The 132,989-nt window shown below is 40.2% G+C and overlaps 2 protein-coding genes across 3 annotated transcripts; both read left to right on the forward strand.

Annotated features, from left to right (window-relative positions):
* Positions 1–2,333: 2,333 nt before the first annotated feature.
* On the forward strand, positions 2,334–7,352 carry hbegfa (heparin-binding EGF-like growth factor a). 2 transcript variants are annotated; one of them, XM_043685923.2, is made up of 6 exons: positions 2,336–2,645; positions 2,958–3,134; positions 3,377–3,563; positions 4,469–4,624; positions 4,939–5,028; positions 6,750–7,352. In XM_043685923.2, the coding sequence occupies exons 1-5, from the start codon at positions 2,603–2,605 to the stop codon at positions 5,012–5,014; spliced, it is 639 nt and encodes a 212-aa protein (XP_043541858.2). In that variant the 5' UTR covers positions 2,336–2,602; the 3' UTR covers positions 5,015–5,028; positions 6,750–7,352. The 2 variants fall into 2 exon arrangements, with proteins under 2 accessions (XP_087851475.1, XP_043541858.2); XM_087995349.1 differs by lacking the exon at positions 6,750–7,352 and having other exon boundaries at positions 2,334–2,645; positions 4,939–5,030.
* A 9,577-nt stretch (positions 7,353–16,929) lies between these two features.
* On the forward strand, positions 16,930–110,955 carry pfdn1 (prefoldin subunit 1). Its single transcript, XM_087995350.1, has 4 exons — positions 16,930–17,021; positions 19,294–19,460; positions 41,612–41,696; positions 110,099–110,955. Exons 1-4 carry the CDS (start codon positions 16,989–16,991, stop codon positions 110,180–110,182), a joined length of 369 nt encoding a protein of 122 aa, XP_087851476.1. The 5' UTR covers positions 16,930–16,988; the 3' UTR covers positions 110,183–110,955.
* Positions 110,956–132,989: the final 22,034 nt, after the last annotated feature.

A 132,989-nucleotide genomic window follows, 5' to 3' on the forward strand; every position in this document is an offset into this window, starting at 1 on the left:
ATATATAAGCATTTGAAAGGATACTGGGAAGATTAAGAGGATGTTACCTGAAGTGCATTGTTCTCCATATCAGGAAAGATTTGATTGGCTAGGTTTCTTTTTCTTGACATAATGGGGATTGAGGATGAAGTGACCTTTTGGAGATTAGGCAACAAGAAGTGTAGATGGAGTCAATGGATGGGAGGTTGGCTTGCCTGATAGTTTGGGCTGTGTTCATGACTTTCTAAAGATTCTTACGGTCCTGGGCAGAACAGTTGCCATACCAAGCTGTGATGCATCCAGATAGAATGGTGCATCCATAAACATTGGTGAGGGTCACTATGGACATGCCGAATTTCCTTAGCCTCCTGAGGAAGAAGAGGCTTTATTGTGCCTTCTTGACTGTCACATCATGTGGGTGGTCCAGCACAGATTGTTGACTATTGCCACTTCCAGGAACTTGATGCTCTTGATCACCTCCAACTCGGCTCCACTGATGTTGATAGGGGAGTGTCCACCTCCTTGACATTGAGGGAGGTATTGTTGTCTTTGCACCACGTTACCAAGCTTCCTATCTCTTTCCTGTATTCTGTCTCGTCATTGTTTTAACATCTGGCCTACAACAGTGGTGTCGTCAGTAATTTGTATATGGAGTTTGGATGAAATTTGGCCACATAATCGTGAGTGTACAGGAAGTACAATAGGGGGCTGAGTATACATCCATGGAGGGGCGCTGGTGTTAAGCATTGTCATGGAAGAGGTGCTGTTGTCTATCTTCACTGATTGTGATCTGTAGTCAGGAAGTTCAGGATCCAGCTGCAGATGGCGGAGCAGAGACCTAGGTTTCTTGTTTCTCTCCAATCAATCCAAAAACCCGGAAATGTTCTGGGGGACCAGGTTAGAATCCCACCACGGGATGACCATGAAACCATTATGGATTATCAGGAAAAACCATCTGGTTCACTAATGTGCTTCAAGGAAGGAAACTACCATTCTAATCTAGTCTGGCCTACATGTGACTCCAGACCACAGCAATGAACTTAAGAACATTAGGACTAGGAGCAGGAGTAGGCCATCTGGCCCTTCAAGCCCACTCTGCCATTCAATAAGATCATTGCTGATCTTTTTGTGGCCTCTGTTCCTCTGACCCACCCTCTCATCATAATCCTTAATTCCTTTACTGTTCAAAAAATTATCTATCTTTGCATTAAAAAAAACAATGAGGAAGCCTCAACTCCTTCCCTGAGAAATGAATTCCACAGATTCACAACCCTCTGGGCGAAGAAGTTTCTCCTCAATTTAGTCCTAAATCTGCTCCCCCTAATTTTGAGGCTATACCCTCTTGTTCTAGTTTGACCCGCTCGTGGAAACATGTTCCCTGCTTCTATCTTATCTGTTCCCTTCATAATTTTATATGTTTCTATAAGATCCCCCTTCATTCTTCTAAATTCCAATGAATATAATCCCAGTCTACTCAATGTCTCCTCACAAGTCAACTATCTGATCTCTGGAATCAGCCTACTGAATCTCCTCTGCACTCCCTCCAGTGCAAGTACATCCTTTCGCAAGTAAGGACACCAAAACTGCATGCAGTACCCCAGTAGTAGAAAGATTTTTTTTTTCTGTTGGGGCAAACCAGAGCAGGGGACACAATTTAAACAAAAACATGTGGGGTAGTTAGACCATTTAGGATTGAAATCAGGAAACACATTTAAACACAAAGGGTAGTGGCAGGGTGGAACTCTCTTATCCAAATGTCCTTGAACTCTGTTCAGTTAAAACTGAGACATGCAAGGGGCGTTAGAAAAGTTGTGCCTGACATTTTCCATGCCAATGCTGACAGTAAACTGAGGATATTTTGCAACTAAATAAATAGTGAAACTACAATTAACAAAATAATCTTGGATAAACTATAGCAAGGCCGCAGGGTACCACAGAAATGCACAGGAAAACCCTGGTTAAACTCTGCACTGCACAGGATCAACACAGCTCCCTGAGTCTGATCTCAATGCATACATTACTCCCACTCAGCAGCAGTGGGCTGCACAGCGTCTGGAAAGCTTGTGCTTTCCCATATAATAAGTCGCCAAACTACTGCCAGAATTTACTATAGAGCAGAAAAAAGTATGTAAAATGCAATATTCCCATGTTTGTTCATTTAGATTCGGTTTCGTGGTGCCAAGAGGTGTTTCCCTGAGATAATTTTGACAGTGTTGAAGTTTTCTGCACAGAAACAGACAGGGATCATAAGCCTGCCAGTCTCAACAAAGCGACACACTGTGCTCTGCCCTCCAAAGAAGACACGTGGGATGGCGTCATTCTCGTCGGTTCACTGCCTATATATCCAGAAGGCTCCAGTTATTCTTAACTCGCCGCCAGCCTGCAAGGAATATGAATAGTACTCGAGACATTTAACAAATCGCCTGTCTGGATTTGTTCCCCGGCCCCTGACTGCCGACACAAACTTGTTTAAAATTAAGGTGCCAGAGTTGAGCTGGTTATTAGGGAGCTGAGCTTCTGCTGGCAACTTTCTGACAACGACACAGCAAACCGCCGGCGTTTGTTGTTTCTGTGCCGGAGGGTAACAGGAAGGTTGAACTTTGCGAAGTGGTCTCTGCTCAACATGAGGATTTCAATCGCAGCAGCTCTCCTTGTTCTCGCCGCAGGTGAGTGCCTTTTACTTGGCGGCTTTAAAAACAAGTATCGGCGTGAGCCAAACTGGGCGAAGCTGTTTGATGTTTGCATTTCGAGTATAACGTGGCAGTGCCAAAGGAGTGGCGCTATCTTATCAGACACACAGCAGCTTGTTCTTTTTCTTACCAATCTCCAGAATTAGAATGAACACGGCCCTTTTCATTTTCTAATGCATTTCTTAATTCTTATTACATTCACTTGAAAATCCCTGCTGGTGAAATGAGAGGGATTTGAATCGAGGTTCCTAGTTGATTGTTTTCATGATCGAATTGTTGTTCTCGCAGTTTCTCACCGTACCGCCATGGGGGCGGCGATCGAAGGTTATGAGAGTGAACTGACTCGGAGTCGCAGGAGGGGGGAGGCGGATATTATGGCCATGCTCGGAGAAGTTATTGAAGGGGAACCGACTGTGCAAACAGTGGAGGGTCCACCCAGTAATTGGACTCCTGGAGTACCAGAAGGTAATGTTAGAGGAAGATTTCCACAGCCTCTACTTCAGCAAGTCGTAAACATGTTAAGGTTACAAATTGGGGATTCTGCGCCCCGGGAGCAGAATTTGTATTCCTGAACAAAGTTTTCTTGTGTGGGGGAGGGAGTATAGTATCGAGCGTACCTATTAAAAGCTCAATGAAATTCGAGCTGTCTCTACCTTCTCTTTTCGGACAATCATGTAGACAGCAGTGTCTTGTTTATTTTAAACTAGTGGCGCTTTACAAGTCTGCGGAAAACTCCACAACGACCGAAGTGGGCAAAGGCAAAGGAAAACGTCAAAGGAAAAATAGACGTGGCAAGAGAAAGGGTAAAAAGAATCCCTGCTACAGGAAATATAAAGATTACTGCATTCATGGGGAATGTCAGTATTTGAAGCATATTAAAGAGGTATCATGCAGGTATTTATTTTTTTTCTGATCTGTTCAGTCTGTAGATGGAGGGATGACTTTGTGTAATGAAGGTGGGGGAAGGGAAGGGAGGCAATCAGATAAATCTTGACCATGTGTTAACATCGAGATGCCTCCGGTGAGTGTGGGAAACAGGCGGTAGTAAACAGCTAACATTACATGTACCTGCGTCCCAGCAAGTCTAGACAAAGCGGATATCTCCTGTGCCTCCGGAGCAAACAAGGAAACGGATAACGATTGAAGTTTAATAACACCGATTTATTTTAATCTGTACTATTGCTGTTGACGCAAATGAGAGGTATTTATTTAAGAATTTTGCCCTCGAAGCTATTTAAACCAATGTACCTTCACAGCTTTAAGTACAAGTTTCTGAAACTTGGAAGACTAATTTTAGTCAACAGAAAGACTGGAGTATTAATGTTACACGTTAAGAAATCAGGCAAGCATGATGAAATGCTGCTGCTCAGACTATTCACTCTCCACTAAGGATTTAAAAATAAGTCTAATTGGATCACTGGATGACTGAATCACTGGTGATTCTTAGTTGAACTTTTTTCCCCGATGTGCAAGGAAAGTGTCATGATTTTTGTTCAAAACATTTTAAAACAAAATATTAATATATTATGTACTCTGCATAATACTTAATATATTGCATTTCAGAAATAAATAACAATAGCTATTTCATAAACACCACCTTTTTGGTTAGCTTTGCCATCACAACTACATAAAATTCAAATAGTTTTTAGTACTTTCCAGGGATATTACAAATCATTGCTTACTTTAAGAAAGCAAATATGTCACAGTTGCATATAAAAGTCAAGGTGTGGTCCTTTGACTTGTTACATATTTGAATATTTAATAAGCAAATTAAAATGTACTACTTGATTTTTGTTTAGGTGCTTTTCAGGATATGAAGGAGTCCGATGTGGTACTTTCATTTTAGCAGTCGAACATCCAAAAGATCCAAATGACAACTCAACTACTCTGGCAATTGTGGCTGTGGTGCTTTCCTCCCTTAGTCTCACCGTAATCCTTATCCTCTTGGTTCTTGGGTGAGTAATCTGTATGGTTTTCTCTATCCCCTTTTGAAAACTGTTTCTAATTCTAGTGCATCATAAAATCCATAACTAATGTCTTGTTTGAACAAAGAAAATGAGAGAATTCCAGTAATCAAGCAGTTTTAATCATCTGAAAAATGTGTATCAAAATAGTTTCTGATAACTATTTATAGTTTAACAATGATTCTTAAAATAGTTTTTTTTATCAACCATAAGCATGGCAGAAGAAATGTCTGTGTGAAATAATTATACATATTTTTAATATGCTTTTTGGCATTGCCTTAAATCTTTTATTTGTTTTTTGATAGATATCACAGGCGAGTTGCCAGTTATGATGTAAAGAATGAAGAGAAGATTAAACTTGGGAATAACAACAGTCACTGACTTCAACAGAAATGGTGAGTTATTCACAAATTATTCTTGGGTTTTATGTTACATATAAGTACTTTTTAAATGAAAAGATAACAACATGGGGTACATAATATTGTGGCCTGAATGTAAGAGTGTTACACAAAAAATGTACTATGGATTCAGTTAGTTATTTCCTAAATTCTGTGTGTTGCTGTGCAGAGGATCCACGTGGACATGAACTGTTGCACAACAGATCAGATCAAGAAAGGTGCAGCAGAGGGTTACTGACAGACATGTCTTATCAGCTAAAGAAGTGACACAGCATGCCTGGGTGAAAGCTGCTTGATGACACTTTGGGATGGGAAGAATGATGGTGATAGTTTAGTTTATAAAGCAGACATCTTGCCCATAAATCGTAGGTTAGTTTTAAAATGTCCCTTAGTCATGGCATAGACTAAGGGACATTGACTACCAGAATGAATTGTTTTAATATTCAAAGATTAGAATTCGTAATGTGGCCCACAGGCTGTGAATGATCGAATTGACCCAGAATGTATCTGTTAATATATTTCCAATAGCAATAGTTACAAAATCAGTAAGGCCCTGATCAACAATCCCCAGTAACCTGACTGGACTCCATTTTGTCCTTTTTGAAATCTGTTATCATAGAATCATAGAGATATACAGCACAAAACAGACCCTTTGATCCAACTCGTCCTTACCGACCAGATATCCCAACCCAATCTAGTCCCGTTTGCCAGCACTTTGCCCATATCCCTCTAAATCCTTCCTTTTCATATACCCATCCAGATGCCTTTTTTAAATGTTGCAATTATACCAGCCTCCACCACCTCCTCTGGCAGCTCATTCCATACACTCCCCACCCTCTGTGTGAAAAAGTTGCCCCTTGGATCCTTGTTATATCTTTCTCCTCTTCCCCCTAAACATTTGCCCTCTAGCTCTGGACTGCCTTACCCCCGGGAAAAGACTTGTCTATTTATCCTATCCATGCCCTTCATGATTTTATAAACCTCTATAAGGACACCCCTCAGCCTCCGACTCTCCAGGGAAAACAGCCCCAGCCTATTCAGCTGCTCCCTACAGCTCAAATCCTCCAACGCTGGCAACATCCTTGTAAATTTTTTTCTGAACCCTACCAAGTTTCACAACATCTTTCCAATAGAAAGGAGACCAGAATTGCACACAATATTCAAAAAGTTGCATATTTTTGTTGATGTGTAATAATATCAGCCTGTCTTGCATTTGTCTCACCATACATTGAAATATAGAAGCACACTTCTTAAAAAAAAAAAGGTCAATTTTTTAAATGACTTTGCATTTGTTCTCAGTCTAATGTCAAGCTTTTGGTGACCTATTCAAGTTAAGGAAAGATTACATAAATATTTTATTTCTAATAAGGATTTACCCAAGTACCTTCAAACCAAAGTGATCTGTCAATTGTATTGTTAAAACAAAAGATGATATTCCATTAAAAAAGTTTTTAATAAGTATGAGACTGCATTCTGAGTATTACCAGATGAGGTATTAATTTGTGGTTAAAATGTATATTCCACGTGGTTGGGCTAGTACTTCACAACAGCATGAAAGCTCCAAAAATGATTGTTGCAGGGCAGAATTGGTGCTAGTGTATATGAAGTGACGTCTTGTTTTTAAGTGCATAACCATATATCCACCACTATGGCAAAAATGTGTATGTAATGATGTTAGTGTTTTAAAGTGATCAATTCAATTGATATTTTTATTGTAGGTACAAAATGGCTACAAAATCTACCTCATTGATGGAATAAACCATGAAAGAACAAAAAGTGACTTAAAAAGACAAGACAAAAAAATCAAGTTGTTCATGTACTGAATGAGTAGAATAACTGCATCCATTGGGTGCACATCTATTCCCCAGCAACTGGGGAGAGTAGAAATTACAGTGTGTCCACCACTTGTAATTTCCTATTATACTGTTAATATTTAAAACAACTTATTTATATTCACCTTTAAATTGTCAGTATATATTTATTTTAGTATTATTTTATATCTTAACTTATTTTAGGTTATTTGCAGCTTATTTAAAGCATGCCATTTCTGCTGCTCTGTTTAAAATGTGTATGTGTTAATTGGAGATATGAATTTGTAAAGAAACTTCCCTAAAACACAGTAAATGAACCTCTCCGTATGAATTGCTAATGTAAAATAAATGTGTTCTTTTTGTATAAATCTGTATGGATTTCATTTATTTATTGCAACTGAAAAAAATCACTGATCTAAATATCTTTGCAATGCATGTGTAGAAAAGAAAAGCCACTGATTTATAGTATTTTGTTATAATGTTAAATCATAAAAGAAAGTTCTGAGCTTTAATATTATTGGTTATTTTCAATAAAGTAATACAAGTGTAACTATTCCCTTGCACATGTCAAAGAGATGGGACAAACTTCCTCTCGTGTTTGCACAAATGGCAACTGTACCATTTAGTGTAATTACTTTAGCCTGTTCTAAAGTCCCAACTCTGGTTCTCTGCTGTATCATTGCTCAAAGCTAAGGAAAATGTATCTACACCAAAAGGACTACAATGGTTCAAGAAGACAGCTCACTACCACCTTCTCAATGGCAAGTAGGGATGGGTGAGAAATGCTTGGACAGTTAGTGATGTCAATAACCCATGAATAAATTTGAAAGAAAATAAATGATAGAGGAAAATGTAGACAAAGTTTACCACTTATTAACTTCTATGTTAATACAGTAGCTACTTTTGGAACTATATTTGCATTGATGTTGAGTGAGGATAAAATTGAGAACTGCTGTCTTGGATCCAGATTCAAATAGCCTTCCAAACTGTCTAGACTTAGGCATGAAGAATGGACACTTAAATGAGATGCCAGATTATGAATGGAGCCTGCAGGGTCATTACCAGAAACTGTTGCCACTTTCAAGAGGGGAGGGTCTGGAGCTAAAATAGAAGTGTAAATGATGGGGGCAGGGACCATGGAGAAAATAAACTAAATAAATTATTATCTACCAGAAGCAAAATACATTATGGACTATCATCCAATGAAATTGCAAGTGTATTTATTTGCAGCTTGTTCATCTTATTATAAATAAACACATTCATCTGCTTTGTTTCAGTTGAAAATAGCTGTAATATTTGGCCAGACTTGTAAGACTGTTTAAAAGAATGAAAGACCTCCATTTATATGACCACCTTTTGTGATCGTTAGACATCTGAAAACACTTTACAGCCAGGGGTTTTAAAATGTAGTTGCTGATACAGGAAATTATTGTGAGGTACTGCTGTTCAAGACTTAATGCATTCAAACCCTTCGGTAATAATGCAGAAGTTAAACATATTACTTTGCACTCTGTCATTATGGTCTTTGGTGGTCAAGACTATATGGGCAGCAATAAGCTCAATGAGAAGGTTAAATCAAATTGTATATAAAAACTTGACAAGCTAATAAATAGCGTTTGAGGCTAAAATGGAGATTCAGTTCCTTGTCTATTATGAAGTTATGAACTGGGAATTTGTGTTGCAGACGTTTCATCCCCTGTCTCGGTGACATCCTCAGTGCTTGGGAGCCTCCTGTGAAGCGCTTCTGTGATCCTTCCACCGGCATTTGTAGTGGTTTGAATCTGCTGTTTCTGGTTGTCAGTTCCAGCTGTCCGCTGCAGTGGCTGGTATATTGGGTCCAGGTCGATGTGCTTGTTGATTGAATCAGTGGATGAGTGCCATGCCTCACACCAACTAGCCACAAAACGCCACGACCAGCTATCCTTAGTAGCCACACACGCAGATGACAAGCATCATGAGTTTAACTGGGACAACACTACTATTATAGGACAAGCCAAACAGAGAGCAGCCAGGGAATTCCTAGAGCATGGCACTCATCCACTGACTCAATCAACAAGCACATCGACCTGGACCCAATATACCGGCCACTGCAGCGGACAGCTGGAACTGATAACCGGAAGCGGCAGATTCAAACCACTACAAATGCCGGAGGAAAGATCACAGAAGCGCTTCACAGGAGGCTCTCAAGCACTGAGGATGTCACCTAGACAGGGGACGAAACGTCTGCAGCACAAATTCCCAGCTCGGCGAACAGAACCACAACAACGAGCACCCGAGCTACAAATCTTCGCACAAACTTTGATGAAGTTATGAATCTCACCCTGGAAAGCCGTAGAAACATTACAACCAGTCTTCTGGACTAGAAAATAGAAAATGCAGGGAGCATACCTACTTCTGATCACTTACCTATGATCCCTGCTGCAATATGCATGTGGACATCAGATGAAGACAGTATTAAGATAACTTAATGCATCATGGTTTAATAATTACTGATGTTCACCATCCACACTGGAGAGTTCCAAACAGTGTTCCATAGCTACAAGCAACTTGATCCCTCGATACTTGTTTCTTAAAGACCAGGGTATTTGGTTTAAATTTCAGGTTCTTATCTATTTCATCATCTCTCCTGTTATATTTTTATGAGCTTAAAGTTTTCAATTGGATCATTCTGTTATCTGGCTGGCAGTGATGTGAAAATCAGAACATCAAAAATTCTTAGTGTCAGCAGGTTGAGATACTGCATAAGTAAGAAATAACAAATATGCTTTGAATTTCTCTGTGGCTGTAAAGGTGCATGATACACATCTTTTTTGGCATGAAAATTGTTCACTTCTGGATAATTTAGTTTTTGTCATTCCTGAGATGGGAAATTACTGTTTGGGTCAGCATTAATTGCCCATCCCTAATTGCCTTTGACAAGGTGGCAGCCTTCTTGTACACTGCAGTCCATTTGGTGTTGGTAGACCCATACTACTGTAAGACTGGTGTTCCAGGGCTTTGACCCAGTGATATTGAAGAAATGGTGATAGATTTCCAAGTTAGGATGGTGAGTGGCTTGGAGGGGAACTTGCAACTGCTGATGTTCCTCTGCTACTACTGTCCTTCTTGATGATAATGGCCATATATTTTGAAGGTACTGTTTCTGCAAAGCATCTTGTTGATGGTGGTGGATGTGGTGCCAATCAAGCAGGCAGTTTTGTCCTGGATGGTGTCAAGCTTCTTGAGTTCAAGCTGTAGTCAAGTGGCAGTATCCTATCATGCTCCCGACTTGTGCCTTGTAGACCATGGACAGCATTTAGAGTCCGGAAGTGAGTTACTCTCTGTAGGATTACTAGCCTCTGAACTTGTTCTTGTACCCAGAGTATTTATATGGTCATTCCACATCAGTACCTGCTAAATCATAACCCCAGGTTGTTGTTAGTAGTTTTAGGTGATGGTGATACCATTGAATGTCAATGGTCAAGTTCTCTCCTGTTGGAGATAGTCATTGCCTGGCAATTGTATGGCATGAATGTTATTTGCCACATGTCATTCCCATACCTGGATATTGTCTTGGCCTTGCTGCAATTGGAATTGGGCTGCTTCAGTACCTGAGGAGTCGTGAATGGTGCTGAACCTTATGGAATCATAAGCGAATATCCCTGCTACTGATCATATGATGCAGGGAAGATCATTTATGTAATGATGGTTGGGCCTGGGCCTGGGGCGGCACAGTGACTCAGTGGTTAACACCACTGCCTCACAACACCAGGGTCCAGGTTTGATTCCAGCCTCGGGTGACTGTCTGTGTGGAGTTTGCATATTCTCCCTATGGCTGCATGGGTTTTCTCCAGGTGCTCCGGTTTCTTCCAACAGTCCAAAGATGTGCAGGTCAGGTGAATTGGCCATGCTAAATTGCCCATAGATTAGGTGTGTTAGTCAGAGGAAAATGGGTCTGGGTGGGTTACTCTTCGGAGGGTTGGTGTGGACTTGTTGGGTCGAAGGGCCTGTTTCCGCACTGTAGGGAATCGAATCTAAATCATCTAATAAGATTACCCTGAGGAACATCTGCGCAGGATTCCTGAAACTTAGATGACTGATCACCAACAACCCCAGCTATCTTCCTTTCTGCCAGGTATGATTCCATTCAGTGGAGAGTTTTCCCTCTGATTCCCATTGACTCTAGTTTTGCTATGGCTGCTTGTTTTCACACATGATTAAATGCTGCCTTCATATCGAAGGCTAACACTCTCACTCCATCTCCGGAAAGGCCTTTTGTCCATGTTTGAAACAAGGTCAGGGGCCGAGTGGCCTTGGTGGAACCCAAACTGTGTCAATGAGCAATTTTTGCTAAACAGATGCTGCTTGATAGAACTGTTAATGGCACTTTCCGTCACTTTATGGATGACTGAGTGTAAACTAATGGAGTTATAATTGGTCAGGTTGGAATTGTCCTTTTTGTGTACCGGGCACACCTGGACCATTTTTCACATTGTTAGGCAGACGCCAGTCTGGCAGCTGTATATGGAACAACTTAGCTGGGAGCAGAGCAAGCTCTTTACCACACATATTCAGCACTACTGCCAGAATATTATCAGGGCCTGCAGTCTTCAAAAGTCCTGAAAGAATGGGTACTTAAGTAAAATGTTGGAAGTCTGCAGGTATGCATAGAACTATATTACAGACTGAGTCAATGTTACTAAGAAAAAAAAGGCAAAGAAAAAAGAAAGATGTTTTTGATACAAATTACTCATGAATATGTATGCTAGCAATTGGAATGTTCTGCCCGATGGCTGTCCTCTTTGTGCATAACTTAGGGCTTTTCATATTTTGGAATCTTTAAGACAGTCTGTGATAACCTCTTAATTTTGTCGTGTCAAATATGACATTTGTGCTACACCTACTCATTCCTTCACGACTTGCAGTCAGACAATATACTTTTCATGTGGTCTAGCTGGAACTTTGATTCTTAAATGAAATAAAGACCTCCTCCACAAGCAATTAGAAGGAAAATGTTTTGTGTATAGGCCACAGAGTCTACATTGTCTAAATATTTCAATTAAATGCATGTAGCGGTAGGTTTCAAAGATTTTTGAAATGCAGTTTGACATTGTGCTGTAGTTACACCCTGTACAGTGACAAACCAAGTTAACCCAATCTCTAAATTTACAGTACAGCTTCAGTAACACTTGGACAGTGAAAACTGATTTGTAGAGATGTTGACGTTGTAATGTGACTACAATTTTAGATATTCTTTGTCAAGGCACCCTGTGATGACTTCTAACCACTAATATGAAGGTCAACTGTAATTAACTTTAATGTTGTAGATTGGATTTCCCTGAATGGGTTCAACAAATTTATAGGAATTACTTTGCTGGCTCAAGAACATTTTGCTTGACTGAGCTGAATTGGGCTTCCTCCAGAAGCATATGTAGTAAGAAGCTGCTTACTTTCTTTGTGAACAAAGTGATTTGTTTCAATTGGAGTGCAATCCTAAACTGAATCAGTAAACTGAACTATGTAACAACAGTTAGAAATTAGAGTAAATCTTTGCTTTGAAATTACGAGCTTTAACATGAACTATCCCAGGAAGTGAACTGGGTAATAATTTGATAATAATTTGTTTTGTTAGTGTTATGAAGTTATAATAACATGATTGGACCCACTTATTCCCAGTTAAAGTTTGTTTTATCATAATTGTCTGAGAAAAGGCAAGAAAGCAGTTCATCAATGCCTTCTGAAGGTTACTTAGGGATGGACAATAAGTGTTGGTCCAGCTAACAAAACGCACATTCCATGTATGAGGGAAGAAAAGCGTTATGCTGAGTGTATAATTACAGAAAGTCAGATGGGGTAAATAACTGATTTGAAACTGGTGGAAATTTGACACAGGATATTGAGAGCTGGGATGGAGTAAAAATTTTAAAAAGAATACTTTGGGGATGGGAAGCAAGATTGACCTGAAGGCAAATGAAAATTTGTGCAAGATAAGATGTAGCCAGTGGAATTCTGAATCAGCATTAGAGTAACATTTGAGAGAATGAAGCAGAGGATAATAAATAATTCAAGTCATGAAGCTGACCGATAAGTAAGGTGTCAAGGTGTTCTGCAAATGAGATTGGGGTGGATGCAGGCAATGCTGCTCTGATCATAGAGGTGGCTAGCATTAATTTTTTAGCATCAGAAAATTTTAAAAATATTCACTTTCATGTGATGTGGACATGACTGGCATTCCTATTTGCCATTGAACTTTTTTTTATTCATGGGAAAACAGCATTCTTCACTGGCCAGAGATTGATTTGGAGTGCAATTCTGCTGCTGTGGATGGCCCACAGCATCTCATGGATGCCCAGACTTGAGTTGTTAGATCCGTTCAAAGTCTGTTCTATTTAATGCAGTAATAGTGCCACACAACTCAACGGAGGGTATCCTCAGTATGAAGACGGGACTCCGTCTCCATATAAGGGCTGTACGGTGGTCACTCTCAATGATACTGTCTGGGATGAATGAATCTGCAGCTGGCAAATTCATAAGAATGAGGGCAAGTATGTTTTCCTCTCTTGTTCCTTCCCACAGCCACAATCCCAGGAATGGCAGCTACATTCTTTAGGACCTGACCAGCTCGATGAGTAGTGCTGCTGCCAAGCCATTCTTGATGGTGGGCATTGAAATTTCCCATGCAGAGGACATTTTGTGCCCGTGCTTCCTTCAAGTGTCACTCAATATGGAGGAGTCATGATTCATCAGTTGAGGGAGGGCATCAGCAGGAGGTTTCCTTGCCCATATTTAATCTGATGTCATGAGACTTCATGGGATCCAGAGTCAATGTTGAGGACTCCCAGGGCAACCCCCTTCCAACTGTATATCATTGTGCCACCACCTCTGCTGGGTCTGTACTGCCAGTAAGACAGGACATACTAAGGGAAGGTGATGGTGATGTCTGGGACATAGTCATATTCATGAAATACCCTACAGACAATGTAAGTCTGTTGCTTGACTAGTCTGTAAGGTAGCGCTCCCAATTTTGGCACAAGCCCCGAGATGTTAATACAGAAGACCTTGCAGGATTGATAGAGCTGTTTTTGCTGTTGCCTTTCCTGCTGCCAGGTGGTCTGTCCAGTTTTATTTCTTTGTTGAGACTTCTCGTGATTGATACAACTGAGTGGCTTGTTGGACCATTTCAGAGGCCAATTAAGAGTCAACTACTTTGCGGTGGGTCTGGAGTCTTATGTAAGCCAGCCTAGGTGAGGATGGCAGATTTCCTTCCCTGAAGGACATTAGTAAGCTTGATGGATTTTTCCAACAATTATGGCTTTCAGTAGGTTCTTAATTACAGATTTTGAAAATTGAATTCAAATTCTACCATATGCCATGGCAGGATACAAACCTGGGTCCCTACAACATCACATTCCTGATGAAAGGCTTATGCCCAAAACGTCAACTCTCCAGCTCCTCAGATGCTGCCTGCTGTGCTTTTCCAGTGTTACACTTTTCGACTCTGATATCCAGCATCTGCAGTCCTTACTTTCTCCTTACAACTTTAGCTGAGTTTCCGGATTAATAGTCTAGTGATAATAACACTGGGCCAGTGCCTGCCCAACTGAATGGCTCCAGGCCATTTCAGATGGTTATTAAGGTAAGACCATAGACCATATTGCTGTGGGCTTGAAGTCATATAGCCAATCAAGTCAAACAAAGTTCAGGTGTGAACAAGATAGGATTTCATAACAATGGATAACAATTTTATGATGATAATTAGAGATTGTTGATTCAGTTTTTAAAATACCAATGAGATTTGTACCTGAGCCCTAAAAGCATCAGTTTGGGTTTCTAGATTACTACTAGTCTAGTAACATTATCACTACATCACTACCTTCCCAAGCTGTAAAATACTGAGGCAGCAGACAAGTTCAGGAACAGACTGTGTGGAGTAGCAATGTTTTGCTATTCATGTATCTTGAAGAAGTAGTGGGATTGTGGTAATGTCACTGGTCAAGTAATCCAGAGGCCAAGGGTAATGCATTGGAGACATTAGTTTGAATCCCACTACAGAAGCTGATGGACTTAAATTCAATTAATAGATCTGGATTTGAAAAAGGTAGTGGTCATAAAATAACCATTGATGCAAAAACTCAACTTGTTCATTAATGTTCTTAAGGTAAGGGAAATCTACCATCCTTACCTGCTCTGGCCTATGTGTGACTTCAGATCCCACAGCAATGTGATTAACTTTTTAACTGCCCTTGGAAATGGCCAAGCAAGTCACTTTGTATAAGCGCAATTAAAAATGGGCAATAAATGTTGACCCAGTCCATGATAGCACCATTGCATAATTTTTTTTAGAAAATGGCTTTCCAATGTTTAATTAGACAAAATAATGCTACTTCATCTAGAAAATTTTACAAAAGGAAAAAAAATCACACAACACCAGGTTATAGCCAAACAGGTTTAATTGGAAGCACACTAGCTTTCGGAGCGCCGCTCCTTCATCACCACCTGATGAAGGAGCGGCGCTCTGTTGGACTATAGCCTGGTGTGTGATTTTTAACTTTGTACACCCCAGTCCAACACCGGCATCTCCAAATCATTACAAAAGGAAGTAATTCTAGATTGGAAAAACGGTGGTGTTTTTACTGGGGACCAGGAAGAGAAACCAATTACTTCAACTACTAAGTTTGAAGTCACTTCCCTTAGAAGCTTAAACCAGCCAGAAACCTGGGTTCAAATTGTATATTCTCAGAAATGTAATAACATTTTTGAACAAGTTGATTACAAAATATACAGAAACTTAAAGCGAACAATGTGCCCATACATTGTTGAATTGTAGAGACCTCAGAACAGCAACAGATCCTGCACACAAGCATTACAGTCCACACGCAGAGACTACAAGAAAGTGAAGTCACCATTCCGCCACATCTATGGAGAACAGTGTTAGCATTTGGTGTCATATAGTCATAGAGATTGCAGCACGGAAACTGACCCTTCAGTCCAACTTATCCATGCTGACCAGATATCCTAACCTAATCTGGTTTTATTTGCCACCACTTGGCCATATCCTTCTCAACTCTTCCTCTTCAAATATCCCTCCAGATGCCTTTTAAATGTTGCAATTGTACCAGTTTCCACCACTTACTCTGGCAGCTCATTCCATACATGCACCACCTTCTGCATGAAAAAGGTAGCCCCTGAGATCCCTTTTAAATTTTTCCCCTCTCATCCTAAATCTATGCCCTCTAAGTTCTGGACTCCCCCACCCCAGGGAAAAGTCCTTATCTATTTACCCATCCATGCCCCTCATGATTTTATAAACCTCTATAAGGTCGCCCCTCAGCCTCTGACGATCCAGAAAAACAGCCCCAGCCTAGTTAGACTCTCCCGAGAGCTCAAATCCTCCAATCCTGGCAACATCCTCGAAAATCATTTCTGAACCCTACCAAGTTTCACAACATCCTTCCGATAGGAGGGAGACCAGAACTGCACACAATGTTCCAAAAGGTGGACTTACCAATGTCCTGTACAACTCCAACCCCTGTACTCAATACTCTGACCAATAAAGGAAAGCATACCAAATGCCTTCTTTTCTATCCTATTGACCTGCGACTCCACTTTCAAGGAACTACGCACCTAGCAACACTCCCTAGGACCTTACTATTAAGTGCATAAGTCCTGTCCTGATTTGCCTTTCCAAAGTGCAGCACCTCATATTTATCGAAATTAAACTGCATCTCCGATGTGACTTTTCTTTAGAACTTGTGAACTTCCTAAGCAATAATTTCTGACTCCAAACGTTAACCCTGTCCTTCTACCCTCAGGTGCCACCAGAAGTCTGAGGAAGGGTCACTCGATCTGAAACGTTAACTCTGATTTCTCTCCACAGATGCTGCAAGACCTGTCGAGCTTTCCCAACAATTTCTGCTTTTGTCACTGGCAGAACTGCTGAGTTTGCTTTCTTTTTAAAAAAAGTTCAGACTTCCAATATTGGAAGTACTTTATTTTATTCGATAAAGTGAAATCGGAAACCTGTGTCCTTCAAACATATTAAAGGGGATAAGAATGAAAAGCTTCACAGATGATGGTCCACATTAAGCTCACTCACTGCTGCTGCTACTGCTCACCGCCGGGATTTGGGGGAAAGGTGCGGCCTGCGCATGCGCTCACCCTCTAAAGATGGCAGCCCCCGTGGATTTGGAGTTGAAGAAGGTACATGGGGTTTCAGGAGCTTCATGGCCGCGTGTTCCTATTCTGTTTTGATGACTGATCGCTGTCTTTAGCTTTCTTAGAGTGAAAGGCATATGTTGGGGAGGATTTTGTCATTGATTCGTTTTCGGTGGTTATTAAAAATGTGTAGTTGGTGCAGGCCCGGCTGCGGTGAAGTCTTGCCCACCCTGTCGAGTTGAAAGTCTGCCATGTGTGTAATCCGTAGACAGCAATAACACCATTTCTGACTTTGTTTTTGGAGTGAGATGTTTCTAAGTGTCTAAGAGTACAATATTTTATCGCTTCCCGCTTACTGTTGAAAAGCACGTTTTTCTTCATGTCAGATCTTACCTGTTGTCTAAATGATTATTGTTTATATTTAATAGTTTAAAATTTTGGAACTACACGCAACATTCAATCAGTGTGAATGGTATCTGGAAGATAAATATCTATCGTTTTGTTTGGGTCTCTTCACGAGTTGTTTAACAGTTTGTGTAAATGTTCAGTTTTTAATTCCTTAAAGTGTTTTGTAATATTGCTATTATGTGGAATAACAAGATAATTTTATATTTTTGTCTATTTATCTCATGCTCATCATGATTCATTCAGATAACTAATTCACTTTAAAATAAGCTATTCAATGATCTTGGTGCTTGGAGGATTATGCAACAATAATTTACTCAGCTGATTTATTTTTAAAAATACTATTTAGGATGAGGGTGACACCCAGAAGGCTGTATTCACTGTTCATTCCTGGTTGCCTGAGAAAATGGTGGCTTTTGCCTAGCATTGCTGCAGTCAATGGTACATTCCCTGTAGTGTTATAGGGAGAATTCCAAGATATAACCAGTAACAGTGATGCTTTATGTGCATTAGGATGATGTGTGACTTAGCAATAGTGCTTCATTTGTTTTTTTTTGGCTCTTATGGTAGAGGTTATAGGTGTCAGACTGCTCTCAATGTAATTATGATGGGATGCTGTTATGCAATCTGTAGATTGATCTTACTGAAGCTATGTAGATCGAGCAGGTGGATATGAACCCCAGTGGCTAGGGACCCATTTAGTGGACGGTATTGTGATTTAGTTTGAGTATCATAGGTGTGTTATAATAAATGGCTTATAGAGTAAGCATAAAATTTGTGGGCACTGACTGGATTATATTGCAACTGCAATAATAATGTCTGACTTACAGTATCAAATGCATCAATTCTATATATATTAGCACAACCAACCACTGATGACAAAGTTAAATAAATAAATCTCTTTCAGCTTTTTCCCACATTCTGTTGGGTCACCATATTTTAGTGTTAACCAACCTATGGGATTTGACAATTGGTTTTACAGCTAGATGCCCTTCCTGCCACTCACCTTCCTCATTCTGGGTCTTGGGGAACTCAGCATGGCTGACCAGGCAAACTCCTACATCTTAGCCCCTGCCTTGAGCATATTGGAAGGATTAAACCTTGTTCTTTAAAACTGCATATATCTGACCATTATTACAAGCCTTTAATCTTGGAAAACCAAGTAAAATGTTGGAAAGACTTAGCAGATCTGGCATTGTCTGTCTGTCTGTCTGTCTGTGTCACTCACTCACACAGACACATACACTGAAACCAGTATTTTGAATTTCGATTGACTGTCCTTAATTTAGACATTAAACTGTTCATCCCTTTTTTAATTAATGTGTATTAAAACTCTAAATGTATATCTATGGCTCTTCTATTAATTGACATTATCTCTTGAGAAATAAATATCTCTTCTTACTTAGGTTCGTCAACTCTTGTATGTTTAATGTATTTTTAAATGATTAGTTTTACTTTCTTCTCACCATACCTCCTTCTGGAGTTGTAGTTGCCTCTCAATGAATGGCATTGATGGTCATTGTATCAATAAGGCTATTTTACTGCAGGAGCATTATGCATTCCATTGAGTGATCTTCTGTAGTTGTCTGGGATAGACAATTCCAAAGATTCGCCAAACTCTTAGCACTCGTGTTTTTTTAAAACTCAATGGCTTCCCCCTTTTTTTTTGTTTGTTGTATCCCAGTCCTAGACTCCCCAACTAGGCAAATGCCTTGCCTGCATGCACTCTGTTTATCTCTTTAAGTATTTTGTACCTTTGTTTTGAGTTTGCTTCTCATTCTTCAAACCTTGAGAGAATACATTGCTAGATAACGATTCTATAATTAACTGTACTGTTAATAAGTTATGTTAACTTTGACTTGTAAAATTAATTACAGTCACACTTTTAAAATTTATTCCTGTATTCTTTCAGGCTTTTGCCGAATTGCAGTCCAAGGTACTTGATACACAACAGAAGGTGAAACTTGCAGATTTGCAAATTGAGCAATTAAATAGGACCAAGAAACATGCACATTTAACAGATGCAGAAATATCTACAATGCCAGAAGAAGCACGCATGTATGAAGGTGTTGGTAGAATGTAAGTAAGAATTTTGTGATCTCCTAGAATGAAATTAACAATCGAAGTTTCAGCTATCTGCTACTTTTCTGCATCTTTCTAGAAGTTGGCTCCCCTTATGTTCCTTGTTCTGTTTCTGAACCAAGAACCCAAGTTCATCTGTACTGCTAAGAGGAGGATAGGGATTGTGTGACAGGAATGGGAAAAATGAGAATGCCATTTACTCCCATTCTTGCATATCTTCTGGTGGAGAGCAGAATATTTGCAGTCTTCTTGATAATAGATATATTTAGGACAAACAGAAGAAAATTATAATCTTATAGCTGTATAATATAATGGAATTAGTAAACATGACCATGAAGTTGTTGGTTGTTGCAACATCCCACTTGGTTCACTCATGCTTTTTGAGACAGCGATCTGCTGTTCTTATTCTATAGTTTATATGTTGCTCGTCTGACAACATTGTGTGTGACTATTGAACTGTCTTCTAAAGTGATCTAGAAAGCTAGTGAGTGATATCATATCACCAGAAAAAGAAACAAATTGGATGCAGTGCTTTGTTAAGATGTGGGTGTTGAATCAAGGCACAGCAAAGACTTAGCCAACCCACTTCATCCTTCAGAGCTCTCCTCACTAACATCTGTGCATTGGTGCCAAAGTTGTGAGAGTTGTCCACACACTAGTCAAGCTACAGCCTGTCATAATTATACTCATCTACAATTTTACACCTCAGGCTCTTCACATTACCATCTCTGAATATATTTTGTTCCACTGACAACACAGTTCCTTGGATGTTTGCGGGCCATTCAAAAAAAGAGAATAATCTTGAGTTCTTATTGTTTACTCCAGAGCTCAAAAATCCTCCAAGGTTTTAGGTCCAATATGAGCAAGTAGACCTTTTTCAATACCACTTACTGTTGACAAATCAGCACATGGAAGAAGCAAGGACAGCTCTAGGTAGGGGAATCTGAAATGTGCAACAACAAGGCTGATTAATACTGAGTCCCAAAGGACTTAAACGTCAGAGGGGATTTTCAGTAGATCATGAAAACTGGAGTTTAAGGGGATAACTTAAGACCTTAACCTTTTCTGTGGTCATGTTGTTAGGGAGTCACCCACAGTGCAATCTTTGTAGAGACCAGATACTGTCTGTGTCCTGCGAGCCTGGTCCATTGTGTAGCCATTAGCCCTATTCTAAATTGGATTGATTAAGAACAGATCCAACAGCTCAAAGCTGGTAAGTCATTTGATGCTGTGGTCCAATTAAATCTGTATTGCACCACAAACTGTGACCTTTTGCTTTGGCATGACCATGTCTCTTCTATCATCATCAAGCCAAATGACCAATCTTGTTTGAAGAGTGCAGATTTAGCATACCAAGAACAGGACCATACATTTCTGAATTAATGTACCAACCAGCTAACTACAGTGCATGGCTAATAAGAACAAAATCCGCATGCTATAGACAGTGCTAACTGATCCCACAATTGACTATCCCGATCGAAGCTCTGCAATTCTATCGTAACCAGTTGTGAATTATGTCTTTTATTAAGCAACTAATGAGAAGATTAAAAACCACAAACATCCTATTTTAAATTGTGTGGAGCCCAGCATGACAGTTGGAACTTGAAGCTATCTTCAGCTAATGGTACTGAATGGATGGTTGTTCTCAGCATGACAACCCTGAGGTTCCCATCACATTCCAGTCTTCAACTAATTATATTCATTCTACTTGACATCAAGACACTGGACAGAGCAATTGTATGAACCTTGACAACATTCAGTATTAGTGTTGAAGGAATGTACTGTAGAAGTAGGCATAATCACTCTTATTGCCTGATAATGCATATTGTTGCCTAGGTAAGTCACATTCACAAAGACCGAGATTGACTTGACCAACGATCAGATTTGTCAATTTGCTCCCAGCCATCAACAGGGTGACAGAAGGAATTGTTAACAATGCTATCAAATGCATTACATACTTCGTCGTATGTAACTTGTTATAAATTTACAATGAATTGATAGTCAGTTTGGTTTCGATGGGTATCACCAGTTTCAGACTTCATAAAAGCTGTGGCCTGTTCATTGGTATGGGCTGGATTACAGAGGTGATATTGAAGTAATTGCTTTTGATATCAAAACTGCGTTTAGCTACTGACTGTGTCACTAAAACTAAATTTAGATGGAATCATGGGAAAACTTTCCAGTGGAGATGTGAATAATACTCAGTGTAGCAGAAAGTTATGAGATAAAATGTCTTAAGTTCCCTTTTGTCTTTTGAGTTGTTGTCCGATCTGGTGTAGCACCGGGCATTTGAATAGACTTTCTTGACTAAAGATGTTGGGGAGATAATTGGAATAAAACGCAGTCACACCTGTAGTTCTGCATTGCTGTAAGTTTGTCTGTATGTATCTTTTGAAAGGAGAATCAGCTTGACTGCAATGTGTAATGCTCTTCAATTACTGTTACTTATGATCTGAGCTCATAAATGATATATGGCCACGTTGGTGAGGTTCTCCACTCATGGGGGTTGGGGATAGTGTTTCATTGGTAAAAATACTTCAAGCTGTTGAAATAATATCGGCTCAACCCTGAGATTAAGCACTATTTTAGTATGTGCTGGAGTGTGTTGCCCTGGAATGTACAAAATCATATCAATTACTTACTCAAACTTGTTCAATTCTTTTTCACTGTGTGCTATGGCTAATGGGGATAGTTCATCGTACCCCAGTTGTGTACAACGTGTTATGCTTGTACCAATCAATTTGGCGATAAGTGGTATTAAGATTATCTTTTTAACTAATGTAAAGGACGCAATATCTTGGTGATATTTCAATTTTCTGAAATATAAAAAGCATGAAAGAATTTGTTTTGATTTGTTCATGAGACCATTTATTGCTTATCCCTTGTTGCCATCGAAAAGCTGGGTAGTGATCTCCCTTTACTCATACTGCCGTAGAGAGGGAGTTACAGGATTTTCACCCAGCGACACAGAAGGAATGGCAATATATTTCCAAGTCAGGATATTGAGTGGTTTGGAGGGGAACCTGCAGGTTGTAATGTTCCCAGCAATGTTTCTAGATGGTAATGGTCTTGGAAAATATCCTCTAAGGAGCCTTGGTGCTTTTCTGTGGTGTAACACTTTTTAGATAATGCAAGTTGTTTCTCCTGTGTGTTGGTGCTGAAGGGAATGAGAGTTTATGGATGTGATGACAATCAAATGGACTGCTTATGTCCTGGAGGTGTCAGGCTTCTTGTTATTGGAAGTGCACTGATCCAGAAGCAGGGAGTGTTCCATTGCACCTTTGTAGGTGGCATACAGGCTTCTGAGTGTTAGGAGGTGAGTTATTTATTGAAGGTTTCCTAGCCTCTGATTTGCTTTGGAAGCCACATTATTTATATGGCCAGTCCAGATCGGTTTCTGGTCCAGGGTAGCCCCTGGGATGTAATATGGAACTTAGTGATGGCTGTGCCATTAAATGTCAAGGTATCATGGTTAGAGTCTCTCTTGTTGGAAATAGTCATTGCCTGGTAATTGTGTGGCGTAAATGTCACTTCTCACTTTTCAGCCCAAACCTGGATATTGTGTGGATTACTCTGCCAATAATCATGGACTGCTTCAGTGTCTTGAGGGGTTGCAAATGGTGCTGAACATTGTGGAATCATCAGTGAATATCCCCACGTCTGAGTTTATGATAGAGGGAAGATTATTGCTGAAGCAGCTGAAGATAGGTTTGGGATTTGGAGACATTCTTGACAAACTACTGCAGAGATATCTTGGAACTGAAGTAACTGATCACCAACAACCTCAACTATCAGAGTTTTCCCTGATTCCTATTGACATCAATTTTTGTGGGGTTCCTTGATATATTTGAACAAATGTGATCTTGATGTCGAGGGCAGTCACTGTCAACTCGCCTCTGGAATTCAGCTATTTTTTTTGGCCATGTTTGAATTAAGGCTGTCATAAGGTCAGGAACTGAATAGGAATGGCAGAACCCCACTCTATCAGTGAGCAGGTTATTGCTCAGCAAGTGCTGTTTGGTAGCACTATTGATGACATCCTCTGTCACTTTACTGATGATCAAAAGTAGACTACAAGCATTAACTAGCTAGCATTAATTTATCCTGCTTTTTGTGCACAGCATACACCTGTCCAATTTTCCATATCTGAAATGGTTAAATGCTAGTGTTCTAGCTGTCCTGCAGCAGCTTGGCTCGAGGCACGGCAAGCTCTGGAGCACAGCTATACATGGAATGGTGATGTTCGGGACATCTGGAGGAGGCAAAGATCAATCGTCCACTTGCCACATTCAGCTGACTCTTGTTGCAAATGCTTCAGCCTAATTTTTTTTTCGCACTAATGTAATGGGCTCCCTCCAAATTGAAAATAGGGTTACCTGTGAATCCTCCTCCTCCAGTGACTTGTTTAATTGTTCACCACCATTCACACAATAGATGTGACAGAGCAAGACCTGACATGTTGGTTGAGGAACTGCTAAGCTCGTATGTTACTTGCTGCTTATGGCTGTTTGTCATTGCAAGTTCTCAGGTTGACATCTCATTGCGTGATGCTGCTCTTGGCACGCCCTCCTGTATTCTTCACTGAAACTTGATGGTTAGGGTAAAGTGGGCCAGGCTAAGACTTTGCAGATTGAGTGTGATTTTGCTGCTGCTGATGGCCCACTGTGCCTTTTCGATGTTCAGTCTTGAGTTGCCAGATCTGTTCAAAGTCTATCCTATTTAACATTGTGATGATGCCACATAATGTGATGGAGGGTGTTCTCAATGTGAAGATGGGATTTTGTCTTCAGAAGCACTATATGGTGGTCACTCTCACCAATACTCTCTCGCAAATTGGTGAGGATATGGTCAAATATGTTTTTCCTTCAAAGTTTGTGCGAAGATTTCCTTCTTGATGGTTCCCTCACCACCTGAATACCAAGTCTAGCAGTTATGTCCTTTAGGACTTGACAAATTCAGTTATTAGAGTTGCTGGTGAGCCACTCTAGGTGATGGACATTTGAAGTCCCCCATCCAGAGTATATTATGTGTCCTTGCCACCCTTCCTCCAAATGTTGTTCAACACTTATACATTAGCAAGGAAACTTCCTGTTTGGCTAATGATTGACTTGGTGCCCAAATACTCCATAGTAGACCAACAGCTTGTAGACCTACAGCACCTGGAATGCAGTAGTTCAAGGAGGCAACTCATCAGCAACTTCTCAAATGTAGCCAGGAACAGGCAATAAATGTTAGCCAGCCAGCAAAGCCCATATCCCCCCAAAAAATTTAAGTTGAGTTGAATGTTTCCCTCTAAAGCTATCTGGAAAAGCTGTCAGTGTCTACCATTAAAAAGCTATTTTAATAAGACATCTTGTATATGAAACTTACTGTGTGCTAGATTGTTCTATCAATATAGAATTTGGGTTGACATTGTGGCTAAAGATCTGAATGTTTCTGCTATCTGATCTCAGTAAGAGGAGAGGTGGGATGAGCTTTTGGGGAGTTTTAGTACTATGTAAGTATCAGGACCCAAATGACAAAGCAGCCTCAATTTAATGCTCGGTGACAATTATGTTATTTACAAGATTTGGTAGAATAGGATGTTAGGGTGAAATGTTTCTTTGCGTTTGGTGGTGATGCCATTTTTTTGAAATCGTAGAGGAGATTCTGTATGTAATTCTCCATACCTTGGCTGGTCGAATGTTTGATGCTAACACTCAATTTACAACACTTAAATTCTGTCAGTGCCTATCTATATCAGCCCATATCTTGATTTCAGACAGAAAAAACTGAAGGCTTTTCAGTTTCTAACTAAGAAGGTCTGGTTGAAATACTAAAACATTATGAGAGACTCTTAATTGATACCAATCTGGTCTCATTTGAGTACATTGTACTTGGTCTAGTGAATATTTTCTTAATGTTTAATGAGGTTTTTTAGGAAATGGGTAACAGTTCCTTGCTTTAAACTCAACTGAGAATTAAAAAGAATCATAGCAGCATAGTTATTGTCGTCTTTTCCAACATTATCAAAGCATTGTATCCCTTATTGATAATTTACGTATATTTAGCACACAAACAGTGGGAATGCAGAATATTGTCTGTTCAACTAAATGTGATATGAGGCTTCCTCCTAATAGTTTTAGTTCCTGTTTAAAGAATGAGCATGCTGGAAATAAGGATGTGATATTTTGTCTCCATAAATAGTGACGACTAAACCCGGCATAAATAAAAGTGTTCTCAGGAAAAGCCAACTTTTGTAACTGATTTAAGCTGCTGGCTGTTTGTTTAGTCCCATGTGATTTATAGGGAGGATATACTGCTAGACCCTGCCTTATGTCCTATGAAAATTAACAAATTAAAATGTTCTTTGACATTTATAAATGTTTGTTAAATTTATTCTAATTTAGTGTGAAGGACTAGCTTGCATATATTTTAAAGTATAATTACTTTTGTTAAATGGAAATACAAATAGCATAATTCGAAATTGTGTTTGAAAAATAAAGTAACATAACAAAAGCCAAACTACTTGGATGCTTGTCTATTTGATTCTCATATTATGTTGCCTTTTTACATGATTCATGCAGCTTCTAGAAAGCAACTTTCTTCACTACACTTCACTTCAAAAAGTACTTAAATGACTGAAAAGTGGTAAATAGTGACAAGTCTTTGTTTTTGTGGCTGATCTCTGAGTGTTACAGATTTACAGTTGTCAGATCAATTCACATTGAAGCATATTTCCTTTTTAAAAAGGAACGTTTTGATGGATGTTCAATTAGACTGTGAAAGAAAGAAACAGGCGGAGGAAAAGTGTGCATAAGTGTCTTCCGTCCTTACTGGTTAATCACTATTGAGTTGATTGGGTCATCTCCAGAGAAACACTCTCCTCATTAATAGAAATGGGTGTTAAAAGTGTGGGGAGAAAATAGGGAGTTAGTGAAAGCAGCAGAACATGCAGAGGGATATAGGGTTGCAACAAATGTTACGAAACATAATATGAAGTTGATGTACTTGTCTTCTTCCTTGGCTGTACTCCAATTGCGAATATTCTATTCAGAGAGATGGTTACATCATTTTAACTAAACTAAGAAAATGATGCTTCATTGCATTCATCTGTATGAACATACAATGACTGTATTTGAGGATTGTAGGGTGGGAAGTAGCAAAAGATGGACAGGACTTTAATTTATTGAGTGATAGTGTTCAATTACAATTACAGAGGCAATTACCATATTATATGAAAATTTTAGCGCACATTTTTCAGTTCATAAATATACCATCAACAGTGAAATGCATATACTCTAAGTCAAATAAAATGCATATTGAATTTTAAATTAAATGGCCAACAAAATAATGCAACTTCTTTCAGTGGCTTCATTTTTAATACTAGCTATATGTATTAAAACATTTTGTCACTTAATGCTGTGATCTAATTGAGCAAGCAATTTATTTTGATGTAGCTTTATAAATTGAACGATCAATAAGACCACCCAGTCTTCTGGATATTCAGAACTCCAAACTGGAGTTCATCTATCAACCTGTGTGCATATAAATATCAAGTGAGGTTGCAAAAGAAAACGTTCAATTTGAGTTCCTTAAAGTAATGGGGAATAAAAAGCTCAAAAATACTTAAGGTATCCTAATAGGTCATCAATTTGTGAGATTCATTTTAAGTCACACAGGCTGAAAGATCCCAGGTTTGATAACTGGTCTGTGTTGATTGAATGTTCTTATAAAATGGTATGATAATATAATCATCGTCACTGACCATAGAAGAGAAAGAAGATTGCATCCCTAATTCAGGGACATTGATTGTGACTTTAGTGTCTGAACTATTGTCTTCTCTGAAGTAGAAGTAGTTCCTTAAATAGGTTTTATTTTGTAGGTTTCAGTCTGACAGGTATAATAACAGATTAGAGACATAATTGTTAATTGTCATCAAAAAATTAAACTGTTGAAAGCACAAATGAGGTGCTCTGATGTTTCAAATTAGCCTAGTGTGAAATGTTTTTGTCACAGCTCATCTATTTGTCATTACCTGTAGATCCTGATTTTTGAATTACAATCTGACTAAATTGTTAAATACACTCAACAGATCGGGCAGCATGGAGTCATAAAGATGTACAGCATAGAAACAACATGTCTATGCCAACCAGATATCCTAATCTAGACTAAATACGGTCAGCTTTAGTTTTGGGTAGATTTACTTTTGTTACAAACATTGAATAACTAACTTCCTGTTTCCATAGGGGTTCCAATGTTTTCGGTTTACATGATTTGTTTATAAATTGTGGTGCAGTGGTAGTGTCCCTTCATCTGAATCAGCAGGCCTGATTTCGAGTCCCACAATCTCCAGAAGTGTATACTAACAATATCTCTGAACAGGTTGTTTAAAAAATGTCTCCCATAAGTTGTTTTGGCAATCATTCCTGAAGAAGGGCTCATGCCCGAAACGTCGATTCTCCTGCTCCTTGGATGCTGCCTGACCTGCTGCGCTTTTCCAGCAACACATTTTCGGCAACAATTAAGTATGCAGTCCTCAATTAACCATTATCTGTTTTGATAGTGTCATGCTCAGTATGTACTCCTTTTGTGTTGTGAAGCTGTCTTTGAGGCCTCTTTCAGCTGTGATTACATACAGGAAGTTGTTGACCAGTGCTTCAGTTTAGTGCAGAACACTGTGACAGCAAAAACTCTGAATGTGAAGGCTTGAACTTGAGTGAAATGTCAGTTAAAAAAATAAGAATCTCACTTTTACTAATTGTCATTTTGATATGTTTAAAAAAAACCTAATGTACCAATCAGAATTATTGCTAATTTTATCTGTTGATTTACCTGCGGTCTAAATTTGGTTTTCCTGTGTCGTGTTTTCCTGTTTCTTGGAGAAACCATTGACAGTATATTCACTGTGTATATTTATTGCTTAGTGTTTTCAGTGCTGTAAAGGCTAGAGTGTGTGGGAAGTTTCAGCATAGTACACATACAAGGTTAATTTTCTGTTGCAAGGGGTCCAGATCGCTTTTTTTGAAAGTAGCCTTTTGCATTGAGTAAAGTGTTCACAGCTCAAATTACAACAATCGAATTCAGGTTTTTTGTTTATGACTGAAACAGGTATAACTTAATCGAATGGTGACTTCTATATTCTTGTATATCCTTTGTTTGTTGTATTATATCTTATTAACTCCATAGTATTGATATATCTTGGCATTACTATATAAAAGGGAGTTGTGCAGCTTTAAGATAACTCAGAAATATTATCAGATTAGGCCCTGCCTGAAAATAGTTGGTCTGCTCCCTTTAGATTGAAGCTGAAAATGCATAAATTAGAAAAATGTTATCATTTATGAAGCTATATTGACCATGCCTTATGTTTTTGGAAAGTGGCTTATCATTTTAGACACAGTCTATTTACCAAACCTGCTAACAATTTGTTGGTGCTACTGAGAAACCACTGAAAGATAGTTTTGTATCTTGTTCTGCTGTTGGTTAGTAAGCCAAATTTGTCCTCCTTTTGCAGATATAAGATGAACTTTCAACATTACACGAATAATGTAAAATAGTTCACACAAGGGAAATTTGATTTTGGTTAACTTGGGTACTTTTATTTACCCTCCATTTTAAAATTTTTTCTATTTACCCGGTCTCCAAACCGCTCATCACTGTGGTCAAACAAACAGGCAAATAAGTTACTCTCCGACTACAACTTGTGTTGATTTTGGCCTTGTACCAGTCAACATATAACACAGCATGATGAGTATTTTTTCTTTATTTTTCCACTTTCCTTTCTGAAAAGGCTAAGTGCTTATTGCTTAGAAAGTAAAACCTACAACTATGTTCATCAGATATGTTTTAACTCCAAAATGCAGCTTTTCTTTAGAATTGATTTTATAAGACATAAGAGCAGAATTAGGTCATTCAGCCTATCGAGTCTGCTCCGCCATTCAATCATGGCTGATAAGTTTCTCAATCCTGTACTCCTGCTTTTTTCCTCTGTAACTTTTGATCCCCTTGATACCCAAGAACCTATTTGATTCTATCTTAAATATACTCTTAGCCTTCTGTGAACACAAGTTCCATAGTTTCACCACTTTCTGGCTGAAGAAGTTTCTCCTTACCTTTTGTTCTAAACGTTATTCCCTTTACTCTTAAGGCCGTGTCCTTGGCTGCTCGTCTCTCCTACCAATGGAAACATTTTCCCAACATCTACTCTCTCTCCAGGCCATTCAATGTTCTGTATATTTCAGTTCCTACCCCGCACCCCCCACCTCATCCTTTTAAACTCAGAGTATAAACCCAGAGTCCTCAAATGTTCCTCATACGTCATGCTTTTCATTCCTGGAACCATTGTCATGAACCTCTTCTGAATGCGCTTCAGGGCCAGAACGTGGTCCCTGAGATATGGGGTCCAAAACTGCACACAGCGCTCCATATGTGGTCTGACCAGAGCCGTTCTAGAACCTCCGAGGTACATCCCTGCTTCTATATTCAAGTTCTCTCAAAATAAATGCCATCATTGCATTTGCCTTTCTAACAACTGACTCAACCTGCAAGTTTACCTTGAGAGAATCCTGGACTAAAACTCCCAAGTCTCTTTGCACTTCAGACTTCTGAATTTTCTCCCCATGTAGAAAATAGTCCATGCACCTCTTCTTCCTACCAAAGTTCATGACATCACAGTTTCCCGTGTTGTAATTCCATCTCACTTCCTTGCCCACTCTTCTAACCTGTCCAAATCCAGCCTCCCTGCTTCCTCAATGCTACCAGTCCTTCTACCTATCTTGGTATCATCTGCAAACGTAGTCAGAATGTCGTCCATTCCTTCATCTAGATTGTTTAATATTAAAAATCGCACAACACCAGGTTTTAGTACAATAGGTTTATTTGGAAGTATAATGTTAGCTGTATGATACTTTGATCTTTTACTATAAATTCTGCGTCTGATCCTGCCCCACTACCTACCTGATGAAGGAGTAGCATTCCAAAAGCTTGTACTTCCAAATAAATCCGTTGGGCCATAACCTGGTGTTATGCGATTTTCAACTTTGTACACCCCAGACCAACACCAGCACCCTCACATCATTAATGTATAAAGTGAAAAGTTGTGGTCCCAACAAGTGAGCCTTTTGGAACACCATTTGCCACTGGCTGTCATCTTGAGAAGGACACTTTTATCCCAACTGTCTGCTTTCTGCCAAACAGCCAAGTTTCTATCCATGCTAGCACCTTGCCTCTTACACCATGGGCCCATATCTTACTCGGTAGCCTCCTGTGCAGCACCATGTCAAAGGCCTCTTGAAGTCCCAGGTAGATAACTTCCTTTGGCTCTCCTTCGTCTAACCTGCTTGTCACTTCCTCAAAGAGTTTATATCATTACTTTTTATTGTTTTCTTTGCTTGCACCATCTTCCAACTAAGAATATGAGTGATTACCTCTATTTTCTGCCTTTGCTAAGTTTCAGCCCTTCAAGATTTTTTCCTCTTGTCTTGCAATGGGGACTGGTCTATGGGCTGTGTATATATTTTCCCTTGTGGACATTCAGAGCATGAGGATTTGGTGATTGCTGGTTTCCAAAAGCTTGCTCAAGTGTAGTCTTCCAGCCATGTACTAATAGTTGTACAGATTTTATATTCAGTTTTCCAAAACTAAGAATATTTGCTGTTAACTTTGTATTTTTTTCCCTTTTCCACAAATTGAAAGTTGCAACAGTGTAAGATGAATTTATGAATGTGATTTGCTACTTCGATGGTTAGATTCTTATGAAGTATGAAAATTGCTATTTACTGCATTGGTAAACTTGGTGACAGAGGACTCTGGCTTGACACATCACCCAGACTCCTGGTCAACAGCAGTGGGATTACCAAGGAAAGAGACACCTTTGAGTATGGAGATTCACCATTGGTCATACTGGTGGCCTAGGTCAATGGGATGAAGTTGTTAACCAAATGCTCCTCCAGACCCTGTAACGAGAAGTGCAGCTTGGAATCCTCTATTCTTGGGAAATCACTAGAAGTTTCATTTCACCAGGTAAGTGACATTAATGGCTTCCTCCTCTCACAAGGTGCATTGCTCCATGTGTCTCTGCCAGCTCCAAATATAGATCAAATCTTCCAATCCATGCTAGAAAGTTCAAAGAGCAGACAGAGAAGTATTGGCAATCAAAAGGCTGTACCGCAAACCAAACCTACAGCCTATCCTGGCCAGGCCACAAGCACTTGTATGTGAGAAAAATGAAGAGGAAGAGCAAACATTCACCAATAATCACGTTGATTTTGTTTAAAATATCACGTTCAATTTTTTTTTTAAATTAGGAAATGTTGAAATGTCAAGGTGGGTAGACCTTAAAACTGCTTAGACAATTTCTTCAATGAATTCTACTGGAGAAGTAGCAAATCACATTCATAAATTTGATGTTCTATGAACAAACAGTATAAATGGGTGCATGATTCCAACAACATCTAGGGATATTGTGTTCATTTCAAATATTCTCAGTTTGTACCAGATCACGGTTCCCAGCATCACGGCTGCCAGTGTTCAATTTGATTCACTACATGTGATATCAAGAAAAGGGTGGAGGTACTGCAAAGACCATGGGCCCACACCCTTAGCCAAAGTGTTCCTGTGGCATCTACCCAATAATGTGAAAAATTGGCCAGCTATGTCTTGTTCGCACAGCTGAACAAATCAAACCCAGCCAATTATTATCCCATCAGCCTGCCTTCGATCATCAGTAATGTGATAGAAGATGACCTAAACAGAATAGAAGATTCCAAGCTGCACTTGGTGTTACAGGGTCTGGAGGAGCATTTGGTTACAACTTCATCCCATTGACCTAGTACACCAGTATGAGTAATGGTGAATCTCCACATTCAAAGGTGTCAAGCAGCCCTCCCTTCTTAATAACTTGCTTACTGATGTCCAGTTTGGGTTTTACAAAGGCCGCTCAACTCCTGACCTGATTACAGCCTTGATTCAAATATGTACATAAGAGATGAATTCCAAACATGTGGTGAGAGTGACCAGAGATGGAAATGTGTTGCTGGAAAAGCGCAGCAGGTCAGGCAGCATCTAGGGAACAGGAGAATCGACGTTTCGGGCATTAGCCCTTCTTCAGGAATGAGGAAAGTTGGTCCAGCAGGCTAAGATAAAAGATAGGGAGGAGGGACTTGGGGGAGGGGCGTCGGAAATGTGATAGGTGGAAAGAGGTCAAGGTGAGGGTGATAGGGGTGGGGGCGGAGAGGTCGGGAAGAAGATTGCAGGTTAGGAAGGCGGTGCTGAATTTGATGGATTTGACTGAGACAGGCTGGGGGGGAGGGGAAATGAGGAAACTGGTGAAATCCGAGTTCATCCCTTGTGGTTGGAGGGTTCCTAGCCGGAAGATGAGGCGTTCTTCCTCCAACCGTCGTTTCGCTGTGGTCTGACGATGGAGGAGTCCAAAGACCTGCATATCCTTGGTGGAGTGGGAGGGGGAATTGAAATGTTGAGCTACAGGGTGGTTGGGTTGGTTGGTCCGGGTGTCCCAGAGGTGTTCCCTGAAACGCTCCGCAAGTAGGCGGCCCGTCTCCCCAATATAGAGGAGGCCACATCGGGTGCAGAGGATGCAATAGATGATGTGTGTGGAGGTACAGGTGAATCTGTGGCGGATATGGAAGTTTCCTTTGGGGCCTTGGAGGGAGGTGAGGGGGGAGGTGTGGGCGCAAGTCTTGCACCTCCTGCGGTTGCAGGGGAAGGTGCCGGGAGTGGAGGTTGGGTTGGTGGGGGGTGTGGATCTGACGAGGGAGTCACGGAGGGAGTGGTATTTACGGAATGCTGATAGGGGAGGGGAGGGAAATATATCCTTGGTGGTGGGGTCCGTTTGGAGGTGGCGGAAATGGCGGCGGATGATGCGCTGTACATGGAGGTTAGTGGGGTGGTAGGTGAGGACCAGTGGGGTTCTGTCCTGGTTGCGGTTGGAGGGGCGGGGTTCAAGGGCGGAGGAAAGGGAAGTGGAAGAGATGCGGTGGAGAGCATAGTCGACCACGTCGGGGGGGAAATTGCGGTCCTTGAAGAAGGAGGCCATCTGGGATGTGCGTTTTTAGAACTGGTCCTCCTGGGAGCAGATGCGGCGGAGTCGAAGGAATTGGGAGAATGGGATGGCGTTTTTACAGGGGGCAGGATGGGAGGAGGTGTAGTCCAGGTAGCTGTGGGAGTCGGTTGGTTTGTAGTAGGTGTGGACCAACCGACTCCACATCTACTACAAACCAACCGACTCCAACATCTACTACAAACCAACAGACTCCACACCTACTACAAACCAACCGACTCCCACAGCTACCTGGACTACACCTCCTCCCATCCTGCCCCCTGTAAAAACGCCATCCCATTCTCCCAATTCCTTCGACTCCGCCGCATCTGCTCCCAGGAGGACCAGTTCCAAAAACGCACATCCCAGATGGCCTCCTTCTTCAAGGACCGCAATTTCCCCCCCGACGTGGTCGACTATGCTCTCCACCGCATCTCTTCCACTTCCCTTTCCTCCGCCCTTGAACCCCGCCCCTCCAACCGCAACCAGGACAGAACCCCACTGGTCCTCACCTACCACCCCACTAACCTCCATGTACAGCGCATCATCCGCCGCCATTTCCGCCACCTCCAAACGGACCCCATCACCAAGGATATATTTCCCTCCCCTCCCCTATCAGCATTCCGTAAATACCACTCCCTCCGTGACTCCCTCGTCAGATCCACACCCCCCACCAACCCAACCTCCACTCCCGGCACCTTCCCCTGCAACCGCAGGAGGTGCAAGACTTGCGCCCACACCTCCCCCCCCACCTCCCTCCAAGGCCCCAAAGGAAACTTCCATATCCGCCACAGATTCACCTGTACCTCCACACACATCATCTATTGCATCCTCTGCACCCGATGTGGCCTCCTCTATATTGGGGAGACGGGCCGCCTACTTGCGGAGCGTTTCAGGGAACACCTCTGGGACACCCGGACCAACCAACCCAACCACCCTGTAGTTCAACATTTCAATTCCCCCTCCCACTCCACCAAGGATATGCAGGTCTTTGGACTCCTCCATCGTCAGACCACAGCGAAACGACGGTTGGAGGAAGAACGCCTCATCTTCCGGCTAGGAACCCTCCAACCACAAGGGATAAACTCGGATTTCACCAGTTTCCTCATTTCCCCTCCCCCCAGCCTGTCTCAGTCAAATCCATCAAATTCAGCACCGCCTTCCTAACCTGCAATCTTCTTCCCGACCTCTCCGCCCCCACCCCAGTCTGACCTATCACCCTCACCTTGACCTCTTTCCACCTATCACATTTCCGACGCCCCTCCCCCAAGTCCCTCCTCCCTATCTTTTATCTTAGCCTGCTGGACCAACTTTCCTCATTCCTGAAGAAGGGCTAATGCCCGAAACGTCGATTCTCCTGTTCCCTAGATGCTGCCTGACCTGCTGCGCTTTTCCAGCAACACATTTCCATCTCTAATCTCCAGCATCTGCAGACCTCACTTTCTCCTCCGGTGAGAGTGACCACCCTTGACATCGAGGCTGTATTTGACCAAATATGGCATCAAGGAGCCCGAGCATAACTGGAGTCACTGGGAATTGAGGAAAACTTTTCGTGGTTGGAAAGTTGGCACAAAGGAAAATGTTGGAGATCACACATCGCGTTTCTAGGATACCTCTGCTGGGGTTCGTAGGACATCTCGGCCAAACTGTCATCAGCTGCTTTATCAATGAAGTTCCCTTATCATAAGCTCTGAAGTGGAAATGTTTGCTGATGATTACACAATTTAAAAATGTGTTGCTGGAAAAGCGCAGCAGGTCAGGCAGCATCAAAGGAGAAGGAGAATCGATGTTTTGGGCATAACCCTTCTTCAGGAATGAGGAGGGTGTGCTAAGCAGGCTAAGATAAAAGGTAGGGAGGAGGGACTTGGGGGAGGGGGGGTTGGGAATGCGATAGGTGGAAGGGGGCTAAGGTGAGGGTGATAGGCCAGAGAGGGAGTGGGGGCGGAGAGGTCAGGAAAAAGATTGCAGGTCAAGAAGGCAGTGCTGAGTCTGAGGGTTGGGACTGAGAAAAGGTGGGGGGAGGGGAAATTAAGGAAGCTGGAGAAATCTGCATTCAACATTACACAATGTTCACTACTGTTTGCAATGACTCCGATATTGACACAGTCCATGTCCAAATGTGGCAAGCCTTGGGGACATTATCCAGGCATAGGTTGCGAGTAACATTTTGTGCCACAAGAATATTGGAACAATGAATTTCTATGAGAGAGCGTCTAGGCATTGTCCCTTGCCACTTAGCGACATTCCCATAGCTGAATCCCTCACTATTGACATCCTGGTATTTACTGTTGGCCGGAAAGTGAACTGGACTAGCATCTAAATACAATAGAGTCATAGAGATGTACAGCATGGAAACAGACCCTTCGGTCCAACCCAATCTAGACCCATATGCCAGCACCCGGCCCATATCCCTCCAAACCCTTCGTATTCATAGATCCATCCAAATGCCTCTTAAATGTTGCAATTGTCCCAGCCTCCACCACTTCCTCTGGCAGCTCATTCCATACACATACCACCCTCTGTGTGAAAAAGTTGCCCCTTAGGTCTCTTTTATATCTTTCCCCTCTCACCCTAAACCTATGCCCTCGAGTTCTGGACTCCCTGACCCCAGGGAAAAGACTTTGTCTGTTTATCCTATCCATGCCCCTCCATAATTTTGTAAGCGTCTAGAAGGTCATCCCTCAACCTCCGCTCCAGGGAAAACAGCTCCAGCCTGTTCAGCCTCTTCCTAATAGGTCAAATTCTCTAACCCTGGCAACATCCTTGTAAATCTTTTCTGAACCCTTTGAAGTTTCACAACACCTTTCTGATAGAATATTGTGTGCAATTCTGGTCTCCTTCCTAATAGTGGCCTAACCAATGTCCTGTACAGCCGCAACATGACTTCCCAACTTCTGTACTCCATACTCTGACGAATAAAACAAAGCATACCAAATGCCGCCTTCACTATCCTATCTACCTGCAACTCCACTTTCAAGGAGCTATGAACCTGCACTTCAAGGTCTCTTTGTTTAGCAACACTCTCTAGGACCTTACTAATAAGTGTATAAGTCCTGCTAAGATTTGCTTTCCCAAAATGCAGCACCTCTCATTTATCTGAATTAAACTCCATCTGCCACTTCTCTGCCCATTGGCCCATCAAGTCAAGATCCTGTTTTAATCTGATGTAACCTTCTTCGCTGTCCACTACACCCCCAATTTTGGTTCATCTGCAAACTTACCTACTATACCTCTTATGCTCACATCCAAATCATTTATGTAAATGACAAAAAGTAGTGGACCCAGCACCGATCCTTGTGGCACTTCACTGGTCACAGGCCTCCATTCTGAAAAACAACCCTCCAGCACCACCCTCTGTCTTCTACCTTTGAGCCAGTTCTGTATCCAAATGGCTAGTTCTCCCTGTATTCCATGAGATATAACCTTGCTAACCAGTCTCCCATGGGGAACCTTGTTGAATGTCTTACTGAAATCCATATAGAACGCATCTACCGCTCTTCCCTCATCAGTCCTCTTTGTTACTTCCTTCAAAAAACTCAGTCAAGTTTGTGAGACATGATTTCCCACACACAAAGCCATGTTAACTGTCCCTAATCAGTCCTTGCCTTTCCAAATACATGTACATCCTGTCCCTCAGGATTCCCTCCAACAACCTGTCCACCACTGACGTCAGGCTCACTAGTCTATAGTTCCCTGGCTTGTCCTTACCACCCTTCTTAAACAGCAACAACACGTTAGCTGATCTCCAGTCTTCCGGGACCTCACCTCATCAATGATACAAGTATCTCAGCAAGAGGCCCAGCAATCACTTTTCTGGCTTCCTACAGAGTTCTCGGATACACCTGATCAGGTTCTGGGGATTTACCCACCTTTATGAGTTTCAAGACATCCAGCACTTCCTCCTCTGTAATGTGGACATTTTGCAAAGTGTCATCATCTATTTCCCTACAATTTCCATATCCTTTTCCACAGTAAATACTGATGTAAAATACTTGTTTAGTATCTCTCCCATTTTCTGCAGCTCCACACAAAGGCTGCCTTGCTGATCTTTGAGGGGCCCTATACCCTAGTTACAGTAGCTACAAAAGCACTTGGGGGCTAGGAATTCTCCTCTTCTGAATCCGTAAACCGTTATATCATTTAAAGATACCAGTCAAGAATCTGATGGAATACTTGCCTGAATGAGTGCAGCTCCAACAATATTAAACAACCTTGACTCTATCCTGGACAGCCCAGCCCACTTGGTAAACGCCACATCAATAAAGCACTACTGGTGTTTGCTAGCATCAGTGTGAACCATCTACAAGATGCACAACTAAAGGTCATCAAGGTTCCTTAGCACCTTATAAGCCCATGACCACTAGCATCTCTAAAGACAAAGGCGCCAGACACATGGCAACAGCACCACCTGCAAGTTCTTGTCCATGCCACTCACCATCTTGACTTGGAAAGACATTGCTGTTCCTTCAGGGTCATTGGGTCAAAATCCTGGAACTCCCTCCCAACAACATTGTGGTTCTACCTACAGCACATGGACTGCAGTGATTCAAGGAGGCAGTTTGCTTTCTTCCTGACAGTAGACAAACAGGAGGCTGCGAGAACACCGCAAGCCAGGCAGCATCAGAGGGCTGTGGGATACCTATTGAGTTGCTTTCTCAAGATGTGAAAGAACCTTCAAGATTTTGTAAGAGCAGGGGTAGTAAGAAGTAGGACTGAGATTATCACAAATCTTTATTCTTTATACTGTTAAATTAGTAGTGCTTCCATGATTAATTATGTATGCACACAGCTTTTTGTTTTGTTAAAAAATGTGATATCATGTGGCATAGTTCTGTCAGTTAATAACTGGGAGTTCAGATTTCACTTTAAATGTTAATGATCCCCAACAGGATCATCATAATAATCTTTGACTATTCCAAACAAATTCTCTGAATTACAGAATGTCTTAATGAAGATAATATTGTAGATATAGATTTTAAAGACATTTTTAAAAAAGACATTTGATAAAACTGATTTTGAAAAGAGAAGCACGGGATTAATAGGATGATAACTTGAGTGTGTAATTTACTGAGTATTCAGAGATAGAGAGCAGTGATTGTCAAGGCTTTTCTGACTGGGGAGAAGGATGTTGTGGGGCAGCCCAGGACACACTATCAGGACCAAAGTGAAATTCAGGAAGTACTAAAAATATTCAGCAGATCAAGTAACATTTTGAAGCAAGGAACTGAAGTACCTTTTCAGGCTAATCTTCAATTTGTCTGCACATGGAGTTAGGATGAGAAGTGCTAAGTCCAGCAGGGTTGGGAATGGTTTTATTTGACAATTAAGTGTCCAAAGTCAGATGTCTTTTGGAGTTTAGTTTATCTCAGGTAATGGTAGTGTGAAGGGTCTAGGAGTTTTGAAGAGGTGAATAAAATCTAAATTGCCATTAATGCAATGATCACCTATTTGCAGAATTGTTATAGTGCAGGCGGAGGCCATTCGGCCCATCGTGCCTGCACTGGCTCTATTACCTAGTGCCAATCTCCTGTCTCATCCCCACATCTCTATACACCATTTCTATCCGTGTCATCCATTGCCTTCTTGAATGACTCAATTGAATCAGCCTCCACCCACATTTCCAGACTGTGCATTTCATACTGTGTGCTGCATAAAAATGTTTTATTCTCACATCAGCTTTATTTGTTTGTATATGACTTTAAACCTGTGCTCTTGTTCCTTTACGAATAGCTTTTCCCTTTCAAGGCTATCTAGTCCATTCGTGATTTTGAAAATCTCCGTCAAATTTCTTATCTACCTTTTCCGGTCCTAAGAAGAACAATCTCAACTTGTTACATCTATTCTCCTAACTCTAGTTTCTCAGTCTTGGAACCATCCTCATAAATCGCTTATTCACACTCTCCATTGCATTCATGTCATTTCCTATGATATGGTGCTCATAACTGTACACAATGACGGGGACATAAAGTTAATTATGGAGAACACAGAAATAGTGGTGTAACCTCTCTGGATGTGAATGCAACATCAAAGACATACAACACATAATGTATTAATGTCCTTTTGAGAATGTGATAAATGGATAGACATGGTTGGTAAACAAAAACAAATCCTATTCTTGTTCACACAGAAGTATTCTTGGCTTGTATATTTCATACTATAGCAAAACAAATTGGATCTTGGGTTGAAAAATAATTCCTGAAATTAGTATGTTACAATGGGTGATAAATAAATATTACTCAAAAGTAACAGTATGCTTATTGCTGGAAATGTGCCAGTAGATTCTAAATCACTTGACTCATCTTGCATGATGATCATGTTTTGTTATAGTGATACTCAGTGAAATTCTTGTACTTGTAATACAATCCTTTTATGCCACGTCCTTTATATTTGAAATAACTTGTGCATGCTACGAATGAATAATTTATTATATTTTAAGCATAGATTTTAACACCATCCATTGTGATGTATTGAAATAAAACTTAGAAAATGTAAACATTTTGCTTTTCTTTTATTGTATTTTTGGAGGACACCCAACAGCTGCAGTAACATTTTTGTGCTGTGTCCAAACCTAAATTAGAATGTTATATTTTCTTCAGAGTCAACTGCAAAACCAGCTTGCATAAGGTCTACATATGGTCTTGTCATATGTCATATGTGTCTGTGCGACTTTGTGGGGTGTACTTTGTAGTTGTGCTGATCCATACAGACCAATGATATTCTAGGTTCAATCACTGAGTTACGCTGAAGTAGCTGATCCAGATTGGCTGGCTTGAGCGTTGAGTTAGGAGCAGAAAAGGTCAGACCAGGTTTCATCCTAATTTCTCTCCTGTAAGTTTAAAACAAGATCGAGTTTGTTTTTGGTGCCTCAAAAAGATATGTATTTATTTTCGACAATTGAAGAATTGGACTTGAGGGAGAACAGAGGATTAAGGGAACTCAAACCAATTTTCACTTTTTGAGTATAAATGAGGAAATAAGGGCAAAATAAAGTGGGTCTCTAGTGTAGGATTATTTGCATAATAAACTGTGAAAATATGTATTCATTTTGATAGCATACTGTAAATTAAATGAATATACATAATGTTTTTCAGAATATTGTGTAGCATTTTAATAGATTAAATTGAAATGCCTTGCTGCAGCTAATGTCCTTTTTCCCTTTAGAGAATTTGCCAAAACAAATTGCCAAACACTTTACAGGCAAGGAAATATAATTCTGATGCCAAATTACAAGTAATTATAACATAGTTTAAAATTTTCACAGTATCACTATAACAAAAGATGATCATCATGCAAGATGAGTCAAGTGATTTAGAATCTACTGGCACATTTCCAGAAATAAGCACACTGTTATTTTTTGCTTCTTACTTGTATGTCTGATCTTGCAATTTTGATTCTTTTGTCCACGTGCTTTTAGAAAATTCTTACATATTAGTAAACAAAGACTAAGAACCCTTCATTTGGGTGAAGATAGGGAAAAACTAATCCAGCTTTTAAAGGGTTTGTTGTGGAGTATTGGTGGAACAATCTCCATGGCATTATACTTGTGCTGAGGCATGAATTCTGTAAGTAAATATCTTCAGAAGTAATTTGAGGTAATGTGTCTCAGTCTACAATGTTAATCAGTTTGTCCAGTTGCAACCTGAATTCCAGACAGTACTTCCCATGTCCTGCAGAGTTTAATAAAAACCCACAAAGAAATAAAAGATCAGGTGCATTGTTAAACAGTGGCAGACCTCTATATGTATATGCCACGTATAATCTCCTGCAGATCTGACCAAAACGATGTTGATCATTTTTGATTCTTTGTTCAAGTTAGCCCTATAGTTTATTTTTGATGCAAAGAGTTACATTATTACATTTGTTATAGAGATTTAATGTAATATAACAATTTGAAGAAAACACATACATGTACATACACAGTCCGATATGTGTTTGACAAAGTTACATTTGACTATGTACTCCCAGTTATGGAATTTTGCCACATTTCAGACTGAGCCTGGTGGAGGTCAGGAGACCTTGAAGTGTTCGGGCTTAGTTTATGTTCAGCTCAGACTGTTAAATCTATCCTTGTTGTAAATTAAATCATTATGCTTTTTTGATTTTTTTTTAGGTTTATTCTTCAGCCAAAAGTTGTAATTCACAATCAGCTCCTTGAAAAACAGAAAATCGCAGAGGAAAAGATCAAAGAACTTGAGGTGTGTTCTAATCGACCATGCTTTTGATGTAGAAGTTGAATTAAGAATGCAGAAATATAACTAACTTTTCAAACAAGTGAACTGCATTTCTTGTTGGGCTCTGCCTGCTGCCTTTGAAAAGCATCCTCTTTTTGTCTGAGTCATCCTTAACTAAATGCTGTCCTTCTTTGGTTACATTAGTTTTCACATGCTGAGGAGAACCCATTACTGCCAAACTTGATATGTGGAACACCAGTTTATTGTTCACTTACTTAGCTGATATTGTTGTGAATGAACACTTTAGCTGAGTAGCAATCAGATATATTACCATTCCATGGCTCCTCTTGCTTCCGAATTCCATTTTTTCAGTTGCTCATGTAGGTTGAGTTCAAAAGTGGATCACACTGGTGTCTTGTTTGATTCTGAATTGCATTTCAAACCTTACTTAGCCACCAAACAGAGAACTTATTTCAAACTGTTATACATTACCCAACTCTACTTTACATCATTTCCACTTTTCATGAAATCCTTACCAATTTCTTTACTTTTTAAAACTTGATTAATCATACAGCTTCTTTTGGTGGCTTGATTTTTGTTTGTTTATAGGCTGTGGGCATTGTGGTAAGGCCAGCAGTTTTTGACCATCCCTAACTTCCTATGTCAACTGGGTGGTGAGCTGTCTTTCTGAACTACTGCAATGCGCTTATGGTATTCCTTTGGAGTGAATTTTAGGAATTGACACAGTGAAGTTCGAGAATCTGTTGTATAGTTCAAAGTCTGAATAGTCAGTGACTTAGAAGGACCTTGCAAATGGTTTTGTTGTTCTGATTTACCTTTCTCCCCATTCTTTTAGTTGATAGAATTTGTATGTTTAGATGGAGTTCTCAAAGAAACCTTGGCATCTTGCTGCAAATACACCGTGTAGATGTTTCACTATGCACCCAGAGTGTGCTGATGGTGAACATATTAGGCAGCGGATAGAGTTCAAATCAAAGTGCTTTGTACTATATGCATTCATTCAGTCATAGAGTCTGCAATGTGCATCAGGGAAACAGACCCTTCAGTCCAACTTGTCCATGCCGACCAGATATCCTAAATTAATTGAGTCCCATTTGCCAGCACTTGGCATGTATCCCTCTAAACCCTTCCTATTCATATACCCATCCAGATATCTTTCTAAATTCTATAATTGTACCAGCCTCCACCACTTCCTCTGGCAGCTTATTCCATACATATACCACCCTCTGTGTGAAAAAGTTGCCCCTTCGGTCTCTTTTATATCTTTCCCCTCTCACCCTAAACATATGCCCTCTAGTTCTGGACTCCCCGACCCCAGGGAAAAGACTTTGTCTGTTTATCCTATCCATGAGCTTATCTGTTTTGGTAAGTGGAATGGCAGTGCAGAGTATTTTTAAAGTGGTAACATTGTATTGATGTTTACTGGAGCCTGGGGTTTGCTGTTCATTGGTCGTTGAAACCTAATAACCAGGAGGAGCAAGCAATTCAGAAGGCACAAGTAATGTTGGCCTTTATTGCACAAGAATTTGAGACTGGTAGTAAAGATGTATTACTTAAAATCTATAGATACTTGGTGAGGCTACACTTGGAACATTAGACCATTGTGTGCAGTGGTTCCCTTATCACAGGAAGGATATATTTTTCAATGAATAATGGTTCACCAGATTAATGTCTCATGTAGAAGGTTTGTCCTTTTGAACAGAGATTGAGGAGACTGTACTCTTTGGAGTTTAGAAGGATGTGAAGTGGTCTCATTGAAACAGTTAAAATTCTTAATGATCTACATAGATGCAGAAAGAATGTTTTCCCCAGACACTGGGGGTGTCTAGAACCAGTAACACAGTCTCAGAATAAGGGTCAAATCATTTGGATCAGGGGACTCAAAACTTAACTGTACTTTCTCTCCACAAACACTGCCTGACCTGCCAAGTCTTTCCAGCAATTCATGATTTTGTTTCTGATTTCCTGCATCCACAATTCTTTTAACTTTTCATTTAGGACTGAGATGGGAAGGAATTTCTTCTTTTAGAGTGGTGTACCTTTGGAATTCCCTCCCCTACAAAGCTGTGCTAACTCAGTCATTTGAGTACATTCAAAGTAGAGATCGATAGATTGATATTGAGAGAGCACAGAAATTGACATTGAGGTAGATGATTTCCCATGATCTAGAATGGTGGAGTAGGCTCAAAGGATTGAATGGTTTACTCCTGTTGCTTTGTCCCATTAGCTGTCCTGCTATTTTTGAAATGCCTAAATACTATGGGGCTATGAAAATGAGGTTATAAGCTTGTATAATAAATAAACATAGAAAGTAATTCAAGTATAATTGAATATTGAAGAAAATTCAAGAAGCAACTGAGTATATTTCTGGAGAAATTAAACAATGTTGGAACGAAGATAAATACGGTTGATATTCATTGAAAGATACAATCTCGTTGAATATAGCCTTTCTTATTCCTGTTTGCTCTTGTGACACCACTCGCAAAAAGTACAAGTTTTTCAATTCTTAGTTATTTAATCTTAACTGTAATTGTAGAGAAGTTCCACAATGATTTGTGCTTTATATTTTCTCGTAACATTAGTCACAGTATTTACTGGAATAACTAAAATTCTGGTATAATTAGCTATAAACTGAAACACACTCATAGATGGTTAAAATGTTGATGTCACAATTGACTTATCACAATCATCTTACTGAGATAATTGATCTAATTAGAAAATTGAACTTATTTACGTGTTGTTACCGCAAGTATTTTGGAAACAACTCATTCAAATATGTGACATTTCTTTATGATTTGTGACTTGCTTAAAAAGAATATTTCACTCTGGGAGAAATGGAAGGATATCAGCTAGTAGTTATGAATACTTCTTTCTCTGTGATGCTCCCAGTGGCCAACTGTGGAACTGAAATGACAATGCAGAAATAAAGACTTAACAATTACTATATATAGTGTCTGTGTCCTTGGGATGTTTCGAGGTGCTACACACATAATTTGTTACTTTTAACTTATGACAATGGAAAAGGATATGAAAGATACAGACTGTAGGGAAATAGATGATGACATCTTGCAGAGGAGGAAGTACTGGATGTCTTGAAACTGGTAAAGGTGGATAAATCCCCAGGACCTGATCAGGTGTACCCGAGAACTCTTTGGGAAGCTAGAGAAATGATTGCTGGGCCTCTTGCTGAGATATTTGTATCATCGATAGTCACGGGTGAGTTGCCGGAAGACTGGAGGTTGGCTAACGTGGTGCCACTGTTTAAGAAAGGTGGTAAGGACAAGCTAGGGAACTATAGACCAGTGAGCCTGACGCCGGTGGTGGGCAAAGTTGTTGGAGGGAATCCTGAGGGACAGGATGTACATGTATTTGGAAAGGCAAGAACTGATTAGGGATAGTCAATGTGGCTTTGTGCGTGGGAAATCATGTCTCACAAACTTGATTGTTACTTCCTCAAAAACACTCAAAGAGGATTAATGAGGGTAGAGCAGTAGATGTGATGTTTATGGACTTCAGTAAGGCGTTCAATAAGATTCCCCATGGGAGACTGGTTAGCAAGGTTAGATCTCACAGAATACAAGGAGAACTAGCCATTTGGATACAGAACTGACTCAAAAGGTAGAAGACAGAGGGTGGTGCTGGAGGGTTGTTTTTCAGACTGAAGGCCTGTGACCAATGAAGTGCCACAAGGGTCGGTGCTGGGTCCTCTACTTTTTGTCATTTACATAAATGATATGGATGCGAGCATAAGAGGTACAATTAGTAAGTTTGCAGATGACACCAAAATTGGAGGTGTAGTGGACAGCGAAGAGGGTTACCTCAGATTACAACAAGATCTTGATCTTGACCAGATGGGCCAATGGACTGAGAAGTGACAGATGGAGTTTAATTCAGATAAATGCGAGGTGCTGCATTTTGGGAAAGCAAATCTTAGCTGGATTTATACACTTAATGGCAAGGTCCTAGGGAGTGTTGCTGAACAAAGAGACCTTGGAGTGCAGGTTCATAGCTCCTTGAAAGTGGAGTCGCAGGAAGATAGGATAGTGAAGAAGGTATTTGGTATGCTTTCCTTTATTGGTCAGAGTATTGAATACAGGCGTTGGGAGGTCATGTTGCGGCTGTACAGGACATTGGTTAGGCCACTGTTGAAATATTGTGTGCAATTCTGGTCTCCTTCCTATAGGAAAGATGTTGTGAAACTTGAAAGGGTTCAGAAAAGATTTACAAGGATGTTGCCAGGGTTGGAAGATTTGAGCGATAGGGAGAGGCTGAACAGGTTGGGGCTGTTTTCCCTGGAGCATCAGAGGCTGAGGGGTGACCTTCTAGAGGTTCACAAAATTATGAGGGGCATGGATAGGGTGAATAATCAAAATCTTTTCCCTGGGGTCAGGGAGTCCGAACTAGAGAGCATAGGTTTAGGGTGAGAGAGGAAAGATATAAAAGAGACCTAAGGGGCAATGTTTTCATGCAGAGGGTGATACGTGTATGGAATAAGCTGCCAGGGGATGTGGTGGAGGCAGATACAATTGCAACATTTAAAAAGGCATCTGGATGGATATATGAATAGGAAGGGTTTGGAGGGATATGGGCCGGGTGCTGGCAGCTGGGACTAGATTGGGTTGGGATATCGGGTTGGCATGGACGGGTTGGACCGAAGGGTCTGTTTCCATGCTGTCCATCTCTATGACTCTGTGACTGTATAATTATCTTCCTTAATTGCAGACTCTATATGAGTAGACAGCATTGTAACTTTCCAGGTTCTACAGCAGTTACAAAATACTTATTTTCAAGTAGCACTTGTAATTGAGTGAAGTTTTGCAACCTGATAAAATTTGCTGCTTACTCTTGTGTTTAATTTGATTATAAACTTGATTTCTTGTAACTGAAATATGTGAGTTGTTAGAGTGCTATTTCTCTGTCAGTTGGCAGGGAATGTTGTCGACATGCTACTCACTAATTGAGAGGTGTTGCAATATGAAAATAGGCATGTTTTGCTACAGTATTTAAAACATCGGCAAGGCCACATCTGTAGTCCTGTGAACAGTTTGGTTCTCAAGAAGTAGTTAGAGCTGTTATGTTCTATGAAAAAAAAAGTAATTCAGAGAAGGTTCACTTCACTGATGATCCGTAATCTTATGAAGAAAAGTTGGATATGCTTGGTCTGTATATGTTGGCAATGAAACAAATTGAGAAGTTATTTTATTGGTACATATATAATTGTGAGGGGACTTGACAGGTTGGATGCTGAAAAGATGTTTTCCCTTGTGGGAGAGACTAGAATGGAGTGGAGACAGTTTAAAAATCACATGTTTCCAATTTAGGATGGTGACAAGGAGAATTTTTTTCTCACTGGATTGTGGATTTTGGAGCCCTTTCTTTCTCCGCCCCCCTCCTACCCCCCCAGAATACAGTTGAAGTAGGGTCATTGAATATTAATTGAGTAAGGCAGAGGTAGGTAGATCCTTGATAGGAAGGGAGTCTGAAGTGGGGGTTAATGGGAATGTAGAGTTGAGACCACAATCAGATTAACTATGGTCTTGTTGACTGGCAGAATAGGCTAAAGGGCAGAATGACATACTCATACTGTTAATTAGTATGTTTGTATGCTAAAGGTTTTAGTGAAAGTTTATCCTGGTCAACAGGGAGGTTCTGCATCACACCTGAAATTTTCCTGCCCAACTCCATTGCAATTAACACAAGACCTGAGAGCACAAAAGTGGCATGGACATTTTCTCAGCACTAGGTTTCACCTTTACATTGATGTTACTTAATTTTTATTTGCATCATTTAATATTTGTTGAATCAACTTGAATCAGCTAAATGTTCTGGCACATCTTGTGAATAGCGTGCAATGATGGTTACAGGAGGGTTGAGGACATTTCCCTTTCTGTGGAAAGAACAGGCATTTTTTTTTTGTCTGAATGTTCGTGTCCAGTGTTGTAACTGCCACACTGAGACATGTTGCACTTGCCAACTCAACAGGCCCTCCCTTCTATGCATTGTAAAGAATGTTGTCTGAGATCACTCTATGGGCAGTGAGATGTTGTTGATGACTCCAAAGCCAGGTAAGGGCCCTGACAGCCAATATCCTGAGATGGATCCTTATTTGGACAGTACTAACATTCACCTTAATGATTCTCAAATTTTCTTATCTTGATTGTCCCCATTATCATTCCCCACACGATACCCCAAGATGCCAGATCCTCCTGACTTCCTTGTTGTATGACCCTGACCTTGTTCTATAACCCAATACCCCCCTTATAACTGACCGACCCTTGCTGGTTATGAGCTTTGGTGCAAAAGGCCATTTTCCTCTCCTACATTGTCACTTATTTAAACACTGAAAACTACTGCCCTCACACACAACTTCACAAAGCTGATTGATGCATGCTGTGAACCAGATGTTGTGATAGTCTCATTTGCTAGTGACTATATCTTGAAGGTAAAAAAGTATCCCACTCATGAGTATCATGGCAAACATATGAACCTGCAATAGGCTCGTGTAAAATTCAAGCTGGAAACACACCTCTGATTTTTATCGCTGCAACTGAACTCGTCATTGAGAAATCATCATTTTGTGGTCCAACATGTTAGATTGTGCCACATTTCTCAGTCTTGTGGGCTGCATAATTCCCTATCCTCCGTATGAGTGCAGAGTGATACTCTATAGTAATTCCAGTGCGTTTCATTAGAAAATAAATGACAAAATCATTAACGGGCTTGAAATGTAGCAAGCCAACAGAGTATGGATTATTGCACCAGAATTCCTGAAACACCTTGGTCTCTGTACTCGTGCCTAGCTGACTTAGTTCGAAACCAGAACTATCGGCTCAGATTAACTCCTGGAGGTGTCGCATATGGCAAAAATTCTTTGCTTGGTTAACTATCTCATTTTCTAAGTACAACACAAACATGATACATTTATATAAGCATGGGGGTGTATCTGCATTGATAACTCATCAAAGTTTTAATGTAAGTGATGAATAATGGGACACATCAATTTCATCTATTCCAGGAATGCCCAAGAGTATTCTTTTGTGAATTTTATGAACATCATTTTGTGAATCATTATTTACATTGAAAAAGTTTATTATGTGGCTTCTTTTTGAACTCATTCAAAAAACAAATCTCTTCCAGTTTAGCTTTGGTGATGTTTAGTAGTGTGGTTTAAATTTTAAACATTCTTTCCGTAAACTTGATTTGTAGTTTGAATTCACCACATCATATGGTCGAATGATGTTGTTTACAGAAGCTAGCATCCTGTCAGAGGAAATTATGTCGTGATGACAGTAAAGCTTTTCAGATTTTGGAACAGACCTGACCAGCTGAATGTATTTTTTATTTATGATCCCAGCCTAAGTGTGAGAGTGTCCAGTGATTTTGATTATTAGCTAGAACAATATTCAGCATTGTAACTAGTTATTTCATGAGGCCAAAGTTGCTCCTATACTTAATTTGCTAGTCGTCTCCTCTCCACAATTGCAATTTATTCAGAATACAATGACTGGTGTCCTTACCTGCATCATTACAATCATATAAAACTCTTATTAGTGGCATGGGCTTCAGTGAACAAACTTTTTTAAAAGTTCTCTTGTCATGATCCAGATGAAATTACAATTTTTTTTCAAGCCAATCCAAGCTTCCGGTTATTAACTGAAAGGTCTCACACCTTAAGAGAATTATTTTACTCTGCAAGAGTTTAAAAAGAAACAAATATTACTAACTTAACACTATTTTGTAAATGTTTAAAGTTTAATGCAGAAAGTCTCAACAGACAAATCTCAACTGCAGTATACATTACAGGATCTTGATTCTTTCTCTCTTCCTGGGACCAAACCTACTTGTGCCCCAGATCTAAAGCATTTGTGATTCTGTTTCCCAGACTGTCACTTAGTCAACACAAGTTTAGAAGTTTGTGAGGATTCCACTTCCAAACTCTTCCACTAACTTTACTAGACAGATCTGACAAGTTATTGATGCATTTGGACTTTTCATTTTGAGTATAGGGCCTAGTTTCCATTTCAGCTAGTGATTCCGCATTAGGAGGAATGCCTTGACTCCTGATGGCTTCTATGTCCCTTGTTCTGGCAGATATATAATTACCTTCTCTGGGCTTTCTAGGCTGATGAACTGTTTCTTTAAAAAAAGCAACACCAACATTCCTCCCTGTAAACTATCTCCATGGCACTGGCACACCTGAAAAGTCACAGATAAAGGATTGAACAAATGATCTGTTATTTGAAATTTGATCTGAAAAGTATTTAGATACTTTAAGATCCTCTTGTGTTTGCCCTTTACTTTCAAACCTTTCTTTGTTCTGAGGCTCTCTTAACTATCTTATACTATTGTTATCAAGATAACTGTCAACATTTTTTCTCTATCAAGGAAAGGTGTAAGGTGTATCTTTTGTTTAGTGTTCTTCTCACATATTACACTGAGCTTATTAAATAAACCCAGGGTATATTTGGAATTAGATTTGCTCTATGCCTTATTAACTGACCTCTAACACAGGATATTTTTCTACTTGTCTTGTAGTTATAAATTAAATGCCTAACTCAGTCATTTTCCTATAATATATGAATTATAAAATTCCTAGAATTGTTAGTCTCATAAACCTTTTCTTGACCTCATTCCACCATACCCCAATAATCTTTTAGTTCAGAAGCAAGCAGCCTGTTTTTGTTTTTTTGCTAGCCCATCCTTTTGCTCTTCCCTCAGCATCTACAATGCAGCCATTGTAGTTCAACATTTGGGAGTTTTTTTTTTGCATTCCCGTGCTTTTAGCTGTTTTCAAATACCTGACAAATTCTCTCCACGTTTTTGTCCTCCCATCCCTTTCTATCCGATGACTTTTTATTGTGTCCATAAAAGTACTTTGAGGAGTGCCATAAGAATGCATTCTTAATATTATTTATAATTATAATCAGTCTTCACTCTTGGTATTCTTACATTGAGCAAGTGTAACATCTCTCTTCAAGGAAGAAAGGAGACCTACAACTCAAGACCACTTACCCCATCATTGGAAAATTGCTGGAATCCATAATGAAGGTAGTAGTTGCAGGATATTTAGAAAATCATAATAAAAAAAAGCAGAGCCAACATGATTTTTAATAAAAGGAAATAATGTTTGAAAAAAATTATTAACGGTCATTGAAATGTAACAAACTAGTCAGATAAAGTGGAGCCAGCAAATGTATTTGGATTTACGAAAGACATTAAGTAAGGTGTCACATCAAAGATTACTACACAAGATCTTGTGTTGCTGGGGATGATATATTAGCATGGATAGAGCATTGGCTCACTATAGGAAATGGAAGGTATAAATAAGTAATTCAGGTTGGCGAACAGAAGCTAATTATCATCTGGGCTGGCACTTCAACTATTTACATATTTTATAAATGATGCAAATGATTTAAATGAAAGGACTGAATCCATCGAAGCCAGATTTGCTGACAATATAATGGAAGGAAAGCAAGTTATATGGAGGACACAATTTGCAAATTGATATGGATAGGTCAAGTAGGCAAGAAAATATTTGGCAGTGTAGTGATAGAACGACATCAGCTAGGCAGACCTCAGAATGAATTTCCTGACTGGGGCTGTTAACGTGGTCCAATCAGGTAGCCCTGGCTGACAGATATAAATAGGAGTGTCGCGTTTGCACTCCCTTTTTGATTTCCTGAAAAACCTTCTCCTCTGTTTTTGGCTGCACTTCAGTCCCATGCTCCTGATCTTTGGGCACCCGGTACGGAGGAAGGAGGGCAGGTCTGAAGACCTCCTCGTGGGTCTGCTCCTGGGCCTGGCCAAACTGGCCATCAACAGGTCCAGGCAGCGGGCCGTGGAGGGGGTCGTTAGGGCCGACTGCCTGCCCCTCTTCCGCGGTTATGTTAGAGCCCGGGTGTCCTTGGAGAAGGAGCACGGGGTGTCGACCAACACCCTGGAGTTGTTCAGGGAGAGGTGGGCGCCGCAGGGAGTGGAGTGCATCATTTCTCCCTCCAACTCTATTTTGATTTAGTCCCTATCCTCCCCTTCACTGTTTTGATCACACAGCACCGTCCCTTGCTGTGAAGGGCAGTGTTTGTCACCGGCCACCCGGGTGTTTTCCTGTCTTCCTGGTGGTGGAAATCGAATAAAGATTCGTGCACTTTGTGTCTTCCACTGTGTCTCCCACCTGCACACACACACCTTGGGTGCTGGGGATAAAATAAGCACTACCGCAGTTAGGTGGTAGTGTGGGGGTTAAAAAAAAAGAAAAAAAAAGATAAATAGGAGTGTCGGAGATTTTGTTCACGCTAGGAGCTGTCTCCGAGCTAGCTGGGTCAGTGTCATGTACTATGCGTGTGCAAGTAAATGGTGAATTGGTGACTGGATATTGGCCTTCATAGAATTACTTCAGGCAGTTAGAATATAATGTGGGGAAATGTGAGTTTGTCCAGTTTTGTGGTGGATTTGAAAAGCCAAATTTTAATTGAATGGGGAGAGATTGCAGAATGCTACAGAGGGATCTGGATCTCCTTGTCATGAATTGCAAAACATCAGCAATACAGGCCAGCAAATATTTGAGAAAAAGTAGACTGCTGACCATTTCTCACCAGGAGGAATGTGGGGGAAATGCCCGTATAACTAAGTAGGGAGTTCTTGTTACAACTGTACAGTGCATTGATATGAGTGTGCACTTTTTGGTCTCCTTACTTAAAGGTGGATATATTTGCACTAGAAGTAGTTCAAATAATGTTAACTAGATTGACCCCTGGAATAAAGTTGTTGCTTTATGCAAAACTCATGAGACGCATTGTCCAAATGCTTTGTCTTTGTAAAATTTCAATTACTGAGAGTACAGATCAATAGATAAGCATTCAACAGCTAGAATACAGAGCTAATTTCTTTCAGATTTTAGTTTTGTCAAGTTAGAAGACATGTCTCTCTCTTGGGGGCGGAGGGGAGGTGGGAGCGGAAATCGAGTGCTTGCAGTTAAATGCTCCGTAAAGAAAATGCACCTACAAGAAATGGTTTTCTATACTAACGAGCTTTATTTACTTCACAATTTTTGTTTCTTAAAATGGGCATAAAATTAGTGGGAACTCACCATGACATGAAGGTGCGAAGACCGCTTCAAGGAGGAAATCTTCAATTACAAGCTTGCACATTTTGACTTGCCGACTGTAGTTCTTTAAACAACACCCTTAAAAGGACCACAATGAGACAGGAATAACAACAAAAAAAGGACATGGAAGCAAAAGGGGAAAAACTACAAGGGAAGAGAAGCCAAACCAGTGAAAGAAATAAACACTGCATTGTACTCTACTTCTAAACAAAAACATAAGCCCATTGAAAGAAAAATGAAAGACAAGCATTTATTTGAGGTCTGAGTGGCCAACTGTACATTTCCTGAATTAGTTATTCAAATGTTGTATACTGTTTTACTTAATGGATCAAGTGATAGATGATATCTAAGATAGCTCTGAAACTCTTGTTGCCATTGTGCAATGAGGCACTTCGCACAATTAATACATCTGATCTTTCCTTGGATATCAGAAAGATCAAATAAAAATCTGAAAGATTATTCAAAGACCAGCACAATATCATAATTAACTTTGGGATTAACAGACTCCAACTCCTGATATACATACAGCAATCCCAAAGAGTCACATGGTGTCAAGTCAAAGAGCGTAAGTGTTTTATTTTCCAAAGAGAAAATGTCAGAGAAGGGAATTGAGTTGGTTATTGTCTCTACACTAATTAAAACTTTTAGGATAGATCTTTTGGGATGGGACAAAAGCTCTTCTATCTTATTACTCTACTCAAGTATAGAGCCATAGTAGGAGGTTAACAAAAGTTATGTTATTTTGGTGCAGCCAACACAACTGCCATGGTCACCAAATTACATAAAACCAAGCAAATCTAAACAGAGCTGTCACACCTATCCAAAAGCTGTCCAGCTATTCTGGTGTAATGCAAATAGCACCAAGGTGGAAATCTGTTACCAAAGGCCAAAACAGATTCCAAAACAAAACACAGGTAATGAATGCGTCAGTACAATGTCAAAGTACTCACAGCAAGGAAAGCCTTAAGATAGCTAAACACAGAAGCACATGTTCTTAGTCAACCAAGCAAAATGCAAATTTCAGAAGAATTACCAGTCTTTTAATATTGTTAACCTTGCACTATGATGGTTTAAAGCAATCAGAAAATTATATTGCCATTAATATCATATGTTCTGAAAAGGCAGATTAACACATTGAAAGCTTAAACTGATTAGGACATTTTGCAACATGTTACCTGTACAATCTAAAAGACATGTATCTGAGCAAGTGGTGCTCCATGGTAAATCCTATGTAAGACTGGTTAATATCATATAATGAACCACCGGTTTTATTCAAAGGCATGATCACACTGGCTCACCAAAATCTTCTACGTGGTAGATTCCACCTGTCCAGCCGTGGTAGGACTACAGGCTGTTCCGCTATAACATCTGCTTTGTTAACATGAGTTTGGTATAACATGATTGACGAATTGGGAACACTGTTTATAAAGCGCAAACTTTTAAAACGTGATGGCATCGCCAACACTTTAAGCCCTGTTTCAAGAGCAGATTTTTCTATAACATGGTTGCACAAGAACGTAACCATTGCATTATAGAAGAACTATCTGTACCATTATACAATATACCAGACCTTGGTGTAGTCACAATTCATGAGATTAAAATTACACCTATTGTGATGTAACCGACTGCTTATAATACAATTGAATTAGTTGAGGACTTCTCAAGGTTGATTTGTTACATTTTGTCCAGAACCAATATGAATAGTTGAAACTGGCAGCTACTGAAGATTAGAATGACAGGAGATGCAAAAGACCATTATCTATGGATAGCTTGACAGTATTAATGAAATGCTTGATAAGATTCATTCATATTGGCCATACAGAGTAACTTTGTATATCATGACGCCATTTAGCAGCAAAGTGTTTTTGCTTTGGAATAGAAAAGTGTTGGAGAAACTCAGCAAATGTGGTAGCATCTGAAGAAAAATCATACTGGACTTGAAATGTTAATTTTCCACAGATAATGCCAGATCTGCTGAATTTCTCCTATATTCTGTCTATGTTTCAGATACCCAATGTCCACAGTACTTTGCACTCATTTCAGTAAATATATCAAGCAATGCCTGAAGTTGATATGGCTTTATTGAATATATATCCATTAAAGATTAATTTGAAAAATGTTTGTTTTTTCTCCAGTTTTTGAATTTTAAGGTCAAAAAGGAAGTTGTAACCTACTGTTACTTCAATTGTTAAAACATTGATTTAGCTGAAATTATTACATTACTTATAGCATAGAGGTACTAGGGAATTTACATCTTTATAAATTAAGTGCTGCAAAAGTTTAAAGTTTTTGTGAATTAGCATGTCAGTTTACAGACTTCCACTTCTGATCAAATTTCAGTAACACAGTGTGCACTGAATAACATGACAATTGTGATTGTAATCATCGATTTATTTCACGTTTTAGGAGATTTTTAAAGCTTTTCTTTTAAATCCAACCGATCCATAGTTATTTGGAGTAAAAGCACAGTTTCTAATATCTGGGAAATTTTAAATCTTAATGTGCTTAAATTCTTTTTAATCTAATTCTATGATTTACCCATGATAAGAGTCTGTGTTATGTAACATTGCAAATGCTGTTTTCTAGTGCTGGGCTTCCTTAGTTTAATGCTTAAGTCACTGTCTAAAACTGTAATATTTGAAGAGTGCAGCAAGTGATTAGTAGGGCTCCTCATAAAGTGGCTGGTTCAGTTCGCATGATCTTTTCTGTACGAAGCTATGCTGAGCACTTAATTTGGCAGACGTGTGCAGAGTGAATGACTAAAAATAATCTCCTTTGCGGGGGCTTTAGCCTGGTGGTGGTTACTGATGTAATGCATTGAATGTAGTTCTTTGCAAAAGGGCAGAGGGGAACTCACATTTCTGGTAGGAGTGGCATTTCTTTTAAATTGCTGACGCATTCAGCTGTTTGTATCCGTCTCTTCCAAAAGCTTGGACCCAGAATCTTTTCTCCCAATGATTCCTTTCTGAAGTGGACAAAGCTACCTCTGTATTTGTTTGGACAATTTGCAAATTTTACACAAAGCATTAGTACTTGTGCAAAGTTCTTTTTTTTTGTTTGAGCCTTCTACTGATTATCTGAAATACGAGGCACAATTGTGCCTAATACTTTGGAACAGTAAAGTCTTTTTCTGATAGAATGTAATGCCTTTTAGGTTGTACAGGCATTGGTATTGTGATTCTTTTTGTGACAACCTAAAATTGTCATTAGCTTCACTAACCTCCTCACCACCCCCAATGCTACCATCAGACTGAGATGAAATAGGAAACATTTTTTTCCTGTGGTCTAAATTTTCCTCTAGCAGAACAGATGAGATGTGGAATAGTGCAGAGTCATTGCCACTAGTATTTCCTACTAATCCTATCTCGGGTAGATTTTTGTTTTCTTCCCCTGAAGAATCTAAGGTAACAAGCTAAATTAATTTTAACAACACAAACAGAAATTGCTGGAAAAAAACTCAGCAGGTCCAGCAGTACCTGTGGAAAGAAAGCAGAGTTAAACTTTCAGGTCCCGTAACCCTTCCTGAAGAAGATCTATATTCTTCCAGATCTGTTGAGTTTTTCCATCCATTTGTTTGTTTTTGATTTCCTGGATCTGCTGTTTTAGTTTTTTATAAATTAATTTTTAAGCAGAGCAAACAAAACATGGGGGCTGCCAGTCAAATTTGTCCCAAAATGCCTGGGGAGGGAAAGATGTCATGCGAGTGTCAAATTAAAGAATTCACCCCCATACATGGAATCAGCAGAATCTCTGAGGTACTGCTTCTCCATTCACAGATTGCTCCTCTCTGTACAAACATAGGAGAACAGCAGACCTTGATTGGAGGAGCAACGAGGTGAGTGGTGGTAGTACGTAAGTCAGAGCCAGCAATTGCCAGGGCCCAGGCTGTCTGAATCAGGAGTTGCTAGGCTGCAGTGCGGGAAGGGAAAAGGAAACTTGAAATTGAGGGTCGTGTAGAAAAGTGGGAGACTGGCAGGTAGAATAAAGAGAAATAATGTTGGAAATGGATGCAGATAGACCAGTTAGAACTGGTCCATCTCGGTCTCTGCAGTATCTGCTCCCAGGAGGAGCAATTCCACTCCAGGACATGCCAGAATGTCCTTCTATTTCAGGGACCACAATTTTCCCTCCCACATGATCAATAATACCCTCCTGCACAATCGACCTTGAACCCCACCCTTCCAACCGCAACAAGCATAGAACCTCACCTTCCACCTCCCTACTCGCTGGATACAGTGCGTTATCCTCTACCATTTCCACCACCTGCAGACTCATCCCACCACCAAGGATATGTTCCCCTCCCCACCCCTCTCTGCATTCCGCAGAGACCATTCCCTCTACAACTCTCTTGTTAGGCTCACACCGTCTACCAACCCACTCTCCACACCTGGCACCTTCCCTTGCTGCCGCAGGAGGTATAAAACTTGCGTCCACACCTCACCCCTCACCTCTGTTCAAGACCCTAAAGGATCTTTTCATACCCGGCAGAGATTTTCCTGCACATCCACCCTCCTCATCTACTTTGTTTGTTACTCTCGATGTGGTCCCCTCTATATTGGGGAGACAGTACGCCAACCCGTGGAGCATTTCGGGGTACATTTCTGGGACAGACGCACCCAACAGCCCTACTGCCCTGTGGCTAACTATTTCAACTCCCCTTCCCACTCACCCAAAGTCATGCAAGTCCTCAGCTGCCTCCACCGCCAAATCAAAGCCACCTGCCAACTGGAGGAAGAATGTCTCCTCTTCCACCTTGGGACCCTACAACCATATGGCATCAACATCGACTTCACTAGTTTCCAAATATCCCCTCCCCGCATCTCATTCCAGATCCAAACCTCCAATTCAGCATTGCCCTCTTTACCTGTCTACCTGTTCATCTTCCTTCCCATCTAGCGACTCCACCCTCCCCCGACCTATCACATTTACCCCCATTTCCCTGCATCCGACTGTCGTCTTCACCCCCAGCCCCATCCCACACACCTATTCATCTCTTATCACCCTTCTCTCTCCATATTCCTGATGAAGAACTTACGCCCAAAACGTTGACTCTCCTGCTCTTCAGATGCTGCCTTACCTGCTGTGCTTTTCCAGTGCTACCCTTTTTGACCCTGACTCTCCAGCATCTGCAGTCCTACCTTTCTCCTGGAAGAGGGAATCTGCAAGGGGGTGGTGAGAGAGAGGGAAGTTACAAGAGGGAGCTATGTGAGGCAGGAGAAAGTGGGATGTTATTGGAAGATTGTTAGGGCAATGGGGAAAGTAGGAAGCTTTAAGTCCAGTGTGGGAGGGAGGCTGCAAGTGGAGTAGAGAAGTAGTTAGCAAGTCATTGGAAGGAGGCTGAGGAATGGTAGAATTAGTTCTAAACTGGTCAACAATGGCCATAGAAGTAGGTGCCAGGAAAACTTGAATTTACCAAAGAGTAAATTCCTTGCGCATGTTTATCAAATCTTTGGCTCAAGGCTGATTAAATTCAGGAACCACAATATAGGGAGAAAATGTAGTGCATGCTATTGTAATGAACACTGCGTCAATTCATAATTTAAATATCTGAGATTGAGATCCGAGATGCAGTAAGAAGGGTGGTAACTGATTGACTGAAATCTGACTGCAGTGTGCTGTCTAGCAATTTACAAATGCAATGGAAATGCATTAGCTATGATCTCACCAATCTGTAGGAGGTGTGATTAGTATAATGGTTTTTTGTGTAGATGTGTCAGTTATTTTAGAGAAAAAAATCTGCTGACTTGTGTGTTGTCTTGTAAATACTGCAATGTCTAGGAAATTAATGCTTTCCTTGTGTGTTGTGTTTTTAAATTTAATAGAGGGAGTGATGATTATTTAGGATATTGATAAATTTAACTAATTCTGCTTCAGCGAGTCTTCGCATATCCCATGTCAACACAAATTCAAAGTAGACTTAGTACTTGACTGGGGGAGGAGTGCATATTTGACCCCTGATTTTATATGTGAGCTTTTTAGCGTGCTGTGGGCTGCACATTTGCAGATTTATGCTTATATTTTGACTTACTCAGGATTTCTTGCTGCACCATCAAAGAGCGAAGTCCTTTGGATCTATCTTTTCTTGCTCTTACGTGATTCTTGTGTTTCCATGAAGTTCCTTTGAAAAAAACACTACATGTGAATGCTAGAATTAAAAGAATGAAAGCTTACCAAACATCTTAAGCTCAGATAGTCCTCTTCTGACCAGATTGATTGATTGATTGTCATTCCTTATTACCTAGAAACCTGGTTTGATTGTGGTAACTAAGGTCCAAGGTTCCATGCTTAAAAACCTTTGTTTTCTTTTAAGAATCATGCTATTAGCACAATTTTTCACATTGCTACCAGTGACTCTTCTAAGAATGTCCAAAAGGTTTTTTTTTGGGAAGACTATTAGGTTTTGAATTTGCAGTTAAGAAAATGGCATTTCAAGACCTCTTTCTGCCAGGAAGTTGGCAGAAAAGGGAATGAAACATGCAGTACAAAAGGAGCAACAAGTATTTAATGAAATTTCTCAATGTGCAAAACATCATAGAACTAGATTCCACCCCACATTCTAATATTGGTACGTGCTTGGTTTATGCTGTTGAAACCTAGCAATTTTGACACCTCTGATTTCTATGATTCAGGATAATTTGTAAATTTATTTCTGTATGACTTATGGTATCATATGCAATTATTTATTTTACCATTTGCTACATTGATGTTATAGTACATGTGTGTGCCACTAAACTGTTCAAATAGCAAGCTGTCTCTTGCCCTGTAATAAATGCATGTTACAATAAGAAATCTATCCTGCTGTTGGCCCCTTTAATGAATACAGATCCCATCCTGTAAAAAGAAATTGGTGAAGCATAAAACCAATAAAATATGATCTTACCATTTTTTTTGTGTTCTTTTCTATTTTACAAATTTATTCTGATACCAAATCTGACAGTATTCTAGCAGTTCGCCCTGTATCGAAAGTCATACAGATGTACAACATGGAAACAGCAGCACCTCCTTTGGCAGCTCATTCCATACATGCACCACCCTGACGTGAAAATCTTGCCACATAGATCCTTTTTAAATCTTTCCCCTCTCATCTTGAACCTGTGCCCTCTCGTTTTGGACTCTCCTGCCATGGGTAAAAGACTGGCTATCCACTTTATCAATGCCCTTCATGATCTTATAAACCTCTATAAGGTCACCCTTCAGCCTCTGATGCTCCAGGGAAAATAGCCCCGGCCTTTTTAGCCTCTCCCTGCAGCTCAAACCCTCACACTGGCAACATCCTTGTCAACCTTTTCTGAACCCTTGCAAGTTTCACAACAACTTTCTGATAGGTAGGAGACCAGAACTGAAGGCAGCATTCTAAAAGTGGCCTAACCAATGTCCTGTACAGCTGCAACATGACCTCACAAATCTTCTACTCTATGCACAGACAAATAAAGACATAATACACACTGAGAGAACACAAGTTGATATCTCCGTTGTAACCCTACATCTAAACAATTCTCCTGTTCGGGGAACTTATTGATCAGAGCTTTGAGTAAAGGAGTTGGGCGGTCATGCTGCAAATATACAAGGCATTGGGTAGGCCACAATTGGCATATTGTGTGCAATTCTGGTCGCCATCCTATAGGAACAATGTTGTGAAACTTGAAAAGGTTCAGAAAAGATTTACAAGGATGTTCCCAGGGTTGGAGGGTTTGAGCTATAGGGAGAGGTTGAATAGGCTGGGACCTAAGCATCAGAGTTTGAGGGGTGACCTTTATAGAGGTTTATAAAATCATGAGAGGCATGGATAGGATAAATAGACAAGATCTTTTCCCTGGGCTAGTGAGTCTAGAACTAGAGGATGTGGGTTTAGGGTGAGAGGGGACAAATTTAGAAGGGACCTCGGGGGTGTCATTTTCACACAGAGGGTGGTGCATGTCTGGAATGAGCTGCCAGAGGAAGTGGTGGAGGCTGGTACAATTACAACATTTTATATGAACAGGAAGGGTTTACAGGGATATGGGCTAAGTGCTGACAAACACAACTAGATTAATTTAGATTATATGGTCGGCATGGGCGAGTTGGACCGAAGGGTCTGTTTCATGCTTTACATCACTATGACTCAACAACTTAGAATAATGTGCTTAAATTCAGGATAATGAACATTTAGGATTGAGGTAAAAAGAAATATCTTCACCCAAGAGGTTGTGAATCTTTGGAATTCTCTTTTTCAAATGGTTGTAGATGTGTCATCACTGAATATTTCTAAGATTGGGCTAAACAGACGTTTGGACTTTCAGAGAGTTGAGGGGGTTTTGGGAGTGAGTGAGAAAATGGGGTTTTAGTCTACAATCAATCACAATCATTTTGACCAGTCAAATATGATCAGTGAGCCATTTAGTGATGTTCTCCTATCTCTTAAATTATTTTGCAGTGTCAACTTGACTGATCTCTCTAGAGAAAGTCGGGATCTGTAGAATATGCAGTTTTTCCCCTAACTATTTGGACCGGTTTTATCATTTCGTTTTACATGTTATCGATAAGTAGTGAATGTGTGGTGTATCATTTTGACCTGTCTCAGCAAGTTTTGCTTGCGAAATTTGTGTGTTAGGCAAAAGCCCATAGTGTTCTTAAGAAACTTGATACATGAGTTGGTAGTACACTCTGTTTCCAGGGCAAAGATTTGGAAGCTGATAAAGCCTGCTCTGTGTTTCCATAGCAAAATCAGGAGTAAACAAAAATAATGAGTGTTTCTATAGATGGGCTTCAGATACTGCTTCTGATTTCACTGAGGTGCTACTGTATGAGTATTAAACAAAAAATCTCCCTATAGTCACTAAAGATCTTGGATAAATAAACATTAAAACAGTTGCAGAAAATATTGAATTATTCAAATCTCCTTATTAATTCCAATAGGGGTTTAAATGAAAATGATATCACTTCTATCATCCTTTGCATTCTGTCATTTTTGAAAACCATATTTTTCTTTCCTTCCTGACCAGTTCCCCTCAAAAAGGTTTAATATGCTAAAAATGATTAAATTTGTAAAATGCTTGTTATATCTTTTTAAAATATATTTTCCCACTTCTAGCAATTTTGAGTTTTTTCATGGCCACATTACAATGCAACAACTTGCATTTATGTACATGCTTTACAGGAATACAGTAGTTAACAATGAATTAAAGAAGTAGATACTACAGCACACCTAAATATTTGTCCAACAGTGAAGAGCTGTAGAGAAACTAGGTCTATGAATAGAATTTCAGAGTTGAAGGAAGGGTTCCATTGTAGAGGAGAAGGATGTCAAAAGTATGAGGCCAGAGTTGGAGGAACTCTAGTTTGAAATAGTCAAGTCTAGAGGTAATGAAAGTACAGAAGAGGATTTCAGCAGAAGACTGATTAGTGGCTTTAGTTTTTCCTCTGGTTTATAGCAGAAAATAATTGCTCATGCAATAATGACTGTTGATCAGGAGTCTGACAATTTACAGGTAGTAGAGGGGTCGGGGAAAATGTTATATAGGAATATGGGACCTAGGAGCAGGATTAGACTATTTAGTCTTTCCAACTTGCTCCACCTTTGAATAAGTTCACAACTGATGTATGGTTTCATTTCCACTCTCCTGTCTACCTCCTGTAACTCTTGACTCATTTGTCTATGAAAATATTCTCCCCTCAGCCTTGAATATGTTCAATGACTTCACTTCCACTGTTTTGGGAGGGAAGACAATTACACAGACTAATGACCTTTTGAAAGAGAAAATTAAAATAATCTCCATCTTAAAAGTGAGATCTCTTATTCGTTATTATTTTTATCCTTTTATCCTATTGCCCTTGTGTCCCCTACAAAGGGAAAAAAATCATCTCAGAGTCCACTCTGTCAGATCCGTTCATGATCTTCAGGTCTGGCAGCAAATATGGAAAGAGAAACAAAGTGATGTTTCAAGTCCAGTATGACTCTTCTTCGTTGTCACCTTTTCTTCATTTTGTCAAGTTCAAGCTTCCGGCGGCAAAAACAGAAATTGCAGGAGAAGCTCAACAGGTCTGGTAGCATGTGGAGAGAAAGTAGAGTTAATGTTTCACGTCCAGTGACCCTTCTTCAGAACAGGGAGGTGGAAGACTTGCATTGGTAATTGAAACTCCAGTATCCCAAGCAGATGGCAACCAGCAGAGCTGGTCTCCGGTGATGATGGTGTCGACGCTGGTGCTAACAACAGAATGCTGATGTTGGTATGCCTTCTCCCTCAGCTGAAATGGAAAATCCATGTCAAACCTCATCAGGTGCAAAATATTTTCTCTGCTTTCTCTCCACAGATGCTGACAGAGCTGCTATGTTTCTTTGGCAGTTTCTGTTTTTATTTCTGACTTCCTTCTTTTATTTTAAACTTCCATGCTCAATAGAAAATCTTTTTAACCTCAACTGGTTGAAATTCAATTAGAAAATGACACCAACTTACAGAATTTTTTTTTCATAGAATCTCTACAGTGCTGAAACAGGCCCTTTGGCCCAACAAGTCCACACCGATTCTCCGAAAAGTAACCCACCCAGACCCATTCCCCCATCCTATATTTTCCCCTGACTAATGCACCTAATCTACACATCCCTGAACACAATGGGCTATTGAGCATAGCCAATTTACCTAACCTGCACATCTTTGGATTGTGGGAGGAAAACCGAGCACCCGGAGGAAACCTATGCAGAAACGGGGAGAATGAGCAAACTCCACACAGCCAGTTACCTGAGGTTGCAATCAACTCTGGGTCCCTGGGGCTGAGAGTCAGCAGTGCTAACCATTGAGCTACCATGTTGCCTACTTTGCTGAGGGAACTTTCTGTTTTCAGATGACAATGTCATCTCAACTGTCTTGTAAGAGATTCTTCAAGCTTTGCTTAAGGCTTATATGGAAGTACACTATAGAATTTGTCTCAATCTCAAGAAGACTTAAATTCTTTATTAGCCCCCATCCCAGGTCATGCTACAGACCATCCTGCTATTAATATCAATGGAGAAATTGTCCCAAATGTGGAACATTTCCTTCATCTGGGAAGCTACTGCTCATCTAAGGCTGACATCGATATGTGGATACAACATAGCATCCAATCTGCAAGCCTTTGGATGCCTAAGGATGAGAGCCTTTGACAACTGTGACATTGGTGCTGATATCCAGATCCTTCTATATAAGGCAGTCATCCTTCTGCCTCTTCTAGATGGCTGTGAAACGTGGACCATGTATAGGCACCACCTTAGATGCTGTTTGAGATGGATATCAGTTGGGAGGATAGGCATACTAACATCACTGTCCTTGATGCATCTAATGGCACCTGCATTGAGGCTATAATCATTCCAAAACCGACTCTGCTAGTGATATGCTTTGGATGTCTGGCTTCTGACTATGAGATTAAAATTGTATACAGTGCTCCTGAAGAAGGGCTTATGCCCGAAACGTTGATTCTCCTGTTCCCTGAATGCTGCCTAACCTGCTGCGCTGTTCCAGCAACACATTTTCAGCTCTAGATGTTACCAAGGTCCTATACAGCTGCAGCATAATTCCCCCCTCTTAGATTCTATTCTCCTTGCAATAAGTGCCCGTATTCAATGTGCATTCGTAATCACTTGCTATGCCTGTAAATTAACTTTTCTGTTATTCATGCATCAGAAGGCCAAGATCTCTTTATACCTTTATGCTCTGCAGTCTCTATCAATTTAAATGGTGTACAGATTTTCAAATCATCATGCCAAAGTGGACAAGCTCATATTTTCTCACAATATATCCCATCTGTAATATTTTTGCCCACTCACTGAACCTACTGATATTCTTTTGCAGACTATCTCTCCTTTTGACAACTTGCACTCCACGTTATATGCAGATTTATGTAAGTCTGCGTACTTGAGGTTGGCCCTAGGCCCAATTACTTTTCCATGATCGACAACTCCTGACTGATCATGTCATCCTTTGTGGTAGACAGGAAATTTCTATTATTATGCTAGCCATGATTTTGTTATGTGCAGGAGTTCTGTGCCTCTTTTTCCTGTGAATAATGAAGATTTGGTTTACTTGTTTACCTAATATATGGCATGAGCAAACTTAGGCACATTCAGTCCTGTCATCCAAATCATTTGTATAAATTGTAAATGGCTGTGGCCGCAGCATTGATCCCTGTGATACTCCACTAGTTATGGCTTACCAAACTGAAAAAGCCTCATTTGTTCTTTATGCTTCCTGTTAGCTAACCAATTGTTTTATTTATGCTAATAAATTACTTCGTAAAAATGAGCTTTAAGTTTGTCCACCCAGATGAGAGCTGCCATGCGTGGTTCCTGACATTTGCACCAGATGTAGCAGAAAAGACTGTGGATTACTAGTCCAGCGATAATGGCACTACGCCATCTCCTTTCCTAGCCTATTCCTATTTCTGTTTCTTATGTTCTTATTATTTTTTTGTAAAGTAATGTGTGTCCCTGTTTGATGATGTTCCATTTCACTTGAGAGGCCTGATTTATTGTGACAACATACACTATTACATGCATGTTTTAGCCTGGAGCCACTGGCAGCATCAGTAGAGTTTCCAAACCTCTTTCTATCACATGACTGACCAGAAATGTCTCCCAATTTTATTGTATGCCATCGGGGATGTATAGGTTGATCATGACCTGTTTGCCTGCGTTATGAATGCAGCTTCCTTGGTATTCAAGTCCTGGAGTGAGACTCTTGTCTGGAGCTTCTGCCTCAGAGATGCTACCCACTGTGCTGCAAGATTTCTTTTTATGTTCTTCAAATTTGTCCTGTATTGAACTGATTAATTAATATAATTTTCTGCCTTTAAAAAGCTTAAGCTTTTAAGATGCCTGTTAAAGTAAGCTCTTTGGCCATCCCCACGTTATGTGGCTCAATGTCAAATTTTGTTTGCTTATGTGAAACACACTGGACAATTAGGTGTTAGATGAATACAAGATGTTGTTGAATGATGAGTCCAGAAGCAGGCTTATAAATCTTTCAACTTAGCTGTTTACATTTGTCAGTATCAGTCAATGAATATGTATGTCCTTTATGTTAAAAACTCTATGCAATAATTTACATTGATTCATTTCTTTATTTAGTCATTCATTCATTGACTGGATAGGCTGGGACCTTTTCATTGGAGTGTAGGAGGTTGAGAGGTAATCTTCCAAAGGTTTATAAACTCATAAGTAGTACAAATAAGGTGAATGGCAGGGTCTTTCCCCTAGGATGGGGGATTTCAAGACATGGGGGCTATTTTTAAAGTGAGAGGAGAAAGATTTTAAAAAGGGTGAGGGACTTTTTTTTACACAGAGTGGTTTGTGTGTGGAATGAACTTCCAGAGGAAGTGGTGGATTCGGGTGCAGTACAATTTATAAAAGACATTTGGATAAGTACGTGATTAACAAATGTTTGGATGGATATGGGGCTAGTTTAGTTGGATTATGGTCGGCATGGATTAGTTGGACAGAAGAGACTGTTTCCATGCTGTATGACTGTACGATTCATCAAGGAGCAGTCAGCTGACTGTGCACTGTATTATTTGAAGGCACTTGGATACCAAATTATTTTACAAGAAAATTATACTCTGCCTCCTAATTGTTTGTTTGAATTTTTGCTGCACATGTTGGATTTTCCATAATTTTTATTTGAAAACTTCACAAGAAATAAAATTGACAAAAGCAACCTTCTTCAGAGAAGATAAAGCAAAGTACAGATTCCATCTTGGTGTTTAATGTGAATGGACCAAATTGTTTTTGTATATGGTGGTAATGTTGCAGTTTGCCATTAGCTTATAAATTTAAATTGCTGTCATAGAATACAGGCTTAAGAACAAAAGGAAAAGTGGAAAGTAAATTGTCACCTTCAAATTATGGTTAATTGTGTTTTTATTTTGTAGAATTGTCCAGAGTTCCAAAGCCATGAGTCAGGATGATGCCTTTTCAGCTTCTCATTTGCCATTGATAATACTGAATTGTGCAGTGTGGGTGTAATGGAATTTAATAACCCACTCCGATGAATGCTGAGCTTATTCGAGAAACTATTGTTCATTATGAACAGCTTTTGATATTTTGACCAAATGTCAATATTGCAAGGAAACTACATGTTTTAAACATAATGAACAATCCTTATTTTTAATGCTATTACCTTGGATGTACCATATTTTACTTACTTTTTAAAAACTTATTTAAAGCTTTTTTTTTTAAAGTGTGAAGATCAGATTGTACTTTAATTTGAAAATGCAGGCAAATAAGAATTTAATTTTTGTCAGTAAAAAGCTGATGAGTGTGCTTGATCCATAGCCCATGCCCTATTTATCCCATCCTTTTAACTACATTACTCAGCAACAGCTCCGTTCCTGTTATGGATCTTTCCCTGGGTGATTATATTCCCACTACCAGCCACACCCAAAGGTTTGGTTCCCACCACCCCAATGTCTTCTCTGTGTCATACTCCCTCTGTTCTTGTATTTTTTCCTTATGTTTTTGTCTATTTCTGACATCTCTCAAAATTCTTATTGCTAAGTCCTTCTACTGAATCTAATCCCATTTCAGCTTTTCCTTTAGTAGTTCTTCTATCTCTGCAGTGAGCATCTCTTCTGTTCAGTTATGCTAGTTGTTACCACCACCACCTGGGGGTGAGCAATAGATGTTGGCTAAGCCTGCAGCATCCATAAACTCTGAATGAATGGCAAAGACACAGTGACCCTAATTGTATTTTTTTTTTAACTTTATCGTTCTTTTGTCACCACTCAGCTATACTTGACGACTTCATCACCTCCTGCAACACTTCTTATTTTGAACTTTATGTCCTTTTCCTTAACTACACAATTCCCTGTTCTTGACAAAACACTCACCATCTCCTACCAATATTGCATCTCTGGTGCAATTCTCAAAGTACCTGGACGATTAAGATGTAAAGATATATCAACGGTGTAAGTAATATAATCTATAAAAGACTTTGTTAACTTAATAATGGCCAGCACGTTTTTTTCCTGATGATAATCATCTCTATATCATTGTATAGCTCAGCTGATTATTGTTGCAGTACTGAAATGCACAAACTAGGTTTGATCCTTCTGAGGAAGATTGCTGTCACCTGGACACCAGTAAATACATTAGAACTTGCTTCTACATTTCTAGCCTAGGAAGGGGCTGCTACTTTTCTTGATTGTTAATATATTCCATCTTCGTGTAAGTATGTGTATATTTGATAAAAACCAGGATTCAAATCTGAAAAATTAGCTGTTAGAATTGAATGATTTTCCTGTAATATTGACAGAAAATAATATTTTGTGTTGTGTACCAGAGATTTCTGTGTCCGTGGAATTGGTCTTTTTTAGGAGATCAGGACTAACTGTGTGCGGATGAAGTAGATAAGTTTCAATGTGGTTGTTTTTCGAAATGATTTGAGATATACTTTGACATGCTGCTGGGATTATTTAAAGTTTTCAACTATCTGTAATAGTAGGGAAATAATTGCTTCTTTCATCCTTGTGTAGAAGCTACCCTGAACTTTGTTCTTGTCTTTTGCTTAAGTTTGAAAGATATTGACACAAGTTCTGTGGTTTTGTAACTTTTTCTCTTGGTGTTAAACATAACTTAGGAATGTGTAGCTGTTGACAATTTTTTAACTTGGCAGTTGTACAAAAACCCTTTTGTATTACATATTGTAGGTGTGTAGAAGTCACACAATAAATTACACAACATTCTTGAATATTTGTTCATCTTTCTGCAGTGACTCACACAAATACTGATGACAAATCTTGTTGCTTTTGGTGTGCCAAAAGTCTGTATAACCCTAGGATAGATTTTTTTTAAAACTATCAGTGAATACTTTCCAGTAAAAGAGTAATTAATTTCACAGTCACTTTCTCAATGGAATATTCTGATGCATTAGCAACATTGTTAGTTCAATAATGCATAACTATTCGGACTGAATTAAAAGCAAATGAAGTACATTACCAGGTTCGTATTTTAATATAGGAAATCTAGTCTTCAGGGACCAAATGTGATGATATTGAAGAGTTTCAGGAGACTGTATCTACTGGGACTCAGAACATGCCTCAGCATGGTCTTGCAGGCTACATAGCATCTTGTTCTATATGCAGCCAGACACCCACTCCTTTGAAAATACAGGTCTAATTTTATGGCTAAAGATTTTTCACAAATTATTTTGAATAAGCTAGGAAAAGAGTGCAGTAATATCCAAGACTGAAAGCTATATCAAACCCCAAGTATCATCAACTTCTTCATCAATGCTGCAATTAAAGTGGATGAAAAGCAATCAAGATTTTAAAAACTACTTGCACAGTTTGATCGCTGGTAAGCAAGATTGTCTAAGGAATCCACTTTCTATTTTGGTACTCATGGTGTGATCTCATGAATTTTAAGATTAAGTGGAACAGAACCAGAACCTTTAAAAATCACTAAAGAGCTTTCTCTTTGGTTCTAAATAAGCAAAATTATTTTGCTCAAAAGGACAGATGTTTTCAATCCATCCAGCTTTGAAGTGTCTTCAACTCCTAGTTTGAAGCAAAGCTTAATTCAGTTGTTAGGGTAACTAGGCAGGGACATAGCAAAGCGACCCTGATAGTGTATCTATGTTAAAGGAAGGTAGTTCTTGTGGCACAGTAATAGTATCTTTCTCACCTGCTCCAGAAGTGTGTAATAATACCCCTGACCTGATTGATGCTAAAATATTTGTAAATATAGTTTTTTGTTGTAGATTAAGGATGCATATTTTCACATGAAAGGTAAGAATTTTGAAAAAAAATACACAGTATTTAAAATTCCAATTTCCTGAGGCCCCATGCCTTAAAGGCAATGATTTGAACTTTTAACAAATCTTAAGACTGCGCTATCTATCTTTGACCAGTTCCATGTTTATGTGAAAATTCCTGTGCAGGCAGTATACGTGTTGGTTGCTTTCAAGTTACCATGTGTGCAGATTTAAAGGGCTCTCCCGCACAGGATCTTTTGTGCCCATGGTCTCCAAATGGTGTCCAAATACTGTTGACAAATTCAAAACCAAAGTTCAAAACCAAAACTGACTTTTCCAGGGAATGCACCACTGGTGGACTATCAGCCTGCGGGATGCAGCTCAAGGCATCTGTGTTAGCCACTTGGCCTCCTGGATGGTGATCTAACTTGTATTTGTATGCACTGAGAATAAGGGCCCACTGCTAAATTCTGACAGAAGCGATAGATGGCACTGCCTTGTCTTCCTTCAGTAGCCACAGCAGGGGTTTGTGATCTGTCATTATGACAAATAATTTTGTTCAACATTTCTACCACCAGGAAAAAGCACCCATGTGGCCAGGAAACCAGTAACAAGCAAAGCCCAATAGGGGCAATGCTCAGGTGAGAACCTCCTGGTTATGTTGGTCAGTCATGGCTTTCCTGATGGGCCCAGATTAACAACCCTAATCAAGGATCTTATAGTCAACAAGATCCAGCTGGTTTCAATCACTACAGAAGCAAATGTTGGCTTTTAGTTAGAAATTTGGCCAGCATCGTTAATCCTGACTTTGAAGAAGACTGTGGCAAGGTATTATACAAATGACTTAGATATGGTCAGTCTTCTAGAATTGGTAGGAAAATTAAGCTGGATAAGGAAATGTTGCATTTTGTGGACAGAAAGTAAGTACTGATGGTAATTATTTTGTGTGAAGGCATGCTGCTCAAGGATTCTGCAAGGCTGAGAACTTTATGACAGTCTCATTGAAGGCACTGGGGCTACTGCTTGAAGATTTGTAGATCTCTTGCAGATGTGTGGGTGTAAGAATCTTCAGAGTTTAAGCAGATTTAACTTCAGTTGAAGATGTCTATTGATGTAGATAAACGTAGCATGGTGCAATTGGGTGGCAGATTATTCAAACATGTTAACACAGTGTATGTTTGCATAGTCAACACGGCGGGATTATGATTATCAGCCTTGGGTCAGTGTTGGAAATCTTGCCTGGGCCACATTGTACTACTTCAACCCCTACTGCTATGATTTAAGCACAGAACATAGGCTAACGCTATTGTGCATTCCATAGAGTATAAGGCTGTACTGACAGACTGCTGTTATGATGGAGTATCATTTTTCAGACCAGACATTAAACCAACGCTTTATCTTCCACTGCTCTGGATGTAAAAGATCCCAGTTCTCCTCCTGTCTTGCTGATATTTATCCTTGGTGATTGTAAAAGCAAACAAAAGATTTATGTTAAATGGAAAGGATCTTTAAAAAACGACAAGAACTATGTACTGTTTTTGTAAGGAGTGATAAGAAAAACTGAATTTTTAAAAAAAATTAGAGTTTATGTGGAGCTGACCAGTGAAGAAGTGTTCTTCCTGGCTTCATAGAAAAACACCCGGTGGCTTCTGCATTGATGTGATCCCTCACTTCAAGGACCAATCTGCAGATCTGTATCGGCACTCATGAGACTAAAGGGTGTAGAGTGGCATCAGACCTTTGGGCTATCTGTTTGGAATCCACGGCTTGCCTTTCTGTCTGAATGAGACTAGGGCCTCAAAATCCAGCACCTCTTCATTGCTAGAAATGAGGTATGGTCAGACAGTGTAATTTGGTCACTTAAAATTAAAAGCATGTCCCCAGTGGCCATGAACTTGTGTTTCAACTTGCCATGGGTAAATAATCTTAGGATTGGTCATTTTCACTTAAAATTGGTGAGATTACATTGGCAAATTTTGAAATTTTACTATGCTGCCAAACTTGGAGGTGTGGAATACAGTGAGGATGTTATCAATGGACTGCAGCAGGATTGGGATAAGTTTGCAGATTGGTTAGAAACATATCAGCTAGCTTTATCAGAATGATTCCAGGAATGAAGGATTTTGGTTTCAAGATTAGGTTTGGAAAGCTGGAAGTGTCCTCCATGGCGTAAAGGAGATTGACAGAAGATTTAGTAGACCTAGGAAAGCTGTTTCCATTTGCTCAAGGCACAGTGGTTAAGGGACACAGATTTTGGTTTTGAGCAAGACCTATAGGGGCCACCTGAAGAAGAACCTTTCATGCAACAAGTGGAAATGACCTGAAACTTGTTACCTCTGAGAGTATTAGAAGCAATAAGGATCATTGATGCAGAAGGAAATTACATGGACAACTGAGGAAATAAACTTGCAGAATGACAATAATTGGAGAGATGGGGAAATAAGACTGACTGGATTACACTACACAGAGCCACTGGATCAATGAGCGGATTGGCTTTTTCATTTGCCAATATGACTCTGTAGTTTGTAACAAAGCTTAGGAAGTAGTCTTAGATAACGTCTATTGGAAATAACAAGAACCAACTCAAAAAGAAGCAAATGTAGAAGATAATTTTATTATTTTAGTCATTACTTTCACAGAGAAAAAATATTGGTTATTTGGTGAGAACTTACATATTTGGAGATATTTGGTGGTGTGTGGTTTTGAGGAGAAATTGCAGGTGTGTTGGTGTTACCTTGGCATTCCAGGTGGTAGAAGTTGTGGGTTTTGAAGATGCTGCTGAAGGAACATGGGTGAGTTGCTGCAATGCAAACAATCAAAACATTACTGCTAATGTGTATCAGTGATGAATGGAATTAATGTTGATGGTGATTGATGGGGTACCAATCAAGGTGCATACGTCTTGGATAATGTTGAGCTGTTTATGTTGTTGGAGCTGCCCTGTCCAGGCAAGTGGGGTGTATTTCATCACGTTGCTGACTTGTGCCTTGTAGACGGTGGACTGGCATTGCAGAGACAGAATTCTGCAGCAAGTAACTCAGCTTCTAACTTCTGACCGGCTCTTGTAACCACACTATTGATCTGGACCAGCCATATGTGTTTCTGGTCAATGGTTAACCCCAGGATATTGACGGGAATTCAGCAATGGTAATGCCATCGCACGTCAAGGGGAGATGGTTAGATTTTCTCTTGTTGCTGGTGGTCATTGTCTGTCACGACTTGTTACTTAACACTTGTCAGCTCAAACCTGGATATCGTCCAGATCATCTTGCATTTGGACTTGAGCTGTTTTAATATTCGAGGAGTGGTGAATGATGCTGAATGTTGTCCAATTATCACCAAACATTCCCACTTTCGACCTTTTAGATGGAAGGAAGGTCACTGACAAAGCAACTGAAGATGGTTGGACCCAGGACACTCCATTTAGGAACTCCTGCCGTGACATCCTTAGACTGAAATGATTGATTAACAACAACCTTCCCGCTTACTAGGTTCCATTACAACTAGTGGAAAACATCCTTCACTGATTCCTAATGACTCCAATCTTGCTAGGACACCTTGATGCCATTCTTTGTCAATTGCTGCCTTGCTGTCAAGGGCAGTCACTCTCATTTCACTCCTGCAGTTCAGCTATTTTGTTCATGTTTATGCCAAGGTTGTAATGAGATCAGCAGTTGTGGGACATGGGCAGAAACTGAGCGTCAGTGAGCAGGTTTGTTTTGTTATAGCACTATCAACAATCCCTTTCATCACGATGACTGAGAGTAGATTGATAAGGCTGTAATTGTTCTGTCCTGGATTAGTGGTGCTGGAAGAGCACAGCAGTTCAGGCAGCATCTAAAGAGCTGGATTTGTCCTGCTTGGTCAAAGGTAAAACTAGAGAGGGTATGCCATATATGAATTCCTTTAAAAATAAACAGGAGTATGTAGATTTATTGTTTAACCTTTTGAGTGACTCAGTAATCTATAACTGAGACGTGGTAGATAATCATCAACATGTATCAGAAACTCTCCAGTATCACAACTTACTTGTTTCGTATCAAAAGGACCTTTCGAATTTGAGAGTTGTGTTTGTACTGTTGTCATGGTTTCCATGAAATACTCCTATGCAACAATGGAATTTCTGCCGTATTATGATACATCAGGTTTCTATTTTTAAAACCTTGTCTCGTCCTCATCTTGCGAACTCATCAATATTCCCTCCGGAAACCGAGTTGGGGTAGCTCAGTAAATTGCTATGTAGCTCCACCCATATGATGTAATATTTGTTAAAATCAAAATGTTCTTATCTTTCATTGTGTAATAATGATGATAAACTTCCCCTCCTGCCTTTACTTGTATGAACTAATAACTCTGAGGCTTTGATGAAATGGTAAACTGTTGGAGCAAAGTGGACCTTGTTATCACTACCACACAATTTTATCAGGCAGGTTTGCTTATTGTTGCATCACTTAATAGTCATTCTACCATCAGCTTCTTAAAAGATACTGTAGCTCAGTGTTACGTCACCTGAAATTTTGCTCCAAGATGGTTTCTAAAGTAAGTCTACCATCCACATACCTGAAAAAGGCAGTTAATTCGTGTGTAAGTTTGCACAAATTGTTTTGAGTCCAAAACAACATTGCTGCTGGTACACAAACACAAACTACTGGGAAAACTCAGCAGGTCTGGTAGCATCTGTGCGGAGGAAGTAGAGTTAACAATTCAGGTCCAGTGACCCTTCAGAATATTTCCACGAGTGAAATCCCCTTTGTTTATTTCTCCACCCTGACTCCTCCAAGGAGGCATCCCTCCATTGATAAGAAAGACAGTTGGAGAGATCAAATATTTATCAGAGCTGTATTGAGTAAGAACACTTAAAGCTTGGAAATTAGATAAGGAAGACATTTCTGTTAATAAAGCTATCTGATACTTTCACATAGGTATTGAGCTTTTCAGTAAACCGATCTCTTGTATTGATCATCGCAGAAAGAATGGGTTGGAGAATCACCTGTGTCACTAATTCTCCTCAACATTAAGTTGTAAGCATTAAATTTGCTATGCAGAGTCTCATAAAAAACTTGAAGCATTTTGGAGATCTAACGACTGAGGCAGCATAAATTCTATCAAGCTGATTTATAACCTGTGTTGTCAAGTATAACTTGATGGGCTGAAAATGAAAGTATCGCTTAATACTAAATTCAGAAGAACAGCGACTTATATATTAAACATGAGGACCTCCCATTTACTTTCTGTAGCACTTACTTTTCTGGGCTTGGTTACATTGAATGTTGTATTTGGAGATAATATTCTAAAGAGTTTGCAATATATTCAGCCATTTCTTCACCATACTAACGTATGTTTATCAGACATAAACACCCACTTCTTCCTTTCAAACACCAGGAATCCTAATGAGTTCGCTGAGGTTTCCTGTTTGAGGACAGGCTTGTACTTTGGACGTCAACTACTGGATTGAGATTATCCGAACTCATTACATGTAGGGTATCCAAATAGGCATTTTTGGTGAGAATGTTTACAGAGCAATAAATATTTCCTGCATTAGTCAATGTTATGTGGTGTATTACATTGTACAAAGTAAGCAGTTATTAATTGCCATACATGTATTCTGGTTGTATCATATAACATCCCTGTCACACATGATTAACTCTTCTGAAACTGAGAACTTATTAACATGCCATGCATTCAGGACAGAGTGACATCAGAATACTTGAAAAAGAAGAGTATGCTGAGACATTCTTCTGTTGTTTCATCAGGAGAAAGATTGGAGTGGTCTTTTAGTTGAACTGCTTTTTAAATATGTTGTGCAGCTATATTTTTATATGTTGACCACCAGTAGTTAGAAATCTGAGGGGGTAATGTTACATTGTACATTCTCATGTCAGTCAGAATAAATGTTGAGCATTGCTTCAGTCAAAGCTTTACAAACAACACTATCTCTACAGTTTGCATAAAGTTAAGACAAATCAGTGTAAAATGATTTCCAAGTTTCACATTGTTTCAGAATTTCAGAAGCGCTAGTCTTCTAGTCAGCATGATATACAGGGCTGAATTTACTTCCTGTTGAGTCAGATGGTAGGACTCTGAAGTTGTTAGGAGCCATTCAATCTGTTTACTGCTGTCTGTCACTTGTAGAACCGAGTGATGGTAGGCATCAACATCATTCAAAAGCTTTTTTACTGAAAGTGCAGCTCCAGCATTTACCTTGTGGTAAATGCTGGAGCTGTCTTGCTCCTCCCTGTCTGAGGTGTACATCTTTCATGAAAGGAATGCCACAGGAAAACTGCAAAACAAAAAACTAGAACACGATACTAGAAAAGTCATGAGTTAGCTCATGGAAAAAAAATTGTGCACAAAGCCACCCCTGACTCCATGGAATTATTGGTGGGTTAATTTTAAAGAAACTAAAACACAATCTTGAATGCACTTAATAGAACCATCAGAGTTATATAATATCATGAGTGTGCATTATCAAATGAGAACAGTATGTAGTCTATGATAATACTATATTTATGACAAGTTTTAATTATATAAGCAAATGATGTAGTAAAGTATGCAAATTACTTCACAAGAGGAGACAAATCAAAATTTGACACTGGACCACATACTATTACAATATTCGAGCAGATGACCGAAACCTTGGCCAAAAAAGAGGTAGGTTTGTAGGAGCATCAGAAAGGCAGAGAAAAGCTCAAATGTTTCAGGGTGAGATTCTAAATCTTAAGCTTTTTGCCATAAATTGGTTGAATGATTAAAATTGGGCACACTACGGAGGAGCATCTTGGGGTATTGTCGCCTTGTATGGGGAAAGGGTAAAGTGAGGCCATGAAGGAAATTAAAGCAAAGGTGAGAAATTTAAAAATTGAGGCATTGCTCAATTCGGAGCCAATGTTAGACCTCACTGGGGAGCATGCTGGAAATCAAGCCCTACTCTTCTCCGAGTTGTCACCCAAGTTAAAGGTTTTATAAATGTATGTAGAATTCCCTGGTTTAAGTGTCATTGCAATGCAGCTTAACAGCATAGACTAGGTTTAACCAGAATAACTATTTATTACAAAATAATAGATTCTAGCTGCAGATAAATAATTATGAACCATCAACATCTAACTCTATTAGTTAAAACTCCAATCCTCTTTTAAAACTCCATCTACACACACACGCGCGCACACACAGATAAACACAAAAAATGGGCATCATGGAATGGAAGGTAAGCTTGGTATGGTATTTCAATTGTCCCTGTTAACAGGCTTTGCTGAAATAATTCTTTTTGGCTTGCTCGAACCTGCAGCTCCTTGATCCTCCTCTTACAGGTATTTTCACATACATAGGGCAACTGGCTCATTTTTCATGTTGCTGACTTATTGGTTAAAAGCCACAACTTACAGCAATTGATGAGGTGAAACAGACTAGCTTTTTTCAGGCACGAGGTTTTTTTTTTAACTCCCCATTCTTTTCAGTGGTCTCCTGACTTCTGACTAAATATTCACACCCACAAGTTGTCCAGCTCCCTGCAAGCCAATCACATAGTTGTTGGCAGGCAAAAGTTGTTTCTCACCAACTAGTCACCACTCCACAGACCAATCAACTACTTGTTACCAGTTGAATATCTCTTAATAGATAATGTCTGACTGAAGCTCATCTGCAGTAACCCTACTGTTTGAACAAACAACAGTGTAAAGAGCACTAAGAATGAGTGTCCAATAACTTATTTTTAAACAGAAATCCTTTTCACAATCTTTTTCCATTTCAGTCTGTAATCAAAATCATAGAAAAATAAAAGATATGGTTTTGCCTCCATAATTAAAAAGAGACATGTCATTTCAAAACTGCATTTCATCACAAAATATGTATTCATAAGCAACTGAACTAAAGCCTTGAATTCATTCACTTTATATTCATTGCTCCTCTTTATGCAGTAAATTTCCTGTTATCTGACATGTATAGGGGGTGGGATTGGAGGGGTAGAGTGCTGGTTGCATGAGAAATAGGGTGGTTCATATATATTTGGCAAGTCATCTGTGTCAAATATGAAACCAAGATTGCAAACAGAATATTTTAGACTTGGGCAACTGCCAAGGAAAGGGATCGTTTCGATAGCTATGGAATGAAGTTTAGAACAGGGACCAAAAGCAATAACTTCAGACTTCCGATTATTGAAAGAAGTTTTTGTCCATTCTGTTTAGTAGTCTGATAATTTAACAACAGTGGAGAATTTGAGAGAGATGGTGGTGAGATAGAACTGAGTGTCATCAGTGTGAAAATTAATGCTGTGCTTTTGGATTATTGACAAGATGTGGCATGTAGATGGGAAATAGGAAGGGTCAAGGATGGATCTATGGGGGAGAGAAGGATACAGAGGTTGGAAGGGAAACCATATAAAGAGATACTTTAGTTGCGATCAGGAATCGGGCAAGAGCAGTTCCAATCATGGGATGACAGTGGATGGACATTGGAGAAGGATACTATGGTCAACTGTGTCAAAGAATACAGAGAGATTGTGAAGTTTGAGGACCAGTAGCTTACCTTTATTACAGTCATTTTAAGATGTAATTTTAGACCTTCATAAGAAACATTCAGTACGTGGGAGGTGTGGAAACCTCATAAGAGGGATTCAAACACTGGTTTCTGGGAAAAGTGGCCTGAATTTGGATGGCAACAACATATTTAAGGAACCAAAAGAGAAAATGCTGGAAAATCTTTGACAAAGGGTCAGTTAGATTCAAAACATCAGCTCTTTTCTCTCCTTACAGATGCTGCCAGACCTGCTGAGATTTTCCAGCATTTTCTCTTTTAGTTTCAGATTCCAGCATCCGCAGTAATTTGCTTTTAACATTTTTAAGGATTTGGGAGAAGTAAAAGAGGTTGGAAATGGTCTGGTAGTTTGCAATGACATCGGAGTCAAAGGTTCGTTTTTTTTGAGAGGGTGAATTAAAGGACAAAGTCTGAAGAACAAGAACTGTTAGCACCTAACATGTGAACCAGGAGGTGAAGTTGTTTACTTAGCATTTTTAGGAATAGGATTGCAGGAACAGCCTATGGGTCTTGTTGACCAGAGGAGCTTAGAGAGGGCATGGAGGAAGATAAGAGATGAATCAAAGAAAGATGCAAATTCAAGCCGAGGACAGAGGTGAACTTTTGAGGAAAAGGATTGGTTGCCCTTTAATATTCATAATAAAGACGAAAGTGAAGGTCGATGTCATAAATGGAGGGGAGGGTGGAGGAAATAGGAAAATGGAATTTAAGTCAAGAACAAATCCAGACATATTATTCTGGGATGATTTTGGAATAATGAACACTTCTCGCAGGTCAAAGGAGAACTTGATTGAGCATTACGTCAGGTTGTTTATTTGTGGGGTGTGATTGCCATCAGCAAGGTCAACATTTATCACCCATTTCTTATCACTTTTGAGATGGTGGGCTGTCTTAAATCCTCATTGTCTAGGCATGTCGGCAATACTGTGGGGAGGGAAATCCAAAACTTTGACCCATTGGGCTATGATATGATTCAAAGGATTGTGTATGACTTGGTGGAGACCTTTCAAGTGGTGGTGCTGTTTGTCTTTCTAGCTGATGGAGGCTGTAAATTTGGCTGGTGCTGCAAAGGAGCTGTTGTAAATTACTGCAGTGCTCTCTTTCTCACTCACTCACACTCTCTCTCTCGCACACACTCTCACTCACACTCACACTCACTCTCACACTCACACACACTCTGCTGTCACTGCATTCTGGTTGTGGAGCAAATGAACATTCGAGCTGCTGGTTGGAGTGTCAATCATACAGGCTGTTTGTCTTCATGAGTCTGAGCTTGAATATTGATAAAGCTACACTCATTCAGGCAAGTGGAGAGTTTTTTTTTATCATACTCCTGATGTATGTCTTATATGGACAAGCTTCAGGGAGACAAGAGAATGAGTTATTTATCACAGATTACCAAGACTCTGATCTGCTTTTGTGGACACCGTATTTATATGGCTGGTCTAATTAAGTGTTTGGTCAGTGTTAACCTCCGGGATATTGATGGTGTGTGATCTTGCCAACAGTAGTGCAATTGACCTCGAAGCAAGATGATTATATTCTGTCTTTTTGTAATTGACCATTGTTTTACATTTTTGTGGTATGAGTATTCCTTGCTACTTATTCACGAACTGCATTAGGTATGATTGGTTTACTATTTGAAAAATTGCGACTAGTACTAAAGATCTGTGCAATTATTCACAATTGCTCCCATTTTTGACCTTGCTTAGGAGGGAATGTTTATTGATTAAGTAACTGACAATGGTTGAGCATGGGGTCTCCTTGAGGAATCCTTGCAGCATTGACATAGAGTCATGGAGTTATATAGCATGGAAACAGACATCTCGGTCTAACTTGTCCATGCTGGCCAGATATCCTGAACTGGTCTAATGTCATTTGCCAGCCTTTGATCCATATCCCTCTAAGTGGTTCCTATTCACATACCCATTCAGATGTCTTTTAAATGTCACAATTGTGCCTCCTCCACTACTTCCTCTGGCAGCTCGTTCCATTCACGCACCATCCTCTGCATGAAAACGTTGCCCCACTGGTCCCTTTTAAATCTTCCCCCTCGCCTAAACCTATACCCTCTACTTTAGGACTTACCTACTCTGGGGGAGAAAAGACCTCGACTCTACACCCTATCCATGCCCCTCATGATTGTATAAATTTCTACAATGTCACCTCTCAGCCTCTGCTCCAGGGGAAAGAAGGTCCAGCCGATTCAGCCTCTCCCCAGAGCTCCCGGGACTGAGCTGACTTACCTCTAGCAATGGCCAATATTTTTCTTTGGGCTAGATGTGACTCCAGCCAGTGGAGAGTTGATCTCTGATTTTCATTGATATTGTTCTGTTTTTAAGGCTTCTTAAGGCCACACTTTCTTCTAAGTAGTGACAAAACAATTCTATGAGCTTCTTGCATTATCCTGAATTTGGCTGAATGAGCATATGATGTACAGATGTGCTAGAATTTCTAAAGAAATAGATAAAGAAACCAGGTACCCAGATTTAACTCGATCAGCAAGGCAGCCTTTGTGTGGAGCTGCAGAAAATGGGGGAGATACTAAATAAGTATTTTGCATCAGTATTTGCTGTGGAAAAGGATATGGAAGATATAGAATGTAGGGAAATAGATGGTGACATCTTGCAAAATGTCCAGATTACAGAGGAGGAAGTGCTGCATGTCTTGAAATACATAAAGGTGGATAAATCCCCAGGACCTGATCAGGTGTACCATAGAACTCTGTGGGAAGCTAGGGAAGTGATTGCTGGATCTCTTGCTGAGATATTTGTATCATTGATAGTCACAGGTGAGGTGCAGGAAGACTGGAGGTTGGCTAAAATGGTCATGTTGTTTAAGAAGGGCACTAAGAACAAGCCAGGGAACTATAGACCGATGAGCCTGACCTCGGTGGTGGGCAAGTTGTTGGAGGGAATCCTGAGGGACAGGATATACATGTATCTGGAAAGGCAAAGACTGATTAGGATAGTCAACATGGCCTTGTGTGTGGGAAATCACGTCTCACAAACTTGATTTAGATTTTTGAAGAAGTAACAAAGGAGATTGATTGAGGGTAGAGTGGTAGATGTGACAAGGCATTTGACAAGGTTCCCTGTGGGAGTCTGATTAGCAAGGTTACATCTCACGGAATACAGGGAGAACTAGCCAGTTGGATACACAACTGGCTCAAAGGTAGAAGACAGAGGGTGGTGGTGGAGGGTTGTTTTTCAGACTGGAGGCCTGTGACCAGTGGAGTGCCACAAAGATTGGTGCTGGGTCCTCTACTTTTTGTCATTTACATAAATGATTTGGATGCGAGCATAAGAGGTACAGTTAGTAAGTTTGAAGATGACTCCAAAATTGGAGGTGTAGTGGACAACGAAGAGGGTTACCTCAGATTACAGCAGGATCTTGACCAGATGAGCCAATGGGCAGAGAAGTGGCAGATGGTGTTTAATTTAGATAAATGCGAGGTGCTGCATTTTCAGAAAGCAAATCTTAGCAGGACTTGTATACTTAATGGTAAGGTCCTAGGGAGTGTTGCTGAACAAAGAGACCTTGGAGTGCAGGTTCATAGCTCCTTGAAAGTGGATTCGCAGGTAGATAGGAAAGTGATGAAGGCGATTGTATGCTTTCCTTTATTGGTCAGAGTATTGAGTACAGGAGTTGGGAGGTCATTTGCGGCTGTACAGGACTTTGATTTGGCCACTGTTGGAATATTGCGTGCAATTCTGGTCTCCTTCCTATCGGAAAGATGTTGTGAAACTTGAAAGGGTTCAGAAAAGATTTACAAGGATGTTGCCAGGGTTGCAGGGTTTGAGCTACAGGGAGAGGCTGAACAGGCTGGGGCTGTTTTCCCTGGAGTGTCGGAGGCTGAGAGGTGACCTTTTTTTATTAGATTAGATTACTTACAGTGTGGAAACAGGCCCTTCGGCCCAACAAGTCCACACCGACCCGCCGAAGCGCAACCCACCCATACCCCTACATTTACCCCTTTAACCTAACACTACGGGCAATTTAGTATGGCCAATTCACCTGACCCGCACATCTTTGGACTGTGGGAGGAAACCGGAGCACCCGGAGGAAACCCACGCAGACACGGGGAGAATGTGCAAACTCCACACAGTCAGTCGCCTGAGTCGGGAATTGAACCCGGGTCTCTGGCGCTGTGAGGCAGCAGTGCTAACCACTGTGCCACCATGCCGCATAGAGGTTTACAAAATTATGAGGGGCATGGATAGGGTAAATAGACAAAGTCTTTTCCCTGTGGTCAGGGAGTCAGAACTAGAGAGCATAGGTTTAGGGTGAGAGGGGAAAGATATAAAAGAGACCGAAGGGGCAACATTTTCACACCGAGGTGGTGCGGGTATGGAATGAACTGCCAGAGGAAGTGATGGAGGCTGATACAATTGCAACATTTAAAAGGCATTTGGAGGGATATGGGCCAGGTGCTGACGGGTGGGACTAGATTGGATTGGGATAGCTGGTCGGCATGGACGGGTTGGACCGAAGGGTCTGTTTCCATGCTGTACATCTCAATGACTCTATAACTAATTTAGTTGAGCTTAGTAAAGAAGTAGTTCCATATGCCAAATGATATGCTTGGATAACTACAAAGGTTAAATGTGCTTCAGTTTCTGGTATTGAGTCACACGGATGAAGAATATCCCCATGGTTAATTCCAATCTTTGATGAATTAGCTAACCTCCCATGAGGCAGGAAAGCTACAGGGGTGCTTACAATTGCATTTCTTTTGAAATTTAGAAAAAAAGATATTTGTTTCTGTTGTAGTGGCAGCTATTTATCCAGCTGCACAGAGTAAAAGAAAATGTCGTCTTTATTATTTTAAGGACCAGTGCTACGTTGGGTACAACCCTCATCAATTTTCTTCTAAATTCTCTAAAAGATATTTACTCCTCTTGCACAGCATATCAAAGTATGTGCCATCCCATAATTCCTGACTCCTTGTTAGAAATGCTAAGGTGAAGTGAGGAGTAAATTCAAGTGTTTAACAAAAATATTCACGCCTATATTTTGGACAGCTCACAGAAAAGTCAGGCATCCGTTCATGAAAGGGTATAAATAAACAAAGAATTATTCTGAATACGTAGCAAAACTGATCAACAATTTAATATAAATCTTAAATGTTAACAGAACAAGAAAGTCTGTAATTTCTGACAATTAATTACATTTAAAGGAGAAAGGAATACCAGAGTCACCTCATTACACCCGTGGGAATTATTAATCTCTGACCATACTTAACTGTGTCTCAACTTTGTGGTGGACTTACATATCTGCTGCACAGTCATAGATCTGCTGAAGTGGGAACCATTGTTGAGATGCATTTCTGACCACACTAGTGTTTCCAGGTTCAGACCACATATTAAGGCCAGTGCATTCTCGGTGGAAGTTGTGGGTTTTCATGAAAAGACTAGATTTTCTGAATGCTACAATCTGTAGCACAAATGAGCTCATCTTATAATAAGGCAGATTTCACAAGGGGTAAGATTTGTATTTTAACTTGTTTCAATTCACAGTTCTGACCTGGAATGCATCATTTATATTTCTACGATTTCAGTTAACTGAATTCTGGATATAGTGAAGAAAGGGCGCTGTGCAAAACTTTACTTTTCACTGCTGCCTCTGACTTCATTGTGCTATTTAACTGTTTGTCTGAAATCATGCTCTGGAAGAGCTACAATTTTTGCATTCAACATTGGCAAGGTATACACCACTCATATGCTTCAGCTAGAAATCCTACACCCTTGCCCTTGATTCAGTGCTTTTGTGAAGATGCTGAGCAATGCATGACAATGTTGATCGAGATGATGAGACTCTGGACACCTGTATCACAATATCTTCTAGAATTTTAGTTTGCTGCGTATTATTTTCCCCTAAATTCAACACTTCACTTTTAGGCAGCCATTTGCATCTTCCATGTTGTTTTCCAGAAAGTCATGCAGGGAGGCTAAAATCAAAATTAATCTGTAGACATTTTTAGTTGAAAATACACAAACTATCGAGTTTGTCTGTGCTTGTTTAGAGGAGTTGAAGTGAATTCCCAGTCAATAGCCATGATTTGCATACAATTAAACATTAAATATACGATCAACACTGAGTACTCATGCCACCACATTGTTCGGCTGCATGCTGTTGTGTACTTTTGCTTGAATAGTAAGATGAATTTAAAGCTCTTACTGTAATTGACAATACAACATCAGTGATGAATTATGGCTATTTGATCAGTTGTTGGCCTAAAACAACATTAACAGAGCCTGAAATAAAAACCGAAAATGATGGATAAATGCAGCAGGTGTGGCAGCTTCTATTGAGAAAGAAACTCAATGTTTCAGGTCAGTGACCTTTAACAAAATCAAAATTTTCCTTTTTTCTCTACCCCAAGCTAATCTGGATTACCCTTAGCAGCAGTTGTACATTATGCATAACAAATGTATAATCTGTGGCACTAACTGACGAGAGGTTATGTTTATTGACACTGATGAAAGATGTGAATCTCTAATCATGAATTTCATGAACTATGGTCCTTAAAAATTTATTAATAAGGCTAAATTATGCTAAAGGTACAGTATGCAAGTTTTATAGTGCACATGAAGCACTATGATTATTCTATAAATAAAAATAGGAAGAACTATGGATGCTGTAAATCAGAGACAGAAATAGAAATTACTGGCAAAGCTTAGCAGGTCTGGCAGCAGCTGTGGAGAGAAAACAGTTAACATTTTGGGTCGAGTGACCCTTCCTCTGAATGGTTCTAAAGAACATATATTCATACTTTTATTGTTAAAATTAGTCAATGAAGTCTATGCTGACCCCTCAAATTGTTGTGAATATGTTTTCTGATATTGTATTGATGTTAATTAAGCTGATAAATTGACTGCATTTAAAGAGGTTTTTAAATGGACTGATCAAGTTATGAAATAATGCAGATTTGGAAAATAATTTCAGAGATAGGATACATGTTTTTGAATTAGCATTTTTGGATCCCAGGTATCTGCAAAGTTGTCACATTTCCAAGCACTGTATCAAATTTCTATACTATCCGTTCTTTGCAGTGTTGCAGTTTTGAAATTTCCAGTGCTGAACTCAATTCAGTAGATCTATGAACTGCCGATGACTGTGTCTATTAAGGAGTTGGTTAATAGAGGTTGAATCAGCAATAAGGTGGGTGGTTCAAGTTAGTGAGGTACTAAGTTCCAGTGGAACAGTTTTATAACTATGGGGGATGTAATCGTCTGATCTTAGTCTGACCTATATTTCACTTTTTCCTAAGGCCAGACAATGTGTCAGGAACCACAGATCAGTGCTAGAATTATTGTAAATGTGGCAGAATTGTTTTCTTTTAAACTGTGTATCATATGCATTTTTGGGATTTTTTATGTCCTATATTTTCTAGTTTTCACCATTGAAATATGATCTAACCAGTGTGATTCTAATTTGCTCCATCTTTTATTGAAAATTGTCCTCAAACCTCAATATCCTCTCAGGCATTTCTCAGAGATGACAAATGTTCATTCCCTCCCAGATTTCAGACATTCCCTCTCATAGCTGGTCTGGAATTCTTATGAAGAAATGACTTGTCAATTGCCTTAGTTGACCAATAGTACTATAACCACAGAAAGTCTTTGCTGTATGGTAGAATTTGTAGAAAACTCTTTGCAATGTAGGACCTTCCTTACATTAGTATTCTACATCTTGGAAATTGTAGATTGTGTTTGGTGTTCTGTTTAAAAACAAATGCTGCGAGTTACATTAAATAGTAGAAGCTTAGATGTTAATCAGAAAGGGAAAGTTTATTTCTGTTTATTAGAATAGAGATTATTAATACTGAAAATGGAATGCTGTTGATTTTAGGAACTAAGAGTAGAATTTTATCAGTGGAGTGTGAATCAGGAGTTAAGAGTTTTCCTGACATTGAGTTATTGCCTCTGCATCTGAGCCATTGGGATTTTCAACTCTTTAGCAATTGCTCAAGAGAGGAGGTGAGCTGATGTGCAAGTTGCCAGTTTAAAATGCCCTCCTCCATTCCCAGAGACATCACCCCAGTTTTTCAGGTCAGTATAAAGCTCTCTTCGATCCCCATCCCCTTCATTCCATATCCACTTTCTGCAAACCCCCCACCTCCATCTCCTCTCTCCAACCCACCTTGCTCAGTATCAACTAGACAAACAGAATTCAGGTGCCCTTTGTAATAACATTTGGAAGTCTTTGAAAAGCCTAGAAATATATCAAGTTAATGGTATGTCATTTGCATAGAGTCATAGCGACGTACAGCATGGAAACCGACCCTTTGGTCCAACTCATCCATGCCGACCAGATATCCCAACCTAATCTAGTCCCACCTGCCAGCACCCGACCCATATCCTTCCAAACCCTTCCTATTCATATACTATCCAGATGCCTTTTAGATGTTGCAACTGTACTAGTCTCTACCACTTCCTCTGGCAGCTCATTCCATACATGTACCACCCTGTGTGTGAAAATGATGCCCCTTAGGTCTCTTTTATATCTTTCCCCTCTCACCCTAAACCTATGCTCTCTAGTTCTGGACTCTCCCAGAAGGAAAAGACTTTGTCTATTTATCCTATCCATGCCCCTCATGATTTGATAAACCTCTGCAAGGATACCCCTCAGCCTCCGATGATCCAGGGAAAACAGCCCCAGCCTATTCAACCTCTTCCCCATAGCTCAAATCCTCCATCCCTGACAACATCCTTGTAAATCGTTTCTGAACCCTTTCAAGTTTCACAACATCCTTCCGATAGGAAGGAGACCAGAATTGCACGCAATATTCCAACAGTGGCCTAACCAATGTCCTGTACAGCTGCAACCTGACTTCCCAACTCCTGTACTTTGGTATTCTGACCAATAAAGGAAAGCATACTAAATGCCGCCTTCACTATCCTATCTACCTGTGACTCCACTTTCAAGGAGCTATGAACCTGCACTCCCAAGGACCTTACCATTAAGTGTATAAGTCCTGCTAAGAATTACTTTTCCAAAATACAGCACCTCACTTTTATCTAAATTAAACTCTATCTGCCGCTCCTCATTGTAATCTGAGTTAACCTCCTTCGCTGTCCACTGCATTTCCAATTTTGGTGTCGTCTGCAAACTTACTAACTATACCTCTTATGCTCACATCCAAATCATTTATATAAATAACAAAAAGGTAGTGGACACAGCACCGATCATTGTGGTACACCACTGGTCACAGACCTCCAGTCTGAAAAACGACACTCCACCACCACTTTCTGTCTTCTAACTTTGAACCAGTTCTGTATCCAAATGGCTCGTTCAACCTGTATTCCTTGAGATGTAACCTTACTAACCAGTCTCCCATGGGGAACCTTATCGAACACCTTACTGAAGTCCATATAGATAATGTCTGCTGCTCTGCCCTCATCAATCCTCTTTGTTACTATTACAAAAGAGTCAGTCAAGTTTGTGAGACATGATTTCCCATGCACAAAGCCCTAATCAGCCCTGTGTCCCTAATAAGCCCTTGCCTTTCCAAATACATGTACATCCTGTCCCTCAAGATTCTCTCCAACAACTTGCCTACCACTGACGTCATGCTCACTGGTCTATAGTTCCTTGACTTTTCCTTACCACCTTTCTTAAATAGTGTCACCGCGTGAGCCCACCATCAGTCCTCCAGCACCTCACCTGTGACTATTGATGATACAAATAGAGTCAAAGCAATGTATAGCATGGAAACAGACCCTTCGGTCCAACCCGTCCATGCCGACCAGATATCCCAACCCAAAACAACCCTCCACCACCACCACCACCCTCTGTCTTCTACCTTTGAGCCTGTTCTGTATCCAAATGTCTAGTTCTCCCTGTATTCCATGAGATCTAACCTTGCTAATCAGTCTCCCACGGGGAACCTTGTCGACCGCCTTACTGAAGTCCTTATAGATCACATCTGCTCTGCCTTCATCAATCTTCTCTGAGTTTTTTGAAGAAATAACAATCAAATTTGTGAGACATGATTTCCCACGCACAAAGCCATGTTGACTATCCCGAATCAGTCCTTGCCTTTCCAAATACATGTACATCCTGTCCCTCAGGACTTGCCCACCACCGAGGTCAGGCTCACTGGTCTATAGTTCCCTGGCATGTCTTTACCGCCCTTCTTAAACAGTGGCACCACATTTGCCAACCTCCAGTCTTCTGGCATCTCACCTGTGACTATCGATGATACAAATATCTCAGCAAGAGGCCCAGCAATCACTTCCCTAGCTTCCCACAGAGTTCTCGGGTACACCTGATCAAGTCCTGGGGATTTATCCACCTTTAACCATTTCAAGACATGCAGCACTTCCTCCTCTGTAATCTGGACATTTTGCAAGATGTCACCATTTATTTCCCTACAGTCTATATCTTCCATATCCTTTTCCACAGTAAATACTGATGCAAAATATTCATTTAATATCTCAGCAAGGAGTCCAGCAATCACTTCCCTAGCTTCCAAAAGAGTTCTATGGTATACCTGATCAGGTCCTGGGGATTTATCCACTTTTATGCGTTTCAAACAACTTTGAAACACATAGGAACTTTTTCAGAGGCTCATAAATCTGCCAAAGCCAAAATCTCATTCCTCAGGACAGCTGAGTAAGCAAGCTCAACATTACAAAATCTATTAGTCCTTTTGAAGGCAAGAGAAAGCTCACACACTTCAAACAGCCAAAGTGATGACTGAGATTTTAGTCATAGCGATACAGAGATGTACAGCATGGAAACAGAGCCTTTGTCCAATTCGTCCATGCCACCCAGGTATCCTGAATTCATCTAGTCCTATTTACCAGCATTTTGCCAATATCCCTCTAAATTATTCCTGTTCAAGTACCCATCTGGATGCCTTTTAAATATTACAATTTATTACAATCAGGGCGGCACGGTGGCTCAGTGGTTAGCACTGCTGCCTCACAGCACCAGGGTCCCAGGTTCGATTGTGGCCTCGGGTGACTGTCTGTGTGGAGTTTGTACGTTCTCCCTGTGTCCTCCCACAGTCCAGAGATGTGCAGATCAGGTGAATTGGCCATGCTAAATTTCTCGTAGTGTTAGGTGCATAAAGGAAATGGGACTGGGTGTGTTACTCTTCGTTGGGTCGGTGTGGACTTGTTGGGCCAAAGGGACTGTTTCCACACTGGAGGAAATCTAATTTACAAATGTACCAGCCTCCACCACTTCCTCTGATAGCTTATTCCATACACTCACCACCCCCATGTGAAATATTTGCCTCTTCGGTCCTGTTTAAGTCTTTCCCCTCTCACCTTAAACCTATGCGTTTTACTCCCCTACCCTGGGGAAAATGCCTTGGTTACTCACCCTATTTCTGTCTCTCATGATTTTAGAAATTTCTGTAAGGTCGCTCTTCAGCCTTTATGATCCAGGGAAAATTCTGCAAAGCTGAATGAGAACTATCAGGAGAGTCTAAATTTTACTTTGGATCTCAAACTGGATTAGTTCTTTCAATATTATGTAAAGCAGATTAGCACTTTATTCAATAGATAACTTGTTCTAACGCATCAGAAGATATTTAACTTTTGGAAAGCTCTGCTCATACTTGAAAGTTTACCACTTGTCACAAGGAACAATCTGAGAACCATGTTATTTAATGGTGCTGTTTCTTCTCCATCATTCATATTAATAAGCAAAAGTGTGGCTGAGACTACTGCATTTTGTGATGCGCTGTCCAGGAGGGAACATCATTTTTACTCACATCAATCCATGATTTGTACCTCCACTCTGCAGGTATGATTTAGAAAGGTTTCCAAAGCCTTGATAAGATTTGCAAAAGTTCTAAAATGCCACTAAAATGATGTTGGCAAATTCTACCACATAGCATGAAGAGTTCATGAACTTTCAGGAATGAAAGTACTCTACTACCGAAATTGGGTGTGAAACTCTGATCTTCACCTCCATTCATATCCTTTTTCTTTCTTGCCTGCTTCTGTTTGGTCCCATCTCTTGTTTGCAACTCTAATTCTTAATGTCAACATTGAGCACTCCCAGGAAAGCTGTGATATAATGCAATGCTGAGTCAAAAAAACCTTTTTACTCTGTTTCAACACTGTACCGCTGTCCAGTTTCAGAAAAGCCAAGTGTGGCCAGATGTGCTACTCAAAATGGCAGGTTTACGAAGAAACCCGAAAATTAATAAAGCATGCTGGAAAATCGAGCCAAGCTTTGGCCAGAAGTAGCCATGCTCAAAACAGTGAAATAAACAAACCACAGACCTAGACAGGCTGCAGCTGCAGACAGTACAATATACAATTGACCCAGCTCTTTCCCAAGATAATAGGAAACATTAAGTTGTTTTCCAACAAAGGGGTGCTTCACAACCTTTAAGCTACTTGACCCACGTGCCCCTAATGCCTTCAGGGATGAAGGCCCAGAGATCATCCTGCCATCGATGCCTGATTGGGTTCGATCGATCAGGGTGATCAAGCCCTGATCAATCAGTTGGTAGGAATTGAAGATCCTCCCAAAGGGGTGTGAAAGCTTCGAGATATAAGAATCACTGTAACACCACCCTCTGGAGCGATAACTCAAGACCAACAACCGTGAAGAGGAGACGACCCTGGGATCACAGAAAGAAGAAGACCAGGCGATCATCTCCACGTGAATCAAGGCCAGGATCTAGTTTGGTATTTGATCATTCAAAGTTAAGTAATAGTACAAGATAGTTAATTTGATTTATAGAATTAATTGTTAGTTTGTAGTGTATTTGTTATTATAGTATTAACTTTGTTGAAATAGATAAAGGTCATTTTCTTAGACTATTAAGATTTGACTCGCACTTCTTTGCTGAATATAAGGATCAAAACACACTGGCAGGTGCAGCACAAGTATAATCCAGTATAATAATTTCCATCTGCCACACCAGGCATCATGTGGTCATGAAATGATATTGCTAATTTAGTCAGTTGGAGACACATTATTGGTGTGGACCATGCCCACATAGAGATTATTGTAACTCATTTTATGTTGAATTGAATTGAATTTATTGTCACGTGACACAGTGGAAAGCTTTGCGAGCAATACAGACAGATTACATAGTTAAGTAAACAATAGGTAAACAGCAGCAAAAACAAAAACACAGGTACAGGTGAATGTTAAGAGTTTGTGAGTCCATTCAGTATTCTAACAATAGTAGGGTTGAAACTGTTTCGAAACTGGCTGTTGCGTGTGTTCAGGCTTCTGTACCTTCACCCCGTTGGTAGAAGTTGCAGAAAAACATTGCCAGGGTGGGATGGATCTTTAAGAATGCCGACGGCATTTCCTTGACAGCAGGCCTGGTAGATGGATTCTGTAGATGGATTCTACAGATGGGAGGTTGGCCTTTGTCATTGTCCAGGCCGAGTTCACCACTCTCTGTAACCGTCTCCGATCTTGAATGGTACAATGGAGTATTGTGTGCAGTTTTGGTCGCCATACTATAGGAAGGATGTGGAGGCACTGGAACGGGTGCAGAGGAGGTTTACCAGGATGTTGCCTGGTACGGTAGGAAGATCGTATGAGGAAAGGCTGAGGCACTTGGAGCTGTTTTCATTGGAGAAAAGAAGGTTTAGGGGTGATTTGATAGAGGTGTACAAGATGATTAGGGGTTTAGATAGGGTTGACCATGAGAACCTTTTTCCACGTATGGAGTCATCTATTACGAGGGGGCATAGCTTTAAATTAAGGGTGGTAGGTATAGGACAGATGTTAGGGGTAGATTCTTTACTCAGCGAGTCGTGAGTTCATGGAATGCCCTGCCAGTAGCAGTGGTGGACTCTCCCTCTTTATGGGCATTTAAACGGGCATTGGATAGGCATATGGAGGATAGTGGGCTAGTGTAGGTTAGGTGGGCTTGGATCGGTGCAACATCAAGGGCCAAAGGGCCTGTACTGCGCTGTATTTTTCTATGTTCTATATAATTGCCATATCAGGTAATGATACGTCCAGACAGAATGCTCTCGATGGCGCACCTATGAAGTTTGGCAAGGGTATTCACCGTCATGCCAAATTTCCTCAGCTGCCTGAGGAAGAAGAGATGTTGTTGGGCCTTTGTAACCAGTGCGTCCACATGAAGAGTCCCAGAAAGCTTGTTGTGGATGACCCAATAATGTCGATAATGAGTTCCTTAGTTTTGGCATTGAGAGCTAGGTTGTTCTCAGTGCACCATTTTTCCAGGTCTTCCTGTTTCGTCGCTATCTGAGATTTGACCGACTATGGTGGTGTCATCAGTGAACTTTTTTTGATTAGATTACATTACAGCGAGGAAACAGGCCCTTCGGCCCAACAAGTCCACATCGACCCGCCGAAGCGCAACCCACCCATACCCCTACATTTACCCCTTACCTAACACTACGGGCAATTTAGCATGGCCATTTCACCAGACCACTGCACATCTTTGGACTGTGGGAGGAAACCGGAGCACCCGGAGGAAACCCACGCAGACACTGGGAGAACGTGCAAACTCCACACAGTCAGTCGCCTGAGGCGGGAATTGAACCCAGGTCTCAGGCGCTGTGAGGCAGCAGTGCTAACCACTGTGCCACTGTGCCACCCACAAATTTAGCATGGCCAATTCAGCCTTGCCAACTTGTAAATGGCATTAGTCTGATATTTGGCAATGCACTCATGGGTATACAGTGAGTACAGTAGGGGCCTGAGTACGCATTCAGGTGGTGGTGGGGGGGTTTGGCTCCAGTGTTGATTGTTAGTGAGGATGAAATATTGTCCCCAATCTTCACTGATTGTGGCCTGTGGATAAGGAAACTGAGGATCCACTTGCAGACAGTGGGGTTTAGTCCGAGGTCACTACATTAAGGAATCAGTCTCGAGGGGCTAATAGTGTTGAAGGCTGAACTGTAGTCAATGAGTAGGATTCTTACATAGCTATCGTTGGTGTCAAGACGTTCTAGAGAGAGTGAAGGGTAGGTGATATGGCATCTGACGTGGACCTATTGGTCCAGTTGGCACATTGGAGTGGGTCAAGAGTAGTGGGGAGGCTGAGTTGATTAATGCCATCACCAGCCTTTCAAAGCACTTCAGGACCACTGAAGTTAGAGCCACTGGGTGGTAGTCATTGAGACATGGTGCATGAGCCTTCTTAGGCACAGGGATTATTATGTTGGTCCTCTTGAAACAGGCAGGGACAGTGGCCTGCTGCAGGGAGAGGTTGAAGATGTCAGAGAAGACCTCTGCCCATTGATTTGTGCATGCTCCAAGTGCGTGGCTTGGTACTCCGTCTGGTCCCATTGCTTTCCTTGGATTCACAGAAAGGAAAACTGATCTGACCTCTGATAAAGTGACTGTCGGGATAAGTTCGTCAGGACTTGTTGCAAAAGGTGTTACTTCTCCACCGAAATTCTGCTCAAAGCAAGCATAGAAGGCGTTGAAACGATCTGGGACAGATATGTCATCATCTGCTGATACTTACAGCTGATTGAGATTTCCATCTTCTGTCTCAACTAGATTACTATGAAGTACATATTAAATTAATTTGTTAATATGATGTTCAAATACTAAGGGCCCTTTTGATAATTCTTGTTCCCAGTAAGGATTAGGTTTTGTTTTTCAGTGATCTTTAATTTACGTTTGGTTCGAAATCATGGTTAGAAAGCAGTAGTGGTTGAAACTTGTCATTCTGGGCACACACTTTGGAAACGATCAGAAGGTTTCAAAGAGAGTGTGGAGATGTTTTAGTAGAATAGTCTAAATATAAGGAACTTCAGTTACTTGGATAATTTGGAGAGTAGAGAAAGTGAGGATTGCAGATGCTGGAGATCAGAGTCAAGAGTATGGTGCTGGAAAAGCACAGCAGGTCAGGCAGCATCAGAGGAGCAGGAAAATCAACGATGCAGGCATAAGCCCTTCATCGGGAATTTGGAGAGTGTAAACCTTGGAGAAGAGAAGGTTGAAAGATGTAATAAGTCTTCAGTCTCAGTAGAAGTCTGATTAGAATAAACGAAGGAACTGCCCTGTTATCTGAACAACGAAATGCAGAGGATACCAATTTAAGATGACCAATAAATGAACCAATAGTGCCATTAACAAAAATCTTTAGATATAGTTAGTTGTTAGATCTGGAATGCATAGCCTGAGAGATGCAGGTTGATTTAAATGGGGCTTTCAAAAGGACATTGGATAAGTACCGAGAGAAAAACAAACATTGTAGGGCTTTTGGAAAAGGGCCGACAGTGTGTGGCAGCTGACAATTTTATCCTTTTACCTCTTGTGGCACAGTGGTAGTGTTCCAATCTCTGAGCCAGGTTCAAGTCCCACTTCCTGCATATTGTCTCATAGTGTACCCAACCAAGTTGTTTAAATAAATGTGTGCCATATATACAACTTGAATTTAGACTGATCAAGGCAGTAAGATAAACAGTGAACAGGAGCAGAAGCACTGCCCAGTTTCTTCCTTCAATCCCTGGGAGCAAAGACCATTTACAGCACCATGGTTACTACTCTTGGTTATTTTTCATTCAGATGCTAGTGGGCTGAAAACGTCTTTGTGGATATTGGATGAGTTCAGCATGAATCCGTGTACACTGAACTCAACTCAGCCAGTTGGCTCAACTCATACTAACTGCTTAGGCTCAAATTAAAAGTGGTAAGACACAGGAGAACATTCTCAGCCTATGGAATCATTTAATATCCAAGCAAGAATCACTGCATTCAGGAGCGGCTGGGAAAAGTTTGAGGATGGAGTAAGGAAATACATTAATAAACAAAAAATGCACTAGAACCAGTTGGAAATAATGTTTAGTGACTAAATTTTTAAAAATCTTGCATCTTAAAATGATTGAACAGGCAGATCTGACTGTGTAATTAATCAGGGCAATCTTTGATGAAAATCTGGCACTAATATTTGTAAGTGAAATGCTGGAAATATTCAGGTCATATTGCATCTGTGGAGAGAGAAATAGCATAAAAATAAAATGGGAAAAGTGGCCTGACCCTGGCTAAGAGGGAAATTAGGGATAGTGTTAGACCCAAGGAAGGGACATGCAAATTGGCCAGAAAGTGCAGCAGACCTGAGGATTGAGCAGCTTAGATTTCAACAAAGGAGGACAAAGTAATTGATTAAGAGGGGGAGAATGGAAGTTTGAGAGTAACCATGCAGGAAACCTGCAAACTAATTGTAAAACCTTTATTGGTGTGTGAAGAAAAAAAGATTATTAAAGACAAGTAAGTGTAGGTTAGTTAGAAATGGGGCAGTTTATAATGAAGAGCCAAGCTATGCTAGATCAATTACATACATATTTTGGTCCTATCTTCATAAAGGAGGAAATGAATAAACCCCCCCCCCCCCCCCCCCAGGAAATGTGGGGGAACACAGGATCTAGTCTGAAGGATAAACTGAAGGAAGTCAGTATTCGTAGGGAAAAGGTGTTGGAGAAATTGCTGGTATTAAAGGCTGATAAGTTCCCAGGGTCCAATAATTCACATCCTAAAGTACTTAAGGAAGTATCCTGAGAAGTAGTAGATGCATTAGTGGTCATCTTCCAAGATTCTATAGACTCCGCAACAGTACCTATGGATTGGAGGGTATATAATGTAACCTCTCTATTTAAGGAGGGAGATAGAGAGAAAACTGGGAATTACAGAGCCGTTAGATTGATGTTAGTAGTGTGGAAAGTGCTAGAGTCTATTATAAAAGATTTAACAGCACTTGGACGAGTGACAGATTGGATGGAGCATGGATTTATGAAGGGGAAATCACTCTTGATAAATTAACTGAAACTCATTGAGGATGTAACTAGTAGGGGGAGCCACTTCGACTTTAAGAAAGCCTATGATAAGGTCCCACAAAAAAAATTGTGAAATGAAAGCATGTGAGATAGGGAACTGTTCAACAGACAGGAAGCAGAGTTGGAATAAGCAGTCATTTTCTCAGTGGCAGCCAAGTGACAAGTCGGGTAATGCAAGTTTCTGTGCTTGGAGTCCAGTTATTTACACTATATTAATGATTAAATGAGGGTAATATCTCCACGTTTGCAGTGACACAAATCTGGGTGGGAGGGTGAGCTGTGAGGAGGCTGCAGAGATGCTTCAATGTGATTTGGGAAAGTTGATTGAATGGGCAAATGCCTGGCCGATGTAGTATTGTGGTAGCAAAAACAGAAAAGCAGAATGATAGATTGCTATGAGACATGGGTGGCTTTGTCCACCAGTCTCTGAAAGTAAGCATGCAGGTGCAGCAGGCAGTGAAGAAGCCAGCAAATGATACATTGGCTTTCAAAGTGAGAGGATTTGAGTTCAGTAGCAAGGATGTCTTGCTGCAATTGTACACGACCTTGGTAAGCCCACATCTGAAGTATTTGTGCAGTTTTGATCGTCTTCTCTTAGGAAGGCTGTTCTAGCTATGAGGAGAGTGCAATGAAGGCTAATCAGACTAATTCCTGAATGGCAGCACTGATATGAAAACTGACTATTGGTTAGATCTGTATTCACTGGAGTTTAGAAGACTGAGGGAGGATTTCATTGAAACCTATAAAATTCTAATAGGACTAAATAGGTTAAATGTGGGAAGGGTGTACCTGATCACTGATGAGTCCAGAAGTAGGGGTCACAGTGGATGGAGTAGGACCTCTAGGACTGAGTTGGGAGAAATTTCTTTACTTTGAGTAGTGATCCTGTGGTTATCTCTGCCACAGAAAGCAATTGAGACCAAAAACATTGAATGTTTTCAAGAGAGAGTTAGATATAGTTCTTGGGGCTAAAGGGGTCAAAGGGTATGGGAGAAAGTGGGAACAGGATAGGGTTGGATAAACAGCCATGATTCTATTGAATGGTAGAGCAGGCTGAAAAGGCCTACATCTGCTCCTGTTCTCTGAACAGAGTTAATTGAAATTAGAGTGAAAGATAATCAGCCTGAAATATGAACATTGTTTCTTTCTGCCATGCTGAGCTGCTCCAGCATTTTCTGTTTTTATTTCAGATTTCTGGCATCAACAGTATTGTATTCTATAGTAGAATTCTTAATATTTGATATCAATTTGTGTGTTGTACTGTAAATTTAGGCTTTTATTCACATATACAAGACATTTGAAAATTAGATAAACTTGTGCAGGTAAAACAGAAATTTTTAATTTGCTCAGTCTCTCTTGGTTGATAAATCATTTCCTGTTAATTGTAACTACCACCTAGGATTGAAAGCTTTAATCATGCCATGACTAAGTTTTACTCAACCATTATGTAATGAATAAAATATTTTTCTAACTGAAATTCATGTTGCAAGGAACACTGCTGTGGCAGTGCCAGTATTAATAAACTCAATCAAAATAGGAATGTCACGTTAAGCCTATTGTGTCCTGGAGTAATTGCAGAATGAAATCACGATACAAAGAGGAACCATCATATTCAAAAGTGTACAAATGCTATTTTTTTCTTCTTGATACATTTGTTAAAATCTGAATATGTAATATTCCTGGATGTACTGAATTTCAAGTCCAGTCTCATTTTCTAATATTAATTGCAGAAATGTGAATTTGCTGAAGTCAGAGTTTGACTTGCAAATCATTCATGAAGTATTAACTTGGTGGCAAAATGCATTCTTTAAACTTTGCGCTTTTGTTTTGCAATGATTACCATGTAGTTGATATGCATGGTGATAAATCCCTGTTGGGTAGACAATTTGACAGCATAAATTTAATAATATGAACAGCAGATATAAACTGGAGATAATCATCCTAACTGCATATAGATTTTAATCAGATGAACATGGGTATATTGTATAGATCTGGTATCAACATTGACAAATTATTGTGGACAAAATGCCAACAAATTTCACCATCTATCTAGGTTTTACTCATCAATTGGTCACAAGTCATCAGAAAAGCATGTATGAGTCTTCAACAGGAAACAAATTCCATATTTGGTTGTAGGTTGGGCTGACACCTCAGTTCCTGAATTGTCACTAGTCATTTAAGTTGCATCAGTAAAATATTTGGGTGGGGATGTTAAGTCAGAATTGAATGCGTGAGAATAAGCTGAAAATTTATATTTCAATCACTAGGTTGACAATTTCCAGTTGTATGCAGCTGCTTGCATTTTGACCAAGGTCAGCTGGATAGCTCTTTGATGTTCCTTTAATGCAAGAAAAGTTTAGTGATAGAACCTTCGTCTGCCTGACGAGTGTTGAGTCTTCATTGTTTGAAATGATTAGAAGTCACAGTAATGAACATACCTTTTTAAAGAGTCATTAAAAAATTTTAAATGGTAGTTTTCTTTTTAACTGATTAATACCATTGGAATACAATGTAGTTTTTTTTCCCCACTTAAATCAAATTGCAATTCTGATTTTGTGCCACTGTTTGAGGAGCAATCAATCAAGTTTCAGGATATTTGGCCAATTCAAAAACTCACTGAAATAGCTCTGATTGAAATATATCTCAAAATAATTATTGCAAATAAAATATTATTTTGCATATCCAGCTTTGTTAGCATTTTATATTTTCATTTACCAGAAAGTATTTGATAAGTATGCAGCAATAAGCTAAAATTTAACTTTATTGAGGCTGCCAAGAACTTGAAATTTCAGATAAAGAAAAGACCAATTCCAAGCAATTTTTTAAAACTTTATTTTGTTTTAATTGGACTTTGTGTGCATTAATGAACAATATTCAGCTGGCATATTAATAATAAAAACTAAATCATGGAGCTGAAAAGATTTCCTTGGATTTTAAATTTTGTTGGGGTATGCTAATGGTACTAGTTAAGCCTGAATGCACTGGGACCATTTCAGAAGGTAGTTTAGAGTTGACTACAAAGTTATACGTAGGTCAGATCAGGTGAGGATGATGCATTTCCTTTCCTAAAGGACATAAGTGAAGCAGATGGGTTTCTACAACATTCAACAATAGTTTCATGTTCGTTATTACAGAACTTAGCTTTCCAGTTAATTGAATTTAAATTCCACCAACCATGCAGCTTTCCATCATGAAAAGAACCCAACTCTGCCATCGGTTCACTTAACTGAATTAATTGCTCTAAATAGAGCCAATTTCTTTTAAAAGTTATGAGGATTTAGAGATGTCTCTTTGTCAGAGCTGTTTCAATGATTGAAAACAGACATGGGAAATATAGTGAAACCAGGAACAAAGATAAAGAGTTGATTTAGTGAATAATATGAGTTGGCCATCTCATCATTACAAAAGTACACATCACCTGTAATGACTTTTCACAAGCTCTGGTTGTATATAATACATAGTGCTTGGTAAGATTAGCGCATATCTTGTAAGAAATGACCAGTTATCCTGTTTCTTGTTGTAGTTTAGAATTCTGTGTGCTGGTTGTACTTATGGGTGTAATTATGCTCATTCTGTATCAAACATTCTTTTATAAAACTGTAGCAGCAGTACCTGTGTTTCTATCTTTATTATATAAATCTGGAATAAGTCTGCCCCCTACTGACACAAGTTGGACAATTACACCAAGCAACTGATCTGGATCATTGCTAAAATTGAACAAGAAATAACTGTCTTGTATTTCAGGTTTTACAGATTGTAGAACAAAAGCAGGTTTAAATGTGTTGGAGGCAAGTTCAATTGAAGCATTTGAGGACATTTGATTTACATAATATGCAAAGGAATGGAAAAACTACAGAAGAATGGCTTTAATTTATGCCGCTCATTTGGAGAGCTGATGCAGACAGGATCATCTGAATGCTTTCCTCTTGCACCATAGCACTTCCATGATTGTGATTCCCCAAGAAACCAAAAATCTGCCTATCTCAGCCTTGCCCTCAGTGAAGGAGCATCCATTACCTTATGAGAATACCAAAGGTTCACAACCCTTTGAGTAAAGAAATTTATTCTCGCCTCCATCTGACACCTTATTGTCCATTCACTTAACTAATCCATAATCTTTCCTTTTGGCCTATAATAACACTTACGCTTGTATAAAATTAACATCTAACTATGACTAGCGATCAGAAGAATAATTTTACCAGTTATTTAGACAGAAATAGATTAATCATTGGAGGCTAATAACTCATTGTTTTCATTATTTTAAAAAACACTTGTGTGAATTTACAGCTACATACAGGATTGAAGACTGTAAGGCAAAGATCAAATACTCTGGATAACACAATAGTTTCAGTCCTGTTGGAATGATGTAATCTTGGAGTGCAACTCTTCAGGGTTAAATAATATAGACTGCTGTGTCGTATCAACGTCCTGCAGTTTTTGTTTGCATATCTACACCAGTTAGGAAAAATCTCTAATTTGAAAATGTTATTTTAAGTTAGTCATTCATTACATATGGCCTTTATGGCTGAGCCAGCATTCATTGCCCATCCCTAGTTATCCTTGAGCAGATTGTGGTGAGCTGCCTTCTTGAACCATTGCAGTCCATTTGCTGTAGGTACCTGCTTTTGGAGAGTAATCCAGGAATTTAACTGGCGATACTGTAGGAACTGTGATTATATTTCCCAAGTAAGTTGGTCAGTGGCTCAATAGAACCTAAAGGTGGTGCGTTACCATGTACCTGCTTCTCTTGTCCTTCTAGATGGTAGTGGTCATGGATTTGGAAAGTGCTACCAAAGGAGTTTTGGTGAATTTCTACATTGCATCTTATAAATGGTAAACGTTGCTTCTACTGAGCATGAGTGATTGAAAGAGTGAATATTTATGGATGTGATACCAATCAAAGAAGGCTGTTTTGTTCTGAATGTTGTCAAGCTTACTGAGTGTTGCTGGACTGTATTATTTCCAGGCAAGTGGGGTGTGTTCCATCACACTTCCTGATCAATGCCTTAAAGATGGTGGTTAGGCTTTGAGTCAGAAGATGATTTATTTGCTTCAGTATTCCAATGCCTTCATCCATTTCTTGATGATATGTGGAGCGATTTGGATTAACTGAAGACGAGCACCTGTGATCGTAGGTTGCTCTGAAAGAGACTAAAATGAATCACCCACTCAGTACGTCTCGCCAAAGATTGTATCAAATGCTTTTTGTGTGCAAACTGTACATGGCTCTCCAATCATGAGGATGGGGATATGTGTGGAGCTTTCTCTTCCATTTGAGCATCTGTGATCGTAGGTTGCTCTGAAAGAGACTAAAATGAATCATCCACTCAGTACATCTCGCCAAAGATTGTATCAAATGCTTTTTGTGTGCAAACTGTACACCAGCATTCATGACTGGATATGTTAGGATTGCAGAGCTTAGATCTGATCAATTGGATGTGGAATTGTTGTCTTGTCACGAGCAGTTTATGCTGTTAGCTATACAGGTAGTCCTGTGTTGAGCATTGATAGGTTGACACCTCATGCTTACGTATGCTTGTTTCTGCTCCTGGCAACCTTCCATTTCTGATGGCACAGGGACTTTTTTTTGTAATTCACATGGAGCATGCGCATGGCTGACCAGCATTTATTGTCTGTTCCTAGTTTTCCTTGAGAAGGTGGTGATTAGCTCTAGGTTGACCTACAATGCCCTTGGGGAGATAATTCCAGGATTTTGACCCAGGAACTGTAAAAGAACAATGACATACTTGTTCTCTGAGGATCTTTTGGTGAATTTCTGCAGTGCATCTTGTAAATAGTACACATCGCTGCTACTGAGCATCAGTGGTGGAGGGATTGGATGCTTGTGGATGTGGTGCCAATCAAGTGGGTTGCTTTGTCCAGTGTCAAGTTCCTTGAATGTTGTTGTATTCCTGATCATGCTCCTGACTTGTGCCTTGTTGATGTTGGGGATGCTTTGGGGAGTCAGGAGGTTAGTTACTGGATGCAGGTATACCTAGCCTTTGATCTGTTCTTGTAATCACTGTTTTTGAGGCAAGTCCAATTGAGTTTCTGGCCAGGATGTTGATTGGGGATTCACTGATGTCAAGGGGAGGAGATTAGGTTGCGTTTTATTGGAGATGGTTATTGTCTGACCTTTATGTTGTGTGCATTTACTTGCCACTTTTCAACCCAAGACTGGACATTGTCAACATTTTGTTGCACTTGAACATGGACTGCTTCAGTTCTGAGGAGTTGCAAATGGTGCTGAGGATTGTGCAATCATGGGCAAACATCCCTTCTCCTGACCAGAGTATGATAGAGGGAAGATAATTGATGAAGCAGCTGAAGATGCTCTGGCCTCAGACACATCCCTAAGGAACTCTGCAGAGATGTCCTGGATTGAGATGACTGACCTCCAACAACCACGACCATCTTTCTATGTGCCAGGTATGACTCAGCCAACGGAGAATTTGCCCCCTGATACCCACCAATTCTATTGTTGCTAGGCCTTCTTGATGCTACACTGAGTCGATTGTGGCCTTTATGGCAAAGTTGTCACTCTCATTTCACCTCTGGAATTCTGATTTTTGAATCATGTTTGAACCCAGGCTGTAATGAGGTCCGGAACTGTTGCAGTTTATGGAGGCAGTTCATAACCATGAATGAATAAACTAAAATAACATTTACAAATTAAAGTCAAAGGCAACTAGGAATGGGCAGTAAACACTGGCCCAACCAGTGATGTGAACATCCCATGAATGAATGGAAAAAAAATCAAAATAAAACAGTTCAACTAGTAGCACAAATTGTGCTAAATAAATTCAGTCTTGTGGCCGTAATTGAGATGTTGATGCAGAATGACCTGAGATTGGACACATTGACATTTAGAAAGGTTAAGAATCTTGGAAAGGATGGAGGGGTAGCTTTGTTAATTAAAGATAACACAATAGAGATGACCTTAATTCTGGAAGTGAGGAGATGGCAGCAGTCTCAGTAGAGATGAGGAATAATAAAGGCAAGTGTTCACTTGTGTGAGTTCTGCAAAGGCCCCCTAACAGTAATCACTTGGTAGGATAGGGTACCAAGGAAAAAAGAATTGGAGATTGTCAAAAGGATATAGCAATTTTCATTGGGAACTTTAACCCACATATACACTGGAAAAATCAGATGGGAAAAAATAATTGAGATGAGGTTGCTAAATGTTTTCTGGACAAAGCATGTTATGACATCAGTTGGAGAACAGACTATATGAGACCTGATTTTGACTAACAAGTTAGAATTAATTACTGACCTCATGGTGAAAGTGACCATAATAGGATTGAATTTTATCGACAGATTGACGGAGATGTGTGGGCCCAGAACCACTATTTTGGATTTAAGCACTGGCAATTATGAGGGCATAAAGCAGAGTCAGCAAAAATAAACTAGCAATTTAGGTTAAAGGATAGGTTCATAAAGATGCAGTGACAAACATTTCAGGGGATATTCAATAAAGCACAGAAAAGATATATTCTAACGTGTAAGAAAACTTCTAAAGGACAGAACTCTCACAAGTGAACTCTTGCCTTTATTATTCCTCATCTCTACTCAGACTGCTGCCATCTCCTCACTTCTAGAATTAAGGTCATCTCTATTGTGTTATCTTTAATTAACTAATAAAATTCAGAGGTAGTGTCAGACTCAAAATAAAAGACATCACTGTGCAAAGATTGCTGATGGGTCAGAAGATTGGACAGATATAAATCCCAGCTAAGAATGAAATAAGTTTAATAAGAAAAAAAAACAAAAAGATAAAAGTAGATCGGAAACATTTCTGTAGATATTTAATGAAGAAAAGAGTTAACAAAGTGTTGGTCTTATTGAAACTGAGTTTGGGGAATTAGTAATGAAGAAATGGCAGATGAATTGAACAGATATTTTAGGTCAGTCTTTACAAGATAATATACAAATAATGTCCTGGATCAGGAATTGAAAGGGTGGGAATAATTCAAGAAAATTACAATTACTAGGGAAGTAGGACTGATCAAATCATTGGAACTGAGCATTGACAAGTCCCTGGGTTCTAATGGATTTTGTTTTAGGGTCTCAAAATAAGTAGCTAGTGAACTTGGTGATGCTTTAATTTTACTTTACCAAAACTCATCAGATTCAGGTAAGATTCCTTTTTATTGGAAATGTAACTCCTTTATTCAAAATGGGAATCAGGCAGATGGCAGAAACTACAGGCCAGTTAGCTTAACATCTGTTAGAGGGAAAATGTTAGAAGCTATTATTAAAGACATTACAACAGGATACTTGGATAAGTTCAAAGTAATCAGGCAGCCAACATGGTTTTGTCAAAAGGAAATCATGTTTGACTAGTTTCTTGGAGTTTGAGGAAGTCCCTTGTGCTGTAAATAAAAGGGAAACAATGAATGTATTGTATTTAGATTTCCAGAAGACATTTGATAGGTGCTGAAAAATGTGTTACTGGAAAAGCGCAGCAGGTCAGGCAGCATCCAAGGAGCAGGAGAATTGACGTTTCGGGCATAAGCCCTTCGTGGATTCTCCTGCTCCTTGGATGCTGCCTGACCTGCTGCGCTTTTCCAGCAACACATTTTTCAGCTCTGATCTCCAGCATCTGCAGTCCTCACTTTCTCCTGGCATTTGATAGGTGCCACATCAAAGTTTGAGTAGAAAATAAAAGCGAATGGTGAAGGGGGTAACATTATTGGTATGGATAAAAGATTTGCTGGCAAACAGGAAGCAGAGAGAAGAAATAAATGGGTCCTTTTTAGGCTGCAGAATGTCATGAGGGTGAGTATTGGGACCTCCAATCTTTACAATTTAATATAAATTATTTGGATGAAGGGACTTGAAGGTACTATTGCTAAATTTGTTGATCACATAAAGGTAGGTAGGAAAGTGAGCTGTGAAGAGGATATAAGGAATCTGCAAAGAGATATAGACAGGTTAAGTGAGTGGGCAAAGACCTGGCAGATGGAGTACAATGTGGGAAACTGTGAAATTGTTCATATTGGCAGAAAGAATAAAAAAGAAGCATGTTATCTAAATGGTGAGAGTTTACAGAGTTCTGATATACAGAGAAATTTGGGTGTTCTTGTGCGTGAATTGTCGAAGGTTAGTACACAGGTATCGGGAAAGCTAATAGAATGTTCATAATACAAAGGAAATTGAATGCAAATAGGGGGTATGCTCCAGTTACATAGGGTTTTGGTGAGACTGCATCTGGAGTACTATATACAGTACTGGTCATTGTACTTATGTAAGCCGTTCCATGATGGTTCACTAGCCTAATACCTAGAATAAAGGGGTTGTCTTATGTGGAAAATTTGGAGTGACTGAATCAGTATCCTTTTGGAGTTCAGAAGAGTCACAGGTGACTTAATGAAAACACATTAAGATCCTGGGAGAGCTTGACTTCGTGGATGAAAAAAGGATGTTTCTGTGATTGATCTATCTAAATTCGAAGAAACCTATGTCATTGTTTTCAACGGGGATCTGGGAAACATGGAAAAGATCTCTTATCAACTTGACAATCAGGCAAAATGTTGCACTGTCAATGCTACCATCCGTACCTACGCAATTAGACCAAAGTTTGAGGCAGAATTAGAGATACCAGTCAAGACCGCAGTCCTTGAAGCTATAAATGTGAGTGAGTGATTGATTGGGCCATGCCTGTTGGGATGAAGAAAGATGGATTGGTACGGATCTGTGGTGATTTTAAGGTGACTATTAATTGGGTACTGTGTGCTGCGCAGTATTTTAATCGATTACCTATCTGCTGTTTGAGCTGGAGTCAATTTTTGAAATGTAAATATGGTAGTCTGTGACTTTGAATCCAATCATGTAACCTAATTATGTCATCGGCCATTTTGGTACGAGAATCCTAGAGTCATAGAGATGTACAGCATTGAAACAGACCCTTTGGTCCAACCCGTCCATGCTGACCAGGTATCCTAACCTAATCTAGTCCCATTTGCCAGTATCCAGCCCATATCCCTCTAAACCCTTCCTATTCATATACCCATCCAGATGCCTTTTAAATGTTGCAATTGTACCAGCCTCCACTATTTCCTCTGGCAGCTCATTCCACACATGCACAACCCTCTGCGTGATAAGGTCCTTTTTATATCTTTCCCCACTCACCCTAGACATGTGCCCCCTAGTTCCGGACTCCCGCAAACCAGGGAAAAGCTTTTGTCTATTTATGCTATCCATGCCTCTCACGACTTTATAAATCTCTATAAGGTCACCCTTCATCCTCCAATGCTCCAGGTAGAATAGCCCAGCCTATTCAACCTCTCCCTTTAGCTCAAATACTCCAACCCAGGCAACATCCTTGTAAGTCTTTTCTGAACCCTTTCAAGTTTCACAACATCCTTCTGATAGGAAGGAGACCAAAATTGCAGACAATATTCCAAAAGTGGCATAACCAATGTCCTGTACAGCTGCAACATGACCTCCCACTTCTATACTCAATACTCTGACCGATAAAGGAAAGTATACCAAATGCTGCCTTCACTATCCGATCTACCTGCGACTCCACTTTCAAGGAGCTATGAACCTGCACTCCAAGGTCTCTTTGTTTAGCAACACTCCCAAGGACCTTACCATTAAGTGTATAAGTCCTGCCAAGATTTGCTTTTCCAAACTACAGCACCTCACATTTATCTAAATTAAACTCCATCTGTCACTCCTCAGCCCATTGGCCCAGCTGATCAAGATCTTGTTGTAATCTGAGGTAACGTTCTTCGCTGTCCACTACACCTCCAATTTTGGTGTCATCAGCAAACTTACTAACTATACCTCTTATGCTCAGACCCAAGTCATTTATATACATGATGAAAAATAGTGGACCCAGCACTGATTCTTGTGGCATTCCACTGGTCACAGGCCTCTAGTCTGAAAAGCAACCCACCACTACCACTTTCTGTCTTCTACCTTCAAGCCGGTTCTGTATCCAAATGGTTGGTTCTCTCTGTATTCCATGAGATCTAACCTTGCTAACCAGTCTTCCATGGGGAACCTTGTGGAACGTCTTACTGAAGATCACGTCCATCGCTCTGCTCTCACCAATCCTCTTGGTGAGACTTAATCACCTTCTTGAGACATGATTTCCCATGCGCAAACGCGTGTTGACTAACCCTAATCAGTCGTTGCCTTTCCAAATACATGTTAATCCTGTCCCTCAGGATTCCCTCCAACAACTTGCCCACCACTGATGGCAGGTTCACCAGTCTATAGTTCCCTGGGCTTTCCTTACCACCTTTCTTAAATAGTGACATCTCACCTGTGACTACTGATGATACAAATATCTCAGCAAGGGGCCCAGCAATCACTTCCCTAGGTTCCCACAGAGTTCTTGGGTACACCTGATCAGGTCCTGGGGATTTGTCCACTTTTTTATACATTTTAAGACATCCAGCACACCCCCATTTCAATATGTTACCATCTATTTCCCCACATTCTGTATCTTCCATATTCTTCTCCACAGTAAACACTGATGCAGAATACTTGTTTAGTATCTCCCTCATCTCTTAGGCTGCCTTGCTGATCTTTGAGGGGCCCTGTTCTCCCCCTAGTTACCCTTTTGTCCTTAATGTATTTTAAAAAACCCTTTGGATTATTCTTAACCCCAAAGCCGTAATGTTAGGAAAGAGCACGTTGAAGGATTGACGGGGCTAATTTGCCATTCTTGTTTCTGCTCCTCGATTGGTGCCAGGTGACCGATCTGAAGAAGTGTCACACTGGACTCAACACTAACTCTGTCTCTCCCTCCACAGACCAGCTGAGTTTCTCCTGCATTCTCTTTGTTTGTTTGTTTCAGATTTCAAACATTAGTGTTTTTCTTTTGTTGGCTGAGCTCTAATTGTATTAATTTAGTTTCATTAATTGTGTAATAAAAACCTAGTACTTTTTAAAATTGAAGTAGAATTATGCATTTGTGTGTGATAACTGGAGTGAATTTTAAGTGAGTAAATCCCACAGGACTAAATTCTGTGGCTTTTTGCTTTGCAATTTTCTGCTTGGTTTATATCCAAATGTACAAATTAGGTGCAGAAGTAGGCCAGAATTTTAGAAATTTACTCAGATCCAGTATCCCATTATGTGGTGTTGCTGTAAAAGAAAAGATCAACATCACAATTTATTTAAAAATTTTGGAGTGACAGTAACTATTTTCTCCAATGATAATCTTCATAGGCACTGGAGAGTCAGCTCGATTGCTCCTTATGACCTCATAAACTGGATTTAGTAAAATATGGCTTTACTGTTCCACTTATCTGTGAGGCTATAAATTCCTTCTATTTCTGCTGTAATTCTAGAAACCTTGTATAAGCAAGGGCAAGTGCATTTGGTGCTATAACCAACAAAATCAAATGGTCAACAGAAGCTAACAGAACTGCAACAGAAATTTGATGAAATTAAGTCAAAACATCACTATCAGGGTGATGGTGCTGTGGTATTCAAGAGTTAACTTGCTCTGCTGACCTGCAGGAAATTGGATGTCCTGAGGCTAGGATGAGATGCCTCTGACTTGCAGATAGATTGTAAAAAATTACACTATCTTCTCCTATTATTCAGAGCCATTGACATGGCCATTTCCTTGCCATTCAGAGCAATTTACATTGTCATCTCCTACTGTTTACATTTTCATCCCCTATTCAGAAATCAATAAGAACATTGCAGTTGGAATTTGACGACTCCTCTATAGTTACAAAAAATATTCACACCAGATCTGGCCATTAAGGGATGATTTGCATTACATTGTTTCTGGAGATGATGTAGTCACTGTATTGTGTCTTGAGTGGCATGTGACTGTGAGGGAGTGGCTGGGGGTTGTCTTGTGAGCATTACTGACTATGATATAAAGATTTTGTATAAAGGAAGGACTGTTTCCTTTGTTCAGGAAGCTTTGTAAGCATGGCGAAGAGTGCTAAGAGTTTCTCCAAAGCTTGTATTATACTGTGCTTAATAAATTTTGCTTGTTCACAGAAGTTGGTGTGTTGCACTTGCATCAAGTGTGTAAGAATCTCAGAAAAAAACCTAATAATGCACCCCTATTCCTGCAGAACCCACTGGTCTTTTAAAGGCTTCTAGTGTGCTGGTAGACACCTCACGCTCCCTTTCAACAGACACCTGAGCATGATGTAACCATGGAAGAGGTTCAGACAGTTGGATATTAGGAACCTCCCCCATCTTCACAGCCTGCTGCTTGGACTTGTTAATGGACACTTTAGCCAGGCCTTAGCATCATCTTCATGGAATGGTGTTTAATTGGATCAGTGGTTTATATTGTTTGATACTATCTTTAATAGAGAACTGAGCTACTGCCCATGGGAATGAGAGCTCAGGGGAATTGAGTTTAAACGTACATCATCCCATGGATGCTAAGCTTAGAAAATCAGAGTATTACTGAAGGCCACAAGCCTTTGCTTGTACAAGTTTTTTTTTGGAAATTAAGGGAAAACAGAAGGAATTTATCACCTTTTCAAAACGTTATAAAGCAAAGCCATTTTTACTAAATCCAGCTTATGTGGCCACATGGGCAACCATGCTGCTGCACCAGTGCCCATGAAGCTTTCCAGATCTGTACAATTTCAGAAGAACCCTGTGGGTGGATAGCTTCTAACTGTCTGATTCATAATAAATCTATTTCTGGAATATTGAATTTAGGAACTTTCCAGCATTACTGGACTGCTAAGTGAACAAAACAGGAATTGGGTGTGCAGTATAAAATCAAAATTGAGCTAATGGAGCCTGAAAAAAAAACAACACAGGTATTTAGATAGCATATGACATTTTACATGAATTACCATGATAAAACAATAAGTGTACCCTTGCATAGAAAAATATAACATTACACAAGAGACTGTTGATAATATTGTATATTCTGGCTATCATTTTTGGAAAATTGGAGTAAAACCCAAAACATGTTTATGCTTTTCTGTTACGAAGCTTGCCTGTTATTCATGATTATATACGACAGGTAAATTATTCAATCAGAATGTCCATTAATAAATTTCCAGATTTGCTCCGATAAATTGAAGTTTTATGCTAACTTTTTTGTTTAGAAAGTAACTTTTGACAAAGTTTGTGACACATCTCGTGGTTGCTGAACTATTAATATTTGGGCCAGTTATATTTGTACTTTAGTCAGTATAAATTTGTATCAAACGACATCTGGTTTGGTCCTGTATGCTTATGAGTAGGTAGAAGAGTTTGCTTCTGTTAATCAGAATTAAAAATCAAATTATTTTGGTCTCTTTAAATACATTAATTGGAAAAGTTATTTCAGAATATTGTAAAAATTAATTGTGTATTTTTATTTTTTGACAGCAACGAAAATCCTACTTAGAACGCAGTGTGAAAGATGCAGAAGACAACATCAGAGAAATGCTAATGGCCAGAAGAGGACAATAACAGTTTAGACTACTGGAAATTCGGTTTCAAAATTATACAGAAGCCACTTTTGTATTGGTGCTTATTAGGCTGGATTCTCGGAGATTGGTTTCCATGGGCCAACTCCCACCATTAACTCAAAGCCCATCATCCTTTTCCAGTGACACAATTTTGACCCAGTTTCTTTTGTGTGTCTATGCTGCCAGGTGAAATGAATTGGACCTGGTTGTAAAACAGGCGGGAATCGACTCATGGCTAGCAATCGTCTAGCATCCAACTAAAATATAAATTAATATAACAGCAACTAAAATGGTACAACCTACCTGTACAAATGATCATTTTGCTTCCAAGAGCACACAATTCCTGTGACCTGTATAGTATTGTGACAGCCTTGATCTCCAAATTCAGCTGCACTTTTATTACCAAATTTCCTTCGTTATCAAATTCATTATCTTCATCAAAAAATCAAAACTTTTCTTAATACATGTAAGCAGCTTCACTTTATTTTATGGGAGTTATATCAGCACTGAAGCGTTGGCAGCCTCAGTTGTTCAGAAAGCAGACCTGTATTTTCTAGTTTCCTAAAGTATGCACAATAGGTAAACTGATATTTAGACAGGTTTATAATACATCATCACTGCTTCATTAATTCTAGCATCCGTTTTCACGTTTGAATATAAGATTATATAAATGTGCATTTGTGAATATGAGATGTGCTCTGACATAAACTCATTATTTGTTTTGCATATTGAGAAGAATCTGGTAAGATGGAAATAAAATATCATAATATAAAATGCTGTTCTATTCTCTAACTTTATAAAGTCTTGATTATGTGCTTTTTGTTGTAATGCTAACACATGCTGTCTCCCTGAAGTCACTAAGGTGGTTTTAGCTGTGTCATTATTGTGGCCATTGGATCAGTTTTATTCCTGCCAACAGGAATTTGCAAAATTTGTCCACATATTTCCCAATCATTGCATTTGTCCCATGCCAATTATAAAGTGCTCCTGGTTGTAGTCAGGCAGAACAGACAAAACCCGCACTCTTGTCCTGCCATATTTAATGGCATTGGGACACCAATGCTATGAAATAGTTTGATACACTTACTTGCGATTCAAAAGCTTTTGAATAAAACTATTGATGTACTTGAAACTAATGTCCAGAGTAGGTGTAAAAGAACTTTGTGACAGCCCAATGTTGTGGTAAATTACTCACTAAGTAACTCTTGTACAAGGCTCCTGAAAAATAGTTTCATACCTAGTTTTATTCATGAATTGTGGAATGAGTGCAACTGGCTTTATCTTCAGAGCATGTAAATGATACCGCATTTCATTGACATGCATGTCTTCGATTCCTTTGTAATTCCTTGGTGTTGGAAATGTACATTCTCAATTTGAATCTATTATTATACTGTAGTTTGCTCCATTAACCTTTTCATCGAGCTTTATGGAGAAATTTAACTTTTTATTTCAGATTTAAGGAGTTCACTCAGTAGTGAATTCTCAACTAAACATCTGACGCATGCTCTGGACAAATTTACTATTTAACATTATGTCTGTAAAATGACTGTGTAATATTCAACAATGATAATTGACATTGTTCCTGCTGAATAGCACTGTGTGTTTTTGACAGTGACATCAGGGCTACTTGGAGTTGTAGCTTTACATTTTAGTAGCTCTTGGAATATGGGCATCAGCAGCAAGACTATGACTTATTGCCTTTGCTGAGTTGCTCAGAGAAGTTGGTAATGGGCTGCTTTTTGCTTGTTCAATTGCTACAGAGAACAGCTAAGAGTCAACCACATTGGAAAAGGATTAAAATACGTGTATGTATAAAGGTTAGACTGGGTAATACTGAACTCATTTTCTCAACAATGCAACAGCTTCATGACCATTTTGTCAGCATTTTACTTCCAGAATTTTAATTCTCAAAATGCCATTGAAGAGTTTGAACCTCAAATATACATAATATGAAAAACAATGAACTGCTTACTCCTACGTCTGACCAAATAATGCAAGTTCAGGAATAAGACAAATGCACATAAAACTGCGGATGAATCTGAAATGGTGTGTGAAAATGGATCTCCTGTTTGGGTGTATTTGCATCTGGGAGAAGTCCGTTGAATTGATGGTCTGCCCAATGTTTTATATTATGAGAAAAATCATGCTTGAAGGTTATTATTTGATTAAAATTACTTTCATTTTAAGAAATTGACATTTATAATAATGAAAATTGGTTTTATATTCTTCAGCCCAAATGATATAACATTAAAAAAGATTCCAAGCAGTCATATGGCAGTGTGAGCCATTACCCGAATATACTTTTTATATTTGCCCTGAAGAAGGGCTTATGCCCGAAACGTCAATTCTCCTGTTCCTTTGATGCTGCCTGACCTGCTGCGCTTTTCCAGCAACACATTTTTAAGCTCTGATCTCCAGCATCTGCAGTCCTAACTTTCTCCTACTTTTTATTATAGTTAACTGAGTTTTAAGGACGGGTGGAGGAGACAATGACATTCGCCCTAAATTCTTTTTCGGTCTGAAGAGGCTTTTAAAAATATTTTCTTTCCTCAAAAGCAAAGTTTTACCGCATGTTGCATAGCAAATGTTTTAAGGAGTGGGTGGGATTTATCTGGTGGTCAATCACAGGCAGTTCACCTGCCATTGTGAATGCATCTGTACTTTGGAACGTCTTAGAAATTTTCAGATTGGAAATACAATTAACCGATACTGACTTTTCTTATATACCTCATGACAGAATGCATAACAATTTGGAGAATTTCTGAGAGAAATGATGGGGTTTGAAAGAAACGTAAGACCTTTGTCTTTTACTTCTATAAAATAAGCACCATCAGAACAGTTAGAAAGCGTTTTTTCCAAAAATGTTTCCCAGTAGATATGCCTGCAAATTCATGTCTAAAAATATTTTAAAATGTAAGCATTTCTAGTTGTTTTTCTATCTTTGTTCAGATGTCATTTTGTTCTCCTCACCATTATCATCTTAAGAGTAATTGGGTATGAATAATAATTGCTGGCCTTGCCTATATTGCCCATATCCTGTGATTGAAGGGGACAAAGACATCAGTTGAGGACATATTTGCCCCTTCAGGTAGACATAAATGACTACATGGACTATTCAAAGCAAAAGGGTTTAATGTGATTGTTTACTCCTGTGCTAGTGTCACTCAAAAGACTAGCTCATTGTATTTTCTTTTTATCCCATTACAATTTGGTGCAATAGCATAATTAGATTTTATGGCCATGTGCACTCAAACACAGGGATACAGGAGTACAATGAAAAATATACAGTCCTTAGATACAAAGGTTCTTAAGTACAAAATAGAAAAATAACAAAATATAGTTAGAAGTTCACATTAAAATCCTTGATTCTATATCTAAATCCTAGGTTGATTCCAGAAAGTAAACTAAAGGACAAAAGCTGAAGTGAGCTAGTCAATTCTGCACTGGTATTTACCATTTTACAGCACATAAGGAAATATCACTGCTGAAATGGCATCAGACATATTCTGAAAGAAAACAACATGGAGAGTAATTGAAATTTAGGTATTACGTAATTCTCATATTTAATTGTTAATATGCACAGCTGTAGAGGTATATAAGGGACAGCAATTTTATCACTTAATTGTAAAAATACAAAAGTATCACCATTTTTAAAAATTGATTATCGAAAATCAATTTTATTGGAAATTTGGATACTGTTATCAAAAACTGATAAACATAGCTTTAAAGTAATTGTCAAGTTAATTGTTATATATTTATTTCTGAACTAACCAAAAGAATGTCTTTAACTTTTCTGACTACTTATTGGAGTAGCAGTTTTTGCAAGTACAGGTAAATCAGTTACATTAGATTCAATTAAATTAAAACAATTGATTTAATCTCATTAAGTTTTGAGTGAAATGGACTGTAATTGAAGATTAATTGGGACTAAGCCAAGAGAAAGATTTGTTTTACGTGGTTTGTAGTAAAACAAATTAAGAAGTACTTTGATGCCTTCATGTGGCAGCAGAAGGTAATAACCATGGAAAAAAATTGTGATGCAAAGTACTGTACACAAATCAGAGGTCATGTGACATATCTCCCAGGCACATTTTACTATGACAGAGAAAGAGGGAATTAAAATGGAATTCAACGTTTGCAGTGTTTTGCTGTGAGTTCGTTTTAAATTACCTCTGTGGAGAATGAGCCCAGCTATGGGGCAGGTGTCATTGTGGGTTCCCCGCTTGCCAAAGAAACATGGGAACTATGAGAAGCCCTTTGACTTCTGATGTTATGTTTTTAGTTTTTTATTTCTTGGCTTCTGTTTTCTTCACTGACTGTTTGCTATTTTTCTTTGTTTTCATTTTCTTTTTCCTTGGTTTCATTCTTGGCAATTTTGAGCATTTCCCCCTGTCCTTTCTGATTCCAGGAGCAGAAATTTTCCATATTTACCCCACTTCCAGCCAAAATGTTCTTTATCATGGCCAGAAATTTGCTGCAATCTCCCCACTACCTTGTTGCTGTTTCGCAGTCAAGGCAAAAGCAGCAAACACCAAAAGTCACTCGTATCATCTGCACATGGGCAGATGGCATGTACACATGCTCTGGGGTTAGTGGCCATCTTTGTCAGCCATCTTAGCATTCATAGTATCATACTCTGAATGAATTTACAACATTGGATCCTTACTGAAGGAAAGATGCAATCTGTAGAGAAAATATGATGAGTAGCGTGTTCAGAACACAGTTCTAGAATAGGCTGTAAATGCAGAAAATAGTTCCAAGTCTTAGCTATTTATTTTCCTTTCAGGTGTTTTAATTGAATTATGAAAATGGAATCATAACTTGCATATTCTGAGGTGCTTTACTGGAAAAAGAACATCAAATAAAAAAAGGAAGTTTGGAAGAGCTAGGTTTAAAGAGCATTCTGAAACAGTAATGGGAATTGAAGGTTTTCAAGTTGGGACCTTTGGGGCCTGGATGACGACTGAAAGTATAATCATCAAAGTTGGGGTAAGGAAAGGAGATTCAGAAAAGAACAAAGTGAAAGAAACAGGTAATTTGGGGCAATGTTGATAGGCAGAAGTTGAGGGATTAAAAATGAGTATGGTAAATTTGGGATCAGGAGCCAATCTAGGTTAACAATGGCAAGGGTGGTGGGTGAGCAAAATTTAAGGTAGGATAGGTCATGGACAGTAGAATTTGGACAAGTTGAAGTTTATAGAAAGTGGAGAAATTGAGGTCAGATTTGGAGCTAAGTCAAGCAGGGCAGCAGATTGTCTGAAACAGGGCAATGGCAGGCATTGCTTGAAAAGGTAGAGCAAGGCTTTGTGAATCAGAGGAAAAGTTCCCGAATAATACATTGAAATTATAATTGGTTGATTTCAGATTGAGTTGTGGTTTTGAAATAGATGAAATCGCTGTCCAGGTAACAAGAGTTTAAAGTGAGGCCAAAGTGGATTGCTTCAGTGTTTTTAGCTGCAAGAACTTGTGGCTCATTCAGGTCTGGAATTCAACAACACTGTGTTATTGAAGGGATTGACAGGAGATATAGTGGACAGTTAGAGCTAAGTTTTTTTTTAATTAGCATACATATGAAAGCAGATCTCCTACCTGGATCATATTGCCAAGGGAAGCGGACATGAGGAAAAGGAACAGCCATAGATAAATCCTTGTGGGATTCTGGAGTTGCATTAGTGAAGGAAGGGCACAACGCTAACTTATGCAGCACCATAAATGTGATAAAACATCTTGACAGAGGCATGATAAAACTGACTGTAAAAGTTTCTATAAGTATGTGAAGAGAAAAGCATTGAAGATAAATGTGGGTCCCTTACAGTCAGAAATAAATTTATAATGGGGAACAAAAAAAGGCTGTAATTATACAGAGTCGAGTGTGTGTGGTGCAGGAAAAACACAGCCGGTCAGGCAGCATGCGAGGAGCAGGAGAATCGACATTTTGAGTATAAACCTTTCATCACGCATGAGGCTAGTGGCCTGGGGGTGGGAGAGAAGGTAGTTGAGAATACAATATCACTGAAGGTGATAGGGTGGAGCGGATAGATGGGAAAGATGATGGATAGTTCAAGAAGGAAGTGCCAAGTTGGAGGCTTGGGACTGGGATAAGGTGGAGGGGGGGGGGGGGGGGTTGCAGGGAAGGGAAATGGTAAAATCCACATTAATCCCCTGTTATTGCAGGTTCCCAAGACAGAAGATGAGCCCTTCTTCCTCCAGGCATCTGGTATTTAGGGTTTGGTGGAGTGGGAGGGGGAGTTGAAGTGTTCAGCCACAAGGCGATAGGATTGGTTGGTGACGGTGTCCCAAAGATGTTCTCTGAAGTGATCCGCAAGTTGGCGTCCTGTCTCCCCGATGTAGAGGAGACCACATCTGATACAATGGATACAGTAGATGACATTTGTGGAAGGATCCTTTGCAGCCTTGGACAGAGGTGAGTGGGGAGGTGTGGGTGTACGTTTTGCATTTTTTGCGGTGGCAGGCGAAGGTGGTGGGCTGGTGCAGTAGCTTGGATCTGACAAGGGAGTCACTGAGGGAATGGTTCTGTGGAACGCTGATAGGGATGGGGAGGGAAATATTTCCCTAGTGGTGGAGTCTATTTATAGGTGGTGGAAATGGTGGAGGATGATGCAATGTATACAGAGTTTGGTGGGATAGAATGGGGGGGTGGGGGCGGATCTATCCTTGTTGCATTGAGAAGGGTAGGATTCCAGGGCAGTGGTGCGGGAAATTGAAGAGCTGCACTGGAGGGCATTGTGGACCATGTGGGAGGGGAAACTGTTGTCTTTGAAGAAGGATGCCATCTGTGATTTTCTATGGTGGAATTGGTCATCCTGGAAACAGATGCAATGGAGGCAGAGGAATTGGGAGTAAGGGGTGGCATTTTTACAGGAGGCAGGGTGGAAGGATTTATAGTCCAATTACATGTGGGAGTAGTGTGGGTTTGTCATAGATGTCTGTGGTTAGTCGGTCACCGGAGATAATTATACAGGCCCTGGTAAGACCACACCTGGAGTATTGTGTACACTTCTGTTCTCCTTATGTGAGGAATGTTGCTCTTGCTAGAGGGAGAATGCAGTGAAGATTTTCCAGACTGATTCTTTGGTTGGCAGGACTGATAATGAAGAGAGATTGAATTGGTTAGGATTATATTTGCTGGAGTTCAGAAGAAATAGGGGATCTCATTGTATAAAATTCTAATAGGACTGAACAAAGCAGGAAGGATATTTCCGATGATGGGGGACACCAGAACCAGGGGTTACAGTCTTAGAACATGGGGTAGACCAGTTAAGACTGAGTTGAGCAATTTCTTCACCTAGAGATTGGTGAGTCTATGGAATGCCGTACCAAAGAAAGCAGTTGGGGCCAATACATTGTTTGATTTGAAGGAGTTGGATATGGTACCGAGGGCTAAAAGGATCAAAGGATATCTGGAAAAGTGAGAACAGGCTTTTGAGTTTAATGATCAGCCATGATCATAATGAATGGTGGAGCAGGCTTGCAGAACCAAATGGCTTACTCCTGCTCCTATTTTCTATGTAAAACAAATGATGACTTTGAGTCACATAAAGTGATTGAGGTTAAATGACCAAATATTTGGTCAAATAAGTAGTTTTAGCAAGATTCTTAAAGAAGGAAAGCAATGAGGGATATGGGAAGAATATTCCAGAGGGGCCTATACAACTGAAGGCATAAGGAATGGCCACCAATGATAAGATTCAAATCAATGATTCACAGGAAGCCAGAAGTAGAGGAGCTGAAATATCTGAGGGTTGGGCTGGAGCAGATTACCTAGATACGGTGATGTAAACCCATAGACAGATTTGTAAACAAGGAGAATTTTTAAAATCAAGATATTGAACATTAGGAACAAATGTAGAGCAGTGAGCAGAGGGATGAAAAGTGAATGGACCATGGTGAAAGTTAAGACATTGGCACCCAAGAATTGCAGGAGGAATTCTGGCTATGACAAATAAGAGTGGTACTGAGTCAGGGCTGTCCAGTAATAGATAATGGTGATGAAGCAATGGAGAAATGTAATAACTCATGTTAACAATTGCAGAGAAGAAATTGGGAATAAAAATAGACAAAAGTTATAAGCAGGGATCATGCAAATGATTGCTTTAGCACTGGCAATGTCAGTGTTGTTTTAGGGTCCAAAACCTGGTTAGGGAGCTTCAAAGATGAAACAAAGCAAAAGTTGGGAATGGATTCAGGAAGCAGCAATGCATAACTTTAATACTCATTTTTTTCCTTTGTTAGAGATAGGATAGTATGGAGAAAAGAAAGAGTTGGTATTAGAAGGAGTACCACTTCAACGGCTTTATATTTTACAAATTGCTTATTTGTTTTCTTAATGTGACATAGAAGAATTAAGAAAATAGTCAAAAATCCCAAATAGATTTCCTTGTTGGAATCATTTGGACTGGAACCACTTGGCCATTTCTTCCCATGTTATATCAATACACTCCTTAAATAATTGCCAAATAATAAAGCACAATGTTCATCTGGTTATATATGAATTAGAATGAAACTTTGGATATTTCTTAGTTTCCTTAAATTTTTTCATTTGGATTGGAGTGTCATTACCCAGCCTTAATTGCTCATCTACAGATAATACCTTATTTTGAGTGTTTGTCACTGGCCACCCGGGTGTTTTCCTATCTTCCTGGTGGTGGAAATTGAATAAAGATTCGTGCACTTTGTGTCTTCCACTGTGTCTCACACCTGCACACACACACCATGGGTGCTGGGGAAAAAAAATAAGCATTACCGCAGTTAGGTGGTAGTGTGGGGGTTAAAGGGAAAAGGAAAAAAAAAGAAAAAATACCTTATTTTGAGTGTTTGCCACTGTCCACCCGGGTGTTTTCCTATCTTCCTGGTGGTGGAAATTGAATAAAGATTTGTGCACTTTGTGTCTTTCACTGTGTCTCACACCTGCACACACACACCATGGGTGCTGGGGAAAAAAAAAATAAGCACTACCGCACTTAGGTGGTAGTGTGGGGGTTAAAAAAAGAAATAGGAGTATCAGACATTCTGTCACTCTTAAAAAAAAAAGAAGAAAAATACCTTATTTTGAGTGTTTGTCACTGGCCACCCGGGTGTTTTCCTATCTTCCTGGTGGTGGAAATTGAATAAAGATTCGTGCACTTTGTGACTTTCACGGTGTCTCACCTGCACACACACACCATGGGTGCTGGGGAAAAAATAAGCACGACCGCACTTAGGTGGTAGTGTGGGAGTTAATATAAAAAAAGGAAAAAAAAATATATAACCAAAAAGAGGTCCCTACCCTCCCCTTCACTGTTTTGAAGAAAAACTAATAACCAAAAAAAGTCCCTACCCTCCCCTTCACTGTTTTGAAAAAAAAACCTTATTTTGAGTGTTTGTCACTGGCCACCCGGGTGTTTTCCTATCTTCCTGGTGGTGGAAATTGAATAAAGATTGTGCACCTTGTGTCTCTCACTGTGTCTCACACCTGCACACACACACCATGGGTGCTGGGGAAAAAAAAAGCACTACCGCACTTAGGTGGTAGTGTAGGGGTTAAAAAAAAAGAAGAAGAAAAAATAAACAAAAAGGAGAGAGAAAAAAAAACCCTTATTTTGGCCAAACTGGCCATCAACAGGTCGAGGCAGCGGGCCATGGAGGGGGTCGTTAGGGCCGACTGCCTGCCCCTCTTCCGCGGTTACGTTAGAACCCGGGTGTCCTTGGAGAAGGAGCACGCAGTGTCCACCAACACCCTGGAGTTGTTCAGGGAGAGGTGAGTGCCGCGGGGAGTGGAGAGCATTATTTCCCCCTCCAACTCTATTTTGATTTAGTCCCTACCCTCCCCTTCACTGTTTTGATCACACAGCACTGCCCTTTGATGTGAAGGGCAGTGTTTGTCACTGGCCACTCGGGTGTTTTCCTATCTTCCTGGTGGTGGAATTTGAATAAAGATTTGTGCACGTTGTGTCTTTCACTGTGTCTCACACCTGCACACACACACCATGGGTGCTGGGGATAAAATAAGCACTACTGCAGTTAGGCGGTAGTGTGGGGGTTAATAAAAAAGAAAAAGAAAAACAAACCAGGAGTGTTTTCATAAAAAAAAGAAACAGGAGTATCTCGCGGTTACATTAGAGCCCGGGTGTCAGAAAAAAAATCCTTATTCTCCCACGGGAGCCTATGCCCCACAACCTGAGCCGCCTCCGGAATTTTCATTTTGTCCCTTTTAAGGATGTAAAAAGGCGGGCCCTGTATCGACTGCTGCTGCACACCGTCCACCTCTTCTCCCTCATCCACCGTCCGGACAGACCTTGGCGTGCCCATTTGACACCGGGTGGTGGGGATACCCCCAGTGGAGGGCTCTCTACGCGGGAGTCCTCCCCCTTTCACTCGGGGATCTGGGGTGGAGGGTGCTGCATGCAGCAGTCCCCTGCAACCGCAGATTGCGGTGGTTCACGGACTCCCAGCCCAACTGCTTGTTCTGTGGCGCTGTGGAGTTCGTGGACCATGTATATATTGGATGTGGGCGTTTGCACTCACTTTTTGATTTTCTGAAAAACCTCCTCCTCTGCTTTTGGTTGCACTTCAGTCCCACGCTCCTGATCTTCGGGCACCTGGTACGGAGGAGGGAGGGCAAGTCTGAAGACTTCCTCGTGGGTCTGCTCCTGGGCCTGGCCATCAACAGGTCGAGGCAGCGGGCCGTGGAGGGGGCCTGCCCCTCTTCCCCGGTTACGTTAGGGCCCGGGTGTCCTTGGAGAAGGAGCACGCGGTGTCCACCAACACCCTGGAGTTGTTCAGGGAGAGGTGAGTGCCGCGGGGAGTGGAGAGCATTATTTCCCCCTCCAACTCTATTTTGATTTAGTCCCTACCCTCCCCTTCACTGTTTTGATCACGCAGCACTGCCCTTTGATGTGAAGGGCAGTGTTTGTCACTGGCCACTCGGGTGTTTTCCTATCTTCCTGGTGGTGGAAATTGAATAAAGATTCATGCACGTTGTGTCTTTCACTGTGTCTCACACCTGCACACACACACCATGGGTGCTGGGGGAAAAAATAGGCACTACTGCACTTAGGTGGTAGTGTGGGGGTTAAATAAAAAAAAAAATACCTTATTTTGGCCAAACTGGCCATCAACAGGTTGAGGCAGCGGGCCATGGAGGGGGTTGTTAGGGCCGACTGCCTGCCCCTCTTCCGCGGTTACGTTAGATCCCGGGTGTCCTTGGAGAAGGAGCACGCAGTGTCCACCAACACCCTGGAGTTGTTCAGGGAGAGGCGGGCGCCGCAGGGAGTGGGGTGCATTATTTCTCCCTCCAACTCTATTTTGATTTAGTCCCTACCCTCCCCTTCACTGTTTTGATCACACAGCACTGCCCTTTGATGTGAAGGGCAGTGTTTGTCACTGGCCACCCGGGTGTTTTCCTATCTTCCTGGTGGTGGAATTTGAATAAAGATTCATGCACTTTGTGTCTTTCACTGTGTCTCACACCTGCACACACACACCATGGGTGCTGGGGATAAAATAAGCACTACTGCAGTTAGGCGGTAGTGTGGGGGTTAATAAAAAAGAAAAAGAAAAACAAACCAGGAGTGTTTTCATAAAAAAAAAAGAAACAGGAGTATCTCGCGGTTACATTAGAGCCCGGGTGTCAGAAAAAAATCCTTATTCTCCCACGGGAGCCTATGCCCCACAACCTGACCCGCCTCCGGAATTTTCATTTTGTCCCTTTTAAGGATGTAATAAGGCGGGCCCTGTATCGACTGCTGCTGCACACTGTCCACCTCTTCTCCCTCATCCACCGTCCGGACAGACCTTGGCGTGCCCATTTGCCACCGGGTGGTGGGGATACCCCCAGTGGAGGGCTCTCTACGCGGGAGTCCTCCCCCTTTCACTCGGGGATCTGGGGTGGAGGGTGCTGCATGCAGCAGTCCCCTGCAACTGCAGATTGCGGTGGTTCACGGACTCCCAGCCCAACTGCTTGTTCTGTGGCGCTGTGGAGTTCGTGGACCATGTATATATTGGATGTGGGCGTTTGCACTCACTTTTTGATTTTCTGAAAAACCTCCTCCTCTGCTTTTGGTTGCACTTCAGTCCCACGCTCCTGATCTTCGGGCACCTGGTACGGAGGAGGGAGGGCAAGTCTGAAGACTTCCTCGTGGGTCTGCTCCTGGGCCTGGCCATCAACAGGTCGAGGCAGCGGGCCGTGGAGGGGGCCTGCCCCTCTTCCCCGGTTACGTTAGGGCCCGGGTGTCCTTGGAGAAGGAGCACGCGGTGTCCACCAACACCCTGGAGTTGTTCAGGGAGAGGTGAGTGCCGCGAGGAGTGGAGAGCATTATTTCCCCCTCCAATTCTATTTTGATTTAGTCCTTACCCTCCCCTTCACTGTTTTGATCACACAGCATTGCCCTTCGATGTGAAGGGCAGTGCTTGTCACTGGCCACTCGGGTGTTTTCCTATCTTCCTGGTGGTGGAAATTGAATAAAGATTCATGCACTTTGTGTCTTTCACTGTGTCTCACACCTGCACACACATACACCATGGGTGCTGGGGAAAAAATAAGCACTACCGCACTTAGGTGGTAGTGTGGGGGTTAAATAACAAAAAAAGAAAAAAAATATAATCAGGAGTGGAAGGGTACTGCTTGTCACTGGCCACTCGGGTAAAATAAATAAATAAAAAACCTTATTCTCCCACGGGAGCCTGTGCCCCACAACCTGAGCCATCTCCGGAATTTTCATTTTGTCCCTGTTAAGGATGTAAAAAGGCGGGCCTGTATCAACTGCTGCTGCACATCGTCCACCTCTTCTCCCTCATCCACCGTCCGGACAGGCCTTGGCGTGCCCATTTGCCACCGGGTGATGGGGATCCCCAATGGAGGGCTCTCTACGCAGGAGTCCTCCCCCTTTCTCTCTGGGATTTGGGGTGGAGGGTGCTGCATGCAGCGGTCCCCTGCAACCGCAGATTGCAGTGGTTCATGGACTCCCAGCCCAACTGCTTGTATATTGGGTGTGGGCATTTGCACTCCCTTTTTGATTTTCTTAAAAACCTCATCCTCTGCTTTTGGTTGCACTTCAGTCCCACGCTCCTGATCTTCGGGCACCCGGTACGGAGGAGGGTGGGCAGGTCTGAAGACTTCCACGTGGGTCTGCCCCTGGGCCTGGCCAAACTGGCCATAAACAGATCCAGGCAGCAGGCTGTGGAGGAGGTTGTTAGGGCCGACTGCCTGCCCCTCTTCCGTGGTTACGTTAGAGCCCGCGTGTCCTTGGAGAAGGAGCACGCAGTCTCCCCCAACACCCTGGAGTTGTTCAGGGAGAGGTGGGAGCCATAGGGAGTGGAGTGCATTATTTCCCCCTCCAACTGTATTTTGATTTAATCCCTGCCCTCTCCTTCACTGTTTGATCACACAGCATTGCCTTTTGTGAAGGGCACTGCTTGTCACTGGCCACTCGGGTGTTTTCCTATCTTCCTGGTGGTGGAAATTGAATAAAGATTCGTGCACTTTGTGTCTTTCACTGTGTCTCTCACGTATACACACACACTTTGGGTGCTGGGGAAAAAATAAGCACTACCGCACTTAGGTGGTAGTGTGGGGGTTAAATAACAAAAAAAGAAAAAATATATAATCAGGAGAGGAAGGGTACTGCTTGTCACTGGCCACTCGGGTAAAATAAATAAATAAATAAATAAATAAATAAACCTTATTCTCCCACGGGAGCCTGTGCCCCACAACCAGAGCCACCTCCGGAATTTTCATTTTGTCCCTTTTAAGGATGTAAAAAGGCGGGCCCTGTATCGACTGCTGCTGCACACTGTCCACCTCTTCTCCCTCATCCACCGTCCGGACAGACCTTGGCGTGCCCATTTGCCACCGGGTGGTGGGGATACCCCCAGTGGAGGGCTCTCTACGCGGGAGTCCTCCCCCTTTCACTCGGGGATCTGGGTTGGAGGGTGCTGCATGCAGCAGTCCCCTGCAACCGCAGATTGCGGTGGTTCACGGACTCCCAGCCCAACTGCTTGTTCTGTGGCGCTGTGGAGTTCGTGGACCATGTATATATTGGGTGTGGGCATTTGCACTCCCTTTTTGATTTTCTTAAAAACCTCATCCTCTGCTGGGAGCCATAGGGAGTGGAGTGCATTATTTCCCCCTCCAACTCTATTTTGATTTAATCCCTGCCCTCTCCTTCACTGTTTGATCACACAGCATTGCCTTTTGTGAAGGGCACTGCTTGTCACTGGCCACTTGGGTGTTTCCTTTCTTCCTGGTGGTGGAAATTGAATAAAGATTTGTACACCTTGTGTCTCTGTGTCTCACACCTGCACACACATAGCATGGGTGCTGGGGAAAAAATAAGCACTACCGCAGTTAGGTGGTAGTGTGGGGGGAAAAAAAAGAAAAAGAAGAAAAAAAAACAAAAAAAAAACAGGAGTGCCAGAGCAAAAATAAACCTTATTCTGCAGTTACTTTGAATCATATCTTACTGAAGTGTCCTTGATACTAACTCTGGATCACTAACGTATGTTTCCCTCATTCGTCATAAAATGTTGGGAAACCAATATCTTTTCAAAGACTTGAGACTGATCAGCAACATAGAGTTTTGTATTGTTAATGACAAAACTAAATATACCACCATTTCAATTAAACTACTTAGTGATCTCCTCAGTTTTCCCTAGTAAACATGAAAGTATTAAGAGGCTTGTCGAAAATTTAAATGTTCCACAAGCAAGTCACTTAAGTGATAAAAAGACATATTACAAACAAAGCAATAGTTTGTGTTTCACTGGCAATGAAGACCTTTGAGAGCTCTAAAATATAAAATTGTGATTGGAAACATTTTTTCCAAATGTTGGAAACTTCAAATAAAAGCAGCAAATTATGAAACGACGTATAGTGACTCAGTAAAAGGAAAATTATACAATGAATTTTGGGTGGGTTTCTTCCATTGACTGAAAATGTTAATTCCCCATTTGTGATGTCACCTAGACCAGAAAATGGTGTTACAGCACTGACTAGGAATAATCATCCAAATTAGTAAGATGTATTTATTTATTTTGTAATTGTTTGCCACTGAAACTGTACAGAACAAATCTGAGATTTTTAATGCTACATTTCCTCAGGTACCATAAAAATTTCTGTCCTCAAAGCAAGTGCTGACTCCATATCAGAATGATAGTGTCAAATTTTCTTTTATCACTCTTTCCCTAAATTCTTTTAATATTTATCTACATCTCAAGTGTAATAATTGAGTGCTTCAATAGCTACTTATGATGTATACCAGGAAAGAAGAATTAGGTGAAGGGTTTGATCGACAAAGAGACTTTTAGAACGAAGTTTGCTGAGATGCAGTGGAGAGGAAAATCCATAGTTGGGAGTTTGTGTTGCAATGTATGACATAAGAAGATATAGTGTGAACCCTGCAACTGAGCTTAGTGGGCTGTTGCAGTGATACGTTCCACAATCTTGGAATAATAGACACAAACACATGATTCCGATCCATAGGAGGTTGTGTATCCGTGATTATTGCAATTCTTTAAAAATTGCTGATTTCAACTAAGAAAATGGATATTTGTATCATGCTAGTACAGTAATTAAATTACCAATGTGCAAAGCAAATGAATTTCCTTGTTTGTGCAATATATAAATAACACCAAGGTTCTGAATCAAGTAAATCCAAGTAATTTCCTTTTTATAAAAAACTTTGTGACAATTTTCACATTTACATTTTATTGAGGGTTTATTTATTTGTGGAAAAAATTTAACTAAAAATTGAATATTTTAACAATATTAACAATGTGCATTAATGTCAAGTTTATTTTTTTTCTTGTTATTGAATATAAACAGTTACACTCCCCAGAAATTGGGGATGATTTTGATTCTAAAAAAGGTTTTGGGTTTCTGATTACAGAGTATCAGATTTCTCTGCAATACTGTTGCCTGTGGATAAGGATATTTGATATATTTATAACTGCACAAGTATTTGGGACCCAGCTAATTTAGTTTGAGGAAGTGTGTAAGTTGTCTTTTGCAAATGAAACTTGGAACATAGCTAACATTCACAGTTAGCTGTCAGAATAAATACATTGAGGCTGAACTACAGTGATCATCACTTTTTCAAAAAAAAGACAACTCTTGAATTGGGATAAATCACTTATTTTACATTTAATCTCCCAGAACTGTGGGAAAATGTTAATCTTAAATATTTGAGTTATGCTGTAATGTGCAGGTAACAATTGGCACAATGTCAAATCTTATAGATACACATTAGCTAATATAAATAAACTATGATGAAATAAAAAAAACATTTAATTACAAAAAAACCTCCTTAATATTCACTCCCCCACATCAACATGACTTGCAAGGATATGTTTATGTAAAATTCATTAGTACAGCTGGACTTTAACAATGTTGTCAAAAATTTGGTTGAACAGGTTGTTTTATTTCATTTATGCAACATGATGTTTCGTCAAAATTCCTTTTTATGGTAACACAGCTTAACATTGTTATAACAATGTTAAGAATCTACATGGTCTGTCCCAAAAATAGCAATTTGATCCTGAGTGCTTGTGGTAAGACTAAATTTAGTCTTGAGAAAGACAGTTCAGTATTGAGAAGGGTGTGAAAAAGTAGAACATATATAAAATAAACTCAATGAATCATCAGCTTTTACAATATTTATCTTAATCATTTATAAGGCGCCATGCTTCTGGCCAAGATATATTATTACAAAAACAGTTCTTGAGTCACTCTCAGCTTGCCAGTACCAGTCAAAACCTCCAGTGTCCTTTGAGTTCTCCAATCCCTGTTTGAGTTTTTTGGATCCATTTATCAGCAGCAAGGTACAGTCGATCGTTCCCCATTCCTTCCATCTTCAAGAATCCTGTTTGTTCTGTTTCTATTCTCTATTTCACTTTGAGAAATCAAACATTTATGAGCAGTGCTCTTGGTTAATAACAAACAACAGCTATACCAACATTTTCAATGATGTTAATACTGCCACATCACCTCAGCGATTTTTGTGTTTTTCTGTCCCCATAGTAATGACATGTTTCCGAGCTGAGGTGTTTGTTTGAAATTCTCGATTTCACTTTGAGATAAAGATAAGCAAAGTTGCCATAATCCTAGAGGACTGCTGTCTCATTAGAGGGGGGGAGAGAGAGAGACGACTGGCGGTGGTTTAACCTGAGGATCACCACGCCTCAGGAGAGCGGGAGAGGTCAAGAAGGTGGGACCTTCAGGGTAATCTCAGCTGGTGCAGGAATTGAACTCATGCTGTGGCTGCCACTCTCATGAGCCAGACATCCGGCTAATTAAGCTAACCAACACCAGGTACATTTCCAAACCTGTCTTATAAAATTCAGCATTCATGACAGTAGCATGGTGCACTTAACGGACTTCTGGCCAATCTAAATATGCCCAAAGCAGACCGTAGAAATTTTAACTTTACTTCCTTATTTTCTAGTTAATGTTAAGTCTTTTATGTTAACTATTACTTTTTTAAAATTTTTCTACTTACACTATGATGATTTGTAATATTTAACTTTTAACTTTGTATCTATGTTTTTGTACTTAGGTACCTTTGTACCTAAAATGGCACCATGTGTAATGACATTGTACACTTTTCACTGTACTTCTGTACTAAGTACATGTGACAATAAAAAACATCTAAATCTGTAGTAATTCCAGTGTTCAACTGACATCTAATGTAAATTAGATAAGTATTTTGATGGATACTTACAAGATGCAGGTCAGATGAAGGAAAAAAGAAAAAATGTTATGCTGGTTCTCCCTCGTGATATAAATGAAGATTTGTGTTTATATAGCCTTATAGCGGCAGAAGTAGGCTATTCAGCCGAACAAATCTGCTGTGCAATTTGATAAGATCATGGTTGACCTGAGAATCCTCAATGCCATTTTCCTGCCTTTTCCCCCCAATTCTTGATTCCTTTACCTAATTAAAACCCTGTCTATCTCAGCCCTTGAATACGCTTAATGACCCAACTTTCATAGCGCTCTGTGGTAAAGAATACCTCAGATTCATTACACTCTGAAAAGAAATTCCTCCCTTTTAAAAATTCATTCAGGAGATGTGGACATCAAAGGTTGGGCTGCCATTTATTCCCCATCACTAATTGCCAATAAACAGTTAAGATTCAACCAGGTAATAAAGATTTGTGTACTTTGTGTCTTTCATTGTGTCTCACACCTGCACACACACACACCATGGGTGCTGGGGAAAAAAATAAGCACTACCGCACTTAGGTGGTAGTGTGGGGGTTAAAAAAAAAGATTCAACCAGGTTGCCGTGGGTTTGAAATCACCTGTAGGCCAGACCAAGTAAGGATACTATCCTGAGGAACTCCTGCAGACATGTCCTGGAGCTGAGGTGGCTGACCTCCAGTAATCTCAATCATCTTCTTATCTGCCAGGTATGACTCCAACCAGCAGATACCTATTGATTCCAGTTTTGCTAGAGCTCCTTGTTGCCACACTTGGTTGAATGCAGCCTTGATGTCAAAGGCTGTCACTCTCACTTTCCTCTGGAATTCAGCTCTTTGCTGTAATGCGACCAAGAGTTGTGTGCCCCTGGCAGAACCCAAATTGGTCGTTGCTTAACAGGTGCTGCTTGATAGTATTGTTGATGACACCTTCCATTACTTTAATTATGGTCAAGAATAGACTGATAGGTCGGTAATTTTGCTGGGTTGGATTTGTCCTGTTTTTTATGTACTTGGGCAATTTTCCACATTGCTGGGTAGATACCAATGTTGTAACTGTACTGGAAAATCATAGCTGGAAGAGCGGCAAATTCTGGAGTACAAGTCTTCAGTCCTACTGCTGGAATGTTGTCAAGACCCGTAGTCTTTGCAGTATCCAGTGTTTCCAACAATTTCTTGATATCATGTGGAGTGAATTAAATTGGCTATATCTGTAATGTTGGAGACCACTGGAGGAGTCTGCGATGGATCATCTACTCGACACTTCTGGCTGAAGATTGCTGCAAATGCTTCAGCCTTATTTTTTCCATGGATGTGTTGGGTTCTTCCATCATTGAGGATGGGGATAGTTGTAGATCCTCCTCCTCCAGTGAGTTGTTTAATTGTCCATCACCATTCATGATTGGATGTGGCAGATCTACAGAGTTTAGATCTGATCCATTGGTTGTGAGATCATTTGGCTCTGCCTATCACTTGCTGGTTATACTGTTTGGCACGCAAGTAGTCCTAGAGATGTACAGCATAGAACCAGACCCTTCGGTCCAACTCGTTCATGCAACCAGATATCCCAACCTAATCCAGCCCCACTTGCCAGCATTAGGCCCAGATCCCTCCAAAGCCTTCCTAGTCATTTCCCCATCCAGATGCCTTTTAAATGTTGCAATTTTACCAGCCTCCACCACTACTTCTGGCAGCTCATTCCATACACGTACCACCCTCTGCCTCTAGGTCTCTTTTTAAAAATTTTTCCCTCTCACCCTAATCCTATGCCCTCTAGTCTGGACTCCCCCACCCCAGGGAAAAGGCTTTGTCTATTTATCCTATCCATTCCCCTTATGATTTTATAAACCTCTATAAGGTCATCTCTCAACCTCTGATGCTCCAGGAAAATGGCCCCAGCTTATCCAACCTCTCCCTATAGCTGAAATCTTCCAACCCTGGCAACATCCTTATAAATCTTTTCTGAACCCTTTCAAGTTTCACAACATCCTCAGATAGGAAGGAGACCAGAATTGCACACAATATTCCAAAAGTGACCTAACCAATGTCCTGTACAGCCGCAACATGACCTCCCAACTCCTATATTCAATACTCTGATCAATAAAGGAAAGCATTCCAAATGCTGTCTTCACTATCCTATTTGTCTGTGACTCTACTTTCAAGGAGCTATGAACCTGCACTCCAAGGTCTCTTTTTGTTTAGCAACACTCCCTAGGACCTTACCATTAAGTGTATAAGTCCTGCTAAGATTTGCTTTCCCAAAATGCAGCACCTTGCATTTATCTATATTAAACTCCATCTGCCACTCCCATTGGCCCATCTGATCAAATTCTATTGTAATCTGAGGTAACATTCTTTCTCCACTACACTTCTAATTTTGGTGTAATCTGCAAACTTATTAACAATACCACCAATGTTCACATCCAAATTATTTACATAAATGATGAAAAGTAGTGGACTCAGCACTGATCCTTGTGGCACTCCACTGGTCACAGGCCTCCAGACTGAAAACAACCTTCCAACACCATCCTCTGTCTTCTACCTTCGAGCCAGTTCTGTATCCAAGTGGCTAGATCTCCCTGTATTCCATGAGATCGAACCTTGCTAACCAATCTCCCATGGGGAACCTTGTTGAACCCCTTACTGAAGTCTATATCAGTCATGTCTACCACTCTGCCCTCATCAGAGTAACAATCCTTTTTGTTACTTCTTTAAAAAAACTCAATCAAGTTCTTGAGACATGATTTCCCATGTGTGTTGATTATCCCATCATGTTGGCTCCCTAATCAGTCCTTGTCTTTCCAAATACATGTAAATCCTGTCCCTCAGGATTCCCAACAAGATGCCCACCATTGACGTCAGGCTCACTGGTCTATACTTCCCTGGCTTGTCCTTACCACCCTTCTTAAATAGTGGCACCACGTTAGCCAACCTCCAGTCCTCTGGCACGTTACCTGTGACTAGTCCTGTTTGTTGGCTTCACTTCATTTGGTTGATACCTCATTTTTAGATATGTCTGGCACATTTTTCATTGAGAAAAAGTGAGGACCTCAAATATTGGAGAGTCAGAGTCGAAAAGTGTGGTGTTGGAAAAGCACAGCAGGTCAGGCAGCATCCGAGGAACAGGAGGGTCAATGTTTCATGCATAAGCCCTTCCATTGAAGCAGAGCTGATCCTCTGGCTTAATGGTAATGGTTGAATAGAGGATACGCTGGTGTTGCTGACTCAGTGCCACATGGATGCCCCATGAGTGCTGGATCTGTTCAGTCTGGTCCATTTAGCACGGTGGTAGTGCCATACAACAGGATGGAAGATATTCTCAATGTGATGACAGGACTTTGTCTCCATCAGGATTGTGTGGTGGTCACTCTTACCAATACTGTCATGGACAGATGCATCTGCAGCTGGGAGATTGGTAAGGATGTGGTGAAGTATGTTTTTCCCTCTTGTTTCAGTCACCACCTGTTGCAGACTTGACCAGCTCAGTAGTGCTGCTGCTGAGCCACACTAAATGGTGGGCATCAAAATTGTCCAGCCAAAATACATTTTGTGCCCTTACCACCCTCAGTGCTTCCTCCAAGTGTTGTTCAACATGAAGAATACTGATTCATGGCTGAGGGAGGATGGCATGTGATAATGAACAGGAGATTTCCTTTCAACTGATGACATGAAACTTCATGGGATCTGGAGGTTCTCTGTAGGTCTCTTCCAGATAACAACCCTGAAACCCCAGCCTCTTGTGCTCTGGGACTTTTCATAAGGTCTCAAAGAGTAATAAAATTAACTTGTTTTGTTCAAGTGATAAATGTTTGCTAGTACAGCAGGTAATCATCTATCATGGGATGCATTACACCTGCTGCAGTGCCTAGGTTTAATGTTTCATGTAAAAGCTGACAACTCCCCATAGTGCAGTATTCATTCCTAGGAGATGAACACGAATTCTGGAATGAGGCTTTAAAAGCTATTGAAATAAGGTCAGCATTGTAAATTGTAATATTATGACAAATATCATAAAATGTTACATTGTGTGATGAATGGTCTCTTTCAACAATATATATAGGTACTCATCTTTCATTTGAAGTATTTGTACCTTTTCTTGATCTAGTTTGAGAACTGAATTCCAAAGCCTATACTAAGATTGAAATTTGTGTGTCAAGGAAAGTTATTCTGTTCCATAGAATCCTTACAGTGTGGAAAGAGACCATTTGATCCGTCAAGTCTGCACCCACCCTCCAATAGGCATCCCACCTGAGCCCCCTACCCAATTGCCATAACCCTACATTTTCCATAGCTAAACCATTTAGCCTGCAATTCCTGGACACTACAGACAATTCAGCGTAGTCAATCCACTAGCCTGTACATCTTTGGATTGTGAAAGGGAACTGGAGCACCTGGCAGAAGTCTACATAGTCATAGGGAGAATGTGCAAACTCCACACAGACAGTTATGTGCAGCTAATATCAAACCCAGGTCGCTGGCAGCAGTGCTAACTACTGAGCCACCACTGCAAACATAAAGTTTGAGAATTATTTCACAGTATCCTCTCAGAAAACTTCACTTTAAGGTTTTGTAGATAATACATAAACAAGTTTTGAGAAGATTTGTAGCTCAGGTTGAAGTTCTGGATGTAGGTTTGCTTGCTGAGTTGGAAGGTTCATTTTCAGATGTTTTGTCACCATACTAGGTAACATCTTCAGTGAGCCTCCGGACGAAGCACTGCTGATGATTTCTTCTTTCTATTTATTTGTTTGGGTTTCTTTGGGTTGGTGATGTCATTTCCTGTTCTTTTTCTCGGGGGTGGAAAATGGGGTCCGGGTCAATGTATTTATTGATAGATTTTCACTTGGAATGCCATGCTTCTAGGAATTCTCGTGCGTGTCTCTGTTTGGCTTGTCCTAGATAGATGCGTTGTCCCAGTTGAAGTGGTGTCCTTTGTTATCTGAATGTAAGGTTACTAGTGAGAGAGGGTCATGTTGTTTTGTGGCTAGTTGATGTTCATGTATCCTGGTGGCTAGTTTTCTGCCTGTTTGTCCAATGTAGTGTTTGTTACAGTTCTTGCACAGAATTTTGCAAACAACATTAGTTTTGCTTGTTGTCTGTATAGGGTTTTTAAA

This window comes from Chiloscyllium plagiosum, unplaced genomic scaffold (assembly GCF_037043375.1).
Source record: "Chiloscyllium plagiosum isolate Xiang-an unplaced genomic scaffold, Cpla_swu_hap1 HiC_scaffold_16, whole genome shotgun sequence".
Classification (NCBI taxonomy): domain Eukaryota; kingdom Metazoa; phylum Chordata; class Chondrichthyes; order Orectolobiformes; family Hemiscylliidae; genus Chiloscyllium; species Chiloscyllium plagiosum.

Coding starts and splice junctions, on each gene's coding strand:
- pfdn1 (XM_087995350.1), top strand. CDS start 16,989: ATGGCAGCCCCCGTGGATTTGGAGTTGAAGAAG. Junction 19,461..41,611: donor TATGAAGGTGTTGGTAGAAT/GTAAGTAAGAAT, acceptor ATTTTTTTTTAG/GTTTATTCTTCAGCCAAAAG. Junction 41,697..110,098: donor AAAAGATCAAAGAACTTGAG/GTGTGTTCTAAT, acceptor ATTTTTTGACAG/CAACGAAAATCCTACTTAGA.
- hbegfa (XM_087995349.1), top strand. CDS start 2,603: ATGAGGATTTCAATCGCAGCAGCTCTCCTTGTTCTCGCCGCAG. Junction 2,646..2,957: donor TCTCCTTGTTCTCGCCGCAG/GTGAGTGCCTTT, acceptor TTGTTCTCGCAG/TTTCTCACCGTACCGCCATG. Junction 4,625..4,938: donor CTTATCCTCTTGGTTCTTGG/GTGAGTAATCTG, acceptor GTTTTTTGATAG/ATATCACAGGCGAGTTGCCA.